Consider the following 144,179-nt stretch of genomic DNA (forward strand, 5'->3'; position numbering starts at 1 on the left):
TTCGAGTCCCAATCTGAGTTACATGGTTTCACGTTCACCTCTGAAGGCCATGCTGTCTTGCCTGTGTCTCCTCAACTCTGCTATTGTATCATGGAAGCAGCCACTGACAAAAACAAATGGGCATGGCTGTGTTCCAAGAAAACTTTATCTACAAAAAGGAGGCAGCAAGCGAATTTGGCCAGCAGTTCAGATTTGCCACCCCTGGAGAAGATGAGAAGGAATGGAAACAGCGGTTAAAGGCAAACAGGCTGACTGTGGTGTCATAGAAACCAGGAGAAGATGCTTTAAGATGGAAAGAGTAGCCTATCAAGTGAAATTGAGGAGAATGAAGGCTGAGCACGAAAGCTGCTGGTCTGCGTGGTTTGTGGGATGCACTATTGTTTTCCACAATATCCTGAGGATATGACTCCTTCTGCCTGCAGTGTCCTCCACCCCAAATCTCCTTCATTTGATGAATCCCTGCTTGTTCTTTTTTTTAACTTTTCTTTTAATAAATGAAAGATTCTTTAAATTCTACAGGGCTTTCCAATTTTCAAAAGTTTCACACACATGATTTCATACAATAGTCCCCCTTTTTTCCTTTCTTTTGGTCCTCAATAATAACTTGACCCCAGAAGCCTTCTTCTATAGTAGACAGAATAACAGCCCCCGAGAGAGCTCCACATTGTTATCCATAGAGCCTGTAAATATCTTACCAATTACCTTGCAGATATAACGGAGTAAGGATCTGTTTACTTAAGAAATGGAGAGACTATTCTGGATTACTTGGATGGGCCCTGTGTCACCACAGGGGTCCTGGAAGAGCTTGAACCATGTCCCTCCAAATTCACAAGTTGAAATCCTATCCCCAAGAATCTCAGCACAGGACCTTATTTGAAAACAGAGTGATTGAAGATGTAACTTGTTAAGATGAGGTCATACTTGAGTACAATGGCCCCCTAACACAGTATGACTGTTGTTGTTTAGTCACTAAGTTGTGTCTGACTCTTTGCAATCCCATGGACTGCAGCACACCAGGTTCCTCTGTCCTCCACCATCTCCCGGAGTTTGCTCAAACTCATGTCCATTGAGTTGGTGATGCTATCTACCCATCTCATCCTCTGCTGCCCCCCTCCCCTTTTGCCCTCAATCTTCAGTATGACTGGTGCCCTTCTAAATGGGGGAAATCTGGACACAAACAAAGAGAGAGAGAAGGTCATGCAAAGTTTGAGGCAGAGGTCAGAGTCATGTTCCTGCAAGGCAAGGAATGCCAAAGATTGCCAACAAACCATCCAAAGTCAGGTGAGACACCTGGAACAGATTCTTTCTCATAGCTTTCAGGAGAAACCAACTCTACTAATATTTTGACCTTGGAATTTTGAAGATGGAGGAAATGAACTGTGAGCTGAGGGAGGAGGCCAGCCTCTAGACACTGAATTCTCCCCTGGAGCCTCCAGAGAACAGTGTAGCCCACCCTGCTCCATTATTTTAGCCTAGAGAAACCTATGTTGGACTTGTGGCCTGCAGACCTTCATGATAGTAAATCTGCATCATTTTAAGTCACTAAGATAGAGGTAACTTGTTAGAGTACCCAGAGAAAACTAAAATACTTCCCAAGCTTCAGGTCCTTCATTTACATTCCCAGCACAAATCTGTCACTCTGGATGGACCAGGAATATTTCAGAGGCAAGTGCCAGGTTTTACTCATATTCTGATCCTTAAAACATAATAAATACTTAGAAAATAAACATAAGTAAATGTATGTTGAATGAATACATCTTTCACCATGTTCTTCACTGCTTTTTCTGCCTGACTATAAGCTACTCAAGTTTTAATTTTCTGGCTTTGAAACTCATTTTTCTTTACATTGCTTAATCAACTATATTTCATTTCATTGGATTACTTTAAACTGTCCTAAGCTCTTTTGAAATTCAGAACAAAAACAAAAGAAGACTTTGAAGACCCAGGAAGAAACAGGACCCATTAGGAAAGTGTCTTTAGCAGAAAGTTGTAATGTGAAGGCACTTGACCTAATTTGCAGCAAATCACTCCTGAATATATTGCAGTGGGCAGATCTGAATTGGCAATTTCACGGGAGGAGATGAGCTGAGCTGATCCTTATCCATCTGCAAATCTATTTAGTCTTATAGGTGAAATAATAATAAATTTCATTATGGTTTATTGAGAACTTCTAATGATTACAGATATGCTTATGAAGTCATTGATTTTTTTTTTAAATATTGCAACTGCAAGCCTGGCTCTTCATGTCCTTGTGCTAAATATTCCTAAGTATGAATGATACTCTACTAAACACTGAGTTAATTATGGATTCTCCAGGATGTCCTTAAGCTTGCAAGCTCAGCAGCAGCCTTGCCACTGAGTTGAAGTGTGTTGAAATTTATCTCTGCAACAGAAGAATCCCTCATTTCAGACAATGGAGAGTCAGCTGATAGTTACAATTATGTCCAACCCAACCACATAAAAGCTCCATTGTAACAACAAGTGCTGAATATTTCCTTTGTGTGGCTATAACTCAAACATTTCTCAAAGTTATACATGGTGCATCTTTATACTTTATTTCACTTAGTCCTCCCCATAGTCCATGGGATTGCAAAGAGTTGGACATGACTGAGCGACTTTCATTTCACTTCAATGTATATGACATGTCTATTCTTACCACTTATTTGTAGGTAAGGAAAACCAAAGATAAATGTATAGAAAAGTCTTAGCCAAGGCCATGTAGAAAGTTAACAGTAGATCCAAAACCTGTACAGGAACCTCTGACAAAAGTGATATTTGCTGCTAATTCATTGGAAGGGCACAGACTCCGTGAGAGAGTAAACTCATTCTCCTACCCCAATGTGATTTGTCTCTCAAAGCCATAGACTCTTGTTTTTCAGATTGGGAAGGAACATTTGATTCAATCTTCCATGTCTTGGCAGGTGAGCTACCTTACTGAAGCACTTGCTATAGGTCAGTGAAAGAGAAAATGAGAACCAGAATGCAGATTTCTCTGCCCTCCCTTTGCTTTCCTCAGCAACACACACAGACGAGAGTTAAAGCAAACAGTGTATCACCCAGGGCCAAACAGTGAAGAAATCAGCATAATGGTGTGCACTGAGTTTGCTGGCTTCAGTTCAGGAAGCATTATTGGACATAGCAGGCTGAGGAGGCAAGCAACCAACCAACCAAATGGAAGGACAGCTACAGAAGTAAAGGATGGCATGTGTTTAAGTTATTCATATAAAATTATCAATAAATATCATGCAGGGTGAGACACACAGGTAAACTGGGCCATAGTGCAGTGTCGTAAGAGGGGGATGGCAGGAATAGGAATGCATAAGAAGATATTTGTATGATTGGCTCCTTCTGCATGGAATGTATTTTCCTAATCTCACCCCTTCTTCCTCCTACAATATCATTTATCCTTCAAGGCCCAAACCAAAGGTCACTTTTGTCACTGACCCTCTATGATCTTCCCTTGGCAGGTGAAAGTTCTACTCCAAACACACTTCATCCATTTCAGTAAAAAAGCCTACATCTGGGACTCACTCAATGTATGTCGGTGAGTTGGCAGGCATTCCCTTTCTGAAGGATTCTGAAGGGCAGAGATGGTATGTTCCTCACATCCTGTGATAGCCTACAAGGTCAGGAGGAAACAGAATAAGAGATGACCCTGGACCTGGTGGAAAGGAGAAGTCTTTAAAGATGTGGTGGAGTGGAAGGGGTATTAATAAGAAAATATTTGATCAACTGACCAAGCTGAAGAAAGAAGATAGAAGTTGGAACCAAGTGAGAAGCTGAAAATGAGCAGATCTGGTGTCAGCTGCAGGAAGGCTCAAAGGCTTAACCACTTTTCGAGCAGAAGGGCAGTCCTAGGAAGATGGACCTGGAGTAAGCTGTGTGGTTGGTGAGGCCAGGTGGCCCAGGATCTGAATAAAGAAGATGGACATTGGTGGTATTTGTTTGATGTTTCTGAGATATTCAGCACAGCTAGAACAGAAACAAGACAGATATGTATAAGGATCTGGTTGCTCTGAATCCCACTAGAGCCCAGCGTGTAGAAGGTCATCAGTATGTGCTCTGGAATGTTCAGTACATAGATATCCTCCGTTTCTCCCTACTCTGCCCTTCTTTCCATACTCCACCACTGCTCCCCACAGATGCAGGCACTGCTGTCCATCTTTGCATCCCTTTCTGATGCTGCTTCCATTCCAACTGTCTAAACACACACTGAGCTTACTTCCACCCCCATACCTTTCTGGTCCTTGCTCTATTACCTGGAATGCTCCTAGCAGGTATCCATATGGCTTGCTCCTTCACTTCTTTCATGCTTTCCCTCAAATATCCTTTTAACCCACAAGGTCTTTCCAAATATTAAAATGAAAAAAACCAAATCATCCTTCTAGCCACCTTAACTCTCTTCATTCCTATGATCCTGCTTCACTTTTCAGCACAGTTTCATCATCTGACTTCCTACCTACTTACCTATGTATTAATTTCTATCTTCCTCCCAGTAGCATGTAAGTTTCCTGAAGGCAAGGACTTATTCATTTTGTACTTTGATGTATCCAAGGCCCGTGGCCATGCTTGGGTCACTGTAGGCACTAAAGGAACATAAGTTGAATAAAGAAACCAGAATGCTATAGTCCTTCTAGCTATAAAAAGTCACTGTTCAGAAAATTGATGCTGCCTGGCTCCATCTACATCCATTTCCTTAACACCAGCTTGAATCTAAATGAAATTCACTGCCTATTTGAATACAATGTGTGTTCAACTGCTGAAATTTCAACCTTTCAGTTACCCAAAAGCCCTACTTCTAACTGAATTGTAGATTTTGTTTCTCCTTCTGTATTAATAAGTCCCAGCGTCCACGGAGGCTGAGCCCACCCAAGTTATCACAAAATGTGGGTCTGATGCTTAATATCTCTTTTCTGAAAGAACTGGAAGAATACAGCAGAAAGCACCGGTTGGAAAGCTCTCATGGCATTTCTGCAACCATTCTGCTCATTTTGGTTGGAAGCTGATAAAGATTGACTACCTTTATGTGGTAGCAATTCATCATGCTTAGAGTCTCTTTCTTTTGAACATCAATCTTATAAATTTACCAGGAGACATAATAGTGTAAATATATTATTCATAAAGTAGAGTGAATCCCCACTCACCACCATAACCATTTTGACAATAAATCATAACATGTAAACGGTCTTTTCTTCTTTGTAACTTTTTTTTCTCATTTGGAGACTCAACAAAATACATCTATAAACAGAACAAAGAGCAGCAGAAAGAATTCTCTGAGCAAGAACCAAACTCAAAAAGAGGAACCTGGATTAAATGCACAAACAGGAGGGAACAATGTTGAATTGAGATGATTTTTCTTTTCTGAGCTGCTAAACCATTTAAAAGTCTTTGATATTGTATCTTTTACTTGTACCAAAAGCTACAGTTATCCTATGCCACTGAACATTCTGGATAAATGCCACATGCCTAATAATTCAAATGGTTAGAAGGTAAGTCTACTGATTACAGAAAGCAGCTCGGGACTTCCCTGGAGGTCCAGTGGTTAAGATTTTGTAACACAGGGAGTGCGGCTTTGATCCTCGGTTAGAGAGCTAAGATCTCATATGCCTTGGGACCAAAAAACCAAAACATAAAATGGAAGCAATAATGTAACAAATTCAATAAAGACTTTAAAAATGATCCACATTAAAAAAAAAATCTCTAAAAAAAGGAAAAGATCCTACTCCATGTGATCTTCCTGACCCTGGGATCAAACCCGCATCTCCTGCATTGGCAGGCAGATTCTTTACCACTGAGCCAACAGGGAGGCCCTGAACTTGGGATAAAAATCTCTGATTTGCCTCTTTGGTTTATTTTTGTAACTCATATCAGCATTTAGCAGCCATCACAAAATTCAGATCAATGACTTTCTCAACACAGAGTTCATGTGCAAGTCAAAATATCAGATTAAAGTAACTTGAAACCACATGGGGTGATCCTGGTGTGCAGTTCAGAAATGACCTGTATCTAAACACTTCAGTGGATGACATCTGGGTTTGGGGATTATTCTCTGTCAATGAATGAAACTGATGTGAAGAATTCTTTGGGTTGATGAGATGATCTTCCCCTTGGTATGTCTTGATATTCCCAAGAGGCATGAAATAAGCACAGATAGGACCACTCTTCTGCTTTGTTGTCTAATTTGTCGATTCTATCAAATAATTCTTTCAGAAAAGATGATCAATCAATGAAACTACAGAAGTAATTAAAGACACTGTCAATACAGTTTCCAAAAGACTGAAGGAAAGAGTTCAGAGAATAAATTTCTTGAAGCTGCTACTTATCTATTTTCATGAACTTGGAAAAATGAGTTAATCTCTCAGAAATGAGGGCTCTTCAGCTGTAAAATGGGCTGGCAAGGTTGAATTTTACTTCAATGTGCTATTTATAGATGCTGTGACATTATACAGAAAGAGTTTGAACATGGAAGAACACCATATATATTGTACTACAAATAATGATCAGTGTTGTTATAAACAAGAAGCAAAGTAGACTTGGTCATTTAAAATCTCTGGACCTGAGATGCACCCACAGCAGAAGAGGAAAACAATCTGTGCCTGTTTGATTCTCAGAATGGCTGGAAAGCTCAAATGATAACATGTTTTGGAAAGTACTTTGAAAATTATAATGTTTAACAGAGTGGTTAATGTGCCAATATATCCTCAGAGGCACTGTCTTAAGTTGCATGTTTCCGACCTTTTAGAACCAGAAGTGTGTGATCATAGCTCAGGCTTTCTCTCATTTCATTACATGTTTGGTCATCATCACTCTGTATATTTAATTGAGAGCAAAACAGGCAGAGGGTAGACCAGAAGTAAATGTTGCTGTTAGACACACAGCACAGTTTGAAACAGCAGAAAACAGAAGGGAATGGACAGACTAGGTGCCATTTAATTTGCATACGGTCAAAAATAAATGCTGGGGCCAGAATTCAAGCCCAAATCTGTCCCCTGAGAATCTGTACTTCAGGAAAGGTTAAGGGTCACCGTATTATATCACCTTACTTTGCAGATCAAGAAATCAGAGATTACAGAGAGAAACTGATTTGCCCAAGGTCACACAGCTATGACTAGCAGAGACTAAAACCCTAATATCCAGAGTCTGTCTCCTGCCTTCGATCAGGTGCCTGTGCTCTGGGCTGGACTGTGGCTAATGCACCATTTCAGGCAGAAGGGCACGTAATTAGACAAAAAGCCACCCCTGCTTCCTGCCTTAAAGAGACTCTCAATTTAGCAGTCTCACTTCGAAAATACGCCTCATGTGAAACCCAGATGATCTCTTCCAACTCTGCCTCTTTTTCTATATCAATTGTATCCATTTTCTGTGTATGGTGGGCAGGGAAGAGTGAAGGTGAGGGTGAGATGACTCAGGAAGTCTGAGTCAGAACCTGGTTATTTGTGAATTTTTAAAATTCACAACAGGTGATTCTGACTCACTGCCAGGGATGATAATCAGAAGTGAGCTTTTTTTTTTTTACATTTATTCATACTATAATCATTTCTTATAATTATTCATACTGTAACTATTTCTTAGTTTTGTATCCTTAGAAGGCACTGGAGTAGGACTAGATATGATTGCTTTTAGTACATCAGAAAAAGTTATAATCTTTTTAAGCCATTTGCCAAGACTCACACTGTGCATGTATGTCAGAACAGGAGCCAGGGTGTCTCCCGAGTCCTGACTAGACCTCATTTCACTCCTTTCCATTGTGCCTATCACATTTTGTGTGCCCTTTCCTACTCTATCCAAGTATGCTGTTGCTCAGAGAAAAGCAGCAAAGGTGTTAAGAAATATCTGGTCTTGTATACCCACCATATGCATTTACCTCACCAGTCCAAGGTTGGACGCTGAGTTTTCCCCCCAGGATGCAAAGAGACAATCAATCTGTCAAAGCTGAACCCACACCATGTCATTTCATTAATTTACAGCGAAAAATACAACCAGAAGGGAGAGCAGCTCTTCTTTTGACAAACACGTTTTATCCCTATAGAAGAGTTAACTGGTAAATCAAATTTTAGCCAGATACTTATTTCTCATGAAGAATCAGAAAGAGAGAATGAGGAGGTAAGTGTCAAAGCTAAGCACCAAATAGCATTAAACTATGACTGTCTGGTACATGTTAAGCTACATTAGAGACACACCAGACAAGATGAACCCTTGACCTGTATCCTGGGTAGTGCTTGGATGGGTACAACCAGTGGACAAAACTGCTTGAGGGGAATAATATTTTCATACTCTATCTCCAGTTGGCCATGCAGTAATATTCAGTAAAGGCTGGTTGATTGTTGGAATAAAAAACAATGTCTCAGGCATTGGTTTTCCATTCTTTGAATCCATCTACACCACTTCATCTACACCATCTTAATCATATGCACTGCTGTATATATGATTCTTCTATGTGCAGCAAAGTGCCCAAAATGCTTCTTCTACTTGATTGCAGTCAGTCCCTGCTGCTGTGACAAAATGCAGTGAATTGACTGCCTTATATGGAAAGGTCTTACAGCTCTGGAGGCTGGAAGTCTGCGATCAGGGTGCTAGCATGGCTAGGTCTGGTGAGAGCTCTCTTCTCGGTTTGCAGACGGCCACCTTCTTGTTCTGCCTTCACATGACAAGGAATATGGAGTGGATAGAATAAGTTCTCTAATCTCTCTTCTTTATAAGAGCACTAACGTCATCATGAGGGCTCCACCACCTCCATGACCTAATTAATTACATTCAGGGGGCAGGGGTAGGGAACGTGGTTTAGGGTTTCAACATAGGAATGCGAAAGAGACACAAAGATGCAACATGCCTTCCATACCTGCCTCCTTTCTTTCTCATCCTCTACTTGACTTTACAAGTCCAGTCAGGAGCTTGTTGCCTCCTTAGGCCAACTACTTTTGGATATAATATCTGCCTTTTAACTATAACATTCCCTCCACAGCATACCAACAATATTCAACATCTGGCTTTGCCTGAGGAGACTTTTGGAAAAGGCTCAACAGGAAAGGCAGAGTTGAGGAATTGGTCAGGCTCACCTTGAAGTTGCCATTTCATAAATGTTTATTCAAAAAAAGAATGCCAGCGTGGGCTATTGTATTTCACTTTGGATGAGAAAAGCTAAAATCCTTATATATAGTAAATCTAGAATTATTTTGCTAGTAAATAACACACTGCCCTTTGTTTCTAGGGATCTGTCTCAATAATGGAAACATGACATGACTATATTATTCCCAAAGATATAAGAGATAATTAGATATACATATGTATACATATTTATTGTATTCAAATAAAATAATTTTGCAAGCTTCTGAGATACATGAGCGTATAAATGAATCACTCAAACATGTCTGAAAGCATATGAAGGATTTATATCACTTCCAAAATACAAAACATCTCAGAAGCACTACTATCAAATTAAGATATTGCTTAAATGATTATTTTCTGATACAGTCCAAGAGATTGGTTAGTATTTTAACATGGAATAAAATTTCCAATTAACCTGTATCTCATATTGGAGGATCTTGATGGGAGTCCATAGATTGAATGAGTGAATGAATGAATAAGCCTGTGAGAATTTTGTTCTCTTTGGCCCTTTAAGCAGACTGAAGCCATTTGAGTGGAAAGAGCTCCTTTCTAGGACTGGGAGGGGGCAGATTCCTCTGCACAGGAAAGAAAAGCGCCCTGATGAGGCAGTCATCAGTATACATAGAGAGAGTCTGAAAAGAAACCCTGATATGAAGTCAGTGCAGCACACATATCATCCCTTTCCATCTCCCAGGGACGGGACGCAACGAGTAGGCAGTTTGGTTCCCTTTTACAGGCAAGGGAAATGGACTCAGTGTGATGAAATAACCTACCGCTTACTCTACAGCAGTGGAATGGCTAATCTTGGACTTGAATCAGCCCACCTGTTTGATTCTAAGACTCATGTTTTTCATCACTGTGCTGACTCCTGTTCTCTGCCTACCCACCCCCCCGCAGAAGGATTAGGTACAACAGCAGAGCTTCCTACACCAGAATGACTTGTTTTGCAGGAAGCCTTCCAAAAGAGGAAAGTCAGAGCTCTTTCTCGCTTCTTATCTGATTAATCCAAGAATGGAGAGACAGAAGTGGTGGGTAAGACTGTTGGTTTATCCTCACCCCGTTCTAGGCAGCAAGCTGTCAGCATGCATACTATGATTAGTTGAAGATTATAACTGTATTTAAAAATCTGGGTGTGACCTCATCATGGAGATCAAAGGCAGCTTTTGAGATTTAATGCTGTTCCAAAAAAGTCAAGGGAGTGGCCTTTAATTAAGGAGTGAAACTCTCAGCAATTCAATAGTAATGAGACCTTTGAAGTTTACAGAGCATGTTTCCTGTTTGATCTCATTTGTCATAAAACAAGAAATCACCATTTGCCAAGAGATTCCTGTGTTTCCAGCACCATGAGGGGGGAAATCACGTTCTATTTTACAATATACAGGAAGACGAGCAGGTCAATATCAGGACACCTGTCTTACCAACGTTGATGCTGAGGGGCAGAGAGAAGTACCTTCCCTGCTCACTGCCCTGCACTGTGCCAACTGCCAAGAGCTGCCGTCTCCCCTCCATCCCTTCCCAACTAGTTTCTCATTCTTTCTAGAATTAAAGGAAAAAATGTCAGTTCTCACAGTCAAAAAGCTGAGCTTATGTCTCACAAGTCTGTTTTGTCTCAACATGATTGGAATTAACCTAAAACTGAGAAACTACCTAGGAACAGTTGGACACATTTCATAGTCAAGATTCCAGTGTGGAATGCGAGTGGCTGTTATGAATTTGGGAAGCTGTGTACAATCTGGAAAAAATACAACAACAACTGTGTTTCCATTCTAAGAGATCTAGGCCAGCTATGAGAGGGAGTGAGCTACTTAAAATAGACACAGTGTATAGAATAAAATTTCCTATACTTCCTGGTGGCTCTTGTCATGTCCATAAATCATGGGGAGGGTGTTATAGTCTTGGATGGATTTTATGGATGCAAAGATCCATCCCACATTCCCCCGAAATGTCCTTCCATTCCCAAATGTAGTCACAGGTGCAAAGTAATGTTTTCATGAGGATGGGACACACAGTATTGTATCAATAGAAAACAAAACTGACCTTGAATGATGCTGATCAACGTGCAAGTCTGAAGTCTCTTACCAGTTGAGTGGATGCCTCTGAATGAAGTAACTTCTTCCTCTCTCACGTACCATCTGCAGCAGCATCCCCATGCTGCCTCTTCCATAAGGTTGTTGTGACACTGAAGAAAAGAACACACAATCGCTAATCATCAGAAAGAAGGCAAAATAGGCGGGATTGTTCATTTTTGCAAACAGTTCACCAAGCCCTGCAATAAGCTCCAATTTTTAAAAGACTTGGATCAAACAAACACAATAGAACTGGGTCAAGAAAACTTGGGAGAAAGCAAGAAAATGTTCTCTTGAGAAAAATGTTTCCGGCCTAAGAGGAAAGGATTTAAGTTTTTGAATAAGATAAACATGATGATGAACGGATAGGCTGGCTTGAATCAAGGGTATTGTATTAAAAGTGACTAAGAAAAAGCAGAACAACTTAGAGTCAGCAGTGGCTCTTTGTCACTGGAACTGTTAAAGAAAACTAGATGTTTACTCATCAGAAATGTGACAAAGGGAATTCCCACCTTGTGTGAGATGCTCAGGCATAGAACTTAGGTTCTCCTTGCATTTTAAGACTTGATGAAAGACCACAGAGTACAGCAGGATCAATGACAAAGTGTGTTATCTGTGACCCAGATAGAAGTTTAGGAAAACTCAAGTTCACATTAAATATACAGATGGATTAAAAACATTCATCTTGATATTGAGAAATGATCGCTTGGGTAGTATATGGTAGAACACAGGGGAACAAAGGCAGGTGACACAATCATTAACTGGTTGTATTGTTGTAGCCAAACGTTCCGGGAAACAAACTCACTCAGAAGGACAATGCAGATAGTGAAGTGCAGTTTATTACACCGGCAGGACCAAGGCAGAGTCTCCTCTTAGCCAAGGATCCCGACCAACATTTGTGAAAATCTTTTATACCCCACACGTACGTGTCTGAACCCACCACTCCAAATTCCTGGAGACTTACATAAACCAAGGAAAATACAACCCCAATAACCCCATCATTCACATGCTATGTGTTCATGTGTGATGTGCTCATGTGTTCAAACAGTCAAACAGTTAGCCAATAATCAATAAGCCCAAGGTTACACTCCGATAGATACGGAAAAATTTACGGCCTGTCTGGAGGAAGGGGTGATTAGTGTATGTTTTCTCTTAGGTGATGAGTAACCTAGATATGATCTTCAAGGTTCCCCTGTCTGGAGGAGGTCTTAATCCATTGGAAAGGTGGCTGAGCATGATCAGTATGAACAGGCCTAAGTTGGAGTCCAGACCCTATGAATTCCTTGTTTAGTATGACCATAGGCAAGATATTTCATCTCATTAGGCCTCGGTCTCCTCATCTCTAGGAAGAGGGGTTTGGATTCTTCAGGAGAAACTCTGGCTGTGACAGTCTAGAATTTTCTTCTTCCATAAAGGAGGGGTGGCCAGAAAACAGAACCATTCCTTTGAAAGAAGAGTTTTCTATGTATTAATGAACATTAAACCTAACTTTGGGATTATCACATCTCTCTTTGTAAACAGCAAAGAACTGGACATAAGCGGGAAATTGAGCTAAAAAGAGAAAGGAAAGATAATCACTTATATCTTTGTTGCCATATAGCAAAAGAAGATCATGTTAACTATCATTACTCTTAATGCTATTTTCAAAATGACAAGACCTTGCATTATACAGGGTTCATAATTATAATCCCCTACAAATATTAGAAGATTCCCTTCTCAACCATTGCCTTTTCATTTAAGATGCTGAGCCCCACACTACATCCATCCCAAAGTGTGATTTCTCCTCTCTGTTCTTACTCCTTCATTTCAAAGTACACTTTTGTAGAAGTCTGAGTCACAATTTGTGTTTTAGCAGATTTGCCACTACAGTTCTGTTCTTCCATGAGATGGGCACTTTTTTCACTCACACCCAAATATCTGGTTTCCTCTTTTTACCTGATCTTTGAGGAAATGGTCAATGATAGTCTCAAGGCCTATTGTCCAGATCAGGTGATGGCAGCTCCAGAAAATGATGCCTCCTTGCCCCTTTCATGAACCCTTAGCATCAAGAAATCAGGTGCCCTCTCCTGGCATGAGTTTACTCTCAGATAAGTGACCCAGTGCAAAGTTTGGACAGGACACACAGATTAGCTGAGCAAGCAGTAAAGGTCTATCAGTGAATTCCTTACTGGTGATAGAGGAACCTCAGGGTGAATAGAAAGCAAGCTCACTTTTGTTGGATACCTACTATGTGCCAAGCATTGTGTTAAGCACTTTAAAGTCATTATTCCATATTCTAGTCACTCTGAAGTCATTATCCCATTGAATCAGCAAAACCCAGCAACTACCATATATGGATGTGGCATTTGGAATTTTAAAGACTTCATCCACTGACCCATCACACTGCCCGTTTCAAAAAAGTGACAGCATGTAAGTCATTTCACTACCACCATACAGCTGATAGCCAGGTAAGTGAAGACTCAAACTCAAATCTTTCAGCCTCATGTGTACTATTCTTTTCTTCTATTCTGGTTGCCTCCAAATCAAAACACTAAAAGGCAAAATTAATGCTGTGTGGTCACCCAGTGGAGGATGTGATCAACTCCCCACTGGGAAAGGGGTTTAGGAGTGATATATATATATATATATATATATAGATATATATATATATATAGATATATACACACACCTGTGGCTGATTCATGTTGATGTGTGGCAGAAACCAACGTAATATTTTAAAGCAATTGGCCTCTAATTAAAAAAAAATAGGAAAAAAATTAGTTCTGATATTGAAACTGATGATGCTACTACACATGGACCAAAATTATAAGACTGATATTCACATAACAGAACTTTCTAGGATGAACAGGAAAGACACCCAGACTGCTGAGGAATAGTTTGAGTAAAGAAAGGGGCAAATGGTTAGGGGCTGGGGCAGAAACCACTGGGCATACAGTCCAGGAATCGCAGGTGGAGGGTATGCCAGGCTTTCTTATCAGCATGTCCAGAAAGGGGTGAGAAGGAAAGGGCAGGCATAGGGTCTGAAAGCCAGCAGTGGGTACATATCACAAAAGGAGTGAGACTCTTTCTTTGCTACAGGAAATGAGCTCAATGGGAAGACAATGTACTCAGAGTCAAGATGTGGAAAGATCATCCAGGCAGTGGTATTTGCCCTGGAACATTCTTTCCCTTGTGCCCAAACCAGAGGACAAGGCAGAGAGGCTGTATGTGGTGTCACCACTCCACGGAACAGCACCTGTCTCATTCTCTGTGTCTAATGAGTCGGCTCAGATGAAAGCACAACACTCCATCGTAAACAATAATCAGCCTCAATCCATCATGAGCCAAATTATATGTTTGTGTGCACTGAAAAGGCTTAAAGGACCCACTTGTGAGTGGTGGTGGAAAATGCTCACAGTAGATGAGAACATCCCCAAACCAGCTTCAAACCATAAAATTGCACTGATATTTATTGTGACCTTAGTAGACACCAAGGACTTGAACTACAATATTGTCAATCTACCTCCATAACCAACACATGTGGCAGTTGATCAAACTTTAGCCTAGTAGCATGTGTGTGCTTGCTGAGTTGCTTCAGTCACGTCTAACTCTGCGACCCTGTGGACTGTGGCCCCCTAGGCTCCACTGTCTGAGTACTACAGTGGGTTGCCATGCCCTCTTCCAGGAGATATTCCTGACCCAGAGATAGAACTTCAGTCTCCTGCCTGTTCTCATTGGCAGGCATGTTCTTTACCACTAGCGCCACCTGGGAAGCCTTCAACCTAGTAAAGCTCAGATGGTGTTGTTGCAGCATGCCACCCTAGAGGGGGCTGTTTTCATGGTGGTCTATGTGAACGGCGTCCACTGACGTTGTGCAGTGAACAGCCCTCAGAGCTGTGCCCAGTGACCCTGCTCAGAAGAAAGCGTTTTCCTCTAGATCAACCTAGGAAACGGCTGTCCTGTGATTTGAATCCAGGTCTTTCTGACTCCAAACTCCGTGTATTGATTACTCTGTAAGATATCACAAATTGATTTTTTAAATAGCTGAAAGGAAGTAGGGGTTTGGGGAGGGCAGTTGGTTTTCCTTGGGGTTTGTCTTCAGAGTTTTCAGGAAGAAATTTTGCAGTCAGTCCAGGACTGTCAAGTGGGAAGGCTGGCCAACAGTACATTCAAGTCTGTGAATCTGTAAGTGGGAGTTGACCAGGCATTTCAGTGGGGCGTTGATCCTTTGTGCTTGAAATTCCTCAGTTCTGAGTTCAGGAGTCATTTCTGGTGAGGGATCAATAGGATGATGGGGCTTGGGAAAGATTTAGAAAAGTTTATGAATAGTCACTCTTTTATGAATGCCCATCAGACCTGGAGGAGGAGAGAGCTGGAAAGAGCATTCTAAAGTATTTGGATCTGTCCCCTGCCAAGGGATTAGGCAAAGTAATTCAAATGATGCTAGAAACTGCAAGGTCCCCAGGCTTTGTAGTTTTGGGTGCACGTGGTTCTGGGTGCAGTGAGGCACACCTTGGGAAGTAAGACTCTGAGACAGCCCTCCCAGGAGCTGACAACCGAAGATCACGCATCAAGATGAACTCTATGAGCGGACATTTGGAAAAGCGGCTTGGGGAGGTGACGTTTACACAGAACCTTCATTCACTATTGTCAGTCTCTGAGGTTACAATGGTAAACAAGTTGGTGAAGGCCCTGCTTCCAGTGTGGAAGCCTCAGGGTCCTTACATGTGGAGAAGCCCAGCAGAAGAGAATTAACAGAAACATGGTGACATGAAAAGGCCCAACAATGCTGACTTTGAATATGGAGGAAGAAGACCGTGAGTCATGGGAGACACATCGCCTCTAAAAGCTGAAAGAGGCAAGGAAACAGGTTCCCCGCAAAGACCTCCAGAAGGAACATAGCCCTAATTCAAACCTCAATTTTAGTCCAGTGAGAACCACTGCAGACTTCTGACCCACAGAACTGTTAGATAATGAATATGCATCAGTTTAAGCCATTCACTTTATCGGAATATCTGGTTGGCTAAAAATCTGTTTGGGTTTTTCATACCATCTTATGGAAAAACCTAAAGGAAAGTTCTGGCCAACCCAACATATTATAGTAGCAACAGAAAAACCAGTAAACACTGTATTTAATGCTGCTGCTAAGTCACTTCCGTCGTGTCCGACTCTGTGCGACCCCATAAAGCCATTCTTACAATTAGTATAGGATAAAGTTCCAAAACAAAGAAGGAAGAGGAGGAAGGACACAGAACAGAGAAGTGGATTTTTGTTGAGGGTGAGAATCCTGTGGAGAAGCGATGAGAGAATACAGGGTGTTCTGGAAAGCAGTCAGTGATGGCATGTGCCTTGATTAGGCCACATCGAAGCTTGACTCACTGGAAAAGACTCTGAAGCTCGGAGGGATTGGGGTGGGAGGAGACGGGGACGACAGAGAATGAGATGGCTGGATGGCATCACCGACTCGATGGACATGAGTTTGAGTGAACTCCGGGAGTTGGTGATGGACAGGGAGGCCTGGCGTGCTGTGATTCATGGGGTCGCAAAGAGTCAGACACAACTGAGCGACTGAACTGAACTGAACTGAACTGAACTGAAGGTTGGGATTATAAGGATGGGAAAGTGAAGGGGTTTTTGGCGCCAAGGTGAGGTGTTTGGGTGCAGTTCTGTACTCACTGTTGAAGGGTATTACAGAGAATGTGTGCCCATCACAGCTTCATCTATCTTTCCTCCACCCCACCTTCTTTCCTTTCCCCTTTGGAAATTAATCTTTTGAATGCTATCTGCCTTTTCCAAGGAAGCGTAGGAGCTTGAGATGAACACGTACACACTACTATATATAAAACAGATAAACAACAAACACCCAGTGTATAGTACAGGGAATTCTACTCAATATTCTTTAATAACCTACATGGAAAAGAATCTGAAAAAGAATGGATATATGTATATGTATGATAAAGGGGAAAGTTGCTCAGTCACTTCTGACTCTTTGCAACCCCATGGACTATAGAGTCCAGGGAATTCTCCAGGCCAGAATACTGGAGTGGATAGCCTTTCCCTTCTGCAGGGGATCTTCCCAACCCAGGGATCGAACCCAGGTCTCCTGCATCTCCCGCATTCTTCACCAGCTGAGCCACCAGGGAAGTCCATGTATGTGTATAACTGAATCACCTTGCTGTGCACCTGAAACTAACAGCATTGTAAAGCAACTATCACTTCAGTTCAGTTCAGTCACTCAGTCGGGTCCGACTCTCTGCGACCCCATGAATTACAGCACGCCAGGCCTCCCTGTCCATCACCAACTCCCGGAGTTCACTCAAACTCATGTCCACAGAGTCGGTGATGCCATCCAGCCATCTCATTCTCGGTCGTCCCCTTCTCCTCCCGCCCTCAACCTTTCCCAGCATCAGACTCTTTTCCAGTGAGTCAACTCGTCGCATGAGGTGGCCAAAGTATTGCAGTTTCAGCTTTAGCATCAGTCCTTCCAATGGACACCCAGGATCGATCTCCCTTAGAATGGACTGGTTGGATCTCCTTGCGGTACAAGGGACTCTCAAGAGTCTTCTCCAACACCACAGTTCAAAAGCATCAATTCTTTGGCGATCAGCTTTCTTCACAGTCCAACTCTCACATCCATACATGACCACAGGAAAAACCACTGTACAAAAAAGATCTTCATGACCAAGATAGTCACGATAACGTGATCACTGACCTACAGCCAGACATCTTGGAATGTGAAGTCAAGTGGGCCTTAGAAAGCATCACTACAAACAAAGCTAGTGGTGGTGATGGAATTCCAGTTGAGCTATTTCAAATCTTGAAAGATGATGCTGTGAAAGTGCTGCACTCAATATGCCAGCAAATTTGGAAAACTCAGCAGTGGCCACAGGACTGGAAAAGATCAGTCTTCATTCCAATCCCAAAGAAAGGCAATGCCAAAGAATGCTCAAACTATCGCACAATTGCACTCATCTCACACGGTAGTAAAGTCATGCTCAAAATTCTCCAAGCCAGGCTTCAGCAATATGTGAACCGTGAACTCCCAGATGTTCAAGCAGGTTTTAGAAAAGACAGAGGCACCAGAGATCAAATTGCCAACATCTGCTGGATCATGGAGAAAGCAAGAGAGTTCCAGAAGAGCATCTATTTCTGCTTCATTGACTATGCCAAAGCAACTATACTCCAACATAAAACAAAAATTATATGAAAATTTAAAACAAAGCAAGAAATCAAAAGAAAACAAGAAAAAAGATAAAAAGAAAGCATAAGAAATTAAGAATGTAATTTCTGGAAAGAGATCGCTGAGGAAGTCTGGTTATCAGGAATGGACACCACTACAGGCTGCCCAAAGGTGTGCAATATACTTCTCCAGTTATATTACAGCAGAACAATGTCTTCACTGACGGAGAAGGTGGACTTGATGACAAGCAGAGCAGATTAGCTGGAGTTCACTAATATGGACTGACTATCATGACTGTGTTAAAAAACAAACTGTGTTTCCCTGGGCAAGTCACTTCTCTCATCCATCTCATCTGTGAAATGGGTCTGCTTTATTTGAAGATTGCTGAAAAGATCAAAAAGGAGTTGATGTAAGTGAAAGAACTTTGTAAGCAGAAAAGCGCAACCCTTGCGCCATCAGCCCTCTCAGTCCCCAGGCTGCTAATAGCACTGACAGGGAACGAGTCTGTCTTCCTGAGGCCTTAGGGCTGTCTGGTTTTTGGTTTGATCATTAACACCCATGTCATCATCTTCCCCTTCATTTCTGTCTCTTCTTATCTCCCAAGTTTTTGTACTCCCCTTCTAATCAGCTGAATTCTTTGATCACTAATTTTGCCTTCTTGTTAAACAGATCTCTGAAATCTCTTTATTTGTAAACTGGTTTTACAACCCAAATGGCTCCTGCATAATATATAAGCATGTTAGCAAAAGCTGGGAGAATGGTATTCAACTGGGAAGTTTACATAAACAGAGGCAAGATTGTTCTTTGAAAGTAGGTGGTCTTCCTGGAACAAATATTCTTTTTGGATTTGATTCTCTGTTTCAAGAAGAGGAAATAGCTTCAAAGCATTAAAAGGTAATTTCTTTGGTAGTACACTAAAAATAATTCCATAATTAATCCAGAGGATGACTGCTCCTAAAATTACCTGTTCCCAGTACATTTCAAGGTTATGATTTTTATTGAGTTCGTCTTCCCTTTACATGACCTCATATTGAGGTCTCAGTTGGTGATTTGTAGACAATAAAACTACACATTGCTCTACCATGAAACTGTTTCTTCCACATGTAAATGAGGAGGTTTCCTTTCAAACCATGCCTTCTCTGTTTCCCTACCTGGAGCCCTAGGCAGATGGCAGGCTGACCCACTCCCAGCAGGACCAAGCAGGTGGACTGTCAGAGAGGGAAAGTGAGAAAGCCAAAGCTTGGCACAGAATCTACTCATGTGGGCAGGATACAGACTAGGAGATTGACCTATTGATGAATTCTGGAAGTACAGCCAGGCAGGGAAATGATGGTCTCCAGAGGCTGTAGGCACAGAAGGGAGTTTAACACTGTCATGGGCATATACACCTGATGCTGGACTTCTTAGATGGGTGGAGCTTAGCACTGAGCATCCAGAAAGATTGTGTCTGTCCCAGCATAACCTGCCAGCCATGGCTGTTTTCCTGTTTTCCTCTATTCTTACCTACTGGACACATCTTCCTGGCCTCCTTGAGATACACACTCTCTACTGAAAGTTGCCCTGGGAAGATGAACTGTTATCAGTTATACCTCAAATTTAAACAGAATGTGAGATCTCAGAAGATTCGGAGTGATCACAGAGCTTCATATTCCCATTTTACAAGGCTCCAGAGAGCCCAGATGGTGATGGCTAGTTAACTGAGGTCTAGGACCTTGACACACAGGACACAGCCCATGATAGCAGTCACTGTATCAATAACCTCAGATATGCAGATGACACGACCCTTATGGCAGAAAGTGAGGAAGAACTAAAGAGCCTCTTGATGAAAGTAAAAGAGGAGAGTGAAAAAGTTGGCTTAAAGCTCAACATTCAGAAAACTAAGATCATGGCATCTGGTCCTATCACTTCATGGCCAATAGATGGGGAAACAGTGGAAATAGTGGCTGACCTTATTTTGGGGGGGTCCAAAATCACCTCAGATGCTGATTGCAGCCATGAAATTAAAAAACACTTACTCCTTGGAAGGAAAGTTATGACCTACCTAGACAACACATTAAAAAGCAGAGACATTACTTTACCAACAAAGGTCTGTCTAGCCAAGGCTATGATTTTTCCCATAGTCATGTATGGATGTGAGAGTTGGACTATAAAGAAAGCTGATCACTGAAGAATTGATGCTTTTGAACTGTGGTGTTGGAGAAGACTCTTGAGAGTCCCTTGGACTGCAAGGAGATCCAACCAGTCCATCCTAAAGAAGATCAGTCCTGGGTGTTCACTGGAAGGACTGATGTTGAAGCTGAAACTCCAATACTTTGGCCACCTGATGCGAAGAGCTGACTCATCTGAAAAGACCCTGATGCTGGGAAAGATTGAAGGCGTGAGGAGAAGGGGACGACAGAGGATGAGATGGTTGGATGGCATCACAGACTCAATGGACATGAATTTGGGTAAACTCTGGGAGTTGGTGATGGACAGGGAGGCCTGGCGTGCTGCGGTTCATGGGGTTGCAAAGAGTCGGACGTGACTGAGCGAGTGAATTGAAATGAACTGAACTGAACTGAATCAACTCCTATTGGGTTTGGTCTCCTAAACTTCATCTCACCATTTGAAAGGGAGGGTTCTGTATGCCACAGTGGGATGGTTGGGGGGGCAGGAAGTGCAAAGCCTTCCAAGGTCTCCCTAAGACAACTGCCCCATCACCACCAAAGGCAATTCTTACATAGTTAAGTCAATCATTCCAAATGGAGTAGGTCACTAGGAAGGTTTCCAAAACTGCATCATTGAGTCAGGAAATGGCATCATTTCTCTATATTGGGGATCTTAGAGAAAATCCTGAGAGGGCTCTTTGGATAAATTGGTGTGTGGTTTGATCCCATAGTTTGTGAGACATAGAACCTGGATGTTGAACAGTAAGGGATGGTTGCAGAAGCTGTTCAGAATGCAATCCAGGGTTACCATGTCATCTGTGATGAGAACAAAAGAGCCACCACCCAGACATCACAGGGTCGTTTTCTCAAGAGGTTAGATAGAATTGAATCCAGCAAGAAACCTGTGCCATCAGTATCAGGTGTGGCTGAAATTGCATCATGCCCTTGGTCTTCTATTGCTGATGATCTTTCAGCTCCACCATCTCCCACCTAGTCTCACTTCCCCAGTCAATAACCCTTCTTGCCTGGTCGCTCTACACCAACCCGTGTATGCCAGCTATTGTACCCTATTACTGCACTTTGCAAGGTACTGTACTCTAAAAGTGTTCTTTATTTTGTTGTGTTTTATGTTTTTATGTATTATTTGTGTAAAAAGTATTATTAACCTATTACAGTATAGTACTATATAGCCTGTTGTATTCGTTGGGTACCTGGGCTAACTTGGTTGGACTTACAAATTATACTTATGGTTGTACTCTCAGAATGGAATTCATCCATATGTAAGAGACTTGCTGTACTAATAATCATTATTACTATTATGAAGAAGTAAAAAAAAAAAAAAGGAAGAAGAGCAAAGAGAAGAAACAAGTGAAAACATCAATCAGGATGCCACTGGCTCCTAAAGATGGCAGGAAGTAGAGTGCAGGGAGAAGAGAGGATGAGCAGCTAGTAGACAGTGTCAGAGGCAAACAATGGCACCCAAACCGGTTCCTTGCCAACCTCATAATATATGGTGACTCAAGGGACAAGAGCTGCTTAAACAGTCTGGTTTCAAGATGTCTGTTCTTTGGAGGAGAAATTATCTTTTGCCTTCACCTAGGGCAAGAAAAGCTATGACCAACCTAGACAGCATATTGAAAAGCAGAGACATTACTTTGCCACAAAGGTCCATCTAGTCAAAGCTATGGTTTTTCCAATAGTCATGTATGGATGTGAGAGTTGGACCATAAAGAAAGCTGAGCAACAAAGAATTGATGCGTTTGAACTGTGGTGTTGGAGAAGACTCTTGAGAGTCCCTTGGACTGCAAGGAGATCCAACCAATCCATCCTAAAGGAAATCAGTCCTGAGTATTCATTGGAAGGACTGATGCTGAAGCTCCAATACTTTGGCCACCTGATGGGAAGAACTGACTTATTGGAAAAGACCCCAATGCTGGAAAAGAGTGAAGGCAGGAGGAGAAGTGGGTGACAATGGATCAGATGGTTGGATGGCATCACTGACTTGATAGACATGAGTTTGAGCAAGCTCCAGGAGTTGGTGATGAACAGGGAGGCCTGCCGTGCTGCAGTCCATGGGGTCTCAAAGAGTTGGACACGACTGAGTGACTGAACTTAGGGAAACATAAGAAGGACTTGAAGCTATTGATATGGACCCAGAATTTAAGGGAGAGTTAGCTGTCCAGCCTGGACTGTGCCACTAGTCCATCTCCAAATCCTCTGTCCACGTGGGCTGTGAGCATGACAAGTTTCTATCCTCCAACAAGGAGGTGGAAAATATAGGAAAATGGAAGGAAAATTTCTCAAGCACCTTGGGGGTAAGGACCCTTAACCCCAGAATCACAGTGGAGGACGGAGTCTAGACCTGCCTCTCCCTGAAATGTGCCAAGAAGGAAGCCTAACTTCCTCCAGGTCTCCCCAAGAGTCAGCGTGAGTCACTTCTTTTTGGAACCTCTGTCATTTCAGTGCGTAAACCCAAACACTACCCTGTGCATCTTACATTTATCACAGAGTTACCTCCAAGCCAGTTCTCTCTTGAGTGGCTTGGAAATTGTCTTTGCTCTGGAGGATAATGAAAGATAGCTTTGCATGGACAGGACAGTTAGCAGTGAATCCTTGCACATGTATTTGTGGTTTCTAAGTATTTTCATATCATTCATCTGAGTTTCTCAACAACCCAGTGGCAACTCTCAAATCAAACATGGAGCTTGTCCAAGATCAAAGACATTGTAAGACAAGGAAGCTCAACTCCAAACTCCAGGTGTCTATTCCAGTGCCCTGACGTGTTTATAACCCCCTCTTAGAAGAGGTCTAAGTTGCATGATTGACCTTCTCTCCAAGACACATTCTGTCCTAAAGTTCAAAGGATGGAACATCTGGAGACATTGAGAGTTCTGGTCTTAGGTCTCAGAGTGCATTCTTTTTCACCTGAAAAACTGTGTGGACTTCTTAAACTAAAATAGCTTTTTCTTTGAAAGCTAATAATCAGTAGCTGCTATAAAAGGAGTTAATGTAATCAACTCCTAATTAACATACAATCAAGAAGGCTGCCACTCCATAACTAGCCAATAGTCAAAAATAATTAAGAACATAACTGATGAACCTTTCCAAACCTCCAGGGTTAGGATTAGGGAACTTTGTGTGAGACTTGCCAAAATGCTTCAAGAACCTGATTCACAGTCGTTTCCAAAAACCTAAGGGAGAATGTGTTCTTATGTATATGTTCATAGCCTGTTTCCCAGAGATATGGAAGCAGCAGACACCTGTCAAGCATTTTCAGTGAAACATTTTTGTTACTAGTGACTTAAAGATAACAGCCTTAACCCCATCTAATCCACTGGGCCCACAGAGAGTGATTTGCCCAGGGTTTACAGAGCAACTTGGTGGTGAAATCAGGATGAGAGCTTCTAGTTCCACATCCCAAGTCTCATACTCTGCTTGCTTCTGATAACATTCAGATGAGCTCTCTGAAATCAAAGCATTTTAACTGAATCTATCATAAATCAAGCATCTGTAGTTGAATCTTTATCTCTCTCAAAATCCTTACTCATGTCATGATTTACTTCAGAGGCAGGATAACTGTAAGGCAGAACAAAAGGATAGATGTCTTAAGAGTTTGGGGCAGGGGGAATATGCTGAATTTCATTTGTTTTAAAATATGAATGAAATGTAAATACAAGTCAGAGACTAAGGTCACAACATCATTAAGCTAAAAGATCCCTCCAGAAGTTTACAAACACCAAAATTAACAGGAAATCTCACTGCAAAATGGAACTCAAGAAATTTCCCTATGTTGCTGGAGATGGATCAGGGAAGAGGAAGGTCAGAGTATCAGTGCCAGGGAAACCCCATCAAGACTGAAATGGAGGCATCCATGGCTTGGGGGAGTCCACTTGACCAGTCAAGTACCCTAATACTGCTTTGTATTAGTTTAGTTCTTGAAACCTTTCTATACATACTCATCTCCTTATATCATGTGACTTGTCAGCCCTCAGAGTTAGACAAGGGTTTTAGGACTATTCCAGGATCAGGAAGATCCCCTGGAGAAGGACATGGAATCCTACTTCAATAATCTTGCCTGGAGAACCCCATGGACAGAAAAACCTGGTGGGCTACAGTCCAAAGGGCTGCAAAGAGTCAGAAAGATGTTGCAAAGAGTCAGAAAGTAAAAGAAAGAAGCTTTGAGAAGGAACAGGTTATGTTGGAAAGAATTCAACTGAAAGCCCAGAGAGATGGTTACCAAACCATGGGGTTGGATCTGGCCTGGAGTTTGGGCAAACTCTTTACTTCATACACCTATCTGCAAGATTCCCATCCCAAGACTCTGAGTACGTGGTCACGACAGGCTTTGGGAGAAAGCAATCGCCATCTTTCAGATAAAATGAATGTGCTTGGAGCTCAGAGCGCAAATCTTGAAATGCAAGCATTTCCCAAGACAACTGAATAATAATTTTAAGAACACATTTGTTGGATATGGAGTGGAGGAGTGTGGCAGGGAGGCCGAATCTGGAGTCACATGGTACCAGTTTCCACTAGAGAAAGCTCCTGGAAGCTTCTGAACCTCACTTCTCCCACCTGTGTTACCTGCACTTTATCACAGGAATGGTTTGAGATTCTGTCTGAATGTGTTTCATAAAATATTAGTGCCTCATAGAAACATAGGGATTATTTCTAATTTCTTGCTGTTCAATTTTTTTTGCACCTTGTATATAACATCTGCAGAAATGGTAGGCATCGCAGGAAACATCTGTTCCTGTCATCAACCTCCAAAATGTCTACTTTCTAGAGATCCTGGGAACATTTAGTGTAGTCTAAAAGAGTTAATTCCCCCTTAGGTCCAGTTAATTTTGCCAGCTCCAGCTGCTGTATCCTGCGTTTTGCTGTATTGATAACACATTGCTTTATATTATGTGAATGTACATGCTCTTTGCAAACTGGCAGAAATTACAAGACAAAAGAAAAAAAAAAAAATTCACTGCAGTGGTCCTGTCTCCTGGAAGCTCATCATCTCAGGAGTTCGGTGACTGACTTTTTCATTTGTCTGAACAAACAAAAAGAAAATTATTGACTTTGCTTTGTAAATATTTACTTGCCTCCCTTTCAAGATAAATTACTAAATAAAAATATCAGGCACTTGGTTTTACTGTATGTTTTGGAATTGTACCCCACTTGAGGCTATTTTCTTCCCTGGACTCCAGCTGTTTAAGAGTTTTTCTGCCATCAGAGAATGAAATTTGTATTTAAGATGTTATCTTCCATAGGCTCAACACTGGAGACTGAATCTACTTAAAATTACTATTGAAAGTAATTTTCCCTCCTCATGAATTTCCCACTACTCTCCTGTTGAGAGCAGGCTGGCTTTATTTACCTTCATTGTAAATGCTCTAATAATTTTCAAATAAACTTTTTTTCACATACACTATAGTACACCGATGGATCTTATTGATAAGCTGGAAATACATGTAACAAGGGTTATTAATCGACTGAATCTGTTGTGATTGGATAATTAATAAAGGAAAGGTATTTGACAAAAGAGATAGGTTTAATTTTTAATGCCTTATAGGATCTTCATGGACTACTCAGCTTCCCACCATTGGATTTGGCACAGAAGGGGGAGAGAAGCTATCCCATGCTTTCTCTGTATTTGTTTTTAAATTTTTATTTTATATTGGAGTACAGTTGGTTTATAAATTTGTGTTTGTTTCAGGTGTACAACAAAGTGATTTAGTTATACATATGCATATATCTGGGCTTCCCTGGTGGCTCAGAGGTAAAGAATCCACCTTCCATTGCAGGAGATGCAGGTTTGATCCCTGGGTCAGAAAGATCCCCTGGAGAAGGGAATAACAACCCACTCCAGTATTCTTCCCTGGAAGATTCCATGGACAGAGGAGCCTGGTGGACTATAGTCCACCGGATCACACAAAGTTAGACACTATTTAGTGACTAAAGAACAATAACATGCATATATTTATTATTTTCCAGGTTATTTTCCCATACAGGTTATTACAGAGTATTGAAAAATGTTCCCTGAAGCATACAGTAGGTCCTTGTTGGTTATCTATTTCATATATAATAATGCGTACATGTTAATCTCAATCTCCTAATTTATCCCCTACCCCACACACACATGGCTGTCCCCTTTGGTAACCATAAGTTTGTTTTTCTAAGTTGGTGAGACTCTGTTTTGTAAACAAGTTCATTTATATCATTTTTTTTAAGATTCCACATGTAAGTGATATCATACGATATTTGTCTTTCTCTGTTTGACTTCACTTAGTATGATAATCTCTAGGTCCATCCAGGTTGCTGCAAATGGCATTGTCTCATTCTTTTTTATGACTGAGTAATATTCCATTTCATACTCAAAAAAAGAGAAGGGAATGGCAGCAGTTGAGATAGTTAGATGGCATCGCTGACTCAGTGGACATGAATCTGAGCAAACTGCAGGAGATAGTGGAAGACAGAGGAGCCTGGTATGCTGCATCCCATGAGGTCTCAAAGAGTCAAACACGACTTAGTAACTGAACAAAAACAACAAAAAATATCCCACTGTGTGTGTGTGTGTGTGTGTAACATGAAACAAAAACAATACAATATTGTAAAGTAATTAGCCTCCAACTAAAATAAATAAATTTTTTTAATAAAAAAAAAAGAAAAACGTGAAACAATCAGAATAGTAGAAAAAACATTTTTCAAATGTAATTGAATGCTTTTAAAAATTTGGAACATTTTTTTCTCTTGGGTTAAGGATTGATGAAAATTTCCTCACACATCAGAATCAAGACATGAAATTGTACTTGGGAACTCCTAGGCTATATCTCCAGACATCATCAGAATACTATAATTCTTTGAAATTTCATAAAACTAGCAGATCTGAAAGATCCCTTTTTGCTCTAAAATTCAGTGGGACTTTATATTTGAAATGCTACAAACCTATACACACACACACACACACACACACATATATATCTACATACATTATAGTTGAGTCTTAAAAAATGGCTTTCCTTAACTGAATGTTCTATTTAGAGAAGGTTAATATCGATTTTAAATGTGAAGGTCAGTTCATATTTTTACCACCTTAGTCAAATGATTAACTTCATGGAAAGGAAACTAAAAGTCTTCAGTACATTTGTACTGCCAAGTACTCTGCCCCAAAGTTTCATTTCTCTTTTTAAACTGTGTTTAACACAACTATATTATCTTAAAGTTTACTTGTTTTAGTTTTATTTTAATGCACCATTTATATGAAAATACAATATCAAACTATGAAATTCTATTTATTTACAAAGTCAAAGAAAATTACAAATGCTTTCCTTGTATTAAGGTTCTATATTTTCATGTTGTCCCCTGTAAACTGGGGGTACAATTGTCTGCGTTCTCCTGTAGCTTGAGGTGGTCTGAGGGTCCCTTGACATAGTTAACTGAAATACTTTTGTGTTCTGAAGAGTTTTAATTATCTCCATTTTGCAAAACTGGCTTAAAACCATAGGTAATTCTGAAACGTCAGGTTAAAAAATCACATGGTACTATGATATAATATTTAAAAAACATGAGCTACATAATTTTAAAGTAAATTATCAAAGATTTTGGGATGGAAAAAACGAGATTGAGGTTCTTTTATCCTTAAAGGTTCAAAAAGCTTTCTCACAAGAGACTAATGCTCTGAAAAACTAAGTTTGTCTTAATAGAAGAATATAGAATATTTCAAGAACAATTAGTTCAAATGAGGCAAAATAAGAGCGTATAAATGAAGCCCATTGTAGACAAATGTGATAGAAAATTCATGCTACGTGGATTAGCCAAATTACTCCTCTAGTAACCTGACTATATCTGAATGCCTGCCTTAAAATGAAGATATTCTAGGAAAATGATGAATATTATAGGAAACAGATTCATCTGTTCCACTTTTCTTAGCAACTGTAAGAAATCAGAGGGTCTTTTGTTTTACTTTTGAAGAAAATTACCTCCAATTACACGATATTAATATAGCAGGGCTGGGCAACAACCATCTGGCCATCCCTGTTTTTTTTATTTTGATAATGTACCAGGGTCTATACCTGACCCATAGTGTCCAGTGGTGAAGACGAAACAGTCCCTGCCCTCAGGGAGGAGGCAGATCATTGCAATGAAGCACAGGTACTTTTCAAGGGAAGAAAAACACAGAGCCATTTGAAGACATGTCAGGAGCACCCAACCTAATCCAGAGCATCAGGGAAGCTTGGTTGGAGGAATTAACTTAAAATCTGACTTTTGAAAGTCTTAACTAGGAAATAGAGTGGTGGTAAGGAGTTCCAAGAAGCAGAGAAGAAAATACACAAGGGCAGAGAAGATCAGCAAAGTGAAAATGTTGTCCTTAGGAATGCTCAAAGCAGAGGATGGGCTCAGAGTCAGGACCACATGGCAAAGAGCTGTGTGCATCACATGTAGCTAGGATTAAGACTGCTCTTTAGTAAACAAGGTATCTGCTACAGCTGTTGTTCTTAACCTAGGGGAATAAAGCAACTTACCTCTGAAGCAATTGATTTTTTGTTTAGGAGAACATCATGATGGATCTGTTGCTTCAGAAAGGAGAAGAGGGGTGTGGGAAGCAGCACACCAAGGTGGGAAGCAGCAAGAGCAGAAGGGTCTCTATGAGCAAGGGCACGTCCTGCCCAGGACCAGGAGGGCAATCAAACCAGAGAATGAGAGAGACAGGTGAGAGCGGTGTTCTAGCAGAGAAAGAGTCAGGGGAACGGGGAGTGAAGCCAAATAATTCTTAGGACAGTGATAACTACTATGCAGTTTCAAGTTATTCCAACTACTGTGCTATATATAAGCCTTCAGTGTCACACACTGTCACTTCAGTTAAGTTAGTCATTATTGTTGTTTAGTCTCTAAGCTGTGTCTGACTCTTCCGTGACCCTATGGATTGTAGCCCGCCAGGCTCCCCAGTCCATGGGGGTTTCCAGGCAAGAATACTAGTGTGTTATCATTTCCTTCTCCAGGGGATCTTCCTGACCCAGGGATCAAACCCACATCTCCTGCATTGGCAGGCGTGTTCTTTACCACTGAGCCGCCAGGGAAGCCCTCAGTTAGTGATAGCCTCGCATTAGTCATATCGGAAGAATTTTAAAAAATCAGGAGGAGGCCCTCCAAAATGAAGCCGAGTACATAGGAAGTGTTTGGCATATAAAATAGAACCACCAGAAACTCAATGGGGAAAAGGAACCAGATGACCAAAAAACCCTCTAAACTTCTCTAGATTTCTGAAATAGAAGGCAGAAGATGGGCTTTCTATGGAATGGGGGATTAAACATGTTCTTTAAATAGTAAATCACCAGGTTAAATGCCTTGGGCTCCCAAATGGCAGGCACTCATGATTCCCATATTAAAGAGTTTGGATTAAATTCTAGTGGGAATTGGGAAGCCAGTAAGAGAGTAGTATGTGAGCGACATGACCATTCTGAGTAAAGGAAAAAGAGAGTCAGGTAGGAAGCATTGCAGAGAATGGGGAGGAGCAGCAAAATTAGAGGCAGTCACTCAAATAAAAGATGGCTCCTGCGAAATCTGGGGGTGGGGGGTGATGGCTGTCGAAATGTTAAAAAGTAGGTAACAGAGAAATAAGACCTTACTCTGCATCCATTGAAGAATCAAGAATGACACCCAATGTGGAGAAAAGTGACCCCTCCTAAACTGTTGGTGGGAGTTTAAGTTGATGCAGCTACTGTGGAAAACAGTATAGAGGTTCCTCAAAAAACTAAAAATAGAATTGCCATATGACCCAGCCATCCCACTCCTGGTCATATATCTAGACAAAACTCTAATTCAAAAAGATACATGTATACTTGTTCAAATCAGCAGTATTCACAATAGCCAAGCAACTTTCCATAAATATCCATTGACAGAAATGAATGGATAAGGAAGGTGTGATTCATATATACATTGGAATATTACTCAGCCATAAAAAAGAATGAAATAGTACCATTTGGGGCAACATGGATAGACCTAGAGATTATTATGTTAAGTGAAATAAATTAGAAAAGAAATACAAATATATAATATCACATATATAGAGAATCTAAAATATGACACAAATGAATTATCTATGAAACAGAAACAGATTCACAGAGAGTGGACTGTGGTTGCAAGGGGAAGCAGGGTTGGGGAGGGAGGGATTGAGAGTTTTGGATTAGCAGATGCAAACTGTTATATGTAGAATGGCTAAACAAGGTCCTACTGCATAGCACAGAGAACTATATTTAATATCCTGTGATAAACCATAATGAAGAAGAGTATGAAAAAGAATATGTATACACACACATATACATGTGAGTGTGTGTGTATGTAAAACTAAATCACTGTGCTATACAACAGAAACTAACATAACATTGCAGTTAACTGCACATATAGTTAAGGGTGCAGTTAATGCACAAAAGGACTTCCCTGGTGGCTCAGATGGTAAAGCGTCTGTCTACAATGCGGGACATGAGTTCGATCCCTGGGTTGGGAAGATCCCCTCGAAAAGGAAATGGCAATCCACTCTAGTACTATTGCCTGGAAAATCACATGGACAGAGGAGCCTGGTAGGCTACAGTCCATGGGTTCGCGAAGAGTCAGACCTGATTGAGCGACTTCACTTCATTTAATGCACACTTAAGTGAGTGCATGCTCAGTCGTGTCCAACCCTTTGCAATCCCACCAGGCTCCTCTGTCCATGGGATTTTCCAGGCAAGAATATTGGAGTGGTTTGCCATTTCTTGCTTCATGGGATCTTCCCAACCCAGGGATTGAACCCATGTCTCTTGCATTGGTGGTGGATTTTTTACCGACTGAGTCACATGGGAAGTCTGTAAATCAATTAAAAACTATACTTCAATTTAAAAAAAAGTGACACTCAGAACTAAATTTAGAGCAGCTGAGTGGATTATGGTACCATTCACTGAAACTGGAAATTGGACACAAAGCAGACTTGAAAGTTACTATGAATATTACATTTTAGATATGTTGGGTTATGATGTCTATTAGTCAACAAGATGTCTAACATGTGTCTGGTTGGATACATAAATTAGGAGCTCAGAGGATAGGATGGTATTGACAAAAAATCTGAGAGTGTTACCAGATAGAAGCCAAACACACATAAAACCTAAGCCCAAAAATAAGCCAAAGAAATTTATGAGATTACTCCCAAGAGTATGTAGAATAGGAAGAAAAATGTCCACAAGACATAACTTTAGTATTTAAAAAGATATATACTGAGAAGGAAGTCAAAGAAAAGAAGAAAACAGTATCAATTCAGGACAAAAGAATTGTTTCAAAAGAAGTAAGCTTCTTTGCCAACTACTACTAAGTGATTAAATAATAAAAGGTATCAGAAACACACATATCAACTTTATACCATGAAGATGACTGATGAATTCGGCAAGAATAATTTCTTTTAACCTGATGTCACAGTGCAGGGATGGGTGAGCAAGTGAGTTGAGGGCTCCAGAAAATTCCACTTAGACATTAGGCTTGATGGGGAGGACACTCAAGAATATTCTAGGCCCCTGTGCTTGGTAACCACACCTTACATAGCACATAATGCTTCATGCTGAATTTTCCCCCATCCTTTATGTTCAACACACCTATCTTGTTTTGTTTTAGTGAGTTTCTCACAGAGGCATAAAGTTAGGTCCTGTCTTTCACCCACTCCATCAATATTTTAATTGATGTATTTAGACTGTTTACATTTAAACTAATTATTGATATGGTGGAGCATAAATCTACCCCTTACTATTTATTTTCTGTTTGGTGGTTCTGGTTTTCATCCTTCGGTCCCCTTTTTCTTGCCTCCTTGTGGTTTACTTAAATATTTTCAAATTTTCACCTTGATTGATATATAAAGTCTTTTAATGGATCAGTTCAAATAGCATTTTAGTCATTACTCTGTGTATTTCATTATATGCACATAACATAGAATCTCCTATATTGACACTTTACCATGTCAAGTAACATGTAGAAGTCTTAATTCCATACAGGTCCCTTTATTCACCTCACTTTTAATATATAAATAAGTTAATCATTTCTTCTATTAATAGATGCATTAAGCACCACATCAGATAATATTATAATTTTTGCTTCAACCAAACATAATTTTAAAAACTCATTCTCAAAAGGAAGCCTTTTATCTCCAGATAACATTCTTCCTTTCTTCTCTAAGCCCACCTCCTTCTTTTGTTATTTGTCTCCTGTTCAGAAAAGTTCTTTTAGCCATGTTTTAAAGGTTGTTCTGATAGCAACAAATTCTCTTTGTTTTCCTTCATTCTTGCAGAATATTTTTGCCACCTATAAAATCCAGAGCAGACAGTTCTTTTCCTTCAGTCTTTAAAATATTCTGTGCTTCTTTCTGGCTTCCATGATTTCAGATAAGGAAGTCCCTGTTTTTTAAATTATTCCTCTATAGATCATGCATTGCTTCTCTCTAGCTTCCTAACAATGAATTACATGTTAAGTGATTCTATTTCCAAATAAAGTCACAGTCTGAAGGGGGTTAAGACTTCAACATATGAATTTGGGGAGGGGGTATAATTCAACCCAAAACATTTGCAATGTCAGCCCTTTAAATATTCCAAGATATTTAAAAATTTTTCTAAAGTATCTTATCCAAATTTTCTCTTTTCCAGTGGTATGGGTTGCTTGAGCACCATTTTATTCAAAAGAAACATTGACTAGTGTTGATTAACTCATTCATTCAAACATTTATTCATTGAGTCAAATAACTTGAGCTCCTACACTGTGCCATGCAGTGGTGATAAAAAGAATAATTCTATATAAGTAAGGGAATTCCAGTTGAGCTATTTCAAATCCTGAAAGATGATGCTGTGAAAGTGCTGCACTCAGTATGCCAGCAAATTTGGAAAACTCAGCAATGGCCACAGGACTGGAAAAGGTCAGTCTTCATTCCAATCCCAAAGAAAGGGAATGCCAAAGAATGCTCAAACTACCACACAATTGCACTCATCTCACACGCTAGTAAACTCATGCTCAAAATTCTCCAAGCTAGGCTTCAGCAATATGTGAATCGTGAACTTCCAGATGTTCAAGCAGGTTTTAGAAAAGGCAGAGGCACCAGAGATCAAATTGCCAACATCCGCTGGATCATGGAGAAAGCAAGAGAGTTTCAGAAAAACATCTATTTCTGCTTCATGGACTATGCCAAAGCCTTTGACTGTTTGGATCACAATAAACTGTGGAACATTCTGAAAGAGATGGGAATCCCAGAGCACCTGACCTGCCTCTTGAGAAACCTGTATGCAGGTCAGGAAGCAACAGTTAGAACTGGACATGGAACAACAGACTGGTTCCAAATAGGAAAAGGAGTACGTCAAGGTTGTATATTGTCACCCTGCTTATTTAACTTCTATGCAGAGTACATCATGAGGAACGCTGGGCTGGAAGAAGCACAAGCTGGAATCAAGACTGCCAGGAGAAATATCATTAACCTCAGATATGCAGATGATACAACCCTTATGGCAGAAAGTGAAGAGGAACTCAAAAGCCTCTTGATGAAAGTGAAAGAGGAGAGTGAAAGGTTGGCTTGAAGCTCAACATTCAGAAAATGAAGATCATGGCATCTGGTCCCATCACTTCTTGGGAAATAGATGGGGAAACAGTGGAAACAGTGTCAGACTTTATTTTTGGGGGCTCCAAAATCATTGCAGATGCTGATTGCAGCATGAAATTAAAAGACGCTTACTCCTTGGAAGGAAAGTTATGACCAGCCTAGAGAGCATATTAAAAAACAGAGAAATTACTTTGCCAACCAAGGTCCATCTAGTCAAGGCTATGGTTTTTCCCATGGTCATGTATGGATGTGAGAGTTGGACTGTGAAGAAAGCTGATCGCCGAAGAATTGATGCTTTTGAAATGTGGTGTTGGAGAAGACTCTTGAGAGTCCCTTGGACTGAAAGGAGATCCAACCAGTCCATTCTAAAGGAGATCAATCCTGGGTGTTCATTGGCAGGATTGATGCTAAATCTGAAACTGCAATACTTTGGCCACCTCATGCGACGAGTTGACTCACTGGAAAAGACTCAGATGCTAGGAAAGGTTGGGGGCGGGAGGAGAAGGGGACGACAGAGAATGAGATGGCTGGATGGCATCACCGACTCTGTGGACATGAGTTTGAGTGAACTCCAGGAGTTGGTGATGGACAGGGAGGCCTGGCGTGCTGTGATTCATGGGGTCGCGGAGAGTCGGACACAACTGAGCGACTGAACTGAACTGAACATTCAAAAACTTATAGTCGACCATGGGGAGGGGGAAAAGCATATAAATACACAGCTATAGTGCAAGATCAGATCCAGAAGAGTGGTAGAAGGATGTGCTTTGGTGATCTGTAGGAGGAAGATTACTTCCCTATCAAAGTGAATCAAGAGAAGTTTTATGGAGAAAGTAGCATAAGATCATTACCTGGAATAATAAGTAGGATTTGGACACAAGTAAGAAGAAACGGGGCTCCCTGTAGAAGGAAGAGATTGAACAAAAGCAAAGAAATGGAGATGCATTTAAGGTGCACAAGGAATAGAAGGTTTGGTTTGCTGTTTTTTTCCGTGAATGTTGTTTGTGACACCAACAAATTTGAAAATTTTTGCAGAGCAGAGATAAGGTGTGAGTTGATCAGCAAGAACGAGGCAGACTTTAGAATTAATCAGACCTTGGTCTGAATCCTGGCTCCCACACACGATAGCTGTGTGTTCTTCGCTTGCCTGCATCAGTTTCCTCACTACATGCTAACAGATGACTATAACAGTGACTATAGATCTATGAGAACTGAATGCAAAATACTCAGCACCCTTCCAGGTATTCCTTCTAGTGTGACAGGCACAAACATGCATAATTGTGTCATTTGTGTGTTTCACATGAAGTAGGGGATAGTAGGGGCTGCTGTCCACCCTTCTTCTCACCTGCCAAGCCTGTGTGCTGGTTCCAGGCTGTGTTCACCCAAGGAAGAGATGCCTACCTCTCCTTAGCAAGGCACATTCCCCTGCCAAGCAATGTAAAAAATCTAGAGGGGAAATTTTTCCGATTCATGTAACAAAGAAGTAAAGATCAGTCATGGCTCTGGGCACAGAACAGGTGCATTGTAAAGCCAAAGAGAGCACTGTTTCAATTGACTTCATAATAAAACTTGTCATGATAAAGGTCAGGTACCTAATGATTTTTTCTAAATACCTGTACATTGTCACAATTTTTTTTTTCTGATTAAGAATATCATGAAATCTTATATAATTTCTTTTGGGTGCAATCTTAGAATCTGAGACAAAATACAAGAAGACAACTTTGAAATCAAACCTCAGCATTCTGTGGCTGTGACCAAAAAAATAAAATGAAGATGACCACAATAAAATGTGCACAGATTTAAATATGGATAAGACATAAGAGATACAGAGAAGTGCGATCATTACAGCTGTTTGATTAGATAACTAATTATCAATAGTAATGCTCACATGGCTTATCTAATCTTAATATAATTAAGGAAGCAGATATCAAAACTGTCCAGGTACACCTGCAATGCTCAAGGGATGCACGTGGGATTCAAATGTTAGTTGCAAGTTTTACTTAAGTGTAGAGAAATTGCCTCCATGAAGCCTGTCTCTCTAGTCTGCCTTAATTTCTCCAACTTCTGAATTCTCATTACCTAGAATTCAATCCTGACTGATGGAAAAGGAAATGCAACCCACTCCAGTATTCTTGCCTGGAGAATCCCAGGGACAGAGGAGCCCGGTGGGCTGTTGTCTATGGGGTCACACAGAGTCGGACACAGCTGAAGAGACTTAACAGCAGCAGCAGCAATCCTGACTGAATACCTTTAAGCAGTACAAGCCCATGCAAGTTATAACTTCTCAGCATCAATTATGTCTTAGATTGGGCTGCTGTAAAGACTGAATGGGAGAATGTACGTAAACTACTATCCAGGAGTACCTGCCATATGATGCTCTCACAATAAATAGCACTATTAATACCACGTGATACTCTTCATTAATTTCCCCCCACTACATTATGCTTGTTTATACATCTGTGGCGCTCTAAACTGCCTCTAATCCTAGAACGCACAGCTATGCTGAATTCATAGTTGAAATCACGATGACAGGACCCAGTTAATAGTTAATAGTAACAGATATTAAAGCAGGCAAATATTTCACAGGAAAAATTTGAGTCAGGGGTTATACGGATGATCAAAGACCTGGGTTGGGGAAGAGCTGCAAAATGTCATACACAGATCTGTCAGCCTCTACTAATTCACTTGCCTCAGTGTAAATTAATGTTTTTAATATAAGCTTAAGTTACAATGTGTATTTTCCAACAAAGATAAAGTCAAAAATAATTATGGGCAATAATTTTACCTTATGCAATATGGTCTACTGTGTATTCTTATAGAGCACAAAGAATGGAAGACAATTGCTAACCATGGTAATCTTGTACCATTTTCAACAGTAGCGGAAACTTACATGATAAAGGCTTCCCTGGTGGTCCAGTGGTTAGGAATCTGCCTTACAATGCAGGGGACGCCATATTATTCTCTGGTCCATGGATGATCCCACATGCCAGTGGAGCAACTAACCCTGTGTAGCACAGCTACTAAGCTCACTGCCACAACAACTGAAGCCTGTGCACCATGGAGCCCTTGCTCCGTAACAAGAGAAGCCACTGGAACCAGAAGCCTGCATGCTGCCACTGGAGAGTAGCCCCTGATCTCTGCAACTAGAGAAAGCCAGTGCACAGCAACAAAGACTCAGCAGCCAAAAATAAATGTATTTTTAAAAGAAACATACCTGATAATCTAGAAAAGTGATGAAATACACATCCTCTGCCCTGAAATAGGATTTGTAATTCACCTCCTCACAACAGGACTTAAAGGATGAATGTATCTTTCCATCTGATTTGAAGGCTAATTTATTTTGAATTTATCTGATAATAAAACAAAAAGCAATTTCAATTTTCACTCTGAACTAGTAGCTTGGACCTGCAATCTAAGACAACAGCTCTTAACAGAAGCCAGTGTGGAGAGTGGTAAAGGTTTAGGAGTCAGACCTACGTGAAAATCCTGGACCTACTATGTACTAATTTTATAGAGTGAAAATTACAATGGCAGCCTGAGACACAAGCGGTTACAAGGATTACGTGAGATAAGGCGTGACTCGCTTAGCATGGTGCCTGGCATGTAAGCAGCCAGTAAACAATGATTGTCCTGCCATGAAAATTATCAGTCATAGTGATCACATTCAGATACGCGGTGCTAAAGGCAGGCTTTAACAGCAATATAAGCAAACATAAAATCCCAAGACAATTATAAAATTGTGCACTCCAGGAAGAGGGCTATTTGTCTGTTTTATTCACTGCTTTGTCTCCTGAACTAGAGCAGGCTCTTAACCAGAGCAAGTGCTTAATAAATATTCGTTGGATGAATTAATAACAAGCTCCAGGAAATTGCATTCCAGAGGACCCTCCAGAACTGGGAAGACATCACGGTGCTCATTTTTCCCTCCATCCTCCCAGCAAGCTCTCTGCTGAGGGACTGCTGGGTTTAGACACAGTTGTGAAGCACCAACACCAGCTTTTCAAACATGAGAATTTTCTGTACAGCAAAAGCTCTCCAGTCAAGGGTCTCTTATGTTTCTTAAGTCACCTAAATAGAAACGACTGTAGTTCTGTTGGATAGAAAGGGATGCGAGTCGCCAAAAGTGATGGACCTGGATACGGGATGGTTGGTCTCAGGCCTGCCATTCATGAGCTGTGTGGCCTTGAGGTCAACGCAGTGACCACCCACCGGTGTAAGTCAAGGGCTTATGTGTGTTATTAAAAGTCCGAGATACTCCACAAGAAAGGAAAATCAAGTTATGAAACATTCTGTGAATTGGTTTTTCCTCCTCACACGATAGAAAACACACCCTGGTTCATCTGCACCACAGAGTTCCTAAAGAGATCAAATAAACACCCCTGAAAATAATCACTACACAAAAAATATTTTTGTTTGTCCAGGAAAATACTTTATCCCAGTAATAGCCACAGCTTATAGTAAACAGTTTTTACAACTATTCTAAAGCAGGAGACTGAACAACTAGTAAAGAAGCCAACTGGAAAAAAAAACAAAACTGGCTATTAGATGGCCAAAAGTTTGAAAGATGTATTTCATTTTAGAATTGCAATACCATTTTAAAATTGAGTTGCTGTAGCAGCTAACTTTTTTTTTTTGTATTTGAGACCTAAAAATAGTATGCAAAAAAAAACTTTCTGCTCATTTTTAAACATACAGTAAAGAAGAAAAATAATGATGCGGGGAAGATCGGTTTATTCTGATTTTGAGATCTGTCTACAAAGGATATAAGCATAGGCTATTTCAAATGATCTTTTGTCTCTAAAAGTAAAAATAAATGATACAGATTTCAAGGCATCTTGTGTTATCAGAGGAAAAACTAGTTGAAAAACATGCTGCATTCAAAAAATAACAAATTCTCAGCAGACCAACAGGGTCGATCCTCCCCCTCCTCAGTATCTGCCTGCAGAGCACAGGAGGGTTCCTGCCTTCAAGGTTCCGGGGCTGGGATGCAAACAGAGTGTAACAAGTGTTCCAGAAAACTGAGATTTGCTCTTTCACTGGAGAAGCAGAACACAAAGTTTGGCTGATGCAGGGAGCATAACCAGGGAAAGACACCACAACAGAAAGTTCTGGGAGCTGTTCTGAGAGGCCCAGAGTGTTTGAAAGTGAAGTCACTCAGTTGTTATCTGACTCTGTGACCACCCCGTCCCGCCCCCATGGACTGGACCCTGCCAGGCTCCTCCATCCATGGGATTTTCCATGCAAGAATACTGGAGTGGGTTGCCATTTCCTTCTCCAGGGAATCTTCCCAACCCTGGGATCAAACCTAGGTTTCCCACATTGCAGGCAGACTCTTTACTATCTGAGCCACCAAGGAATCGTACAGTCTTTACATAGTGTTTATATAGGAGTGTTCAAGGATGATCCCAAAGTGTTTACATAGAAGTTCAAGGATAGCCCCAGAGTGGAAGGGCTAGGCTGTATATAATAAAAGCGCAGTCACTACAATCCTAAATAGCAATGATTCCTGGGAAGAAATGGGACACATTTGAATGCATGTGTATTTGCTTTTCTATGTTTTCCAAATCTGTAAGAAACCAAATACTTTTGTAATGGGAAAAAATAGAATAAAAATGGTACAGCTCAAAAATTTATCCCAATGATTTTAGTATCTTTTGGGTTTTATGTCTTTCCAGTTTCAATACTTCTTCATCCTGCTAGGCCATAAATTAATTTCTTGGATCCACTGTGTACTAAATAAAAACCCCTCCCCCCTCCAGCTCCCACTGAAGCTCCTTAAAGAATAGATTAGGCTGCTGGGCTGTTTTTCCAGGAATTATTTAAACATTATCTAAATGTGTAGGCAACACGTTGCTGCCATCTGCTTTTAATGAAGATGATAATGATGAAGATCACAGCCTTGTGGGTGAAAACTCCATGAACATGCATATATGTTTACAAAGCTGTGGGTATTAATTTAGATCACAGCTCTGGTAGAACGAGAGCAGTGTTTTGACATCTTTTTGCTTCTGCTTTCAAGGATCTCTATTTCCAAGCTAGATGTGTTGTAGGTTTGAGGACTCCCCCACCCCACCCCCAATCAGGTGGCACTGTGATAAAGAACCTGCCTGCCAGTGCAAAAGACATAAGGGACGCAGCTTCGATCCCTGGGTGGGGAGGATCCCCTGGAGAAGGAAATGGTTACCCACTCCAGTATTCTTGCCTGGATAATCCCTGGACAGAGGAGCCTGGTGGGCTACAGTCCATGGGGTTGCAAAGAGTCAGACACGACTGAAGTGATTTAGCATAGCACCCAATCCCACTGGGTTTAACCTTTGAATGCAATTTCAAAGAATTAAAAGTCAGTGGGGATCAAGGTAACAACTTTGTGAATCTTAGAAACTGTATAGGAACCACCAACATAGGGTTTCTGAAAAGAGTTGGCTTGGAGACTACTACTTGGGTCTGAGGACCAATGTGACTCCCTCACCCCATCCCTCTTCATACTAATGGGACCTACGGGCAGGCTTTATCAGATTCTCTCATCCGTCACAAGCTAAGAAGCTGTACTGGGACAAAAGGTCAGTGGAGTCTTATCACATTGGTACAGGAAGCAGTAAGGAATTATGGAACCTTGAGGCAAGCAGAGAGAGAGAAGGATGACTCTCAGGAATCAAATGAGTAGAAACTCAAGAAAACTGCTAAAGAGAAAAATCTGAAATGGCTCACTGCAATGGCCCCTCTCCTGGGGAAGAGAACAGAGTCTTTCTTGACACTGGAAGAAATGGTTGACTGTGTCTTCCTCTTCTCCCTAACTTTTGTTGCCTCTTACCCATTGGGTCCAAAGGCCAAGACCCTGGCATCCAGGAGGGCTGTGTTCGATCATCAGTTCATTTCAGGGTCTGGATTCTGACTGCGAGCCCAGGCCGACAACAGCCACTCCTACGACCTAGGCAGTGCAGCTCTTGTCCCCAGAGGTCCTCGGGAAGAGCCAGGACATTAGATGAATCAGCATCACAGGTTGTGTCCTAGGCCATCATCTCTTCCCCCTTTCTCCTTCCGCATGTATATCATCCAAATGTCACCTATGAGGATAAACAATGAATAGTAGCATTAAAAAGTGCCTCAAATTTGAATGTGTATTCCCCATTACTTTCCAAGAGAAGAAATAAGCTGAAAATCTCTTTGCCTTATAAATTTAGAGGACTGAATTCGAAGATCCTTGCTTCCCGTGTTTGGTAGAATAACACCCCTCCCCAACTCCAGTAAGATGTTGACGTCCTAATCCTTATATTATCAGTCATCTATCGAGAGGCCAACTGTGACCTTATGATTTATGGGTGGGGGTGTGCAGGGGGAGAACCCATCTATCATACAGCCTCTTCTCAAATTTAGACAATTGCACTTGGAGAGACACACTCTCCTAGGTTATCCGGCCCTCTGAAATGCCACCTCTCTTTTGAACTGTAGGTTCAGACCTCACCTGCAGCATTCAGTGTACAGTTTCTATGCACCAGTGGCATGGGCTCTTAGGAGGTTTCCTCACATTTACCATGTTTCTCACAGGAAGCTCACCAAACCAACCTCACCGGCCGTGCTTCCCCCGTGATATTATCCAACCCCAGCAAGACACTAAGGCATATGTATTTCTGTGTATGACTGGCTATTGCTTCTACCTCTTGTTCTTGCATACCACAGGCTTAGGAAGCTTCTCTCTTAAGGACAGTCCTTGGTTTTCCACGTTTGTCTCAGTTTAAAATTACCTTCAGCAAATGCATGTATTTCCAAAAGCATGTTTGCCTCTGGGGCCCAGTAAGAATCAGTACGCCTTAGATCACATGCTTCCCCAGCAAATCGTCCTCTTTCGCAACCTCTGCATTGTCCAGGTCTTGGCTCACCTGTTCTATTTCCCTAGCAGTGAAATTTCTTTCCTCATTTTTCTATCACAAAGACTAGGTCTCTGAGTGTTCCGGTTCTTCTCTTTTTCCTCCTCCTCTTTCTCAGCAGGCCAAGTGAAATTTAAAATGTTATAACCTACTTTCTAAGTTGCTTCTCTTTCTTCTAAACCAGATGCGAGGCTAGCTGTGCTCACGGGAAAACCAGGCTTGCCTTCCTTTCACTTTGCTCTTGGGCTAAGCACTCAACACCTTCAGAGGATTTCATTTTGTCCCCAGCCTGAGAGATAAAAATGCAGTCAGATCCAGGTTGGCCAAAAATAAATTTGACCTGCCACCCAGGGGATCTCATTTCAATCATGTTGACCTTTACAGCTGAGATTGAGGATGTTATCTGTCCTAAATCTCTCTACTCTCTGAATGTCCTAACTGTGTTCTCCTCGTAAGATGTAGCACACCTGTTCTCACTAGCCGCTGTATCTTAAAAGCTCAGTAAATACGTTATGCTGATATTACCTTAGCAATCTGAATGAATCTCATGTACCTTCTTCATGCGTCTGTCCCAGGTGTTAGGGTGGTTCCCATTTGCCCTTAGGATTGATGGGCCACTTCTCCCCACCTCCCCCTAAGCTGCTGCTAAAAGGAGGTCTCTCAGTAATGTTCCCCAGACAGTCTTTCTCTAGGAAACATCCTGGCTCACTCTATGAATGTACTGATTAACGTGGCTAAAACTTATGGGAGAAGTCCAGTCTCCGGTCTAGTAACCACTAAATCATCCCCTTCATTCTTAGTTCTTCAAACATGGTGCACATCCTCCCACTCATATCCATGTTCTCAGATTGTGAGTTCTCAGTCTCTGCTTAAGAAAAGTCCTCTCTTACCCCATTTCAATGGGCACATCCTCCTTCAGCTTTTTTTTTAACTTTTCTCAGTTCAGTTGCTCAGTCGGGTCCAGCTCTTTGCAACCGCATGGATCACAGCACACCAGGCCTCCCTGTCCATCACCAACTCCCGGAGTTCACTCAAACTCATGTCCATCGAGTCGGTGATGCCATCCAGCCATCTCATTCTCTGTCATCCCCTTCTCCTCCTGCCTTCAAATCTTTCCCAGCCTCAGGGTTTTTACAAATGAGTCAGTTCTTCGCATCAGGTGGCCAAAGTGCTGGAGTTTCAGCTTCAGCATCAGTCCTTCCAATGAATATTCAGGACTGATCTCCTTTAGGATGGACTGGTTGGATCTCCTTGCAGTCCAAGGGACTCTCAAGAGTCTTCTCTAGCACCACAGTTCAAAAGCATCAATTCTTCGGCGATCAGCTTTCTTCACAGTCCAACTCTCACATCCATACACCCACGGGAAAAACCATAGCCTTGACTAGATGGACCTTTGTTGGCAAAGTAATGTCTCTGCTTTTCAATATGCTATCTAGGTTGGTCATAACTTTCCTTCCAAGAAGTAAGCATCTTTTAATTTCATAGCTGCAATCAGCATCTGCAGTGATTTTGGAGCCCAAAAAATATAGTCTGATACTGTTTCCACTGTCTCACCATCTATTTCCCGTGAAGTGATGGGACCAGATGCCATGATCTTAAGTTTTCTGAATGTTGAGCTTTAAGCCAACTTTTTCACTCTCTTTCACTTTCAACAAGAGGCTTTTTATTTTCTACTGCTCATCTATCTCTGAACTGACAATAAACACATACATTTTGCTTTTTTTTTTGAATGAGAAACACAAATATCACATGGTATCACTTACATGTGGAATCTAAAATACGGCACAAACAAGTCTATATACAAAACATAGGCAGATTCGTAGACATGACTTGTGGTTGCCAAGGGTGCAGGGAAGGAGTGGGATCGACTGGGAGTTTGGGATTGGTAGATGAAAACATGCTTTTTAAAAAACCAATTTTGCTCTAATATAACTGACCAAACTTCACAGCTGAAAACAGTCTGCTTCAGACATTCAGGATGTTCTCTAGGTTTTTTCATCTAATAGCCTTTCTGTCTCTGTCCACCAAGTTGGGAAAATCGTCCTTTTTATTTGTTCATTGATGATATGTTCAGTAGTATAATATCAGCCTGTCACGGCAATACCATAACAGAACTTAATCCAGCTTTCTAGGCCAACATTTGGCCTAGCAGCTCACATGAGCAAGGACTCAAGATTCTCCAGAAAGTTAACTTTCTTTCTACATGGCACAGAGTATGAGGAAATGTTTGCCACTCCATTCCTATGACTTGCCCCTCATGCTGTCTTCCTGTCTGAAATCTGGTGAATAGAAATATCAAACAGTAAACAGACTAGAGCTTCTACTTGGGCCTAGGCCCCAACACAAGTCTCTCAGTCTAACTAGACCTAAGTGAAGCAGCTAAACCCAATAAGAGGCCCATGTTGACGTACACAAGGCATCCTAGACCGAAAAGGTGGAGTAGGAGCCGCCTCAAAATGGAATGACGACCAGCAGAGATGAGTTTAACTCACTGAAAAAGAAAACGGCTCACCCACTTGAGTCCGCCACCTGGAAGACACTGGCCTGGCAGCTGAACGCAGGGCTCAGGGGCCATGATTTGGGCCAACAGGATGGTCTGAGCCTCCTTTCCCTTGTCCAAGAACAAGCCCCAGAAGAGCCAGACTTCAGACAGCCCAGAAGGGCCAGCCTCCCCCACACAGCCTGGGCCTTTCATTGCACCTTTTCTTCGGCCCCAAGAGTAAAGACTAGAACCCTTGGGGGTGCCTTGTTCCCTCACCCTCAAGCACAGGCTGAAGGGTGAGGGACCCCCATTTCCAAGGTTTGGAGCTGAGCCTTTCCTCCCCCAGCCCTGAGCGGAGGCCCTCTTCCCCAGCTACAGACCAAAGGGATGGTAGCTCCAACCCCTGACCCTCTTCTTTTCTGTTGCATGGGGTTATTGTTTTTAAAACTCAAAGAGGAAAAAGAAAATACTTACCGTTTCCTGAGGCTTCCAGGGAAAGAGACTGTGGGCCTAACGAAGTGGTTCCCAGCCTGAGACTTGGTGGAGCAGCATTTGCATCACCTGGGAACTTGGAAACACACGCTTATTGGGCCCATACCCCTCAATCAGAAATCCCCAAAGGCAGGGCCTAGACGTTCTATTTCACAGGACCTCCAGGTGATTCTAATGCACACCCTAATACAGAACCACTACACAATAAACAAGGGCATATTACAGGAATCAGAATAGTTACTTCTCTACACGTGGAAAGGGGCAAATATGAAGAGAAAGAAAAAAGCCCACTCCAAGACTTGGTCTTTGTGGAGACAGAAAGAGATGCCTAGGGTGGGGTGGAGTGGGGGGAGGTAGTGTGGAGAGGAATTTATGGATTTCTTTCCTTGTTGTTGCTGTTTAATGCCTAAGTAATGTCCAACTCTTTGAGACCCCACGGACTGTAGCCCACCAGGCTCCTCTGTCCATGGGATTCTCCAGGCAAGACTACTGCAGTAGGTTCTGATTGCCTTCTCGAAACCTGCCTCTCCTCTGGCTTTGGCAGGCGGATTCTTCACCACTGAGCCATCTGGGAAGTCCACGTTTCTTTCCTACCAAATGATTTTTCAGTGATATGAAAAAATGAGAAATAGTTACTGAGAACCAATTCTGGATTAAGGAAATCAGTCTTCTCACTGCTATCTTTCAGGGTTATTTTTTTGGAAGTCAAGTTTAGTATTTTACTTTCGCTACCTATTCCTATTAAGTAAAGCCTGTTAGCTAGCATGGAAAACAAGGCCAGTCACAACTTGCCTCAGACTATCTTTTGACCTAATTTAATCTCACGTTCAGTGCTATGTATCAAATGGAGAAAGCAGCTTGGAAAGGAAAAGGAGAAGAGTTTTCATCCCCTAGTCTCCCATATCAGAAGCCCCCAGGAAGCAGGTTAGCAATGCAAATGTTCAAATACAACCCCGGAGGATTGTCTCTGGAAGCCCCAGAAGTTACCCTTTGCACTTACCAAGGGCTTCAGAGGAGTCAGCTGCAGGTGTCTGTAAAGCACCTGTTGAGAAATTCTGTTCCACAAATTTAATAAATTCTTTTCCACAAATTTAATAACCTGTGATTCCTGGCAAGTGCCTAGACTTTAAGCAAGTGCCTATTAATTTTGTTGTGATTTAGTTGCTAAGTTGTGTCCGACTCTCTTGGGACCCCATAGACTGTTTCTTGCCAGGCTCCTTTGTCCATGGATTTTCCAGGCAAGAACACTGAAGGGGGTTGTCATTTCCTTCTCCAGGGGATTTTCCTGACCCAGGGATTGAAACTGTGCCGCCTGCATTGGCAGGCGGATTCTTTTCCGCTGAGCCACCGGGGAAGCCACCTATTAATTACTAAGTGGTTAATAGTCCGTGTTTCTACATTCAGATATTTCCACTTTGTAAAGCCCTCTAGCCTACCTCATTGTATCATCCCAACATCCCAACATGAAAACATTTACTTACGTTGAACATTTAAAACACACAGTAAGGACAGATAGACTTCACATCATTTTGACTGCCGTGTCTAGTACTGAAATGCCTTCAGACTTGAAAGGCAGGGACACCAGAGGCAGCACAGCACTGTACACAGGATTCTAGACACATCAATAGAACTGCTCTCATTAAAGTCTTCATCTGGGCTCCTTTTCCAAGGAGGCCTTCCACCTCTCACTTCAGGTGGCTGTTCAGGGTTGTTCTGCCAAAGCACAGCCATGATCACTCCTTCTCTTAATTTTGCCATTAACTTGTTTTCCCACTTTCCTGCAGAGTCTCAGAACAAACAAATTCTGTTTGCATGAATAATGCAGTCTTTCCAGGTACAAAGAGGAGTATAAGTCTATAGAGCTGCGCAAGGAAACTTAACCAAGTTTCACTTCCAAGGCTTTGCCTGCATCAAAGGGCTTGGAGCCCAGTTGGGAAAATCTTTCTTTTCTTTGGTTAATCTTTTGAAATTCTTTCCCTTCCACTCCCAGCATTTTAAATTCCACTTTATCAAATGAAGCAGACACATTTTGGTAATGGAATGACAGTCACAACCCTGGATTCCAGTTCTAAATTGCTACTAAGTGCTACATAACTGGAGACAAGACATTTGGCCCCACTGAGACTCAGTTTTCCTATCAGCAAAATGGACCTGATGAGGAGGTGAATTAGGTGGTCCCTAAGACACTTGTTCCTCGGAAGGAAAGCTATGACAAACCTAGACAGTGTATTCAAAAGCAAGGACGTCATTTTGCTTACAAAGGTCCGTCTAGTCAAAACTATAGTTTTTCCAGTAGTCATGTGTGGATGTGAGAGCTGGACTATAAAGAAAACTGAGTGCCAAAGTATTGATGCTTTTGAACTGTGATGTTGGAGAAGACTCTTGAGAGTCCTTTGGACAGCAAGGAGATCAAACCAGTCAATCCTAAAGGAAATCAACCCTGAATATTCATTGAAAGGATTAATGCTGAAGCTGAAACTCCAATTCTTTGGCCACCTGAGGCAAAGAGCCAACTCACTGGAAAAGACCCTGATGCTGGGAAAGAATGAAGGAAAAAGGAGTGGCAGAGGATGAGGTGGTTAGGTAGCATCACCAACTCAATGGATATTTTGAGCAAATTCCAGGAGATAGTGAAGGACAGGGAAGTCTGTTGTGTTGCAGTTCATGGTGTCGCACAGAGTTGGACACGACTTAGCAACTGAACAACAACAACAACGAAATCCCTCAGGTCTGGGTAATGCTGATGGGGGTATGTGCCATACTTCATCTGAATCCAGATAGTGTAAGGCACCTTGAATAAGGATGACCCTATTCCCAGGTATTTCTCTACTCTGACAGCAATTTCCTTACTGACATATTTGCAGATGCAAGATTTTAAGAGCTGAGGAAGAAGAGTGTGATTGTCTCAGAGCTATTTAATAGCCTGCTGCTGCTGCTGCTGCTGCTGCTGCTAAGTCGCTTCAGTCATGTCCAACTCTGTGAGACCCCATAGATGGCAGCCCACCAGGCTCCCCCATCCCTGGGATTCTCCAGGCAAGAACACTGGAGTGGGTTGCCATTTCTTTCTCCAATGTGTGAAAGTAAAGATGCTCAGTCGTGTCCGAATCGTAGCGACCCCACGGACTGCAGCCTACCAGGCTCCTCCATCCATGGGATTTTCCAGGCAAGAGTACTGGAATGGGGTGCCATTGCCTTCTCCATTTAATAGCCTGAGGAAAGTTTTTAAGAGTTGCCATGTCACATGTTGTGCAAGAGTGTTATTGAGTCCTTACATTTCTCTCATTCTTATTTCAAGAGAGAATGTTGAGGCTTATCCCGGAGCTGGAAACTCTGTGAGCCTGATATGAAAATACAGCCATGAATTAAAGCAGCCTGGAGTAAGTGGTCACTGACCAAGTATATGAATATTTGACTCTCTCTGCTGTTAATGGCAGATTGAAAGACAATGCATGGAAATGGTTTCATTTTACTCTACCAGGCTAAACTAATGTAGGTAATTAAGATTCACTAAGATTCACTGCCTTATTAACTTCAAATGGCTATATAGAGAGTCACATAATTCTGTTACTCTCTAAATATCAAGGTTTATCCATATAGTAAACACAAAATTATATACAATCAAAGGTCTGGTTATCTGTTCATGCTCAGTCCTTAATGGTGCACATCCCTTTAGAATACTCACAGTGTCCTTTATTTCTGAAGGGTAAACAAGAGGGTCCCAGAGGTTAATGACCATGCAAGTCTCCCAGCGAACCAGTGACAAAAACAGGTCTCAAAGAAGAAGCTCTCATGGTAGATTAGTGCTCTTTCAAATCAGTCACTGAGGGGATTCATTTTTATTAGGAGAAATTTTTTCAGTTTTATCGTTCATGGTCCATTGAGCCATCTGGGATCAAGGGCATTTTGGACAATGGGCAGTGGTGGAGTGGGGATGAAAAAAAGGGAGACTGCTTCTCAAATGGACTCAAATGCTATTTATGTTTTATAATTTGCCAACCAGGTTAGCTAAACCCCAGCCCCGTCCCTCTCAAAAATGTGACTTAAAAAGCACACTTCAGAAATAATCTAATTCTGAAAATGTATTGTCCTGGGTTTATGGGGCTCTAAACAATTTGTCTTACAAGGTACAGTAAGCACTGCCCCATCGAGGATGCTAAGGCCTGGCTAACCCCAGAGTGAAGTTCAAGGGTCCAGTAATTCAGAGGAGCTGCCAAGAGCGACCAGGAAGGTAAAGGGCCAGGAAGTCAAGTACAAGTTGTGTCCTAAGGGTGCCCAGCTTCAAGCTGGAGAACTCACTTCAGCCACCAACAGCTTCAGCCAATAACAGGGGACAAAGTCCAGATAGTAGAAGCCAGGTAGATCCTGCAGAACATGAGAAATGTGAACAAATCATCATGGGACCTGGTCTGGAATATCCATGGTTTATTGACAAACGCCTGGCCCTTGGGGTTTGCCACATGACTGAACAGATAGATGGATGCTGGCGGATTATCTATGGGAATAGTGTTTCTTTTTCTTCCTTTTCACAAAAACATGACAAATCATGTCACAATGTTGGCAGAAGTGAGAATCACTGGGGAATCCCCAGGGGGACCTCCTCAGAAAGTGATCAGTAGAATCATACTCTTGAGAAAGAAGATCTGATGAGACCCTTTGTGTTTTCACGTTTTTAGGAGAAAGCTCACCCCCAGGAAGGGAAAGGAAGGGGGAGATCTGGGTTCCTAAAGTAACAAACAATTGCCTGAACATGTTTTTCCTCCAACACTTGGAGAGGTGGCTGTGCTTAAAAACTCCAGCTCAAAATGTTTGTTTTCTGACCTTAGAGGCCAGCGTAGAAGCACTAGCTGTGGACCCATCTCTGTCGTGGGTCAGCCTTCTGAGTCCCTGTCCTGACAGCTCAAAGTTTCTGCTGGATAGACCCTGCCTCTTCACTATCCCGCATTCCTGACGTCCTTGTCGATAAGTGGCAGCATGACCACTGGTCTGCCTCAGCCCAGATCTTTGCTGAGTGTCCTTTCAATCAAATGTTGTTGCTAATGTGGCTGTTGCCTCTTCCCTGAGCACAGCACAGGGGAGTGGGCAGCCCCACACTGAAGACTCACTGCAGCGGAGAATGATGATGTCCTGGGTCTGTAGCCGCTGTGGGAGGGGGACTTGGAGCAGTTACTGTGCAAGGATGCAACTCACCAAGGTCACCTCCTCCTCAGCCACCAGCACCTCCTCTGCCAATCAAAGAACGCCCTTCCCCTCCCATCCTCGGGAGTACTGCAAGACCCAGTATTCGGAGGAGGAGGAAGATTGTATAGCGGAGGACTGACTGTCAGGGCTGCTACTCATTATCACTGGGAGACAGGAGTGAGGCTGGGGGCGGGGAGAGGGAGCATTTGTATTCTAGAGACAGAAGCTTCATAGCAAGCGCACTCCATTACCATGTAGGCGGCATCCCTGTTTCAGAACAAACAAATTAATGAATCAATGGATGGATGAATTACAAGAGATCTCTCCTGTTTAAGAAGCACCAGCAGGACACACAGGTCTTGACTTTAGCCACTCCTGTTTCTGCAAGAAGTGACTTTGGCAGCCTTGACTAAGACCTCAGAAAAGTTTGATCAGATGCAACGTCAATTGCTCTGAGCCATTCCCTAGGGATGCGGAAGGTCAGACCTAGAACCCATCGTCTCAGTAAGAGGCTTATCCGAGCTCATCTGTGTTACCGATGCCAGGACTCGATGCTGAAAGCAGTGTTTGGCAGCTATTAGGAAAGGTATCTTGAGTGGAGAGCATGTCCTGGCCTGGCCAGCAGGAGATTCAAGTTCAAAGCACAGCCTCACTTACGACCCATGAGAACTCAACAGGAAAGCAAGAAAGATTTGTGTCTTGCATTTTTAATTCTCAAAATCTAGCCCGGTGTTGTTGTTGTTAGTTGCTCAATCATGTCTGACTCTTTGCGACCTCATGGATTGTAGCTCACCAGGCTCCTCTGTCCATGGGATTCTCTAGGCATGAATACTGGAGTGAGTAGCCATGCCCTCCTCCAGGGGCTCTTCCTGACTCAGGGATCAAACCCAGGTCTCCCCATTGCAGGCATATTCTTTACTGTCTGAACCACCAGGGAAGCCCCTGGTGTAGGAGCTCAATAAAGCAAAGAGGAGGGAAGAGAGAAACAGGGACAGAGGAGAAACTCTGCTGGCCTCCCTCATGAACTCGCTATGGTGAGCCCTCAGGGAGAAAGCAGGTAAGATGTCTTGTGAATCTAGGTAAAGTTTTGTGGGACAAAAGTTAGCCTCTAAACACCACAGTTGGAAGTTTAGTTAAAAGTCTGGAAGTCTCATTTTCAAAAGGCAAGGGTACTTGGTGAAGGTGCAAAACACTAGCAGCTGCTATTGCGACATTTCTGTTTTCAGATTCACGACGTTGCTGTTGGCCAAAAACACACAGCTCTGAGTCATCTCTGAGTGCAAACCATTCAGCAAACAATGTCAAGGCAGAGCCACAGGAAGCAGGCACCTGATATCCATGACAAATACAGCAATGCTGTATTAGCTAATGGAGCCACTTTCTGTGTTCCCAGAGGGGCATATTAGTTCAGTTCAGTTCAGTCACTCAGTCGCATCTGACTCTTTGTGACATCATGGACTGCAACATGCCAAGCCTCCCTGTCCATCACTGACTTCCGGAGAGTGCTCAAACTCATGTCCATTGAGTTGGTGATGCCATCCAACCATCTCATCCTCTGTCGTCGTCCCCTTTTCTACCTGCCTTCAATCTTTCCCAGCATCAGGGTCTTTTCAAATGAGTCAGTTCTTTGAATCAGGTGGCCAAAGTATTGGAGTTTCAGCTTCAGCATCAGTCCTTCCGATGAATATTCAGGACTGATTTCCCTTAGGATGGACTGGTTGGATCTCCTTGCAGTCCAGGGGACTTTCAAGCGTCTTCTCCAACACCACAGTTCAAAAGTATCAGTTCTTAGGCGTTCAGCTTTCTTAATAGTCCAAATCTCTCATCCATACATGACTACTGGAAAAACCAAAGCTTTGATTAGACGGACCTTTGTTGGCAAGGTAATGTCTCTGCTTTTTAATATGCTCTCTACATTGGTCATAACTTTTCTTCCAAAGAGCACACAAATTCAAACAGACTGAAACCTTGGCAGAGTCACCCCAAAGGAATGGAGATATCAGTAGTCATCCCAGCTGGTTTAATATTGAACTGTTTCAAAACCAACTCATAACTGATGCCAAAAGAATAGTGTACCCATTAAAATATGGCATGAGTAAAGATTTACAAAATAAAAGTTTAACAGTCTTTTCTGGAAGGATCCACACAGGAGTTTCCTGTACGGAACAAGACCCAGTTTATACAGCTCATGTGCTTGGTCACAACCCCCCTCCTTTGGAACATAAGGGGTTGATTCCCTTGGAGCCAACTCTACCAAGACTCTACTGAGAAGTAAACACCGGGTGGTACCACATGTCCACAGGCCCCTGTTTACACTGTGTCAGGAATAAATGTAGCTGGTGCGGAGGAAGGCCATCTGGGATGGCACCATGATTGGATGGGAGGGACAAGGAGATATGGGGCTGGCAGTGGGATGTGATACCAAGCCAGGGAGACCAATGCCTACCTATACTTAGGGCTATAGAGCATCTTTAAAGAGAAACACATTCTTAACCATTTGTTATGTTTTCAGCAATACAGTTGGATGGACAAGAGAACAGGTTCTATAGCCATACTCTACCTAAGTTCCAACCATGACTTTGTCTTTCTAGCTTCAAATCTGGCTGAGTTGTGAAACTTCTCAATGAATAGGGGTGGATGATACTATCTACCTTGTCAGCTTGTCAAGAAAGCCCTGGGGCTGGTCACAGCCACAGATCAAGTGCTTGGTAATCGTCTGCTCTCTTGAAGTCTCCCCACTGGTGTGCCCAGGTCAAATGCTTGAATCAAAGTCAAATAACTGTGGCAAAAATGTGATAGGCATATTCGCAAACAATATGTCGTTCGGCCACATGTATCTCGGTCTTCACCAACAAGAACCATAAAGAAGTGTTTTCTGTACGACAGACATGAAAACTGAGGTCATAACTGGTATTCAAAGTGTCACAGCTGATGAACATGCCAGTCTAGAGTCCACAGAGACCTGTTTTTTGGAAAACAGCACAAACAAGGGCTGGGTTTGTAAACATAGATCTTACCACAGCCGGAAGGATCCGTGCAGACAACATGGCAGTGTTTTCTTTTGGTTTTTATTTTGGCCACACTATGTGGCATGTGGGATCTTAGTTCCCTAACCAGGGATCAAACCCAAGTCCCCTGCATTGGAAGCATGGGATCTTAATCACTAGACCACCAGAGAAGTTCCAACATGGTTGTTTTTAAAGGAGATATTAGTCTGATTCCAGCTGCAGCAGGAAACACAGTCGGATCTCTGTATCCACAGATGCTGTAATACACCATCTTATATAAGGAGCATGAGCATCTAGAAATTTTGGGATCTCCACAGATTTCTGAAACCAATCCCCCTGGATACTGAGGGACAACTACAGTCAGAAGCTGTAGATAGAACATTCTCCTAAAACCACAGAGGCAGATCACCAGGCATGGTAGCTACAAGTGGGGACCTCTGAGACAGAGGCATTTAAAAATGCTGCTCCTAATCTTTAATGAAAGATACAAGCTGAAAATTCAAAGATCCTGTTTAAATATGTCCTTTAGGTTTTGCCCAACTGAGCAAGGAAAACATCTAGCCCAAAACCTGGGAATATCTGGGAATGTCAGATTTTGGCTGCAAACCAGGAAAAGAGGGATAAGGTCTTTGAGAAAGGTCTGATGAGTCTCTCAACTCCTGGCCCACCAGAAGCTATGCCTAGCAAGGGTCCTCTCCTCCATCCTAGATGGAGATCAGCAGAGACAAGCTCTGGAAGTTTGAGGAAGGGGAAGCACCATGTGGCCCGGATTCATCCCTAACCCTCGTCTATATGCCTCAACATTCTCTCTGGAGAAGCTCTCTGTCTATGGTGCCAAAAGGAGAAGATATTTTTTCCATGTCTTATAGACCTGCTTCCTTGCTGATACAGGGAATCCCACCTCCTGGCCCTCAACTCTGCTGGAAGGCAGTAATGATTTTCTGCTTTCATTTTACTTCTTTGAATAGGAGGAGGATGATCACCAATAATGTATATGAATGTGTTTTATAACAAAAATAAAGCATTATACAAAAGTGTATAAAAGAACTTCCCTGGTGGTCCAGTGATTAAGAATTCACCTTGCAATGTAGGGATGTGGGTTCAACCCCTGGTTGGGGAACTAAGTTCCCACATGCCATGGAGCAACTAAGCCTGTACACCACAACTAGAGTCCATAGGCCACAACAAAAGACCCCACATGAGGCAACAAAGATCCTGCATACTGCAACTAAGACCCAGTCAACTAAAATAAGAAAATAATAAATAAATAAAAGAAAATGCTCTAAAAATCTGTAAGGAATGATTATAAAGGTAAATGTTATGAAGCAAAGGAAAAAACCCTAAATTTTAATAACAGAAGAGTAGGTAATGAACTATGGCTTATCTACATGATAGAGGGCTAGATGGCCATTAAAAGTCATTTTATGATGAACTTTTTAAGATGAAAGAAACTGTTCATGGGCTAACACTATCTGAAAATCATACACTGCACATCTACAGTTAAGTTAGATGGATAGACGGAGATATGGATGGATCAGTTCAGTTCAGTTCAGTCGCTCAGTCGTGTCCGACTCTTTGAGACCCCATGAATCACAGCACGCCAGGCCTCCCTGTCCATCACCAACTCCTGGAGTTCACTCAAACTCATGTCCTCAGAGTCGGTGATGCCATCCAGCCATCTCATTCTCTGACGTCCCCTTCTCCTCCTGCCCCCAACCTTTCCCAGCATCAGAGTCTTTTCCAGTGAGTCAACTCGTCGCATGAGGTGGCCAAAGTATTGCAGTTTCAGCTTTAGCATCAGTCCCTGCAATGAACACCCAGGATCGATCTCCCTTAGAATGGACTGGTTGGATCTCCTTCCAGTACAAGGGACTCTCAAGAGTCTTCTCCAACACCACAGTTCAAAAGCATCAATTCTTCGGCGATCAGCTTTCTTCACAGTCCAACTCTCACATCTATACATGACCACGGGAAAAACCATAGCTTTGACTAGACGGACCTTTGTTGGCAAAGTAATGTCTCTGCTTTTTAATATATTATCAAGGTTGGTCATAAATTTCCTTCCAAGGAGTAAGCGTCTTTTAGTTTCCTGGCTGCAATCAGCATCTGCAGTGATTTTGGAGCCCAAAAAAATAAAGTCTGACACTGTTTCCACTGTTTTTCCATCTATCTCCCATGAAGTGATGGGACCAGATGCCATGATCTTTGTTTTCTGAATGTTGAGCTTCAAGCCAACCTTTTCACTCTCCTCTTTCACTTTCATCAAGAGACTTTTGAGTTCCTCTTCACTTTCTGCCATAAGGGTGGTGTCATCTGCATATCTGAGATTACTGATGTTTCTCCCAGCAATCTTGATTCCAGCTTGTGCTTCTTCCAGCCCAGCGTTCCTCATGATGTACTCTGCAAAAAAGTTAAATAAGCAAGGTGACAATATACAGCCTTGACACACTCCTTTTCCTATTTGGAACCAGTCTGTTGTTCCATGTCCAGTTCTAACTGTTGCTTCCTGACCTGCATACAGGTTTCTCAAGAGGCAGGTCAGGTGGTCTGGTATTCCCATCTCTTTCAGAATTTTCCACAGTTTATTGTGATCCACACAGTCAAAGGCTTTGGCATAGTCAATGAAGCAGAAATAGATGCTCTTCTGGAACTCTCTTGCTTTCTCCATGATCCAGCAGATGTTGGCAATTTGATCTCTGGTTCCTCTGCCTTTTCCAAAACCTGCTTGAACATCTGGGAGTTCACAGTTCACATATTGCTGAAGCCTGGCTTGGAGAATTTTGAGCATGACTTTACTAGCGTGTGAGATGAGTGCAATTGTGCGGTAGTTTGAGCATTCTTTGGCATTGCCTTTCTTTGGGATTGGAATGAAGACTGACCTTTTCCAGTCCTGTGGCCACTGCTGAGTTTTCCAAATTTGCTGGCATATTGAGTGCAGCACTTTTACAGCATCATCTTTCAAGATTTGAAATAGCTCAACTGGAATCCATCACCTCCACTAGCTTTGTTCGTAGTGATGCTTTCTAAGGCCCACTTGACTTCACATTCCAAGATGTCTGGCTCTAATCTAGCCAATGATTAGGCTTACTCTTTTAATTGTCCAACCTCTTGGATTCCCTGCACCATGTCTCAAACCATCCTGACTTGCGCTGCTCCTAACTGACTTGCAGAGTTCTTGAGGCATCTCTTTCTCTTTATGTGATAAGGGACCTCCCTTGGAATGCAGAAAGTCACCTTGGTTTCTAAATAAGCTCCTCCTTATCCTGCAGCTTCTACAATTCAAATATAAAGCCCATCAATAAACTCTTTCAAGGAGGTGCATCTTCAAAATGAAATTAAATCGACTGTGAACACATCACTGAGCCCTCCTACACAGCCCTTCTCTGCCTCATTTATCTCCTTGACCTCTCACCTCATCCTTTTGAGCACATGTTCTATCAGACCCAAAAAGTGGAAGAGGGAGGGAGTCCCAGGAATTTAAAATGATATTAAATTGACCAAAACAACATTAATACAACTGGCAATGTTGATTGGAAATAAGTGCCCTCATATATTCACATTTGGAGTACAAACAAGAATAGCCTTCATTCTTGAGGGCAGGTTTATAAAGCATGTGAACAGTGTTGACAGTATACAGAGCCTTTGACCCAGAAATTCCACTTGAGTAGATTGTTCTAAGGAGACAAGGATAAATGAAGGCAAATTTTAGCTGGTAGGAAGTTTTCTAGCACTGTTCTAAGAAGGCAAGCCTGGAAACCAAGTATCTAAAAATAAAAGTTTGTTTAAATAAATGGGGGTCTATCTTTAGAAAGTAATAGCACTGTATCCACATCAAAGCGACATGCACACATTGCTATATTTAAAATAATCAACAAGGACCGACTGGATAGAATGTGGAACTCTGCCCAATGTTATGTGGCAGCCTGGATGGGAGGGGAGTTGGGAAGAGAAGGGATACATGTATATGTCTGACTGAGTTGTTCTTCTGTGCAACTGAAACTATCACAACATTGTTAATAGGCTATACTCCAATATAAAATAAAAAGCTTTAAAAAAGCAATGTTATAAAGCAAACTGTATTTATTGACTTCAAAATTATTTTTGTTTTTATGTATTTAAATTGAGAAAATTGGGCAACAAAACCATTTGTGTAACATGATTCTCATTTCTCAAATAAACATTGAATATGTATGTGTAGGAAAAAAAATCTAGAAAAATATAAAGATATACTCTAAAGTGTTGATAGTAGTTATTTCTAGAGTTGCTATTACCAGTAGATTTTAATTTCTTCTTTTTGCATAAATGTTTTTTAAACTAACCTATAGTAAAGATGAATTACTCTGTAAAAAAAAAAAAAAGAAGAAGAAGAGAAATTTAAATACAAAATAGGTAAAACACACCAAGGTCTCAGTGTTGCATTTCTGTAGAATAGAAGAAAAGAGTCAAGATACAGAGTAAAAACCTGATAAAGCCAGGTCAGAACATTCTTCTGTGTTCTGGCATTGCCATATGTGTGTACATGTACGTGTGTGTGTCCAGTCACTCAGACGTGTTCGACTCTTTGTGACCCCATGGACTGTAGCCCACCAGGCTCCTTTGTCCATGGAATTTTCCAGGAAAGAATACTGGAGTGGGTTGTCATCTCCTCCTCCAGCTTATCTTCCTGACCCCAGGGTCAAACCTACGTCTCCTGTGCCTCCTGCATTACAGGCAGATTCTTTACTGCTGAGCCACCAGGGAAACCCATGGCATTGCCATGGGCAGAGCTAAAGATGTTAAAACCCTTCATATCATGTGGGGGTTGATGGAAGATATCCATGTAAGCATGGTATGATATTCTCTCTTAAGGGATGCCAACCCAGGGATGTCAATAAAAGTAACCCAAAGTTTTCTCTCTCTAACACTTTCACATTCAAACTAATTTCTTGTAATATTTGTAAGAAATTTCCTTTCAGCCAAACCTTCCCCGTCCTTGATTTCACAAGCCCACACCTACCCCCATGGATCCAGCAGGGGTTTATTATAGCTTTCATGGAAGCAGAAAGCACTTAGTAATCAAAGATAATTCTGCTCCCACGTGAATAAACGCAGTTCAGACTTGTCTGCCTCTAAAAGGCCTCAAAGGAATAGAAGACATAAATGCGCATGATTTTAGCTCTAAACTGTTTTTAAAATATGTTCCAGCACACTTAATAGTAGAGTGAGCCAATGTACATCAGCACTTCTTTTTCTTGAAAGTTGCTACCACGTGTGACTGAACAGAAAGATGGATCCTGGCCTTTCATCTAAAATAGCATCTGAGAAAGTCAATGTTTTCCTTTGCCCCTTTCCTTTTCCCTAGTTTGGGAAATTTTTCATCCTCTAGAGAAAACTTATTCAGTTTCTAGTAGAAAGCACAAATATGACCATGTTCTACTGCAGCGAATTCTAAATAGCACCTGTAGTGGTGCCCTGGCTCTATTTTTGCTGCTGCTGCTGCTGCTAAGTCACTTCAGTCGTGTCCGACTCTGTGTGACCCCATAGACGGAAGCCCACCAGGCTCCCCCTTCCCTGGGATTCTCCAGGCAAGAACACTGGAGTGGGTTGCCATTTCCTTCTCCTCTATTTTTGCACTACCACGCAAAATCTGGGCTTCCAGGTAAAATGTCAAGGAGTTTCAAGGCTTAAAAAGTTGGAAGACCACTATCCCAAGGGCAGTGGAAATAGCAGTCCTAGCTTTCCTCTCTCCATATTTTTGCAACTTACTTGAATGGTTTGTGTGTTCAGTGTACACACTGCACTTTAATATCTCAGAGGCCTCCTCCATGCTACCTTCTCTACTGGATCCACCTTCCTACTCTTGACTGCAGAGGAACTGCTGACACACTTGTTCAGACATCCCACACTCTGTGAAGCATTCAATGAACAATTCCCACCCTTCCATTGTCAAGGCTACATCCTATATCTTAGAGGGAATCCCACTATTATATGGGCTGAACTCAGCCAGAATCGTGTGTTCCATATACATCTTCTCTGCTAGAAAGTAAGATTTTTGAGAGTAATGCCTAAGCCGTATCTCTTTTTAACTCCATAAACATCGTAGTGCTCAATAACTAAGGGCTCATAAAACTTGGTTGACCTAAACCAAAAGGCTACGCTGGGTTATCAGAAGGAGTGAAGGAAAAGGGGAAAGGGAGGCAAGGGAAAGAAGAGAAGAAAGAGAAAGTGGAAGAGGCAGGAGAAGACAAAGAGCAAGAGGGGAGTGTGGTCTGAAACGTTCAAGAGTGTGATGGTATTAGGATCTTGAAATCTGGCTTGTTGTGTGGCCAAAGCTTTTGTATCATATTACCCTTGTTGTTTTATCAGAGTTAAAAGTAGATGAGCAAATAGAGGAGAAATGCTAAACCTTTTATGTTTCCAGGAGAAAGTATACTATTGGGGAATCAAACAAGACACTCTTAAAAGTGTGTTTTAACAACCTATGCTTGAGAAATGGTTATTAGATGTCTAAATAACCTTCATATTATCTTCATCCACTTTGACTTTAAAATACTCCATGACAACATTTCTCTAAGTATATTCCATGGGCTAGGTAGTGGGGGAGAAAAAGAACAAATAACTTCTGACTCAAAGACATTCAGGAAGCATTAAGTTAAATTTTTAAAAAAAATGCTTTTCTGCAATACTACCCAGGTCTCTTTAAAATACTGGTTTCCATTTTGAATCTCTAAGGGTATTCCGGGAGTTGGTGATGGACAGGGAGGCCTGGCGTGCTGTGATTCATGGGGTTGCGGAGAGTCGGACACGACTGAGCGACTGAACTGAACTGAAGGGTATTGAGAATTTCTCTGACTCAGTTGACCACAGAATCCCTTTTTGATAGTGCTGCCCTTGGGTCCTGTGTTTCTTAAAACACATCTTAGAAAATGAAATCCTCCATGATAAGTAGGGTAGAAACCATTCCTCACCATTTATAAAGGGCACCGATACTACAGAAGTAAAATGGTATTCTCAGGAGCACATGGGATTTCAAGCCAAGTACCTGAGGTACTGGGCCACTGTGATTCCAAATCACTTTGAACACAATGCGAGTTAGACCTTGGGAATGTTTATTTTGGCTCGAATCAAGCTTCATACTTCAGGAAGTCGTTGGAAGTTACTGAGAAAGGCATTGCAACCTTAGTGGAACAAGGAAGGTTAAGAGTTTAAGGAAGGGGACCTCAGCAAGGATACCTGACTCAATAGCTGGACCCCAGTCCCTCAGTCTCCCCTCCACCCTCCTCAAACCTCCTTCTTAGCTCCTTGAGTAGGCTTCCCAGGTGATGCTAGTGGTAAAGAATCGACCTGCCAGTGAAGGAGACACAAGAGACATGGGTTCAATCCTTGGGTCAGAAAGCTCCCCTGGAGAAAGAAATGGCAACCCACTCCAGTATTCTTGCCTGGACAACCCCATAGACAGAGGAACCCGGTGGGCTACAGTTCATGAGTTTGCAAAGAGTCAGACACAATTGAGCAAGCACACACCACACGAAATCCCCTTCAGCAGACTGTCAAAGAGATTCATGGGACAAAGAATCACTGAAAAGGGCTGTGACAAATAAAGGGCATTTTAGCTTGGTAAGGAGCATCCCAGTTCAGAAGGACTATGCTTCCCATGACCGTTTCCTCTGGGGGGAGAAAAAGGAACTCAGAGTCAATTCTTTCGACCCTGAAATTGAAAGTGACCAGAGTAATTGTACATGTTTGATAACCATATGATTACAGAAAAAAGCCTTGGGGATCCTGGCTTATGATTTCAGAGACGTCTGAAGAAGGAAAGCTGGGAAATTTATAGATGGGCTTTCCTGACATGAGTTCTAGAAAGTCTGGGAGTCTCTAGTCTGGGAAAAGTAGAGTCACATAAACCTGCTAGAGAAGGACAGAAGTCCCCATAGGAGTCTTTTTAAGAATACTAATGCCAGAAAAACATGAACACTCATCTGCTGGTGTTTCTCCCAAGAAAAAGGATACAGGAGCTTTTGGGTTGAAATAATTCTTCAACAGGTGGAAAAGTTTAACACGTCTAAGTCTCAAGCTTTCCAACTGCCTTCCACATCCCCCAGTCATTGTGACAGCCAGAAACTCCTTTGTAATTTCCCAAAACACCTAGGAAAGACAAATTGTCTCCTCTTTGTTTCCTCTTGAGAACCAATGAACTACAACATCCTCCCCGCAAATCCCACCCCATTTTTATAGCTCAGATTAAGTCAAGCCGAGAGGAGACATGATTCTGGACCATCTTTGAGTTGGCTGATGGCAAATCTTGGCTAGAATCCAAGCCTCCTAAATTTTAATCCATTGCATATTGTCTCGGGCTCTTGAGAAAGGCAGCACAGGATTATAATATATCATGAAGGTGCTGTATTAATTATCTAGGCCACGCCGCACTGCATTCCAACCATTGAAAAGAAATGCCCAACAATTTCTTTGATTGATGAACATCTGTGGCTCTGTTGATCACAAACAACAGAGATTAGAATTTTATTTCTGATGTTCAAAAGCCACTTAAACTTTTTCCATGAAAAGATAAGGCACAATATTATGTTCAAAATAAATTACAGTTTTGAAGCATTAAAATATGTATTATTCAATGTGTTTCATCTAACCAGTTAATCACTGCATCAACTTAACCTTGAAATTTAAGTCAACTTTGGCTTAGCTTCGGATGAATGGAGGTTTGTTCAGTTTTGACTCCTCATTAAAATAGCCCCAGAAAGTTTCAGAAGGGGATCCTGCCATGCAGAGTAGAATAAAAGATAATGATGAAGACTTTCTGTATTAGGAATGCACTACTATAGTTTTGCTAAGTTAAAGAAGTTTTAGATACTGGATAAACCTGGGGCTGGGAAGAAGGATCATACTTACTGATATGGGATTTTTAAAAGAAAGTTTGGTTATGCTGATTTATTAAGAAAAAAAAAGTATCTCTCAAAAAAAAATCTCATTTCATAAAGGTAGTCAAAGAAAAAACACTTTAGATACCATGTAATCCAACCCCTTCATTTCAGGCACACTGAGACCCAGATTGAGAAGGTGAAATTTTCCTTCCTCACAACAAGATGCTAGCCATCTAGAGCAAAGTTGAGCAGTATTACAGTTAAGCAATGGGTCTTACAGAAATCAGAGAATTAAGAAAAGTTGTTTTTTTCTAGAAAGTATTTAGTGGCTTCATTTTTCAGCTTTTGTTTTTTGTGTATATTTTAGAAACACTGGTGAAATAGGTGGTATTCGGTGTTCAGTTATTTTTTTCTCTTAAAAATAATGGAGCAGGGAAAATTTTAAATGTGGAAATTAGCAACAGATCTACCACTGGGTCCAATAAATTGTTCAATGCTATATTTTTAAAAGGTTTATGTCAACTGTCGATTTAGAAATACCCAGTTAGCTGCATAGTAACTGTTCGTGAAATCTTGACCCCCTCCAGTGTTATTTATTTATTTGTTGGTTGGCTGGTTGGTCCTGCCTAAAACAGCCTAGTAATGTTTTGAGGTAAAAATGTTAGAACTCTGCCTCCAGTAAATTTGAAAATACATTTTGAGAACTTTTGTTTCTGAGCAAAGCTGAAATCTTCAAGACACCACAGTGATTCCACAGACACACACAAAATCAGAAAAGCGAAATAAGTTGAAACAAGGAAATACATATTTCAAAGAATTAGAGAATCCAGGAGGGATAAGATTAAGACCAAAAAACTCTGGAGAAGGAAGCCCCTTGGAGAGGAGCACTGGGGACTTCCTGCCTTTTGAAGTGTTTGCTGATCGTGGGTGAAGGTTGAAAGTTGAAAACGTGGGCTGGGGCAGCCAGAGGGCCTCTACTGCAAGACAGAATCCAGCAGAGCTGATGCCTTAAAGAGTCCATTTTTTACCATCGAAAGATGTACTAAATCCCAGGGTACATGGAGCAGGAGACCAAAGGGTTAAGTCAAATCTTCTAAAGAGCAGAGTGAGATTTGCCACAAGTTCCCTGGGTCAAGGAAACACAACCCACTGGGGGAAGAGTCATAAGAACCAAGAGAGGTGAAAGCTCTAGAGATGTTATTTTAGTTGCCATGTCGTGTCTGACTCTTTTGAGATGCCATGGAGTGCAGCCCACCAGGCTTCTTTGTCCACGGGATTTCCCAGGCAAGAATACTGGAATGGGTTGCCATTTCCTTCTCCAGAGGATCTTCCTAACCCAGGGATGGAGCCTAGGTCTCCCGCATTGGCAGGTGAGCTCTTTACCACTGAGCCACCAGGGAAGCCCTTAGAGAAAGGGACCAGTCACTTTCCAGGTGGCCTGGCCTGTCTGGGAAGGGTAAGGTGGAGAATCCAGGCCTGGCCCCTGGCCCCTGTCAAGTGGCTACTGCTAGGATATGAAGAAATCATCAGAACTGAACCTTTCTGTACCTTGAACAGCAGCTCCCCACTTCCTCCCCCCAACCCCAGCCCCTGCTAACCACCACTCTACTCTGTGTCTATGATTTCGACTATTTTAGATTCATTTTATCAGTTGAATCAAGCAGCTCTGTCCTTCCGTGACTGGCTTATATTTCACTCAGCAGAATGTCCTCCAATTCCATCCATGTTATTGTAAATGGCAGAATTTCCTTCTTTGTTAAGGCTAGAGAGCATTATACTGTGTGTGTACATCACATTTTCTTTATCCATTCTTCTATCCACAGACATGTTCTAGAGATGTGCTGTATGCCATCGCGCTTAGAGTTAACAATACTGTGTTATGCAATTAAAATTTTTGTTACAAGGTTAAGCTGCATGTTTAGTGTTAGGCAGGAATGAAAGAAAGAGGGAGGGAGAGAGAAAGGAAAGGATGGAGGAAGGAGGGGGGAGGAAGGAAGAAAAAAAAAAGGAAGAGAGGGAGAGAGGGAAGTGGGGGGAGGAGGGAGGGAAGAAAAGAAAACAAGAAAGAAAGAAACCAGCAGAGTTTTTCACAGTCTCTTGGGGAACGAATGACTAAAGAAGAGACTTCAAGAACCTAAAAACTGAAACTAGTCTCTGTCTAAAGCCATAGCTTCCTAAAGGGGTAAACCAAAATCCTCTCACCATGACCCATGCTTTTCCAACCCTTCTAGGCTCTTTGTTTTGTGGGTTATCTTAGCCTCCTTCTCCCCAGGATGTCATATCACTTACAACTCAAGGAACAAATAATAATCAGCCATTTTCTCATCACACAAAATCTTTTTGAGAATCACCTTTCTGGGTTAATAACTGTCGTCCTTATGTTACATACACACGGACAAGATGATATACTTTACAAATGATCTGTAACATGAGTATTACCAAAGGTCAGAGCTGCACTGTAGCAGACCCAGGCCATGGATCTGGAGGAAAAAAAATCAAGGTGTGTGTATTGGAGGAGGGTAGCAGAAGCAGAAAGGAGAAAAGATGAGTCTGGAGCCAGTGCTCTGAAGGCCTGTGTGGACCTCATTGCATGCCTCACTGATTTGGTACAAAGCTTATGCTGTCTCATAATTAGTTCATTTCTCATAAGTCTATGTCTTATTCCTCAAACTCCAAGTAAATTGTAAACTTCTCCAAGGCAAGGTTTTAAATATCCCTTAGCAACTAGGCCTGCTGTGAAGGCAAGACAAGGTCACAAAAACAGAAAGGAATAAAGAAGCCGGTAATTGAAGGCAGGAAGGAGGGAAAAGGAGCAGAACGATACAGAAGGTATACCAAGGCATTCTTTAATCAAGGACATCTCTCAAAGCCCCTTTAAGATGCGGTGTCCACCTTGCAGACAGCTTTCCAGCACCCACCCTTTAGTTCTCCCCTACCACCCTGCTTCAGAATAAGCTGAAAGGCCCTTAATGAAGTTCCATGAGGTGAGTTCTGGGCGACCTGCCATGCTTTTGTTTAGCGGCGCAAAACCGGCCCCCATCTTTGTGGAAAAGCTGTAAGACTCCTGGGAAGCTCGTTCCACCTCACTAAGAAAAGAAATAGAAAGTACTGATTTGGTATAAAATAAAAGGCTCTTACTTATTCATATGCGTTTGTTGGTTTTCTTTCTCCTCCTGTATTTGTTATGTTGTTCCCTAAACTAATTGCCTAATTACAGAGGGGGAAAGCATTTAAAGGATTAAAGTGTGATCCCTCACATGTAATGTGGAGGTAGAAATGCTTATTAATGGCTCCACTGAAAAATGCTCCGACCCCTGTCCCAGCCGCTGAATCATTCATTAATCTGCTTCCTCTACCTGTGTATTTAACCAGCGTTAATCTCTCCGAGGTACCCATAAATACTGCTGGTCACTTATACTAAGTCCTTTAATTAATTACGTGAGTGGTCAGTGTTGACTCTCTTCTGTCCCTCAAGCCATTCGTGCAATTTCCTGGGGAAAGAACCTAACTAAAAAATATTTCTAGGAATGGCTGAAGGCACCTTGGAACCAATTATTCTTTCAAAATGGGCGTGATCAACATTTTAGACTTGAGAGGTCAAAATGGGGCTGTTTTCATTTCGACACATGGATGTGGCTGACATTTGTATTCTGCTCTGGACAGAGGAAGACATTAAGAAGTGGAGTAAGTGCCCTACATACAAATTTCCTTCCAAGAGCACATTTATAAGTCCAATTTGTTTTTGAGTCTGACAAAGTTAGCCCAGGTATCCAACTAACACAATCAGCTGCATAGTACTGTACTGTCATATGTTTATAATACTTTTCACACTTTTCCCTGAACTTGAAATAAAGATACTGTACTACTAGACTTTATACAGTTGTTGCTATTTTAGTCACTACATCATGTCTGACTCTTCTGCGACCCTGTGGATTATAGCCCAACAGACTCCTCAATCCATGGGATTTCCGAAGCAAGAGTACTAGAGTGAGTTGCCAATTCCTTCTACAGGGGATCTTCCCAACCAAGGGATCAAACCCATATCTCCTGCTTGGCAGGTGGATTCTTTACCACTGAGCCACCAGGGAAGCCCATTCTAGACAGTACTATATAGTAAAGTACACAAAAGCATAACAACTTGTAATCAATACACACGTATGACAATGCAGAGATGTGAACTAGCTCATGTGATGGACATGTGAATGCATGTTCACATCTTTGAAAACTCACAACTCGAAGGTTCATATGCAGGGGACTTACTGTAAATACAAGAAAGAACCAATTGCTCCAAAACACCACTTCCACAAATCAGAGAGCCATGGAATTCAGCACATCCCTCCTTCAGCACCAGTCCCCACGGCAGATGCATTCACCAAGGGAAACCAGGTTATACTGCAGGAACAAACAACTCTGATAATCTCATAGAGGTTTCCGTCTCATTCACACCAATTCCAAGGCAGATCTGAGTGGCATCCTTGCAGCTGTTCAGCAGGGCAGCCTGCTGCAATCGTGTGACCCCACTCTCTTAACATGAAGCCTCCTGCTTGACAGGGAAAGAGCTGTGGGCCAAAGAACTGCAAGTAGGCCTGTCACTGTCTCAGCCTGGGGTGACAGATGTCACTTCCAAGACTAATCACGCTGTCCTAGCCAAGTGAGAGGAGACTGAAGTCCACAACTGTTACGTGTTCACAGCGAAGGGGGAGCAGGTAATGGTGATACTATTAATGTCCATCAAAAAAGTCCACCAGTCTTAAAATCAACTACTTACTTGTTAAAGGTAATAATACCTTTCTCTGATAGGGTATATACAGCCATATGCCTTACCTTGTTTCAGTTCTATCTCATTTTATATTTATCATATTCTGGTATCTTTTCTTCTATCATAGGACTCAGAAACCAAACTCTGAATGAGCAGAAATTTAGCTGGGAAGTGCCTCAACTCTATCACACACATATTTCTATCATGTCAGTTCTTACGGCTTCTGGGTGCTGTAATCCAGAGATTATAAGGATTTTCTAAGATGATGTATATGTCATTTTTCCTTAAGGTGTCTGTATTTTTTTTAGCAGATTCTCAGTTTTCCCTCCACTGGTCAATTGACTCCTCAGTGGTTGAGACAGTCATAACAGCCTTTTGATCTTCCAGAATATTTATGGAGTGGGTGTCACTACTAAGTGGACAAAGGAGATGATTGAAGAGGGAATTTTGGAAGAGACGTTGGGAAAGAGCAAGGGTTCTGCTAGGGAAAATTGGAAGATGGGTTTCAGCAGTGGGAGGGATGGAATCTGGCCAACAGGTCCAGCAGGAGGGCGGTAAGGATGTGGAGAGTGGCAGGGAGGGAGCCCAGAAGTAGTATCTAGGTACAGAACAAGAGTGAGATGATCTCGAAGACAACCATTTGTGTGCTTTGCATTTTGCAAAGGACTAGGGAAACCACCTTGACTGCCCCACCACCAGAGCTGGTTCTCCACTGATCTCCTGGTAAAAAGAAGCCTGGCAGTGCATCCAGACACATTAGCTGAAAATTCTGGCTTAGCCTACACACCAAAGTTTTTAAAATGAGTCCCATGATTCATTGAACGTATTGACTCTCATATTAATTTTTAAGAACTCATCCCCTGCAGTATACTGTGTTTTAAAGCTCATGCTGCTCTTCACTGGGAAGATGAAAGAGTGAACAATGCTAACACAGAAACAGTTAACAGTGTACATAGCCAATTAATAACACATTTAAGGAAGAAGTTATGCTAAAACTCTACCCCATAAAAGATAGAAATCCACAACTAATATAAATTTCAATGATTTGGGGAGGCCGAAATCATTTTCTTTTTAGGATTATAAAAACAAGGAATTGGTTTATTCTGAAATCCCAGGAAGTTCTTATAAAATGACAACATTTAAACATTTTTAAAGGAGACATAGCATAAATGGACAGGTTAGCCCATCTTTTCTCACTTGTGGTAATACTGTCCTGCCATTTACATGTCTAGGGGAGGGGAAAATATATCACTCTGCTTAAATTGCAAAAACTGGATCTGAAACATCCTTCCCACTCTACTTTGTCAACTAATATCACACCTGTCTTTTAGAAGCCAGTTTAGAAACTCACAGTCCCACAGACTTCTAACTTGAAACCACTGATTGTGTTCTTTCATAACATTTCCAAGGATGTGTTATGTGCCTACAAAATGCATTTTCAGGCCTACAGATGAGAAACACATTAGAGTACTGATTCATTTACATGACTGTTACCCATGTAGACATCTAATCCCTTCAAAGGGCTGAATGCCTTGTCATTTTATCTTTGGCTTTATACCCAGTGGTGTTGGCCATAGAGCAAAGACATTAATGACGTCTGAGAGAGAGAACGTGACTGAGTCTCAGACAGAAACAAATTTTCCATACTGATGTAAGGATCAGGGATAGAGTTGGAACTCAACATCTGACCGCCAAGCTGCATATGAAAGCTTCTCTCTATCTGTGAGTTCTTTCAGCTCATGGGGCCTGACTGTGAAATGAGGGGTGTCATTCTTGGCTTGTTTCAGTCAGATGGGGACAATGGCACCAGTAAAAGCACTCACTAAATGCTTACATTTGCCAGGCACTTTGTGTCATTTGCGTGTACTAACATTTTAACATTTGAAAACTGTGTATAAATGGGGACACAGAAAGGTACATAAAATAGCCAGTGTTTAATGACTAATCAGGAAGTGATCTGCCACATAAATGCCATCCAAGCTAAAATAATAAGAACAGTATTAAACCAGAACCAGACAGAAGTATGATCTTCCCTCCCTCCTACCCAGTAGAAACCACTGTGCTCTCCTTAGGATAATAATGGTCTTGCTTTTATTTCGGTTTTGCCTCCTAGTACCATGCATTATCTTACCTGATTATCAAAGTTCCCTAACTGGTAGGTGTGCCATGACCATCGTTCTCAGGGAGGGGACACTGGAGAACAGAGTTCAGTGCCTGGCCCTGCCCACACAGGTGGAAGAGGCAGAGCTGCCTTCCAGCGGCAGGCACTGGACCCAGGAGCTTTAGGGAGTGTTGTAGCAGTCTTGGACTTGACTCTAATCTTTACCCAGAGCTCTCTGCTAATGTGGTCATGTTCAAGATTTCAGACCTGGTATCATCTCTCTGAGAGCATGACAGGACTTAACACACAATGGGCCTGTGTTCCAATCAAGCCTATTTGTCTCAGCTGGGTTGGGGATGGTGGTAGGGAAATGGGAAAACATCAGTGGCCAGGCCAGCCTGTGCCCTCACCCTTGGTAGCCCAGGGAAGCACTAGCTCCAAGCACAATTACACAGGAGGGTCCCTGACTCTGTCTTATATGTGCATGAACTCATTATTTAAAAACCTTGTGGAATTAAGAGGTTGGAGAGACTCCAGAAGTCATCCTGTCTAACCCCTTAAAATCTGAAAGAACAGGAAACTCAGGCCCAGAGAGGAAGTGACTTGTTCAAGGTCACACACTGTGATAAGAAATGGTCAGGTAATAATGGTGGGTAAGTGTTGCTCCTTTAATTGCGTACAGCTTCCAACAGAGGAGACATCTGAATATTTACTTTCCATGCTGGGCTGGCCAACCACATAAGTTCATACTCCATTTTGATGAGGTTCTGGGAAGTAAGCCAGCAAACTCAGGGATTTAGATAAAACTAACAATAATAGTTTCTCTAAGCCCAACACTGAAGCCAGAGTCCAGTGATCCAGGCAAAGGGAGTTGGTCACTGTTCTCACAGCCATATGAATGACCAGAGACCATGAACACATGTAGTCACTAAAAAGGGTCTTTCTGTAGTACTTTACAGTTGGTAAATGTTCGCACACAAATTCTCACATGTGATTCTCATAAGAATCCCTGGGAAAGGGTAAAGATGGCCATATTGTTGCTATTTTAATGAAAGAAACTGAGCATTTATCTGAGATCATAAAACTAATGGAGCCAAGGTGACCAACTCCTATTCCATCATGACACTTGGTGACAGGAGAGAAAAAGAGAGCTGAGAGACAGAAGCAGTGCTTTGCTCTTCACTCCATGGTCATGTGACATTAAAAATACTACAAACAGCATTATTTTTATTAACTCTGTATCTCAAGCATCTCTCAGCTCTACATTCCCCCAACGTTGTAGAACCTCGGACAGATGATTTGATTTAAGCACAATGTTGCTGCTGCTGCTGCTGCTAAGTCACTTCAGTCGTATCTGACTCTGTGTGACCCCATAGACGGAAGCCCACCAGGCTCCCCCATCCCTGGGATTCTCCAGGCAAGAACACTGGAGTGGGTTGCCATTTCCTTCTGCAATGTGTGAAAGTGAAGTCGCTCAGTCGTGTCCGACCCTTAGCGACCCCATGGACTGCAGCCTACCAGGCTTCTCCATCCATGGGATTTTCCAGGCAAGAGTACTGGAGTGGTTTGCCATCGCCTTCTCCGAGCACAATGTTACCTATAGAGAATTTTTAGAATCACCAAGGCAGTAAGATATGCCATTGTTCTAAAATGATTCATCCGGTCTTTATTTTCTAGTGTAGTATCTCTATATATTTGAGTCAGCATGTTAGAGTGTCCAAGGAATTCTACAGATTACCTGACCCATTTTTCTAATTTTGTGGGTAAAGAAACAGGCCGAGACTAAGCAAGTGACCTTCCTCAGTTGACATAACACATCTATGGGAGAACCAGAACAAACACCAGTATCTCCTGAGTTCCGGTGCCATGTTCTTTCCACCCAACTATCTGTCCAAATGCCCTGTCTTCCACTGGAGGATCACCCCCACCCTTACACACTCTTAAGCCATTCATCTGAAGCATTCTGTCAGGTCCTATTAGTACTTATGAATGTGTCAAGTTCTCAGTACTTGTACTCAGTCACTCATACTGAGTGTGCTCAGTACACTTGTACTCAGTCGCGTCAGTTGTATCCAACTCTTTGTGACCCCATGCACTATAGCCCACCAGGGTCCTCTGTACATAGGATTTTCCAGGCAAGAATAGTGGAGTGGGTTGCATTTCCTCTTCCAGGAGATCTTCTTGACCCAAGGATGGAGCCAGAGTCTCCAGCAACTCATTATCTCCCTTCGCTAACACTGTAGCAACAACTCCTTCACTGACATTATGCCTGATCCCTCCCCTCTCAGAGCCTGAGGTCCTCCCCTATAAAATTCAAATAATCAGTCCCTATGCCTCCCACCTAATTCACATGATAAACAAGTACCATAACAACACATGTGTTCATTCAAAGCCACTCAGCGATTTCACAGCCAAAAAAGGACTCAAATTTCCCAATCCCCGCTCCAGAACCAGGTTCCTTTCGTTACTACAACAGAGCTAAAAAAGGAAAGAAAACTAACTCTTCTTGCTAGTCATTTTCCTTGCATTCCAGAAGGAAACTTGAGCACAAAGAAAAAGGAAAAGAAAATATTACAAAGCCTGATAAGCACAAACTTTCCATAATCAGAGAGAGAATTCAATTTGAACATGCAACTTGTATTTAAAAACAAGAAAACAGAAATAAAACAGAAAGCGCTATGGTTTGAATGGTCTATGGAAACAAGTCCTAAGAATCTTGAGTGATTCTGCTAGCGTTTTGCCCTGGAAGAAGACAACTTGAGGATTTTGTAAATAACTACTCTCATCCAGAGGGAATTTAGCCTTGCTTTTCAGTCATGCATTAGTAGTAGTAGTAGTAATTATTCGCTGCTGTTGCTGTTCAGTCGCTAAGTTGTGTCCAACTCTTTGCAACCCCATGGAATGCAGCATGCCAGGATTCTCTGTCCTTCACTACCTCCCAGAGTTTGCTCAAACTCATGTCCATTGAGTCAGTGATGCCATCCAACCATTTCATCCTCTATCACCCTTTCTCCTCCTCCTCCTCATTTGTAATATATATAAAATCGCTTTTAGGATAATAAGTTTGAAAAATCAGTCTCACGGAGACGTGGGGTTTTCATGACAAAATAGCAGGACCAGAGGAGACTGTATGTGTTTCATTTTAGTTAAAACATCTCATTTTAATGAGGGTCCCCAAGGGCAGGAGGCAATATATACACATTTGAAATTGGTGGCATTCCACCAAAATAGAGATGTTAAGAAAAAATGAAATAAAAGATTGTGTTATACACAAGTGGGAAAAGCGGGGCCCAAGCTCATCGGCAGCATAGCAACACTTAACAACATATTGATGGAGGTCAGAATCCTTCTGTCCCTTAAACAACAACAACAAAAATAATAACACATGTGCACACTTACTTCTACCAAAAGATTTAATAGTCAGAAGCAGATAAATAGCATTCCTTTGATCTCTCTTCATAAAAACAAAGGATAATCCAGTGAAACATTCGGACCAATTAATACTGTTCATTTGCTGACCTGAAGAAACAATGAAAGTCACTCAGTCATGTCCGACTCTTTGCAACCCCCTGGACTATACAGTCTGTGGAATTCTCCAGGCCAGAATACTGGAGTAGATAGCCTTTCCCTTCTCCAGGGGATCTTCCTAACCCAAGGATCAAACCCAGGTCTCCTGCATTGCAGGCGGATTCTTTACCACCTGAGCCACAAGGGAAGCCCAAGGGAAGAAACAGACTCAGATATAAAAGATAAGGCACTCACTGAAAGGAGGTATGTGTTTTAAAAAAAAAAAAAAGTGGGGAAAACAAGAGTGGGATGGGGCTGTTAGCGTTTGGTTATTACTTTATCTCGCATCTGAGAAAGTCTTTTTTTCTAGTCATTGATGTTCAATTTCATTCAAAAGATACTTACCAAAAGAAGAAAAGCACAGTGTGAGACAAAAAGGGATCCCTGATTTTATTTTTATACCACAAGAGGACATCAGGTATTAGTGGTCATACTAGTCAGATACCATGATTTGCTGTGTTAACAAATTACTGCCCAGATCTTATTAGTTTAGCACAAGAAAGCTATTGTGCTGTTTTTGGTCATTTATATGAAGTGTAATTTTATAGCCAGGGCTTCCCTGGTGGCTGAGAGGTAAAGAATCTGCCTGCCAATGCAGGAGACATGGGTTTAATCCCTGGGTTGGGAAGATACTCTAGAGAAGGAAATGGCAACCCACTCCAGTATTCTTGCCTGGGAAATCTTATGAACAGAGGAACCTGGCAGGCTACAGTCCATGGAGCTGCAGAATCGGACATGACTTTGCGATTAAACAACAACAATTTAAGCCAATCTTCTCTCCTTGACAACTCTCATCTCTGGTCACTTCCATTTTCACATCACCACTTTAGAGTTCCACATTCAAACTGCTCAGACAAGACAGAAAAAATCCGGAGAGCTCCCAGCACTCTTGGTTCTCTTAGCTGCCTCAGACTACAGGGCACACAGCACATCTATTCACATTTCCACTAGCGAGGGCTTGGACTTAAAGGGTGAAATTTTAAGCACAAGGAAGCCGGAGATAAAAGATGCCCCTGCGTATCCAGGAGGAGAGATGTCAGTGAGAACACAGCATTGTATCTGCCACAGAAAACCAATGAGATGGATGGGAAAAGCAGATGGAACAGACAGCAGTGTCCTTCTGAGTGGCTGGGGAAAATTCTCCTAGAGAGGTGAGATTAGAGTCACCCTCAAGAATGAATTAAGGGAGAAAACAGAGCACACGCCAAGGGAAGGAACATCATGATCAAGGCTCCAAGGGCAGACACGACTGAGCGACTGAACAATAACAAAGCAAACAAGCCCTCCTGAACAACAGTAAGTGAACAATGGAAGACAGGTATTCAGAAACAGCTAGGGGAGGGTCGTATTTTAGAGAGTTAGGTGTTACTGGTAAAGCAGTAGAAATCTTTTTTCTTTGAGCAGCCTTGTGGTCTGTGAAGCCAGAGTCCCCAGGTAACCCAGGTGTAACCCAGAAGTCCAATCCAGAAAGTGGAAGTCATCCAGTTCATCTCATATCCCAATTATCCAAATGGTCGCTAATCCCTATGGAATCTGCTTCCTCTGGATATCTCAAAGCCTCCACTTTGTGGTTTTTGTTTAGTCACCAAGTCATGTCCAACTCTTTGTGACCCTGTGAACTTCAGGATTCCAGGCTTCCCTTCCCTCAGTATCTCCCAGAATTTGCTCAAACTCATGTCCATTGCACCTGTGATGCTATACAACCATCTCATCCTCTACCTTATCCCAGGCCCTCCTGGTGCCATGGACTGAATATCTGTGTCTCCCCAAAATTCATATGTGGAAGCTCAAATCCCCATCATGATGATATCTGGAGTTAGAGCCTGGGGGATGTAAAGCTTTCATGGCGGCTTTAGTGCCCTTAAGAAGAAGAGATAGGAAAGCTCTCTCTTCCACTCTCACTCTTTTTACTCTCTGTCACTCCCTCCAACATGTGACCACATGGCAAGAAGACAGATGTCTGCAAGCCAAAAAGAGGTTCTCACCAGTACCTGGCATTTCTGATCATCCCTGATCTTGAACTTTCAGCTTTCGGAACTATGAGACATGCATGCCGGTGGTTGAAGCCAACCTATGGTGTTTGTTCTAGCAGCTGAGCTATCTGTTTCCACATCCCCATCCATCCTCTTCCCAACTCTGGCTTCTCTCCCCTTCAGTATAGATCTGACACTATGGGCCAGAGTGACCTTCCAAAAAACCATTTCTAAAATGGTATAGCATAACGGTCCTTTCCTGACACAGCCACATCTAGTTCACATTCTAACAAACTACTTGGACGCTTTCTGGAAATATCACATATTTTCACGACTCTCAAGCATTTACACATGTTGCCTTTCTCAGAAAGGCCTCCACTCTTTCCTGCTTGGAAAAAAAAAATCATATTCCTCCTGCAAAGCCTTTCTGTAAGATTGCCTCCTCCAAATCTCTTAGTTAATAATTCCCTCTGTGTTTTTACATGCTTTTAAAATACTTTATTTCTTCCGTTTATTTGTATTGGATCATATTCAGCCAACTCTCCATATACAAGAGCTTCACTGAGAAGAGGGAATATGTCCTCTTTACTTTTGAATCCTCAAGCCCAAGCCCTATGCCTGGTTCAGAGTAGTACATGCTCAATGCATCCTTTTTCAATCAAATGTGAAGCTAACCTTAGGGACAGTATCTAAGGTATGTGAAAGTGAAAAAGTGTTAGTCGCTCAGACATGTCGGACTCTTTGTAACCCTATGGATTGTAGCCTGTCAGGACTGTAGCCTATCAGGACAGAAAGCATGTCCATGGAATTTTCCAGGCAAGAATACTGGAGTGGGTTGCCATACCCTTCTCCAGGAGCTCTTGCTGACCCAGGGGTAGAACGTGGATCTCTTGCATAGTAGGCAGATTCTTTACCATCTGAGCCACAAGAGAAGCCCAGTGAAGGTATAATCTGGGTCTAATATTCAGGCTTAACACTATGAGCACTAATATAATAATAATTATAAGAGGATTGTTGTTTAGTCGCTAAGTCGTATCCAACTCTTTGTGACTCCATGGACTGAACCATGCCAGGCTTCTCTGTCCTTCTCTGATCCCTGAGTTTGCTCAAACTCATGTCCATTGAATCAGTGATGCCATCCAACCATCTCATCCTCTGTCATCCCCTTCTCCTTCCTTCAACTTTTCCCAGCATCAGGGTCTTTTCCAATGAGTCAGCTCTTTGCATCAGGTGGCTGGAGTACTGGAACTTCAGCTTCAACATCAGCCCTTCTGATGAATATTCAGGACTGATTCCCTTTAGGATTGACTGGTTTGATTCCCTTTAGGATTGACTGGTTTGATTTCCTTGCTGTCCAAGGGACTCTCAAGAGTCTTCTCCAATACCACAGTTCAAAAGCATCAATTCTTCGGTACTCAGCCTTCTTTATGGTCCAACTCTCACATCCACACATGACTACTGGAAAAACCATAGCTCTGATTATCTGGACCTATGTCAGCAAAGTGATGTCTCTGCTTTTTAATACACTGTCTAGGTTTGTCATAGCTATTCTACCAAGGAGCAAGCTTCTTTTAATTTTGTGGCTGCAGTCACCATCCGCATTGATTTCAGAGCCCAAGAAAATGAAATCTGACACTGTTCCCACATTTTCCCCATCTATTTCCCATGAAGTGATGGGACCAGATGCCATGATCTTAGTTTTCTGAATGTTGAGCTTTAAGACAACTTTTTCACTCTCTTTCACTTTCATCAAGAGGCTTTTGAGTTCCTCTTCACTTTCTGCCATAAGGGTGGTGTCATCTGCATATCTGAGGTCATTGATATTTCTCCCAGCAATCTTGATTCCATCTTGTGCTTCCTCCAGCCCAGCGTTCCTCATGATGTACTCTGCATATAGGTTAAATAAGCAGGGTGACAATATACAACCTTGATGTACTCCTTTTCATATTTGGAACCAGTCTATTGTTCCATGTCCAGTTCTAACTCTTGCTTCCTGACCTGCATACAGGTTTCTCAAGAGACAGGTAAGGTGGTCTGGTATTCCCATCTCTTTCAGAACTTTCCACAGTTTCTTGTGATCCACACAGTCAAAGGCTTTGGCATAGTCAATGAAGCAGAAATAGATGTTTTTCTGGAACTCTCTTGCTTTTTCCATGATCCAGCAGATGTTGGCAATTTGATCTCTGGTTCCTCTGCCTTTTCTAAAACCAATTTGAACATCTGGAAGTGATCTCACTTAATATTCACCAAAACCCCTTAAGGAAAAATACCATATTATTATTATTCATATTTTAAAGATGTAATAGACTGAGGTACATAGAGATTAAGCATTTCAACCAAGGCCAAACAACTAATAATAATGGAGCCAGGGTCTGAATCCAGCTATTCTAAAAGAGAACTGATCTATGAAAACTTCCCTACAATAAGAGGACAAGCTCAGTTCTTAGGATCAAAGACAAAGACACAGAGTGTGATTAGGGCAACATTAGAGCCAGAGGGATGATGGACTGGGAACAGAAGAACACACACACATGAAGTTCCCTGCCCTTGGAGTTTAGAAATATGCTGAATATGTGTTAGCAGCAGTGGTATGTTAAGTATATGTTTGTTTTTAAATCGAAACCACACTTTACTAACTATCTGCTATGTCTGTAATCAGATCCAAACTTTGACATCTGGAAAATAAATAATCTCATTAAATAAATAAATATCTCATTACAATCAATATAATTACTGATCAGGGAAAAGAAAATGAGTCAGCATTGGCAGTTAAAACAATGCACCATGACACCCAAAGGAAAAGCCCTAAAGAAAAGGGGAAAGGTAAGTCTAAGTGGCTACTTCACTCTTTTTTTTAATTAGTTTTTATTGGAGTACAGTTACTTTACAATGTTGTGTTAGTTTCTACTGTACAGCAAAATGAATCACCCTCATCACTGTTCTAAAATAAGCACTTTCCCCTTTCACTGAATTCTGAAGTGTCTCTATCATTTAGCAATGCATTTATCACAAGTTTGGGCTTCCCTTGTGGCTCAGCTGGTAAAGAATCCACCTGCAATGTGGGAGACCTGGGTTCGATCCCTGGGTTGGGAAGATCCCCTGGAGAAGGGAAAGGCTACCCATTCCAGTCTTCTGGCCTAGAAAATTACATGGACTGTATAGTCCATGGGGTCGCAAAGAGTTGGATATGACTGAGAGACTTTCACTTCACGTCACGATCACAAGTTTACCAGAGCTGCCCATCCCTGTGGTATAGGTTGTTGTTGCTGCTGCTGCTGCTAAGTCGCTTCAGTAGTGTCCGACTCCGTGCGACCCCACAGATGGCAGCCCACCAGGCTCCCCCATCCCTGGGATTCTCCAGGCAGGAACACTGGAGTGGGTTGCCATTCCCTTCTCCAATGCATGAAAGAGAAAAGTGAAAGTGAAGTCGCTCAGTCGTGTCCGACTCCTAGCGACCCCGTGGACTGCAGCCCACCAGGCTCCTCCGTTCATGGGATTTTCCAGGCAAGAGTCCTAGAGTGGGCTGGCATCGCCTATGCATTCCACCCTGCGGCTCCGAAAGCACTCAGGGCTGGGGATACTGGTGGCAACAGTATAGATACAGTCACTCCTCTTAAAGAGCTCATGCATATAAATAAATAAATAGGCAGTGTCAATATAATTGGGAAGAATCAGAGTGCCCTGTAAATAGAATCTAAGACAGATGTGGTAAGTCAGAGAGGGCCACCAGGAGGAAGTAGAACCTAAAAATCTTTCTTCCCAGGAGGTGGTTGGAGGAAAGAATCTTAGCAGAAGGATCAGGAGCAGTAACACAAGAAAGAGCAATGAAGCAGAGGATAAGACAAAAACAAACAGATGAGTTGGACTGGGAAGGCTGAAGCAATATGCAAGAGAAAAAGGAACTGCTAGCTGCTCAGTTGTGTCCGACTCTTTGCAACCCCATGGACTGTAGCTCGACAGGCTCCCCTGACCATGGAATTCTCCAGGCAAGAATGCTGGACTGGGTAGTCATTCCCTTCTCTAGAGGATCTTCCTAACCCAGGGATCTAACCTAAGTCTCCTGCATTGCAGGCAGATTCTTTACCATCTGAGTCACCAGGAAAGCCCTGCAAGATGCAAGAGGGTGACTAGCAAAAGAGGAGGTGGAGAAGCAAGCAAGGGCAGGATCTTGGAGCTGCCACATGGACTTGGGATGTCTTCTTAAGGTTGATGGAATTACTGAGGATGGGAGGGAGAGTCAGGGGAGGCACCCCACTCCACCACCAAATTTTAGAAATCACTCTGACCTACTGTATAGCACAACGAACTCTACTCAATATTCTGTAATAAGCTAAATGGGAAAAGAATTTGAAAAAGAATAGACAGATGTATATTTATAACTGAATCATACTGCTGTATACCTGAAACTAATACAACATTGTTTACCAACTATACTTCAACATAAAATGAAAATGAAGAAATAAAAAATCACCCTGGTGACAATGTGGGAGATGACTGTGGAGCAACCCTGGGGTCACAGAAAACAACTCAGGCTGCGGCAGTGATTTAGATGGGAGTTCCTAGTGACTGGGACCAAGGAGGTGGCAGCCCAAAATGGACTAAAGAGGAAAGATAAGGAAAGAAGTTACATAGGAGAAACAGCAGGAGGTAGCATGGTCCTAATATACCCTGAGGGTGAGGGAAAGTGGTAGATGATGCCCAGGCATCGGTTCAAAACACTAGGAGGGCAACAGTGCCCATCCACAAAAGGAAAACCCAAGGGCAAGCAGGTCTCAGTGCTCAGCCTGGGACATCCTGCCTTTTAGGTCTCTGTGGACACCCTCAGGTCACGTCTTTGAGACAGTTCAGGAGAGAGATGGAACCTGGAGATTTCCACTAAGGAGTCATGACACAGAAAGATGATGAAAATCAAAGGCAGCAGACAAGATTGTGTGATGAGAACACTGGGAAGAGAACTGTCAAGAAAAGCAACAGTGAAAAGACAAGTTGAAGGAAATGACCTCCCAAACCATAGTAAAAGGAACAGCCAGAGAAGCTGAAGGGAAACCAGGATAGTGTACACAGTGAAAAGTGAAAGAAGAACTTATGTCAAGGAGGAGGAAGTTGTCAGCTGTGTCACCTGCTTCTGGGAAGCCAAATAAAGTAAGAATCCAAAAGAATCCATCAGGTAATGGATCACTGGTGTTTCTGGTGAGAGCTGTATATTGGCAATATGGGTACAGAGGAGAGCCTGTGGTGGGGTAGGGTAAATGTGTACCGACCATTCTTTCAAGAGAGGAGGACATATCAAGGGAGATGCATAGTTAGTTTTTTTTTTTTTTTTTAAGATGGGAGAGACTTAAAAGTGTTTCCATGCAATTGGGAAGGAGCTAGTAGGATAACTAAGATCATAAATGAAGGTGAAGAGAAGAGATGATTGAAAGAGTGAGGTACAAGGGAGTGGCATGCAGAGCCAGGAGAATGACTCGATCTTTGAGAAAAATGGGATCAGAAAAGGAACAGTCATAGGAGGAAAATTCAGAAGCAATACAAAAGGCAAAGCCAGGATTTTCATCATCAGTCAATCAGCAGTCAAAGAAGGAATGTATCTGGGATCAGACTTTCCTTGTCACTCATGTTTCTGCTCTAACCACAGCCTCTTAGCGCAGTGGACTAGAGCACAGGGCTTGAATCAATAGAAAAGGAAGAGAAATCCACAGCTCTACCCCAGGACTAAAATATAACTTTTAAAAAACCAATTGACTTCACTCACTTTTGAATGAAAACATACACATTTACTAGTTTCATATAATCCGTCTAAAATGAAGCTCGCTTCTATTAAAGATGGACCACAGGATGTCGAGAGAACCTAATTGCAAGTATTTATTAAGTGCCTACCTTCAAGGCTGTCTCAGGAGAATAAGAATGATTTCTTACATTTGAGTAGAGCTTGGCCAGTAATCACTCTGTTGCATCTAGAATGCGAAGGGAAACTGTTTAAAGTACAGATCCCTAGAGCCCATCCTGAGATTAAGTTTCACTACATCTGGGTCAGAGCCTGGGAATCTGTATTTGAATCACAGTCCTGGATGATGCCAGAGGACCATTTGGAACCATAGTGCTATACATCACAGAGCAAACCGTCTTGCACATCACCTAATTGAGAACATACTCCAGGTGTCAGAGTACTCAGGTTGTTGAAAACTGAAACAGTGTCAGCTCAGTGAGTGAAACAGTGATCATGGTTCATGCAGGCAGTGAGTCAGATAAGATGCATCTATCAAGTATCCACTATGCACTAACCTTCATGCTAAGCAAAGGGACTACAGATTTGAACTAGATTTGGGGCTCTTCCCCAAATAATCCTTAGTCTCCTTAAAGAAGAAAGAGAAGAAAATCAACCAATGATATAAATTTTATTTCATGAGCATTTCAACACATGTGACACATCTCATGACCCATAGGTACAAGGTACCACGGGAGCATAAAAGACAGTCTCCTTTAGAATGTTGAGGGGACAGACATATGGGAGAGGCTTGAAAAGATTATAAATTTTGAGTCGAAGCTAGATGAGGAAGCCGTGGAAAGACATTCTGGACAGGAGGCAGCAGTGGTAATAGTGACACAGGGCTACCCAGAGCTCCACCATCACTACCACGTAGAAGTGGACCCACGCAAAAGGCATGCACTCTCCTAAAATCTATAGAGAACACAGTGGAGAGATTCACACTGGGTTGAGGCATCCTTGTATAATCCATGTCCAGCAAAATGCTAAACCCACAAGTACTAAAGGTTTTACCCTGGGGATATTCATTGATTTTTTACTGGCAAAATGATAGAAAGCCATGAAAGACATTTTAAGCTCTTTCTGGTGGCTCATATGGCAAAGGATCTGCCTGCAATGCAGGAGACCTGGGTTCGATCCCTGGGTCAGGAAGATCCCCTGGAGAAGGGAATGGATACCCACTCCAGTATTCTTGCCTGGAGAATCCCACAGACAGAGGAGCCTAACAGGCTACAGTGCACAGACTCACAAAGAGTCAGACACGACTGAGCAATGAACACTTTCTTTCAAAGATTCCTTAATAAGAACATCCAGTGATAGGAAGAAACTCAGAAAATGTGCAAAGCAAAGTTGGAAGACTTGACTTAAGAAGAAATAGAAAGTCAGAATGTCAGTGCATAAAAAGAGATTAAGGGGAGCAGGTTACTAGGAATCCCTTTAGTCTTAGTTGCCATTTTTGTGGTCCAAAAAAAAAGTAGAAGGCAGGGAAGATATTTAGAAAGATGAATAAGTTAGTCACAAGGAGGTGAATGAAAATTTAGAGAAAAAAGTAGTAGGGAGACATGGGGCAGTACCTAGAGGAGACAGATACATCCATTGTGGATTTCTTTGAATTCTGGGTAGGTGAAGATGCTGTGATCCTTCAGGAATTCCATTATTATAAAGCCCACCTCAACAGTGAGGACAGACACTTAGAGAGAAGGGGCGGGGGATGGGATATTTGTTGTTCTAAAATAAAGGAGAGACTACAGATCAGGACAGGCTACTTGCTGTCACAAATAGCCACAAGGTTTATTGGTGGCTTAAAACATGAAGATTGGTTTCTCCCTCACGTCACAACCCAATGCAGACAGTCACTGGGGAACCTGGACCCTGGCCATCTAGTGGTAGTTCCATCTTTTAGAGCCCTAACAATGTTTTGTTAATTATCCTCTTGAATGATGGAAAATTAAGCAAAGAAGAGCAGTCTGCTTACAATGTAGCCTGAAACAGTGAAGAATAGGATAGGAGGACAGAACTCAGCACCCCTTACAACTATGTTGTAAATGTCTGTGCACAGGACTTTATCTTGGGATGGACAGAGGACAAAAAATGTTACTCAGTGTCAAGCTCTGAGCTCCTTCCAATGATTTCCTCTCAGACACCAGTAATGAACTCTTCAGATACTTCTCCCAGAGATCCCTGAAGTCCAGTTTATAACCAGGCCAATAACTCACTTTTGATCTCTGAAGCCACTTGTTCAATTCTCTTGACTACAGGGCCCAAATCAGTTGCTTATTATTGATAGCAAGTCTAAAAAATGTCATCACAAGCTGTGGTCATCTCCAAGGATGGCAGTTGGTATTCTCTTAACTCCTACATGGGCAATGGTCAAGGTTTTCAAAAGATTCATACACATCAAATGTATACAGATGGTCATTGTAAAACCATTTTTTTTTCAGCAATACTTATTAAGCATCTAATTTGATAAATCATTGTATTTGGAGGCTGTGGGGTATACAGAAATTTTCAGAAATCACACATGAGCAGGAGACTCTACAATCTGAAAAATATTTAAGCAGTATACCAGTACTGTAAAAAAGGCCCACAATATAAAGTAGCGTGAAACACAAGTCAGTCCTCAAGACGTCCACTTTGTAAACAGGAAGAAAGTCAACAGAGGTTTGTAATGAAACAGGGGTAAGCGTTCTAAGAGTTTGTACCAGCTGCCAAGGTGGCACAAAAAGGAAGCACCCAATTCTCCCTGCGGAAAGAAGTTGGGATCCACCGAGAAGCTGCAAGAGACCAGCCTTGAAAGTAGAACTAGATGTCTAAGAACGCTTCAAGTCTTAACGTCATAAGCTTTTCAAACTGTTGTTCTAAAATTTCACAGGTATGAAAGTAATCCTTTAGCATCCAATATCCAGAGCACATTCATAACCTTCCATCCAGAAATGCAATCATTAATTACAGCTGGACACCCTTCTCCCACGAAAAATCCCTTAGCAATGGCACTTCTAGGGACTGTAATAAAAAAAAAAAAGATTGGGTCCCACTGTCGGCATTCCTGACGCGCCCCTTTCATAGACCATTGGAGGTCAAACTCAGGCCTCCTCCGTCAGGGAGGAGGCTCGTCGGGGTCAGACTTTTCATTCGCATTTGACACCGCGTTCCGTTTAAATCAGGCGCCAGTGCTAGGTCAGCAGTTTCAGGCGGGTCAAAGGAGAGGAGCCAAACCTCGCAATTTCAAAGGCATCGGCGCCCAGCAGGAAAAACGTCTGTGCCCGTGAGCCAAAGACTAGCCCAGGAGGCTTCAGGAACCCAGGGTCAGGGGTCCCCAGCAGGGCCCCGGGTGCCGCCTGTGACAATGGCGTTCCTCGCCCTGGGGCCGCGCCATGTGCTCGGGGTGCACTGGGGATTTTTCACCCCCAGACTCAGCTTCACTGCTGCGATCTGTTCTTCTGGGCAGAGTACACACGGGAGGATGGTGCGCTCGGTTACGATCGGTAGCAGCAGCTGCTGGGCGCGGAGGCAAGTGGGCCGCCCCTCGCGCGCTCCCGGCAGGCGCTCACACCTCGCTCCCGAGGGCGGCGCGCGCTCCGGTGCGCGGGGGCGGGGCGGCGCGCGCACCGGAGACCCGCCCCTGCACCCCGCCCGCTTCGGCGGAGATTGACGGGGCCTGGGCACTCGCCCCAGCCAATGAGCGCATCCCGGGGCGGGCCCTGGAACCAGCTGCTGCGGCTACTTAAGAGTCGTCCGCTGGGCTGCACGAAAGCAGAACAGAGTCTGGACTGCCCAGGTGGAGCCGGCACCCCTGCCACCGCCGACCGGCAGGCGCACGGGCACCGCGCCGGGGACCGCACCGCACCGATCCACGCGGGGCAGAACTGAGCCGCAGCCTCACTCGCCGCCCAGGACCCGCGCGTCACCACCACCTCCAAGGCACCCATGGGGACCAGGAGACTTTAAAGGAGTTTGGGGTGTCGGGAGCAGGGAAATCACGGGTACGAAGAGGCGGTTTGCTTTGCCTTGGAAACGTGTTTTCTTCGTCCGATTGTTTGGACCCTGTGCCGGGTAGGAGGGAGAGGGATCTTTTGGCTGCAAGTGGACCTCGTCACACAACCCACAGCCGTACACATGCACCCCGAACCGGCTTCCCCATCCTCCCTTCGCCTCTTTGTTAGGTTATTTTAGACAGAACAGCCTCGCCCTGGCGCAGCCAGATTGACTCGACTGGCGAGGGGTGGGGGGTGGGGGTGAGGCAAGAGAACTCAGGGGCAGAGTGCACCTGCCTGTGTGTGCAGGTGTGCCTGAGAGCATGGATGTACGTGCCCGGGCGAGTGTGCAAAGGTGGGGGTCCGAGTGTGTCGTCGCGAAGGTTTGTCATTGTGTGTGCATGTGACATTATCACACCAGTGTACCAGCCTGTCAGCGTCTGGACTCCTAAGTGTGCAAAATTTTGTTGGTGTCAAGCGAGTGCCTGTGATGTGTGCGATTGTCATTGTGCGAGGCGCTGTCGGGGAGTGTGATCTAGTGTAAAACTGAGGGTGGGCTGAGGAGGGTGGGGAGTGGCATGTGAGCGCAGCTTCCAAGCTCTGGGGCCAGAGGCGCCCCTTCCTTCTCCTAGCCCAGCCCTCCGTCCTTTCCTGGGTGTCCTAACTCCCACGCTGCCCCCGGCCTCCCTGTCCTTCCCACCGGGACCTCGCGCGCCCTCCAGCCCTCCTGCCTTTTCTCTTGTGGGAGTTGGACCCGGGTTCCCGTACAGGGTCTGAGACTGTGTGGTGGCGTTCGCGGACCGGTGGCTTCTGTGCCAGTCCTGGCAACCGGTTGGCAAAGGGCACTCAGCTGGGACGGTTGACTCGAGGACAGGCGCGCGGGCGGCCAGGTCCCAGGGCCACCGCTCGTCCTGGGGAGGGCCGGGCGCGACTCTGATCGTGTTCTCTGCGTGTCTCCTGTGCTTCCGCAGATCCCCGCTCCTGGCCCTCGCCTCGCCGCCTCATTGATGGGCAACCAACTGGACCGCATCACCCACCTCAACTACAGCGAGCTGCCCACCGGGGACCCGTCAGGGATCGAAAAGGACGAGCTGCGGGTCGGGGTCGCTTACTTCTTCTCGGATGAAGAGGAGGACTTGGACGAACGCGGCCAGCCGGACAAGTTCGGCGTGAAGGCACCTCCGGGCTGCGCCCCCTGCCCGGAGAGCCCCAGCCGCCACCACCACCACCTGCTGCACCAGCTGGTCCTCAACGAAACTCAGTTCTCCGCCTTTCGGGGCCAGGAATGCATCTTTTCCAAAGTGAGCGGCGGCCCGCAGGGCGCCGACCTGAGCGTCTACGCGGTCACCGCCCTGCCGGCGCTCTGCGAGCCAGGCGACCTGCTGGAGCTGCTGTGGCTGCAGCCCGCGCCGGAGCCGCCCGCGCCGGCCCCGCACTGGGCCGTGTACGTGGGCGGCGGGCAGATCATCCACCTGTGCCAAGGCGAGATCCGCCAGGACAGCCTGTACGAGGCGGGCGCGGCCAACGTGGGCCGAGTGGTGAATAGCTGGTACCGCTACCGTCCCCTGGTGGCCGAGCTGGTGGTGCAGAACGCCTGCGGCCACCTGGGCCTCAAGAGCGAGGAGATCTGCTGGACGAACTCGGAGAGCTTCGCCGCCTGGTGCCGCTTCGGCAAGCGGGAGTTCAAGGCGGGCGGGGAGGTGCCGGCCGGCACGCAGCCCCCGCAGCAGCAGTACTATCTCAAGGTGCACCTGGCTGACAACAAGGTGCACACGGCCAGGTTTCACAGCCTGGAAGACCTCATCCGCGAGAAGCGCCGCATCGACGCCAGCGGCCGCCTGCGGGTGCTCCAGGAGCTCGCCGACCTCGTGGATGACAAGGAGTAGCAGCAATCTGGAGGGGGGAGCCGCCCGCCCCTCCGGTCTCCGGGCGCCCAGCTCCTCCCCCGGCCCCGGGCTCCAGGCCGGCGATTCACCACCCCCGCCCCCAGTTAAGGGCAGCCGGCAGCGGCCAGCGCCCCAGGCGGCAGCCTCAGCCTCGCACCTCTCTGGCTATGGCAGAAGTCCCAGGAACTCGCCCGGGGACCCAAAGGGCGGTGCGCGCTCGGCGGAGCCCCCTAAGGGTGGTGATGGTGTTGGGAGACCCAGCGTGCGCTACCCTCCTTGGGTTGTAAGTGGGGATTGGAAAATGGGCCGAGGGGAGCAGGGACCAGGCGAGTCACTGGTCAGTGACTGACCCTCTATCACTCCTAGAAAGGGACCTTCACCGCGCCCCAAACGTGCACACACAAGGCCAGTGAGAGGTGAGCATCGAGCGTGTCAGGGCACCGATCCGCTCCAGTATGGATGTGTCACCAAACGGCAGGATTTCCAAGAAATCGAGTCTGTCCCTTCTGCACTTGTGAATAATTCCACAAGAGAGCACTTCGGGACGCCGGGTTACCCCGATGCCTCCCGGGACTCTTCCAGCTCTCCAGCCCCGGGTCTCCTGACATTGTTATCCCAGGCTCCGGGCTAAACTAGAGTTTGCCTCCCGATCTTTCCACCCAGGGAAGCGAACGCCACTCCCTACCCATACCGCCTGTGAGTCTCCCCTGTTGTCAAAAGGAATGCCTTCCAGGTCCAGGGAGGTTGAAGGCGCAGCTCTTTTGCTGAGGAGGGCCGGTCCCGCCCCCCACCCCGGACAAAGGGAAGGTTCGCCAGGTGTCGGCGAATTGAATTTGTCAAGAGGGTGCTGTTCTCAACCCTAGATGGCTCCCTCCTAGGGCTGCATTTCCAAAATAACCACATTTTTAAAGGGGTTGGAGGAGAGGGAGGGGAAGACATGGCAACATTCCAGAAACCAGCATTGTTCCAGCACCATAGCCAGTACATTTCGTTTGGCTTGTCTATAACAGAAATCTCAGAAGGTGGGGAGGTGGAAATAAAGTTTTAAAAGCAGAAAGAGCAGTTTTCCAACTTTGTCAACAAAGCCGATCGTGTTGATGTTTTTTATTGACCATTTTAGCAACATGCTAATAAAATTTCAAATTGAAATTTTTATTTTCATGGCTTTAATCCATGATAGCTTAAATACTGGGGGCCATTAAGAGTGGATTTAGCTAAGAGCTTAGCTAACATTGCCTTTTCACTCTATTTTTCTCAAACCTTATGAGAATTCTGTTTTTGAATATTGTGGTTCTGTTTTGTTTTGGGTTTTTTTTTTGACTTTAAGGGCAGCCTGAGTAATGGTGGAGTTTTTAATCAGTGTGTATATTGTGATGAATATCTGTCAGTTAAGGGGTGTACTGCTTCGGTGGAAATTGCTAGCAGGTTCCATGGTGTTAATTTCTCCTTGTTGTATACCGCTACCATCCCATATTTGCATTTTTTGTTTTCTTTCCCCTGATCTTCTGAAAAAATGAATGTAGAATTGGTGGCTTTTTCCGCCCTCCTCTTTAGCCAGTCCCACAGTTTATTCCTGAAAACTGGAGAGAACTTCAAGGATCAGGAGGAACATATGGTTTTCTAAAAAGTAAGGTTGTTTGAAACCCCTTCCTTGTTCAAGGACTTACTAACTTCTCTCCCTGTGCCGCAGCCCCTTCTGATTAACTTGTTACTTGACTCTGTGTGTTAGACACACCTCCAGCATCTATTTCCCTTTCAAGGGAATTTGTCAAATAACAGTGTTTAGCTAATTGTTGCAAGCAATCACATACTGACAGCTGTGATTTAGTTGGACAGCAAATATTATGGCCAAAGCCAGTTTCTTGGCATTTCAAAAATAATGCAATAAAAACTAGTCGAGGTGAGCTGAGACTGGAAATGCCTTTTTTTTTTCTTCATGGTAAAATGATTCATCTCTGTTCTGATTTTTGGTTTTCAGCCTGGATTCATTCCCTGATCTTGAGTCAAAAGGTCAGATCAATGAACTATGAACTAGAGTATTTTTCTTAAGCCTATTGAGTGATTTATTTTTTAAAAAATGTTTAAACGCCTATGCTTTTCTTTCAGCACATACAACAGCAAAACTTTTGTAATAATGAACTTATCTTTGCATGTATGGAGAACTGAAAATCATTTATTTCCCTTATTCCCCTTTCAAATAACAGATGGTGGATCCTAAATTGAAATTCTATATTGTATCTACACAGCCCACATTCTTTACTGTGTCCTACTGTATCTTGGCTCTCTGCTGTATTAAATACTATCCTAAGCACTTGTTCAACCAGGACTCCTTCTTGACATTTTGTGTTCCACCTGTCACTCAGAGCGCGGGACTTTAGCAAAAGAAATGATGGTCTCTCACACCTGATACTGAGATATATTTCCTCTGATGGCATATAATCTGATTTTGCTCTTAATAAGAGGGTCACTAAAACAGGAATCGCTTAGCTTGCTACTCACTGACACTAGCTTAGCAATGCAGATGGGTTTGGCAGCCAAACTAGCACTCATGACAATGTTGGTCTATTAAGGATTGGGTTGACGATACTTCTACAGATTCACAAGAGAAAAACACTAGTTTCAAAGGGAACTTGAAAGTTCTGTAAATTCTTCACATTCCTGCTGAAATAACTGTTACCTATTGGTCAATGTTACTAATAACCAGTGGCAGAATAATTCCAGTCATTGTGCAGCACGAAGAGGCTATTATCAAGACATTAGCTAATCTTTTATGCTGAAAATGTTTCTATTTTTAGAATGTTCTTAACAATGGGAATGACACTAAGGTGGCGATTCTCTTGGAAGATGGCACCAGCAGAGTTGATTTTTTTTTTAAATAAATGAATATAATATCTCTGGATGTTATCAGAATTACAGAAATTAAGCCAAAAGCCTCTTGACATTTTAATAGAAGTCAGGAATTTAGTGGCTTTTAGTTTTCTTCAAGAGAACAGAACTTCATAGCATTATTCACGGTGTTAAGTGTGGCTGAGCTGGTCGTTGGTCCTGTCAGTGATGTGGTTTAGAAGACCCCCATTCTTTCTCCACTTTCAGAAGGTTTTTCTGAAAAGCAAATTAAAAAAATGAATATTTTTACTTCAAGGAGTGCTTTGCTACATATTTGGTAACTGAGAAAAAAGGAGCCTGGAATGGGGAGAAGGGAAGCTAGGCATCCTTTAAACAAACCAGTCCTGAAACACTGTTATTCCCAAAGTATATCTCTTTGTTTAAAAGAAAAACTTGTAGAAGATACATGTATTGCGTTTATTTTTTAAATTAAAAGTATATTAATTAGCCTATATATATAAAGTTCCTCAATATTTAAAAATTTTAAATGCCTGTCATGACTGTATTTTATTAACTGAAGCAGTCAAAGTTAGAAAACACTTGTGTCAGATTACAGCATCAAACACAGAGGCAGCTGTAAGTTCAATGTGACCTGATTTTACTAGATTTTCAAAATGTTGATGTTTACTTCCTCTTTGTGTCATGTTTCTGTGGTGAACGCATTTGTTTGAAAATGATCCTTTTTCCAGAAAAGTATGCGATTGGTGTTGTAATCAGTTTATCCTAACCGTCTTCCAATATTACCTTATTGATTATGCGGTGTGTGTGCTTTCAAGACCCCTAAGAATTCATTGTCATTGGTATCTAATAAATGTAGCAGGGTCAAATTTCAGTGAAATTGATACTTACTGTCCACACATAATAGAACTCCCTACTTTACTTTTATCTACTTGTCTATCTTTGAAACCTTCGGCTTTCCCTTTTTTTAAACAAATGAAGAGGTGTAGCTAGGTGTGCCTTTCAGACATGATTTGCCACATGCATAAAGGGACCACAAGTGAAAAACACAGGCTTTCGGGTTTCTGGAAACATCAGGAACTGTGTTTAGAAAATTGTTGAGACCCAACTCAATATTTTTGTTGAGAATTGCTAGCTATTTGGAGAATATACATAGATATAGGTATACACTGACAATGGCAACCCACTCCAGTACTCTTGCCTGGAGAATCCCAGGGATGGGGGAGCCTGGTGGGCTGCCATCTGTGGGGTCGCACAGAGTCGGACATGACTGAAGTGACTTAGCAGCAGCAGCAGCACTCACATATGTATGTATACATGTACACATTTATATATATGGGCACCTCTGCATATGTGTACACATATATATAAATGTATCCATATAGCTATAAAGTGTGATTTCATTAGGAGATATAGATTTATACACGTACACATATATGCAAATGATTTAAAATCAAGATGGAGAGTGACTTGAGAGCTACAAAAACAGGAAGAAAGTTCCAGGGTGCAAAATAGATAATGAGGAACTGGGACATCAATGCAGCTCTGCCGAAAATGAAGCATAAACAAAAAGAAGAAAATGTGGGAGCTGCAGTTAGTCTCACTTTTAGAAGCCTGTGTTCCTTGCTTCCCTAAACTGACAAAGACTCAAAGGAAACCTATAAAGATTAGAAAAAAAGAAGACACAAGATGAAGCAGAGGGGTTATGAGATGATAAAATAAGCTAATAAGCTTTTCGGCAAGGGATATCTGTTCTCCATTCTAACTGAAGACAGTCAAGCTAAGATCTCATTTTCTGACCATTTCATAAAAATCTCCGATTTCCTAACTTACAGGTTGAATGTTTACCTCATCTGAACTCGCAATGTAAGAGATTTAAGCCTGTGGATATGTTAGGGAAAAGGAAAAATAGTCCTCTCTGCTCTTTTTGTAGGTGAGTTTTGTGATTATTGTATTCATGGACAGCACCCAAATAAATATACTGTGCGCTTGGCACATAGTAGCTGCTCAGTAAATAGAAAACTGTGGCATTTCTCCACCTTACATTGTTCTCAGTGATATTGATCACTTGGAAAACCAGAAATGCTACCACCTGGCTTGCCAGCTACCATACACACATTGCATGCGTGCGTGTATGCTCAGTCACTTCAGTCATATCCAACTCTGTGCGAGCCCGTGGACTATAGCCTGCCAGGTTCCTCTGTCCATGAGGATTCTCCAGGCAAGAATACTGGAGTGGGTTGCCATTTCCTTCTCCAGGGGATCTTCCCGACCCAGGGATTGAACTCACATCGCTCATGTCTCCTGGATTGGCAGGCTGGTTCTTTACCACTGAGCCACCTGGGAAGCCTGTATTTCTTTCACTGAAATTGGAGGGTTTCCCACCTGAGAGGGCTTCCCTGATAGCTCAGCCAGTAAAGAATCTGCCTGCTGTGCAGGAGAACTGGGTTCAAACCCTGGATCTGGAAGGGAATGGCTACACACCTCAGAAAGCTCACAGAAATATAAATTATGAGGCTTAAGGCTGATTTTAGTTAAAGGATATTCTGCATATTATTTGCTTCTAGGAAAAAAATATATATAACTATCAAAGAATCCAAAGAAAAGATCTTTTCCGATCATTTGCTTAGAAAGGGGAAAGCAAAAATAATTCTGAGAAAAACTTCTACAGCTTCATCTCTCATTTACTTCAAGGAGAGATTTTTCTCACATGAAACCACAAAATCATTCCTTCAGAAGGAAGCTTATTACTGAAGCTCTTTCTGGAAATTTTCTTCAGATGTGTAGGGGGAAACCTACTAGATTGTTAGTTTAACTCTCTGGGAAAATTAGATTTGATGGAGTTTGGTCATGGGTACTTTTCTAAATAAACATTACTCATATATTAACATTTCCAAATAATTGCTCTGCCCGTTGGCTTTCATAATCCAATTATTTTTGTTTTTATGTGAACATGAGTTCTGAGCTTAATTTGTTTCAAAGGGGAGAGGCTTGTAGAATATTAGCTGTGGATAGAGCCAATATCCTAAATTTTAAACATAAAATAAATGTTTCAGAAGTTAGTGTGATCTACATTCCATGTTCCAAAAAAAAGAAGGAATTGTATAAAGCTACTGCTTCCTAAGGAAATTCTTGCCATCAATTCTAGACATTAGTATTCTATTCAGGCCACAGTAGAAAACGTGTGGTCTTTATTATAAGTATTCTGGTATCTGATTTAACAAATACATTACTATTCTAAAATTCAATCTTTTTCCTTCCAACAGTCTTGCAGCATGCCTGCTCTTTGTTCAGTGCCAAGCCCATTGTTTTCAGATTCTCCTGAGAAATGAGCAGATCTGGCCATAATTTTTTTAAATCATCCCCCAGCTTCTAACAGCACACACTTTATTTCATCCTGCCTTCTGATTCTCAGCATCTAGGAAAAGGAGCACATCAAGGCTGTTTATTGTCACCCTGCTTATTTAACTTATATTCAGGGTACATCATGAAAAACACTGGGCTGGAAGAAACACAAGCTGGAATCAAGATTGCCGGGAGAAATATCAATAACCTCAGATATGCAGATGACACCATCCTTATGGCAGATAGCGAAGAGGAACTAAAAAGCCTCTTGATGAAAGTGAAAGAGGAGAGTGAAAAAGTTGTCTTAAAGCTCAACATTCAGAAAACTAAGATCATGGCATCTGGTCCCATCACTTCATGGGAAATAGACAGGAAAACAGTAGAAACAGTGTCAGACTTTATTTCGGGGGGCTCCAAAATCAATGCAGATGGTGACTGCAGCCATGAAATTAAAAGACGCTTACTCCTTGGAAGGAAAGTTATGACCAACCTAGAAAAAGCAGAGACATTACTTTGCCAACAAAAGTCAATCTAGTCAAGGCTATGGTTTTTCCAGTGGTCCTGTATGGATGTGAGAGTTGGACTGTAAAGAAAGCTGAGCACCAAAGAATTGATGCTTTTGAACTGTGGTGTTGGAGAAGACTCTTGAGAGTCCCTTGGACTGCAAGGAGATCCAACCAGTCCATCCTAAAGGAAACCAGTCCTGGGTGTTCATTGGAAGGACTGATGCTAAAGCTGAAACTCCAATACTTTGGCCACCTGATGTGAATAGCTGACTCACTGGAAAAGACTCTGATGATGGGAGGTATTGGGGGCAGGAGGAGAAGGGGATGACAGAGGATGAGATGGCTGGATGGCATCACTGACTCGATGAACATGAGTTTGGTTGAACTCTGAGAGTTGGTGTTGGACAGGGAGGCCTGGTGTGCTGCAATTCATGGGGTCGCAGAGAGTCGGACACGACTGAGCGACTGAACTGAACTGAGCCAGAAAGTAGCTAAGGTCAAGAATAGTGTTGCCTCATTTTACAAATAAACCTACAGGCCACTCAATTCCTTCTGAATTTCAGGTAAAAGGGGAACAATCATTTTAGTCTAGGTATGTCCCATGTACTGTTTGGGATATTGTTTTTATTGTTCAATCCTAAGCCATGTCCAACTCTTTGAGACCCCATCAACTGTAGCACGCCAGGCTTCCCTGTGCTTTACTATCTCCTGGAGTTTGCTCAAATTCAAGTCTGTTGAGTCGGTGATGCCATCCAACCATCTCATCCTCTGCCACCACCTTCTCCTCTTGTCCTCAATCTTTCCCAGAATCAGGGTATTTTCTAATGAGTCTGCTCTTCGGGTCAGGTGGTCAAAGTATTGAAGCTTCAGCTTCAGCATCAGTCCTTCCAATGAATATTCAGGTTTGATTTCCTTTAGGATGGACTAGTTTGATCTCCTTACTGTCCAAGGGACTCTCAAGAGCCTTCTCCAACACCACAGTTCAAAAGCGTCAATTTTTCGGCACTCAGACTTCTTTATGGTCCAACTCTCACATCCGTACATGTCTACTAAAAAAATACTTATACTAAAAATGCTCTGTGATTCTGAAATTCAAACGAAGCTGAATGTCCAGGATTTTGACAACCCTCCTCAGGGAAGACTTTACCATCTCTAGGAGACCTCTGCAATTTTAGAGCTGACAAACTAAGGATACATCCCCTACTCATATCAAGGAAGTCTTATCAGATCACTCATGTGTCTTTTAAGGCCAAAGCCAGATTCAGGTCGAGAAACTAGCACATAGTCCGAGAAAAACCTCAGAAGGAAGAGTTCACAGGGTCCCTCATCATTGAAAGAGTTGACTGTGCAAATGGGGATGGGGGAGTGTTCCCTGTGTCTCTATTCTTCTATTCTTTTGATAATAGAACATGGCATCCTTTATGTTGTGGGTGTGATGAATCCTTTCCCAGACATAATCAGAAATATTCTACACCACTGTTTTTAATCACACCTGCTACTAATCCAGTCTGGGTCCTTACCTTCCACCTGGCTATTTCCTAGCTTCCTCACCTGTCTCCCTCACTAGCTGTTCTATCCAAACACCTATAGCCATGGTGTTCTTTCTCAATAGAGACCAACTGCTCACAAGATGAAGGCCAAGGTCCTAGACAGCAGTCAGTGTGCTCCATGGTCCAACCCCTGTGGATGACCAACTGCCTTTCTCTCAACTTGCAGAATTTTACAGAACATGGAGTTTTCATTCATTCTTCCATGACTTTCTATGTTGTTCCCCTTCCCCTGATTGCCATCCTTGATTTCTGAATGGAAAATACTTATTCAACCACCCTTCCTGGCCTATCTCCAAACTACCCCAGCATGATTTTGGTCATTTCCTTTGTTCCCAATGAATTTGCCTACACCTCTGCCAGACTCACCTCTACTGCAAATATCGTTTACACTTGTCTGTTCCTACACTGAGCTCTGTTGGAGTAGCCCGGGGACTCACTCATTCTTTCAACTGTAAAGTTAAGGCAAGCTCTTGTGATAGGTGCTCAGTTAGTGCCTACTGAATAAAGGGAAGAAGTGGGGAAGGGAGGAGAATTGACTTCTTCATAGCATATGAGTAGAGAGGGGAATGGCAACCCACTCCAGGATTGTTGCCTGGAGAATTCCATGGACAGAGGAGCCTGGTAGGCTACAGTCTGTGGGGTCGCAAATAGCTGGACATGACTGAACGACTGACACTTTCACTGTCTAAGTATATGAGGCATCCTGCCCACCAGCTTACTCTGAGCCAAACCACAGGAGGAATGGGCGAAAGATATCTATCAATTTCTACGGGATTCTCCTTGAGAACCACACAGTAGAAAATTCATCTTTATTTAGAAAATAAGCCAAGATTATGAGGAATCTATCCTGTGTTATGAAACATAAAGTGTTAGTTGCTCAGTCATGTCTGACTGTGACCCTGTGGACTGTAGCACACCAGGCTCCTCTGTCCATGGAATTCTCCAGGCAAGAATACTGGAGTGGGTAGCCATTCCCTTCTCCAGAGGATGCTCTCAACCCAGGAATCAAACTTGGGTCTCCTGAATTGTAGGCGGATTCCTTATCATCTGAGCCACCAGGGAAGCCCTACAACATTGCATTGCATTACTCTACAAATGATGGAAGGTTAACCTCACATAGTTGAAAACTTTTCTCTGTGCTGGTTATACCTGTGGAAGCATTTCTCCATGAATGAATTTTGTGAGTTTCATTACAATGGAAATATAGATTTTTCTCCTCTTGGTAATTTCATTTCTGCCTAGGTGAGATAGCTTTGAGAGTTGTAGGTTTAGAAGGCAGCAGAGGAGTGACTTGAAAGACATGAAGATGAGACAAGATATTTCCCACGTGGGGAACTTTAGTAAATGGGTCCTCGACAGCCATGTTCCTTCAGTACAAAATGCCCCAGTCCTGTTCCCCTTTTGGGAAGGAAACTCTCTCCTGATTTTAGACTGAGCAAATACACCTATAGCAAGTGTGAATCCCCTCACCTGACATTCCAGCCGGGGGAACAGAAGAAAACCAGCCTCTCTTGAGAGGTGATGTTTGGACCTCCAGGCTGGCTGAACATCCAGAATGATTTGAAATGATATGGAGAGTAACTAAGCACTAAAAAATGTAATTTGATTAATGTCTTATAAAATATATATGGTTTTATATTTGATATTTTTCCTGGACTCTTAGGAAGAGCATCCCTACTTTTTTAGGCAATTATTATTCTCTTAACACCTCTGGACATTTAATATAGTTTTGGTCATGGTTAGGGTTATTTGTATTTCAGAAAAGCCATTTTAATTTGAGATTTTAAACTATAATATCCTGTTGAGAAAAGGAGCATTATAATTTAAGAATGGAGTACTTCTTGAGAATGAAAGATTACTAATTTGGGATTCAAAACCCAGGTAAATATGGATTATGGTAAAACATTGGTTTTGCCCAGAGAGCAATTTCCAGAGGAGAGAGCAGACGAGAGCTTTCATTATGCAGCCTCACTATTCTGATTTCAAAAACCAGTGCCCCTCATGGGCAGCTATTTTATTCATGTATAATTTTATGAGGCAGGGTCTACACAAGGAAGCAAGAACAGAGATAGTTACTCCATCCTCTACAGACCAACAAAATAAATGCTTGACAGCCCAGATCTGCTCTGCCCATGTTACTTCCTTAAAGTTTTTAAAGACTTTCCATAGCTTACCAGTCAAAATCCATGCTCATGGCATCCTTGAAGCTCTGCTCCACTCTGTCCCCTATGCCCCAGCCTTGAAGCTTCATCCTCTTATCCATCACCTTACATCTCACTAGCTGTGCTGAACCACTTCAGTTCAGTTCAGTCGCTCAGTTGTGTCCGACTCTTTGCGAGCCCATGAATCACAGCTCGCCAGGCCTCCCTGTCCATCACCAACTCCTGGAGTTCACTTAAACTCATGTCCTTGCTTCCCCTCAAAAGCCAAGTCACTGTATACCTTTGTTCATACTGTTTCATTTGTATGGAACATCCTTCTCCCCTCCTTGACCTTGTATCACAATCCTCCTCATCCTTTAAAACCCAGTTCATGCATTATCTGTTCTATAAATCTTCTCCTTTTCCTGAAACACCCACTACGTTGACCACAGTGGGCCAAATTAATTCTTTCTCACAGAGCTCCTCTCGTTCTTTACGCAAACATTTAACATTCACTCCACCCAGTTCGTATTCAGATTTTCGGCCCCTATCCTAAGTCAAATACATTTTACTTAAGTTATTGGGGACCAGATCACCTGCTGAGATAGGTTTTAACTTTGAGGTATGGATCATGGGCTTTTGATCTTTGATTCCTTAGTAGCTAATGTCTAGTCATATTAGTTGCTCAGCCAAAAATCCGGCTTCGGATTCAGCTGATTCAAAAGCAACCACTCTTTTATGAGAACACTAAGTACTATTTTTGGATCAATGGTCTAATGGGAGATCAAAAACTCCTTAAACATTTGTTGATTCCTATTAAAGGTAAGCCTTGTTTTAGATCATGTGGATGCAAAGCATGGTCTAGACTTCAAGAACTCAATCTGGTAAAGGAGACAAGCACACTATTAACCGTAATCCACTACAACCTGAGATATAGGTCATTACCAAGTTATAATTTAAAAAAAAATGCTTAGAAGGTCAAAGGAAGAAGCATTTGAAAGTCAACATCAACTTCAGGAAATAAAATCATTGGCAAAGAAGATCTGAATGATGTTTTTTAAGATAATTACACAATTTTGTTTAGTCTCTATTAATAGTTGAGAAAATAGACCAGTCTTTTCATGTTATGTAGATGTACTGTCTTCTCTCACTTCTATGTAAATGCTATTTCTAGAGTGTTTGGGCCGACAAATTCTATAGTAGTGAGGTTTAAATATACTGAAGCAAAGCCCTTTTGCTGTGGAACTACTGAGATTGGCAGGTTATTAGCATTTAATTTACCAATTTATTCACCTCCTAGCGCATCTTTGTAGGCAAGATCTTTGATTGATTGATTCACTGGTTGTCTGGGGTTTAATTCACAGGGTTAGGACTAATTCTCTGAGAAGCTGTGCAAATGAGGGGTTCCTTGGAGTGGGCCTGGGCCCAAAACAATGATAATCTTAGGCCACCTGAGAGATGAAGCTCTTGCTTAAAGAAAAAGGCAAAGGCCACTACCAGAAGGTTAGGGCTACTGATCAGTCCTGAGTGACAAGCTGGGCTATAGAGAAAGAGCGGTCAAATGTCAGAAGCCATGAAGACACTGGTCAGATATGGTGTACAAAATGTGTCAAGATTAAAGCCATTTTTCAAAGATAGAATTAATAGTTGCAATGAAACTACTACTAAGAAGAAATTGACAACTCTAAGAAATGATGCTGGCTCACCATCTGTATAAATATTTCAATTTATAGCATATTGTGTTTAATTTTTAAATGACCTTTGGAAAGAAAACAGGAAATCTGTTAATTTTGACAATACTCATTCAATGAAAATAATAAGATTTCTTTGAAGAAAAACAAAGCTAAGTCTCTTACCTAAAGAAACCTAAATTTCCTCAGGTGTTTCCAACAGCCTTTGGTGAAAAGCATCAGCTTTCTAAATGCTTCTAATAATTTCAGTAAATATTTCCCTGAAATTGGACAAATAATGCAGACAGAATGTTCCTTTTTATATACAATCCCCATTTGCTTGGGAGGGGGGTTCAGGAGGGGGAACTTACGTAAACCCGGGGCGAATTCATGTCAATATATGGCAAAACCAACCAATATAATATTGTAAAATAATTTGCCTCCAATAAAAAATAAATTACTTAAAAAAATAATAATAATAAAAGGAGACATCCCAGATTACATACAAAGATTGAGAAACAGCCAAAATATCCAGGTACACAAATACCAGTGACTGGATTGCCATTCTCTAAGTGTTGAATCTCATGCTAATGAATTTCAAAGAAAAACAGCTGACTTTATGCATTTATTTTAATAAGGCTGTGAAAACAGTCCATTTACAGTGTAAAAAACCCCTGTCTTTTAAAAATGCCATACAGAATATTTTAATAAATTAAATTTGTCTGCCTGTCAAATCTGTCAAATTGACAAGACACCTCAAGGAGTATTGCTGATGCTGTCATTCTATTCTTCCAACAGGATTACATGTGGAATTTAATGTGCATGGCTAATAGCAAGGATCTATCCATCAGAGTATTTGTAAGCAACAAATACAAACATAACATCCTAAGTCTCCAGTCTTTAGAGCCAGGGTCATTTTATTTCTTTTGCAAGCTCTCTCTTTAGCTACAGTACTTTCGTAAATATTCGATTTGTCTATAATAATGAATCTAAGGAAGCAAATAAGTTGACATCATCAGAGTAGAACTGTTGATGTTTGCTCAGAAAAGTGTAGATTATTTGTTTTAGTCTTTGTTTTAGTTGCTAAGTTGTGTCCAACTCTTCTGAGACCCCTTGGACTATAGCCGCCAGGTTCCTCTGTCCATGGAATTCTCCAGGCAAGAATACTGGAGTGGGCCACCATTCCTTTCTCCAAAGGGTCTCCTGCATTAACAGGCAGATTCTTTACTGCTGAGCCACCAGGGAAGCCCCAAGTATAGATTACATAGTGCATTGTCATCCTCACAACCAACCTGTCAGTCAGGTTTTACTGTCCCCTGTGTACAAATGAGGGTGCTGAGGCTTGGCAGGTGTCTCAGTATTACACATCTTGTATTCAGTAGAGCCAGCTCTTTAATTTAGATATTCTGACCTGAAGCCATGCCATTTTTGTCTCTCACAAGATTTTCCTGGAATAATCAAATGTCTCCTCCGACTGTTTTCTTATAGGGAAAACCCACTTAACGTTTCCAGATAACATGTGGGACTATTTGTATTAAACTTCTGATGGCAGCTGGTGAACAGAGATGAACTCAGGTAAACAAGGTCCTACTGTGTAGCACAGGGAACTATATTCAATATCTTATAATAACCTATAATGGAAAGGAATATGAAAAATAATATATACGTATATAACTGAATCACTTTGCTGCACATCAGAAACTAACACAACATTATATATCAATTATATTTCAATAAGGACTTCCCAGGGGGTGCAGCGGTCAAGAATCTGCCTGCTAATGTAGGAGACGCAAGAGATGTGGGTTCAGTCTCTGAAGAGGGAAGATCTCCTGGAGTAGGAAAGGGCAACCCACTCCAGTACTCTTGCCTGGAAAATTCCATGGACAGAGGAATCTGGAGGGCTATAGTCCACGGGGTTGCAAAGAGTCAGATACAACTGAGCAACTGAGCACACAGCACGTATATTTCAATAATTTTTTTTTAATAAGATGAACTCTTCATTTTTTCAAAGTAACATATCTAAGAGAAGTATGTATTAGGGTATTTAAAATTACAAACCTATTCAAACTCTGGACCAGCTGTACAATAAATATACATACACCTAGACTTGATATTCTGTCTCCTGGAATGGAAGTCTCAAATGCATATCTAAAAGCCAAAATGAAATCAATCTTCAATACTGTGATTCTTTTTTTTTTCATCCTGAACTTCAGAAACTGAGATGCACTCACTGGATGATATTCAAGGAGTCTATATCCATCACCAGAGTCCAAGGCAGTCCTCAAAGAACTGTTCATTTATTGGTCAATAAACCTTATTCTGCTTTATAGTGTTTGGGGAAATGTCTCTCAAAAATAGGCAGAACAACAATACCAACAAGTCAATACATACTGTCTCAAACTTCTTATAAGTCTAAAATTCTGGATTTTAAAAAAGTGGACTTGAGTGCAATTAAATTTTTCTGACAATAGCCTGTAATAGTTACACAAATGAATGCCTATTTAGTGGCTGATTGGTCCTAACAACAGGGTAATAACATGCGTCAGGCCCTGCAGAGATCTGGTTGAAGGACAGACATATTTATACATGTAAAGAGGCCTGTCTAACTTAGCTAGGAGAGTGTTACCATGAGATGCTGCAATGAGTTGATGGTTACCCATGGCCAGTCTCATGAAAGAATATTTTATGACTCAACCCATTCCATTTCCATTTCTGAACGGGATTAGTTATTTCTTGTGAACTTACTGGAGATCAAAGCAGAATAGATAAAATTCAGTAAGTAAACCATCTAACAAAAGGAGTGCATAATGAAAAGAACACTGGATTTTGAAAACCACATAGCTATACATCTGACTCCGTGCTTTCTGGCTATGTGATCTTGGACAAATCACTGCCCTAGGCTCCTGTCACTTCACGTTTGAAAAGGAGATCTTGAACTCTAACTAACAGGGTTAAGATGAAATTAAATTTTAAAATGGCTGTAAATTGCCCACCCACAGTGCTTAGCACATAAAAGGCAATCAATCACTTAAGATAGTAAGTGATTTTTTTTTTTTAACCATTGAGATTACAGGTTTTCTAACTCCTGAATGAGTTTGCCTTGTCTCCACTTAGACAGTAAATCTTTGAAGAGAATGAATATTGTCTTACTCATTTTTTTAAACCCCTCTTAGCATAATTTCAAATAGACAGTAGTTGCTCAAAATTTTTTTGATAAAAATCAGAGGGCTACTGAAATTTCATCCAAATAGAAGTACTCTGAGGAAGATGAACAGGAGTATATTTTTATTAATGGAAATAAGAACTATTCTAGTAAAGAAAGGACAACTGCCTCTACCCAGGTTTTATTCAGCTATTATGTCTAAACTGTATGGAATCCTACAAGGACCATCTGTGGATGTACTTCTGTAGTCAGAGAATTTTCCAGGAATTGTTCTCCCATCCTTCACAGAGGTCCAGGTCTCTATTATCTGTGTTCCCTTCTGTTAATGGGCATCATACTTGCAGTTAACTATTTTACCCTTGAAGTCAGACATGACTGTTGCACCCCACTTCTTGTTCGGGGTGGGGGACAACTTCTGACTCAGTGCATTCCCTCAAAAACCCTCCCTTTCAAAGTCCACAGTGTGGATTAAGGGTGGTGTGTCAGTTCTCTGCCATCTACGCTGGGGTTTTTCTAGTTTCACCTGTGTCCCATCTCTTTTCTATCTTAGTGGCTTTCTCAAAGCACCCAGTGTTACCCTCTAGTATTCACTTTATAGAAACGAGCACTTCCTGGCTGTCCCTTAGCCCTGGGGACTCATAATTTGTTCTGTCTCCTTGTGCCCCAGAAAAGTACTGACAGCTCATAATTGGTCATGTTTCTTACAAAATTTGCATTAAACTGGGAGCAGTGCTTGCTTTCTTGGTATAATTTGTCTTACATTTTTGCAATGATTATTCATTAAATTACATTCAAAAAATGCAGGAATAAAAAAATTGTCCATAGTCGTACTATCCATAAAAAATCACTTTTCACCTATATGTATTTTCCTCTAATATTTCAATGCACATCTCTATTTTACCTGTGTTCATAGAAATAAATTTGTATGATATATTTTACTTATTAATATGCTATAAGCATCACCAGTGTCAATGTTAATTTCATGTAAGCATCATTTTAGTGGTTGCAAAGTATTATATAAGCAGATATGCCATAGTTTATTTAGTCATTATCTTTATTATTAAGTTTTACATTGTTTATACTGTTTGGTATTGAAAACCATGCTGTAATATCTTTGGGTAGAGTCATTTTCTATATTTTGAGCTCTTTCCTTAGAATGTTGGGCTTCGCTGGTGGCTCAGACAGTAAAGAATCTGCTGCAATGTAGGAGACCTGGATTTGATCCCAGGGTTGGGAAGATCCCCTGCAGAAGGAAATGGCCACCTACTCCAGTATTCTTGCCTGGATAATTCCATGGACAGAGGAGCCTGGTGGGCTACAGTTCATAGAGTTCTTTCCTTAGAATATATTTCTCAGTATGGGCTACTTGGTAGATGGATATGAAAGACTTTAGGATTTACATATACACTGACACACTTTCAAAAAATAAATAAAAGAGCTAACAAGGATGTTCAGCTGTGGAGTGTGGGTTTATGCCTATGCTATTGGTATGTCATCATCATTGATCAATTGATTTCCTTTTATTTCCAGTCTCATTCTCTTTATCCCTAATACAGTCTAATGTGCTTGATAAACATATATATATATATATATACACATGTATATATTCCTTTTTTTTGTATGTGGTCATGTAAGCATACCTTTTTATTTTGTGTCCACATATGTTGTTCATTCGCTTCAGTCATATCTGATGCTTTGCAATCCCAGGGACTGTAGCCCACCAAGCTCCTCTGTCCATGGGACTTTCCTGGCCAGAAGACCAGAGTGGGTTGCCATGGCCTCCTCTAGGGGATCTTCCTGATTCAGGGATTGAACCCATGTCTCCTGCATCTCCTGAATTGCAGGTGGATTCTTTACCACTGAGCCACCAGGCAAGCCTGGGCACATATGTTCAGTTCAGTTCAGTTTAGTTCAGTTCAGTTCAGTTGCTCAGTCATGTCCGATTCTTTGCGACCCCATGAATCATAGCACGCCAGGCCTCCCTGTCCATCACCAACTCCCGGAGTTCACTCAAACTCATGTCCATTGAGTCGGTGATGACATCCAGCCATCTCATCCTCTGTCTTCCCCTTCTCCTCCTACTCCCAATCCCTCCCAGCATCCGAGTCTTTTCCAGTGAGTCAACTCTTCACATGAGGTGGCCAAAGTATTGGAATTTCAGCTTTAGCATAAGTCCTTCCAATAAACACCCAGGACTGATCTCCTTTAGGATGGATTGGTTGGACCTCCTTGCACATATGTCCAGTTCAGTTCAGTCGCTCAGTCGTGTCCGACTCTCTGCGACTCCATGAAACACAGCACGGCAGGCCTCCCTGTCCATCACCAACTCCCGGAGTTCACTCAAACTCATGTCCATAGAGTTAGTGATGCCATCCAGCCATCTCATTCTCTATCGTCCCCTTCTCCTCCTGCCCCCAACCTTTCCCAGCATCAGAGTCTTTTCCAGTGAGTCAACTTGTTGCTTGAGGTGGCCAAAGTATTGCAGTTTCAGCTTTAGCATCAGTCCTTCCAATGAACACCCAGGATTGATCTCCTTTAAAATGGACTGGTTGGATCTCCTTGCAGTAAAAGGGACTCTCAAGAGTCTTCTCCAGCACCACAGTTCAAAAGCATCAATTTTTCGGCAATCAGCTTTCTTTACAGTCCAACTCTCACATCCATACATGAGCATGGGAAAAACCATAGCCTTGACTAGACGGACCTTGGTTGGCAAAGTAATGTCTCTGCTTTTTAATATACTATCTAGGTTGGTCATAGCTTTCCTTCCAAGCAGTAAGCATCTTTTAATTTCCTGGCTAAAATCAGCATCTGCAGTGATTTTGGAGCCCCAAAAAATAAAGTCTGATACTGTCTCCACTGTTTTTCCATCTATTTCCCATGAAGTGATGGGACCAGATGCCATGATCTTTGTTTTCTGAATGTTGAACTTCAAGCCAACCTTTTCACTGGAAAAGGTCAGTCTTCATTCTAATCCCAAAGAAAGGCAATGCCAAAGAATGTTCAAACTACCGCACAATTGCACTCATCTCACACGCTAGTAAAGTCATGCTCAAAATTCTCCAAGCCAGGCTTCAGCAATATGTGAACCGTGAACTCCCAGATGTTCAAGCAGGTTTTAAAAAAGGCAGAGGCACCAGAGATCAAATTGCCAACATCCACTGGATCATGGAGAAAGCAAGAGAGTTCCAGAAAAACATCTATTTCTGCTTCATTGACTATGCCAAAGCCTTTGACTGTGTGGATCACAGTAAACTGTGGAACATTCTGAAAGAGATGGGAATCCCAGACCACCTGACCTGCCTCTTGAGAAACCTGTATGCAGGTCAGGAAGCAACAGTTAGAACTGGACATGGAAAAACAGACTGGTTCCAAGTAGGAAAAGGAGTACGTCAAGGCTGTATATTGTCACCCTGCTTATTTAACTTATATGCAGAGTACATCATGAGGAACGCTGGGCTGGAAGAAGCACAAGCTGGAATCAAGATTGCTGGGAGAAATATCAATAACCTCAGATATGAAGATGACACCACCCTTATGGCAGAAAGTGAAGAGGAACTCAAAAGCACATGTTCAGTTCAGTTCACATGTTAGACACACACAAATAATACTGTGCTATGGGCTCCATATTGTTATTTTTTTCATCCAACACTGTTTTTAAGGTCTATCCACATTGTTCTATATTGATCTAGCCTATGACTTCTGAGTGCTGTATGACACTCTGTTCTCTGCAACTATCATGCAATCTAGCTCTATTCTCTAACTAGCGGACTCCCCTAGCTTGGTGCTACTTCTGTATTACAGCAGTGCTGGGGAGAAACTTCCATAATTTTGATAAAGACTGTTAATTTTATGTGTCAGTCTTATAGTCAACAATCTTAAATCTTTTTTGCATCTAAACTTTGTCAGTTATAAAAACTTTTTTTTAAAAAGTCTGTTTTTCCCCTAGAAATTTGTAGAAACTCTTTACACGTTGGGAAAAATTAGTCCTTTGCTTGTGAACAAAGGACTAATTAAACCTTTGTATATGAATGCGTTTTAAAGATTTTCTCTACATTTTTTTGTGATGATTTTGCCAAAATATTGGGGAATAGAATGTATCTTTTGAATATTACTTAGAAAGGTCCCTCTTTTTAAGAAATTCTCTTTTATTTTCTTCCAGTAGGCTTATATTTTTATTTTTTTATATTTAAGTATTTTATTTGCAATTTATTCTGGTATAAAGTGTGAAGTATGAATCCAAGTTTATTATCATAATGGCTTTGCAGTTGAATAAGCCCAGCCATCTTTCCCTACTGATTTGAAATGCCCTCTACATTGCAGGCTACATTTTTAGCACATATATATGTGGGTCTACTTCTTGATTTTTGTCTTATTTCCCATGGGTCAATCCATCTTTTAATGCTTCAGGTCTCTGCTATATAAATTATTTTAGCTGTGTAGATTTTAACAGCCAGCAGCACTGATCCTCTCATTACTTCCTTTTCAGAAATTTCTTAAAGATTCTTGTTTATTTCTTTTATTTCATTGTGTTTGTTTTACTGCACTGAATTGAACACCCAGAATAAGATTAAATACCAACAATGTTAATAAGTACTTTCACCGCATTCCTGATATTAAAGCAAGAACTTCCAAAATTTCAACATTAAATATGATGCTTGCTGTTGGTTTTTAATGGAAGGTTTTCATTGAGTTCAGTCCAGTTGCTCAGTTGTGTCCAGTTCTTTGTGACTCCATGGACTGCAGCATGTCAGGCTTCCCTTCCCATCACCACTCCAAAAGCTTACTCAAACTCCTGTCCTTCGAGTCGGTGATGCCATTGAACCATCTCATCCTCTGTCATCCCCTTATCCTCCTGCCTTCAATCTTTCCTAGCATCAGGTTGTTTTCAAATGAGTCAGTTCTTCGTGTCAGGTGGCCAAAGTACTGGAGTTTCAGCTTCCGCATCAGTCCTTCCAATGAATATTCGGGACTGATTTCCTTTAGGATGAACTGGTTGGATCTCCTTGCAGTCCAAGGGACTCTCAAGAGTCTTCTCCAACACCACAGTTCAAAAGCATCAATTCTTCGGTGCTTAGCTTTCTCTATGGTCCAACTCTCACGTCCATACATGACAACTGGAAAAACCATAGCTTTGACTAGATGGACCTTTGACTAGACGGACCTTTGTTGGCAGACCTTCAAAAGATGGACCTTTATTGAGTTGAGGAATTTCTTTTTACTTCTACTTTACACTATTCACCAACCACAGGCTGGAATGGAAAAGATCGACAATACTAAGTACTGGTGGAAATGTGAAACTCCAGGAACCCTATCAGTAAATGTCATCAACACTATTGATGGGCATTTACATTGACACCAGCCCTCTGGACAATTTCCATTTCTACTACATTTGGAAATACTCATACACTGTGACCTAGAAATCTCACACAGGTATAAGTTCCTAGAAATGCATACAGTGGTATAACAAAAGATATGTTTAAAAATATTAATAGTATTATTAGTAATAGCAAAGAGCTGAGAAAAACTCAAACCTTCAGCACTAGAATGTATTAGTAATGTGTGCTGTGTCCAAACAGTGATCTGTTCTATCGCAATAAATATCAGTAAATTATGTTTACATGCAATCATATGGATAAGGCTCACTAACTTAATGCTGATCAAAAGAAGAAGTTAAAAAAAAAACAGCAAAACAAATCTGTGGTAAAGGAAATCAACTCTGATTATGCATTGGAAGGACTGATGCTGAAGCTGAAGCCCCAATGCTTTGGCCTCCTGATGCAAAGAGTCAACTCATTGGAAAAGACAGATGCTGGGAAAGATTGAAGGCAAAGGAGAAGAAGGCAGCAGAGGATGATATGGTTAGATAGCATCACCAACTCAATGGGCATGAATCTGATACCAACTCCGCAAGGCAGTGAAGGACAGGGAAGTCTGGCATGCTGCAGTCCATGGGGGTCAACTAAGAGAAGGACACAACTAAGAGAAGGCAGTGAAGGCAGTGAAGGACAGGGAAGTCTGGCATGCTGCAGTCCATGGGGGTCAACTAAGAGAAGGACACAACTAAGAGAAGGCAGTGAAGGCAGTGAAGGACAGGGAAGTCTGGCATGCTGCAGTCCATGGGGGTCACAAAGAGAAGGACACAACTTAGTGGCTGAATAGCATAAGACAAGTAGTTACCTTTGGGTGGGAGTAGACTGGGAGGAGCATGAGGAGGACTTCTAAGGTGCTGATGACATTCTATTTCTTAATCTGGGTGGAAACTGTGGGGTTGTGTTTTTCTCTACTTAAAGAAATAATGGGTTTTTTATGTTTAAATGACTAACTAAAATGAAACAATAAGTGAAATCTAGTATAAATTGAACTGGAAAAGATTCCTGCTTGTACTGGACTTGAGATTTTGTTTTCTTTTAGTTTTGTTTTTGTTGCGGTTCTGCCTCTGATGAGCTCTGATTTTTTTTTTTTTCCTTTACAACGTCATATTCCCACTTTGAATTTCTGTTTTCAATCTCTAAAAATTGGAGACTAAATTAAACAATCTTTAAATACCCTCCAATTCTAAGAGGATATATTATAAGAGCTTCCAGGAAGTCACTTCCATTTCTTCTTTTTGATGATAAACTTTACTGACTTAAGAAGAGCTAGTTTTTTTTGTTGTTGTTTTTATACTTAACTAGCAAAACTCCCCGGAGAAGGCAATGGCAAGCCACTCCAGTACTCTTGCCTAGAAAATCCCATGGATGGAGGAGCCTGGTAGGCTGCAGTCCGTGGGGTCGCTAAGGGTCGGACACGACTGAGCGACTTCACTTTCATTTTTCACTTTCACACATTGGAGAAGGAAATGGCAACCCACTCCAGTGTTCTTGCCTGGAGAATCCCAGGGACGGGGGAGCCTGCTGGGCTTCCTTCTATGGGGTCACACAGAGTTGGACACGACTGAAGTGAAGCAGCAGCAGCAAAACTCCCATTATCCATTGGCCTTCCTAGTAGCTTCCCATATGATCCAACTATGTAGGTCACAAACTACCCATGTGAATCAGTAGTTATTTTCCTCATTTTAAATCACATTTTAATCTGGTTTACATATTAAACTTTGTGAGAGTCTGTTTAGCATCAATTCTTGCCTATATATTTCCAAGCCTACAAAACTGAGGAACAGTTTCTAGTGATCCCCTCTAAATAACCAGCTGCTGCTGCTGCTGCTGCTGCTAAGTCACTTCAGTCGTGTCTGACTCTGTGCGACCCCATAGACAGCAGCCCACCAGGCTCCCCCGTCCCTGGGATTCGCCAGGCAAGAACACTGGAGTGGGTCGCCATTTCCTTCTCCAATGTGTGAAAGTGAAAAGTGAAAGTGAAGTCGTTCAGTTGTGTCCGACTCTCAGCGACCCCATGGACTGCAGCCTACCAGGCTCCTCCATCCATGGGATTTTCCAGGCAAGAGTACTGGAGTGGGGTGCCATTGCCTAGTTGCCTTAGAAACCACTGCTGTATGACATACACTGGACCATCAGGGAAATCAATGAGAAGAATTTTAAGTATTCCACTGATGGTTCTTGACTCCAGAAAAAAATCCACCCTCTCTTCTTGTGACAAAATCTGTTAGATATATGTCCGTAACCGAACTCTTTTCCCTTTTGACAATGGAAATAACTCTCATATTTGGCTGTCTACATGGTTTCCAAGAATAAACACAATGTGTCTAAGCCTTCCCAGTACCTAAGTGCATTCATGTGACCAAGTTCTGACAAGTGAGATGTGAGCAGAAATGAAGTGTTCAATGTCCTGCCCAGGCTCTTAAAGGGGCGAGTATATCCTTTTAACCCTATTTTCTCCTTTCTATTGGCTGGGATATAGATGAAATAGTGGGCAATATGGCCTTGTTGACAGACATAAATCCCTGGGAATGTTGGAGAATGTTATAAAAAAGAAGCCTGATTTCCTGAGAGATTCTTGACAGACAGTTCCCATAGAAGCTTAGACCTCAAGGAAAAAGCAAAATAACTTCTATCCTATAATAAAGAGCTTCCATTTTGGACCTTTGCTACAAGGCAGAGAAACTATATTCTAACTAATATACTTCTTAAATGTGTTATTGGAACCTTGTACCATGATTGAAAAATGGAAGAGTTACTTGCTCAGTCGTGCCCGACTCTTTGGTAACCCATAGAATAAAGCCCACCAGGCTCCTCTGTTGATGGAATTCTCCAGACAAGAATACTGGAGTAGGTAACCATTTCCTACTCCAGGGGATCTTTCTGACTCAGGGATCGAACCCAGGCTCCCTTATTGCAGACAGATTGTTTACTGCCTGAGCCACCAGAGAAGATCTGCACCATAATTGGAGAGTGTGTAATATAGAGGCCGAATGCTGCAACTGTAAATCCTCTTTCCCAGTGTTTTAAAATTTAATGTTAATATTCAAGACAGGACTGCTTTCTTCTCCTTTAAACTTGATTCTGCATCTTACAGAAGGCCTAACATTGAAAGAAGGAAAATTCAGCCTCTACTGGTGGCTCAGACAGTAAATAATCTGCCCGCAGTGTGGGAGACCTGGGTTCAAACTCTGGGTTGGGAAGATCCCCCAGAGAAGGGAATGATTACCCACTCCAGTATCCTTGCCTGGAGAATTCCATGGACAGAAAAGCCTGGCAGGGTACAGTCCAGGGATCGCAAAGAGTCACACATGACTGACTGACTTTCACTTCACAAGCTGCTACCCAGGCTGACCTTGAAATACTGACAAATCAGCTCAATTCACCATTGTATGGCCTGGTTGGTGGACTGTTTCCATAGGAAATATTTGGAAAAATGATTAAAACCATAGGGGTTAATCATCTGAAATCATCAAAAACCATCCATTAAGGAAATAAAGAGGGCAGTTCTTTGGACTGAATGACTAAACATGTCTTAAAAATCTCTCTTGTTGGAGAAACAGAAATGTCTCTATTGGCAAAGATGTAAAGACAGAGATGAAGAAGAAGTTTAAGAGTTAGAAAAGAATAAGAGAATTGTAAAGGGTCAGAGATCCAGAATATATCAGACCAAGGATATGGAATTTATAAAATTGACCTACCTTAAATATAAAATATTCTTTAAGGACATAAGTGTCTTTTCTCACACTGATTGTCTGCTGTTATTGCCATGAAAGAAGAGGAAACAAATATCACACCAATGGCTTTGTTACTGATCCCATGTGGACCATGTGGTCAGCACTCGTGGGTGCCTGGGTGAGCAGAACAAAGTCTCTGCCCTCTCAGAACTCACATCGGGGGGGAAGAAAAACAATAAATGAACAAGCAGATGCATATCATTTAATGCAAAATGCCCATAAGTGCAAGAAATAATAATACAGTACTCAAAAGGTATAGTGAGTGATGGAGTGGAAAACATGCTAGTTTAGAGTGAGTGGTGGGTTTACTTTCCTGCCAAATGGATCTTTAAACAAAATTTTCAAGAAAGCAAGGGAGTGACAGATAGCCCTATCTAAAGGAAGACCTTTTCAAATAGAGGGAGCAGCGATTATAAAGGCTCCAAGGATGGAGAGAACTAGATGTGCTGATGGCAAATATATCACAGGAACACTGCCACTCTCTTCTTCCCTGCCTAGGAAAGAAGCAGATTTCCATCGCTGTACTTTTCACTGAGCTAATACAGCCCCAGAATCATTCTGAGCCCAATACTCTGATAAATTAGCAATAGACAAGCATTAAGTGTTGGGCTGAAAATAATTTGTTATCACTGCTATAGAGTTCACATTTCTAAATTCTAGCTCATAATCCTATTTTCCAAGTATTTATTTTTCCAGTGTCACTGATAGTACCTCTACTGTGGATGGCTAGGAGAAACATAAGGACCAGGAAAATCTCAGGGTCAAGGATACCTCATTCATTCATTCTTTAAAATATTTACTATTTGATATTGCTATATACCAGGCATCCTACTAAGTCTTAAGAATCTAGGAGTACAGTATTTTTAGTGTTAGTCACTCAGTCGTGACCGACTCTTTGAACCCCATGGACTGTAGCCAGCCAGGCATCTCTGCCCAAGGGATTCTCCAGGCAAGAATACTGGAGTGGGCTGCCATTCCCTTCTCCAAGGGATCCCAAAGCAGAGATCGAACACAGGTCTCCTGCATTGCAAGAAGATTCTTTACCTATTAAGCCACCAGGGAAGCCCCTCATAAATCAGAAAGATAGGGGAAAATCATTATAATACAATGAAACAGATACTGTGAGAACTCGGAGAAAAGTATGACAAATTTGACAAATAATGGGCATTGTTAGAACAGGCATTGTGATGTCACAGGAAGGGCAGAGGATTTAGAACCAAACAGACTTGTGTTCTATTCCAATTGTACCATTTTTTTAGTGAGCTGCATGACCCTTGTGGAATTTAGTTAACCTCTGTGAATCTTGGATAATGCTTCCTGCTCAAGCAGTGGTCATCAAGTGACCACAAAAGATAAAACAGATGCCATAAGTAAAGTATATAACATGGAGCCTAGCACATAACAAGTACTCAATAAATGTTTGTTTTCTGTTAAGGAAAATTTGAAACTGGATATGACATTTGTGATAACTACTGAGAGTTCAGCTCAGTTGCATAAAATAAGGAAAAAGAAGGGAGACGGATTTCTATGTGTTTAATCGAAAAGGCATGTAAGAAAGCATAACATTTAAGGGTATTTCATTATTATTATAGGTACCACTAAGACAATCATGAAACACATCCCGATATCAGAGATATGGAATTGTGAAAATGTAAACTTTAGAATCAATAAAATGTGGTAATTTTTGTATGTTTTATAACTGAAGCATAAGACATAGTCTCGAGAGAATGAAAAGAAAGGAAGCTGAAAAAGCAAGTAAGAAACAGGTCATGAAGTACGTTTTGTTTCTAATCTTCAAATTAAGAAGCCAGGACATTATCCTGTTGGCAAGCTAGAGCCTTTAAGATTTTAAGTCAGAAAGATAGGAGCAGATTGGAGAGATGGTGGAATAGACTGGAAAAATGGCCTGATTACCAGTCAGTTATAAATGTGTGGCATCCTTTGACCAGAGATTAGCAATTTGACTACATTCCAATAACCTATCAAGATTTTCATGGAATATATGCATTTCAGAAAGTTGTTAATTTCATTAACATAAAGTTTTATATGGATATTCAGTGTCTTTGAATGCCTATAGACTGTATAGTGATGTGCCTTCAATTCTAATAATTTGTAATTGTGTGTACTTAGTCACTCAGCTGTGTCTGACTCTTTGCAATTCCATGTACTGTAGCCCACCAGGCTCTTCTGTCCATGGGATTCTCCAGGCAAGAACACTGGAGTGGGTTGCCATGCCCTCCTCCAGGGGATCTTCCCAACCCAGGGATTGAACCCAGGTCTCTTGCATTGCAGGTGGATTCTTTACCATCTGAGAGTTTAGTGGGTTTATTATTTTATTTGACCCAAGAATTATTTAGAAGTATAAAATATTTTCAAGACATCTTACTGTTTTTAATTTCTAGTTTAATTCCAGTTTGAAAGCAGAATACCTTTCATATGATTTCAACCCTTGGAAATGTATTGAGACTTAAGTCATGATCAACAGAGTATATATTGGTGAATGTGCCAGGTGCATTTGGAAGCAATGTTTATAGTTGACTGATAGTTGGCTGTTACACTAAATGGGAATTAGACTCAAAATACAAGTCCAAGTCCACGAGTTACAGTTCACTAGATAATGAAGTTTCATTTTTTGTAGACTGTCAGTTCAGTTCAGTCGTTCAGTCCTGTCCGACTCTTCGTGACCCCATGGACTGCAGCACACCAGGCCTCCCTATCCAACACCAACTCCAGGAGTTTACTCAAACTGATGGCCATCGAGTCGGTGATGGCATCCAACCATATCGTCATCTGTCATCCCCTTCTCCTCCCGCCTTCAATCTTTTCCAGCATCAGGGTCTTTTCAAATGAATTAGCTCTATGCATCAGGTGGCCAAAGGACTGGAGTTTCAGCTTTAACATCAGTCCTTCCAACGAATATTCAGGGCTGATTTTATTTAAGATGGACTGGTTGGATCTCAATGCGGTCCAAGGGACTCTCAAGAGTATTCTCCAACAACACAATTCAAAAGCATCAATTCTTCAGCACACAGCTTTCTTTATAGTCCAATTCTCTTATCTATCCTACTACTGGAAAAACCATAGCTTTGACTAGATGGACTTTTGTTGGCAAAGTAATGTCAGTGCTTTTTAATATGCTATCTAGGTTGGTCATAGCTTTTCTTCCAAGGAGCAAGAGTCTTTTAATTTCCTGGCTGCAGTCACCATCTGCAGTGATTTTGGAGCCCAGAAAAATAAAGTCAGCCACTGTTTCCACTGTTTCCCCATCTATTTGCCAAGAAGTGATGGGAACAGATTCCATGATCTTAGTTTCCTGAATGTTGAGCTTTAAGCCAACTTTTTCACTCTCCTCTTTCACTTTCATCAAGAGGCTCTTTATTTCTTCTTTGCTTTCTGCCATTAATAACTGTTTAAAAACTATTAAACCACCTTAAAACCTTATCAATGAAAACCAAAGAGAAATATTTTGGCAACATTTATAATATTTCCCTATTTTTAATCCTTCTGCTTTTAAGTTTTGTACAACTATACTCGTAATAGTCATACCATTTTTCACTCATGCAGGGCAAGCTTTCTGATTGCCGATGAAACTGGAAACTGTCTTATAATACTTATGTTAATATAAAGTGTTCTGACTAGTTGGACTTTGAGACTGTTTCTCATATTTTATTACTATAAATGCTTACCAGCAATTGCTTTGCACATCTAGGTTTATTATTATTATCCCTTTACATATTTTCTTAAATAGTCAACTAGGAAGGCTATTAAAGGATAAAATGGTTTGTATATATTTTGGGTGTTGGTTCATTTTGCTCAGAAGCCCTTCAAAGGCTGAACTCATCACTACCAATTACTCTAAGTAGTTACTCTCCTTGGCCTTTCAGCCACAACTCCTGCAATATCTACTCTCTAGCATTCCCATCCTTTTCGGTAAACTTTGTATATTCCTTGAATGGAGTCCTCCCACACTACATCAAATGTCATCCATGGGGTTAGCCAAAAGTTCATCCAGGTTTTTCCATATAAAGTAACAGAGAAACCCTAACAAATTTTTGGTCAACCCAATATAAAATTCTGCAGAATTCTCAGGAGTACTGGTCACCACTTTCCTCCACTCTGACAGCATTCTATAACCCATTTCAACCATAACACCTTTTACCTTTAAGCTTCACCCGTTCTCTCCCCCCACAACATGTTGTGAGTGACACTTAGAATATATTTGGTAACTTCCTATTGACTGAATGCATATGCCTCTAGCAATGAGGAACAGACTTTGTTTCTGCAGAGTCTGGCTGGCTATAAATTATTTTTATCATTTCATTTTCTTGTTTCTTGATTAACAGTTTCTATTTAAAGTTTAATCAGTAAAAATTTAGATAAACACAAATATAGGCTAAATATTGTTATTGTTGATATAGATGAAAACTTAAGTAAGAGGAAGCTGATTTTTACCAAAGATATGTTTTCCACTTTTGTTTTTGTTGTTGTTGTTGTTGGTGGTGGTGGTGGTTAGCATTAAGAAAGTAAGGTAAGTCACCTCTAAGGAATTATCGTCCTATTGTATCTTCTAAAGTGGGTAGTTTTCAGCTAAATATCTGATGGCTCCTGCCCCACACCCACCACAGGACTGTCAGCACAATACTTCAGAAAGACTATTCAAGGTTCTGAAATGAGAAAGTAAAAATCCCAGTCTGACCAGCTATCCTTGCAATTTAATCTAACCCATTCACTATCTCTTCAAAATTCATTTTGATTTCTACAGAGAATTAACTGTTATAAAATGACCTGTATTAACTGGAGCTATAGTGAGAAATAGAGGATAAATATAAAAAGTACCTTTAGCATTTTTTTCCCCGTTTAAAGCAAGTCATATTTTGTTCAAAATTTGGAGAAAAGGAACATAGGAAGTTTCTAAATTGCTAAAGCAAGGATTCATAAAATCCACTGATTCATAAATGAGAAAGAAAACTTTTACCTCCTCAGAGCAGGAGGGATCCAAAAATAGTTGAGGGGAATGGTATCCACCTCAAAAACATAGAGAGATGCTATAGAAAGTACAGTAAAAGAAATTACATTTTTGAAAGTGGCCAAGAAAAGACAGTGTATAAATGGCTCAGTCCTATATGATAATATCAAAATGAAGAAAAAGCACCATTTAGCACGTGAGAAGCCTTTTCAATTACACTGATTCTGGAAGGTATATAATATTAACTTTTGCTTTCCGCAAAAATTAACCAAGTTGGGATCTACAGTGAGGGCTGTTCAAATGTTCCTTGCCTAACAGAAAAGAAGGACAAAAACGGAGAGGAAGTCAGCCAACTGTGTGGGCCTGCTGGTCGAGATGAGGGTGTGGTTGGGAGAAATGGCTGGGGCCTCATCCCTAGACTGAAAGAAATGCTGGGGAATAGAGCACTGGGATCTAAGAGCTGGGTGAGATATCAAATCAAATCTGAAAACTATAGACTGAACAGTTTAGTGTAACTGAGGGTCCCAAAACTCTTGAATCCAAGGTCGGTGTTTGGAGCTGGGATTCAGTGACCAGAGACTGGTGCAGTAGGCCACACTCAGGATAGTCCAGGAGTGGCTGCTGGCAATTGCCTGAGCCAGTTTGCTGTCAAGCTGTTTTCTGCATACCAGCCACAGCTTGAAGCATGGCTGAGTGGCCTGCTTTTAAAGCCAGGAATAGAATGGATAAAGTGCTGTGTGCTAAGTCACTTCAGTGGTGTCCAACTCTGTGTGAGCCCACGGACGGTAGCCTGCCAGGCTCCTCTGTCCATTGAATTCTCCAGACAAGAACACTGGAGTGGGTTGTCATTTTCTTCTCTGAGGGACCTTCCCGACCCAGGTCTCTAACCCGAGTCTCTTACGTCTCTGGCATTGACAGGCGAATTCTTTACCACCAGTGCCACTTGGGAAGCCCTAAAGCCTTGGTAAATATTACCAAATTGTCCCCCAAAATGATTTTACCAATTTCTTTTCCTACCAACAGAGAATGAGAGTACTTTCCCCCATCTCCTTGCCAGAATAAGGATAAATCCTTTTTTAAAAAAATTTGCGTCAATTTGTCAAAGAAGACAAATGATTCCTTGCTCTGATTTGCATTTTCAAGTTACCAGTACATACATATCATGCTATATATATATATATATATATATATAGCATTTATTTTTATATAAATTATCATGTCCTTCAGAATGATTTTTTCTGCTACTTTAATATTTTTATAATAACTTCTATAAATCATATGCTAAGAGTATGACCATTGTCAAACTTCTTGAAATCTTCTTAATCTTTTATATGTATCTTACTTTTAGTTATGATCTTTAACATATAAAGTGTGTGGTCAAACCTCTCAAGATTTTCCTCTAGTGTTTTTGTATTCACAGTTTTTTTTTTTTTTCAAGTTGCAATAATTGAAGAACTGGCATTTATTTTTTTATTGTTTCAATTACTTTACTTTTCTCAATCAAATCCTTAATTATCTGAGTTTTATTTTGATATAAGGCAATGGTCTGGACTGGTCAGACATAAAGCTATTTTAACTGCTTTAAGCAGAGAGGGATTTACTAAGGGGTTTAAGCTAATTTATTGAATTACCAGGATGGCTGGGTGCCATAGAGTTGACAGGAACACAGAGACAAAAATAATTTCCAGTCACATCATGGGAACATTCTAAAGGAATCCATTACTGCTAGGTGCTGGGGACTGGAGAGCAGCAGCTTCAAAACCATCCCCCCCCCCACCCCGAATAACCAAGTGTCTCTGCCATAAGAACAAGCTTCCTGGGAACCATTGCCACTTTATGGTGTCCACTTCTGCTTGTATAATGATATACTACTGTAGCTCCTGGATAGCCCTTCTGTCACCTGCTGAATGCTAGCCGCAAGGGAGTCTATGAGAATTAGACTATTATTAGTGAAGACTATGCAATGCTTATTGAGTGCCAGGCATTGTCCTCAGTGCTTTTATAGATGTTAACTAATTTTCACAGGCTCCTACGAGGTAGCAACTACTATATCCTCATTTTCCGTATGAGGAAACAAAGACACAGAAAGTACTTGCCCGACAGTTGTGCTTGTTCAGTCACTAAGTTGTTTCTAACTCTTTTGCAACCACATGGACTGTAGCCCTCCAGGCTCCTCAGTCCACGGGATTTCCCAGGCAAGAAAGAATACTGGAGTGAGTGGCCATTTCCTCCTCCAAATTGCCCCACACCAAGCAGTTAATGGATGTCAGAGTTGTATTTGTACCCAGATTGTCTGACTCCAGAAATCTATGCTCCTAGGAGCATTCCTTGTAACATTAGGAGCAAATCAATTACTATATTATAGATCCTGTGATTTTAGGCTTCCCAGCCTCTGTGGTACAAGAAGTCAAGCTAGAAAGAGGGGGAGGGTAGGTCCTGAGTGAGCCCTTTTACACCGTTCTGCACAGGCACCGGTCTGATTTTTCCAAAGGCTACTGAGTTGGTTTTTCCAGTAGTCATGTATGGACATGAGTGTTGGACTATAAAGAAAGCTGACTGTCAAAGAATTGACGCTTCTGAACTGTGGTATTAGAGAGTACTCTTGAGAGTCCCTTGGACTGCAAGGAGATCAAACCAGTCCATTCTAAAGGAAATCAGTCCTGAATATTCATGGGAAGGACTGATGCTGAAGTTGAAACTCCAATCTTTTGGCCACCGGATGCAAAGAACTGACTCACTGCAAAAGACCCTGATACTGGGAAAGATTGAAGGCAGGAGGAGAAGCGGACAAATGAGATGGTTGGATGGCATCACCAACTCGATGAACATGAGTTTGAGCAAGCTCTGGGAGTGGTGACAACAGGGAAGCCTGATGTGTTGCAGTCCAAGGGGTCACAGGGAGTCAGACATGACTGAGTGACTAAACTGAACTGAACTCAGTTTCTTAGTGCTATTTACTGAACAGGCTTATTTTTCTTATTGACTTACACTGATGCCCTGGTGTGTTGAGTAAGCACTCAATGAATATTTGTTGAGTGAATGAATAAATACATTAGGGTTTACTTTTGGACTATCTGTTTTGGTCCTTTGTCAACTTTGGCAGCATTTAGCATGGTATTTTTAGTTGTCATTCAAGATGGACCCTCTGGATCTATGGATCTATGCAGTCTGTACCACTCTGTCCTCAATCTGCTGACCTTTATGGTCTGCATCAACAGGCTTCATTTACGTAACATTTACATGATATTATAGAAATGAAGAGAATGTTAGTGGTTGTCATGGTACAGGAATCAAGAGGTAGGAGAAAAGGATTTGTGATTATATTTGGGCAACACAGAGGATCTTTGTGTTAATGGAAGTGTATCTTGACACTGGTGGTGGATTCATGAACCCATGCATGGTAGAACTGCATAAACGTAAGTAACAAATACATGCATAAGTAAAAGTAAAACTGCGGACATCTAAACACGATTGTATCCATGTCAGTTTCATGGTTATGATATTTCAAAATAATTTGCAAGATGTTATCCCTGGGGAGACAAAAGAATCTCTCTGATTTAATGGAAGGGCATATAAAACTATAGTTTTTCAAAACTTTTTTAAAACTTTAACTAGAAAAAAGAAAAAAAAGAACCCTGAAAACTGCACCTGAAAATTTTCAAAAAATAAAGAAAAACAAAAGAAAAGAAACAAGAAAGAAACAAAGAGATGATTCCTTTGCACCCTGGCTTCTCGTTGGCGGTCTCACAGGAGACCAGGAGACGGAGGAAGGAGGATTGAGTTTGGTGTATTTGTTGCCTTGGCTTCTTCCTGGTCACGTGGTCTTGGGCTGGCGTATCCCTCTGCTGGAGGACTCACTCCTGGCAGTGTCCTTCACCCCGCTGTGCTCCTCCCACTGGTTTTGTAACCACTCTCCCCTCCCCTCAGGCCTAAGGGCTCTGGACTGTCGCTGGCCTAGATATTGCATAAGCCCTTCTAAGTTTCCACATTTTTGTCAGCAGTCCCCTTTTTAAACTCTGCTCCAGTTATCCAGTTTGTGTGTGGCATCTGTTTGAACGAGACAACAGCACAATGCTGTTTTAATCATCATCGTTTTAAAACTTTTTTTATAACATCTGGTAGGAAGTACATTCAAGACTTCCCTCAACCTCAAATTTTCCTTTGCTCTTTACTTATTCTTTCAGATTAGCACCACTTTGAATTGAGAGAAAACAATCATTTAACAGGTTGCTAGTTTTCCTGGGTATCCTAGGTAATTAACTATCTTTGGTTTACTCTATGAGCAATCATACCATCTTCCACCAACGATCATTTTACTTTTCTTTCTAATCACTGAAACATTTATATCTGTTGCATATATTACTAAATTGTCTAAGGTTTCTTGAAAGGGTGTGACAATGGCATTTTAATAAAACCTTGACTTGCTCTAAATCTTAATGGAAATGTTTGTAATGATCCAACATTAGTATTCAGTTAGTTCTTGATTTTAGATATTCTTTATAATGTTTAGGAAATATCTTTGTATTCCCAGTTCACTACACATCATTGTATGTGTTTTCCTTTTCTCATTAATCTGGAATGGGTGGGTGATGAATTTCATTAAATGATTTCTTAGCAATTTTTCAGGTGATTAAAAATCTTTCCTCTCTAATACATCAATAAGATGTCCTAAAATGATACAACTAATTTTAAAACAGTATTTTGTTCTAAGAATAAAACCTAATGCAGTCATGGTATACTAATCTTTAAATATCATTCTAGATTTCAATTTCTCAGCATTTTATTGTATAAAGGTCCCCCCCCCATTGTCAAAATTGCAGGTGAGATCCTGGTTTCTTTTCTTATATTAATAATCTCAGGCTCTGGTGAAATATATCTGTAAGTATTTCTGGGTTTTCTCTGCTTGGGAACAATTTCAATAGCATACATGAAATCATGAAATATGTAAAACTGTCCAAGCCTGGGATCATATAGGAGGCATAATTTTTCCACTAATTTTTTTCAGTTCCATTTTTGTTTCAGGTTTTTCATTCTTCTAGAATCACTTTAAGTCATTTATGTTTACATAGAAAATTAGGGTTTTTTTAAGATAATCAAATATTTTTGCACAGAACTCTCTATGATTTATTCTTAATCTATTTTTTTAATCATGGCTTGAATTGATCAATTCTACACTTCTTTTTATAACTCCATTATGTGGCAAGCCTCCCCTAGCATTGGGAACCAGTGCCTGTGTCTGCTCAATACAGGGAATGGCAGAGGACAGTTTCCACATCCTACTCCTCTTCCTAGAAGGACCCTCCCCATCCCAAGGGATTTAGAAGGAGAGTTTTGCTGCTGCCCTGCTGTGTGGGTCATAAGACCCCTTCAGAGACATTTAGATCAATTTGAATAAGGGATGCGAACAATGTCATGTTACCAGTTCACAGCTGTGCAACTGTGGAAAGTTATCTAAAACTGAATTTGGTAAAGTATGACAAAATCATCATCTCTAACTTTGTAAAAATTCTAATGTATTTTTTTCCAAATGCTTTTTCACTCTTGGTGAGACCAATGATCACTTCTTCCAATGATGTACTTTTCTGGGGTTTCCCAGAGTATATGTTTATCTATTATTTCATGCAACAATTTCAAAACCATTGCGACATGTAGGCATTTGCATCATTTGACAGATAAAGTACTAAGTATCAGAAAACAAGTGATACCTTAAAGGCAGAGTTGGAAAAACCTGTGCTTAAGATCAGAAAGATAACAGAAGCAGAACAAGAGGGTGAGACAGGCCTCAAACTCTTTTCATCATCCTTTGGAAAGAGCCTAGGGCCCATCTCCCCAGGCCAGATTCACCCTGTGCTGGTTCACTCATGCATCCCATGGCCAGTCTAGCCACAGCCTGCCATATTCTACTCTCCTGAGCACTCTAGGCCATTGCTCTGTATCCACTGCTATTTCCTGTCTCCTCAGCCAGCCTGGCAGCTGTCTGTTCTCCCTTTGTCCCTAGACCAGGGTCTGTGTAGAGAATGTGCTTTGAGGTTGTACAGAATGTCTCACAGAGAGGAGAAGAGCTAGAGAAGAATGGATTGACCAACTGCTTGGTCAGACAGGTGTAGAGTATTTGAAAGTTTGCAAAGCAATGCCCTAGGCAAACATGGGCCATAGAGATACGGAGGACATTTCAGTCATTTCTGTCTAAGAAACCATCCCCAATCTTGGTGGTGTCAGTTCAGTTCAGTCGCTCAGTCGTGTCCGACTCTCTGCGACCCCATGAATCACAGCACGCCAGGCCTCCCTGTCTATCACCAACTCCCGGAGTTCACTCAAACTCATGTCCATAGAGTTAGTGATGCCATCCAGCCATCTCACTCTCTGTCGTCCCCTTCTCCTCCTACCCCCAACCTTTCCCAGCATCAAGGTCTTTTCCAGTGAGTCAACTCGTCGCATGAGGTGGCCAAAGTATTGCAGTTTCAGCTTTAGCATCAGTCCCTCCAATGAACACCCAGGATTGATCTCCTCTAGAATGGACTGGTTGGATCTCCCTGCAGTACAAGGGACTCTCAAGAGTCTTCTCCAGCACTACAGTTCAAAAGCATCAATTCTTCGGCGATCAGCCTTCTTCATAGTCCAACTCTCACATCCATACATGAGCATGGGAAAAACCATTGCCTTGACTAGACGGACCTTGGTTGGCAAAGTAATGTCTCTGCTTTTTAATATGCTTTCTAGTTTGGTCATAACTTTCCTTCCAAGGAGCAAGCGTCTTTTAATTTCCTGGCTGCAATCAGCATCTGCAGTGATTTTGGAGCCCCCAAAAATAAAGTCTGACACTGTTTCCACTGTTTTTCCATCTATTTGCCATGAAGTGATGGGACCAGATGCCATGATCTTTGTTTTCTGAATGTTGAGCTTCAAGCCAACCTTTTCACTCTCCTCTTTCACTTTCATCAAGAGGCTTTTGAGTTCCTCTTCACTCTCTGCCATAAGGGTGGTGTCATCTGCATATCTGAGGTTTTTGATATTTCTCCCAGCAATCTTGATTCCAGGGTTCCTCATGATGTACCCCGCATATAAGTTAAATAAGCAGGGTGACAATATACAACCTTGACGTACTCCTTTTCCTATTTGGAACCAGTCTGTTGTTCCATGTCCAGTTCTGACTGTTGCTTCCTGACCTGCATACAGGTTTCTCAAGAGACAGGTCAGGTGGTCTGGTATTCCCATCTCTTTCAGAATTTTCCACAGTTTATTGTGATCCACACAGTCAAAGGATTTGGCATAGTCAATGAAGCAGAAATAGATGTTTTTCTGGAACTCTCTTGCTTTCTCCATGATCCAGCGGATGTTGGCAATTTGATCTCTGGTGCCTCTGCCTTTTCTAAAACCTGCTTGAACATCTGGGAGTTCACAGTTCACATATTGCTGAAGCCTGGCTTGGAGAATTTTGAGCATGACTTTACTAGCATGTGAGATGAGTGCAATTGTGCGGTAGCTTGAGCATTCTTTAGCATTGCCTTTCTTTGGGATTGGAATGAAGACTGATCTTTTCCAGTCCTGTGGCCACTGCTGAGTTCTCCAAATGTGCTGGCATATTGAGTGCAGCACTTTCAAAGCATCATCTTTCAAGATTTGAAATAGCTCAATTGGACTTCCATCACCTCCACTAGCTTTGTTCGTAGTGATGCTTTCTAAGGCCCACTTGACTTCACATTCCAAGATGTCTGGCTCTAGGTCAGTGATCATTTTATCATGACTATCTTGGTCGTGAAGATCTTTTTTGTACAGTGCCATAGAGTTACGGAGGACATTTCATCCATTTCTGTGTAAGAAACCATCCCCAATCTTGGTGGTGTATAAGAAGCTTATTTTTCAGAGTCAGATGTAAGTGGACCTACTAATCCCAGCTGGGCTTGCTTCTCATCCTCAGGTCAGGTGGGGCTGGCCTTGACTGGACTTGACTGGGCAGCTGGATTTAAATTTTAGATGCAGTTGCTGCCCATCTTCAGACCTGCTCCAAGTGTCTCATTCTCGGATGCAGGCTGAAGTGACGCCGCTAGCAGCCATGAAGTGGGAAGAGGGAATCTAAAGGCAGATGGAGAGGTGAGAGAGAAAGGCCACCTGCACAACATATTTCAAGTCACAGCTTCTACCACATCTACTCAGAACCCATCGGGGAAAGCAAGCACATGTCTGAGCCTCAGGTACAGGAAATCCACTATCTTTGGTGGAGACAGTGGCCAAATTCCACAGGAAAAGGTGATGCATTTGATAGTCCAGCCTACAGCAGAAGGATGTTGAGGCTCAAAATAAAAACCAGACTCCAGTGAGAGGTACAGAACATAGATAGAAACCATGTACAACGATCAACTTACAAGTCTTTTTGCTATGTTTGCGTCTCCATGGCTGCCCTGCAAATAGGTCCACAGCACCATCTTTCTAGATTCCACATGCATGCATTAATATACAATATTTGTCTTTCTCTTTCTGACTTACTTCACCATGTATAATGGACGCAGTGGGAAAAGAAGAACAGCATGGAAACATATACATTGCCATATGCAAACAGATAGCAAGTGGGAATTTGCTATTTGACACAGGGGGATAGCTCAGTTGGTAAAGAATCTGCCTGCAATGCAGGAGAGACCCCAGTTTGATTCCCAGGTCGGGAAGATCCCCTGAAGAAGGGAAAGGCTACCCACTCTAGTATTCTAGCCTGGAGAATTCCAAGGACTCCATAATCCATGGGGTCGCAAAGAGACACGACTGAGTGACTTTCACTTTCACTTTCACAGGGAGCTCAACCCAGTGCTCTGTGACAACCTGGAGGGATGGGACGAGGCAGGAGATCGGAGGGGGGTGATTCAGGAGGGAGGGAAAATAAGTATATTTGTGGTTAGCATATGGCAGAGGCCAACACAATATTGTAAAGCAATTATCCTTCAATGAGAAGGAAATGGCAACCCACTCCGGTGTTCTTGCCTGGAGAATCCCAGTGACAAGGGAGCCTAGTGGGCTGCCATCTGTGGGGTCGTACAGAGTCGGACACGACTGAAGCGACTTAGCAGCAAAGAAATGAACAGCTTAACTGTAATGAGATAAAGCAAAGGGGAAGCTTGCAGAGAGGATCCTGGAGAGGAGGAGAGAATAAGCGATCACTCTTTGGATATATAACAAGCACTTAAACTGAATTTTGAGCACAACAAGGATAATTCCTTCTTATGCTCTTAAGTCCTAGCAACCTTGAACCACTCTTAATATCCAATTGCTCACACATGAGACATGAGACTTTCAAATAGGCTACTGTGTCCTAGATTACCTTCCTTCTGTTCAATCCTTGTGTTTTCCTTTAATTATTGCCTCCTATATCTTCACTATTCAGGTCACATGGTCTCCTCCAGGAAACCTCCTCCAGCTTTTTAAGTCTTTCTAGAAACCTCATTTTCTCTGCTTCTATAGCATCCTGTACAAAACCTAGAACCACCACCCTATACCCTGATTCTCTGAGTACATAATCAATCCCATGGCTTGCTTGAGGGCAGAGACCAGGTCTTAATTTTCTCTCCATCCCCAGGGGTTGGCAGTGCTTGGGAGTTGGGGGACAGTCAAATATTTATTGGCTAAATATATAAAAACCTAAAGTAACTTCAGAACCTACTGAGAAATGTACATAAGAGTCAGGATCAGAATGTCGGCTTGTTTGCAGGTGAAACTAGACCAAGGAGTTTGGAGTTGGTTGAGACCAGGCCCAAATGTGCTTTCTAGTCTGTTCTCTCTACCAGCTCTTCTCTCAACCCTTACAGCTGCAATGGAATGTACTTGCTCAGTCATAGAAGCTTCCCAGGAGGTTCTAAGGTTTCCCACACCAGCAGCAGAGCTTGCCCTGGTGAGTTTTCTTCATGTGGACGAGGAGCTGGAGATACCTGTGTCCTGCAGGCAAGGGAGAGCAGAGAGGGACTTGTGTGTCATTAGGGCCTACTCCTACTGCTGCTGCTGCTGCTGCTGCTAAATCGCTTCAGTTGTGTTCGACACTGTGCAACCCCATAGACGGCAGCCCACCAGGCTCCGCTGTCCCTGGGATTCTCCAGGCAAGAACACTGGAGTCGGTTGACATTTTCTTTTCCAATGCATGAAAGTGAAAAGTGAAAATGAAGTCGCTCAGTCATATCCGACTCTTCGCAACCCCATGGACTGCAGGCTCCTCCATCCATGCGATTTTCCAGGCAAGAGTACTGGAGTGGGTTGCCATTGCCCTCTTCAAGGGCCTACTCTTCAGTTCAGTTCAGTTCAGTTCAGTCTCTCAGTCGTGTCCGACTCTCCGAGACCCCATGAATCACAGCACGCCAGGCCTCCCTGTCCATCACCAACTTCCGGAGTTCACTCAAACTCATGTCCACAGAGTCGGTGATGCCATCCAGCCATCTCATTCTCTGTCGTCCCCATCTCCTCCCACCCCCAATCCTTCCTAGCATCAGACTCTTCTCCAGTGAGTCAACTCGATGCATGAGGTGGCCAAAGTATTGCAGTTTCAGCTTTAGCATCAGTCCCTCCAATGAACACCCAGGATTGATCTCCTTAAGAATGGACTGGTTGGATCTCCTTGCAGTACAAGGGACTCTCAAGAGTCTTCTTCAGCACCACAGTTCAAAAGCATCAATTCTTTGGTGATCAGTTTTCTTCACAGTCCAACTCTCACATCCATACATGACCACGGGAAAACCATAGCCTTGACTAGACGGACCTTGGTTGGCAAAGTAATGTCTCTGCTTTTTAATATGCTATCTAGGTTGGTCATAACTTTCCTTCCAAGGAGTAAGCGTCTTTTAATTTCATGGCTGCAATCAGCATCTGCAGTGATTTTGGAGCCCAAAAAAATAAAGTCTGACACTGTTTCCACTGTTTTTCCATCTATTTGCCATGAAGTGATGAGACCAGATGCCATGATCTTTGTTTTCTGAATGTTGAGCTTCAAGCCAACCTTTTCACTCTCCTCTTTCACTTTCATCAAGAGGCTTTTGAGTTCCTCTTCAATTTCTGCCATAAGGGTAGTGTCATCTGCATATCTGAGGTTATCGATATTTCTCCCAGCAATCTTGATTCCAGCTTGTGCTTCTTCCAGCTCAGCGTTCCTCATGATGTACTCTGCATATAAGTTAAATAAGCAGGGTGACAATATACAGCCTTGATGTACTCCTTTTCCTATTTGGAACCAGTCTGTTGTTCCATGTCCAGTTCTAACTGTTGCTTCCTGACCTGCATACAGGTTTCTCAAGAGGTGGTCTGATATTCCCATCTCTTTCAGAATTTTCCACAGTTTATTGTTATCCACACAGTCAAAGGCTTTGGCATAGTCAATGAAGCAGAAATAGATGTTTTTCTGGAACTCTCTTGCTTTCTCCATGATCCAGCGGATGTTGGCAAGATGGTATCAATCATGAAGGTCCCTTCCCCTCTGGGGAGGAGACAGTAAAGTGGAAAAAATGGTATGCATTTTCTCCTCAAGGCTTACAAGGGTGAGGGGATCATTTATCATGAGCTGGGGAGTGTCCCAGGAGAGAAAAAGAGCAAGTAAGCATTGTTTCCTGATTACCTGCCTCCTGATCACCACTGAAATCTGTGGCCATCTTAGCAATTTCCAACTGTGCCGGAAAATGGCATATGATTTCATGAGAGAGACTTTCGGGATATGGTGAGTTGAGTGGGGGAACTGTTGGTCATGGGAGGAAAGAATACAACATGATTTGTGAAGGCTCTTCTCAAGAATTCCCCTAATGGTGTAAACTGTGTTCCTTCACCCTGACCCTAACCTATACCTGCCCACTACCACATACCTTAGCAATGTCTCAACAGCCCAAAGGTAAAGTCCAAACGTGAAAGAGAAGAAAGTGTGAAATGGTCATTCCATGACAAATATACATTATTTAATCAAGATTAAAACTAGAACCAAGATAACCAAGCAGCACATCTTGGGAAGTTCTAATTTAATCAGCCAGGCTAATTCCTTTCAATCCACCTACAGTGGACTGACCTGGCAAAGGGTTGTAAGGAGATAGGGCCTAGGGGTTCTGAGCATAGGTTTTATATGTGATAGACACATTAACCCTATGTGTTTGGAATAAAATACATACAAAGTATTTTGTGTGGCAAAGTAGAAAAAATATTAAAAAAAAATGTTAGGAAACATGGGCTCTAGTGCCACTTCTTCAACTTACTAGATGTGTGACCTTGAACAAGACATTCAATTTCCCTTTGTATCAAGGTCATCTCATCTGCAAAATGATGGAGAGGGCATACAAAATTTCTTCCCAATTTTAGTTATATATATTACTTTCAAGTCTATCAAAAATCAATAAAAATTACTGTCATTTGATATGCATACGGTGCTCTGCTAGGAGTTTTTTAATTTTATGTAATTCTCTCAATAGCCTGATGGGGTAGGAATAATTACCCCTATTTTACAGATGAGGAAACCTGAGCTCTGACGGGTTAGGTAATTTGTCCAGGGTAATTGGAAGAGCTGGGATTAAAACCCACAGCTCCCTCCAAAGCTCACTCTTCATTTTACCATGCACTCCTTTAAAAAATGGGATTTTCAAAGCCTGTCAAATTTCCAAACCATTCCATGTGCCTTATCTGAATTCCTGTGATCCTCATGAACATCTCTTTTTAGACACATTTTTCAGATGAGCAAACTGCCACCCCTAGAAGTTGAGTTTCCCGGGGTCATAAAGGTTATTAGAGTCAGCTAGGATTTCGCCCCTGTGAGCTGAGCATTCTGAGGCTACTCACTCTCTCTAAGGCAGACCACAGTTGGCTGCTTCTCCCAGAACCTGTTGTTCCTCAAAGAAACCCCAAATGCCTGGGGCAGGCATTCTGTGGCCCCTCTGCCTTAGGCAGACAATTCCATTCATTTCCCGTGATTGGAGCTTTCTGAAATAATTCTTTTTCTTTGACACCATCATATCTTCAGGAGGCAGCATTTACTGCCCCTTTGATTAAACCCATTAGCTATTCAGACACAGCTGCCCTTCAAAACAAAAAACAAAACAAAGGAAAAAAAAAAAAACAAACTGTGCTTTCAAAAGCCATACATTTGATAGCTAAATGATTCTGGGCCAGACCAGACCGATCTAACCCATCGAACAAATTGTGATGAATGTGAGCAAAGCACATGGTATCAGAGTTGGAAGGGACTCTTAAAATCATGAAAAGTACAAATTGCTCACTCTACGGAGGGAGACACTGAACCTCAGAATCAAGAAAGACCAGTCCAACACCAAGTGATGCTAGAGCCAAGGTCAGAATAACCTTCTGACTCAGAATTTAGGGCTGTTCCAGGTGAATATTGGGGATCTCAATATCACAAGATGAGATGCCATTATGATTGGGCTGTGGGAGCTGGAAAAAAAATCATCAGACTACCCCTCACTTCCATATAGGGACATGTAAGTTTCAAAGCTCTTTCATGGACCTTGTCTAATTTCATTTTCACAACAATGTCACAGAGTTGTTTTCTGTTTTTCTGCAGCAGTAAAAATGCCTAAATCAATGGGACTTGTGACAACAAAGATTTCTTTCTTGCTCATATATATGTCCAGCATGGACTCACTGTCTCTTTGCTCCACAATATTTCCACTCCATAATTCAGGCTGAGAGTGCAGCCCCATTGTACTATTGCTGGTCATCATGAATTGTGTCTTCCAAAAGATGTTGAATCCTAAACCATCAGGTAGCAAGACAGACCAAATTAAGAACATACCTGGTCATTACACATGGCATCTGTATTTTTTCTCATTTTTCTCAAAACAGAGGTGGCCATGTTTAATTATAAGTGACGCTGGGAAATGTATTGCTTGGTTTGGTTTTGAACAATCTGGAGAACAATATGCCAAGAAAAATCAAAGTTTGGTTCCTAAAGAAGAGAAAAAAGGCATGAAATTTTATGAATGGAAGCTGATGTTAATTTCCTTTGAGACTTTAGACTGGAAGCCATAATTATATATATTTTTGTCCCTTCAGATTTCTGTCACTCATATATTTTTTTAATTGAAGTATAGTCAATTTACAATGTTGTATCAATCTCTGCTGTACGAAAAAGTGACCCAGATTACACATTTATGCATTCATTTTTAAAATAGTCTTTTCCCTTTTGGTTTATCACAAGATGTGATATTTATCACAAGATGTGAATATAATTCTCTGTGTTCCCTGGTGGCTCAGTGATAAAGACTCAGCCTGCCAATGCAGGAAACACGAAGATCACCTGGATAAGGAAATGGCAACCCACTCCAGTATTCTTGGCTGGAGAATCCCATGGACAGAGGAGCCTGATGGGCTACAGCCCATGGGGTTGCAAGAGAGTCAGACATGACTTAGTGACTAAACAACAACAACCCATCAGTACCTGTGAATATGACCTTATCTGAAAATAGAATCTTTGTAGTTGATCAAACTAAGGTGAGGTCATGAGACTGGGCCTTAATCCAAAATGACTGGTGTCCTCATACAAGGGGGACATTGGACACAAAGACAGAGACTCACACAGGGAGAACACCATGTGAACATAAAGGAAGAGATCAAAGTGATACACCTTCAAGCCAAGGAATGCCAAAGAGTGCCAGTGGGCTGCCAACAGCCAGGGGAGAGGTATGGAACACATTCTCACAAACCTATGAGGAAACCATGCTGACACTCTGATCTCCAGCCTCCAGTCTGTGAGATGAAGTCATTCCTCTTCTTTAAACTACACAGTTCGCTGTACTTTGTTGATGCAGCCTAGCAAATTAATACACTGGTCCTGACGCAGAGAGAAAAGAGATGATGGCAAAGCACAACCACCTTCCAAAGCTTCTGCTCATATCCCCTTGGATATCATAAGGTAAAGCCTGATAACAATGGGTGGGAAGGATAATGCCCACACAGGAGTGACCCCTTAGGGAAAGGCACCCCTGGGAGGTGCAGGGAATATTTTGAACAGTAATATAATCCACCACTGTACTCTCACCACTTTAGACAGACAGGTAGTGAGTTTCCTTGAATTGAAGCCCAAAGACAGTAATTGAAGAGTACAAGCCAAGCAATCAGTGGGGCCAGCAATTGATTCCAAGTTTTCTGTGCTGTATCCTAGGCTATTTGTACTCCACTCCCAAAGAATCCTAAGACTAACCACGCTGGCTTGCCTATATTGACCTTTATCCTGGATGTGCTAGGGTGAGTCTTCTTCATACTATCTGCCACTTGGTTGAGGATCATAGGATTAGCTCTAGAAATAAGGTAACTTGATTTATACCAGAGTCCAGCTCTTTCTTTTGAGCTTGATTAAAGCCACTCATTAGAAAACTTTGTGAACTAATTTCCTGTACAAATACATGTGTGAAATCAGGGCATTGATTTAATTGTGGTCTTACTAAATAGTTTTGCATAGATTTTCCTGGGAAGAGAAATCTTTGAAGATCTTACCAAAGCCTGTAAACACAGCCAGCTCAGCCCTTCCAATATACAGTGTTTTGAGAGCCAGGGAGAGGGGGGTGTTAATCAGTCTGGGCCCACACGGGCATGTGGCTGTCCCTGTGGTATAGAGCACCAGGAGATCAGAAGAGGGAGGAGCCCTGACCACAGGGTGATCATTTGTCCCTGTTTGCCCAGGACTGAGGGATTTCTCAGGACATGAGACGGAAGACTAGATATCAGAATGATTAGTGGCCCATGCCTTAGACCTCTCAGTAAATTCAAATTGAGAATTTTAGAGATGGGAAACCCAAGACTAGAGAGGAAGGGGGAGGGGGCGCTGACATCACATATCCTAATGGTGGGGAGACTGACCATCCTTGTTTGCCCAAGACTGGGTCTGGGAAAAAAAAACTAAAGTTTTTGGTTTTAAAATTTGATCAGTCCTGAAAAAACTGAGAGAAACTGGTTTATACTAATGGCATCCAGTCCCATCACAACATGGCAAATAGATGGGGAAACAGTGGAAACAGTGTCAGACTTTATTTTGGGGGCTCCAAAATCACTGCAGATGGTGACTGCAGCCATGAAATTAAAAGAGGTGTACTCCTTGGAAGGAAAGTTATGACCAACCTCAGTTCAGTCAGTTCAGTCGCTCAGTCGTGTCCGACTCTCCGCGACCCCATGAATCACAGCACGCCAGGCCTCCCTGTCCATCACCAACTCCCGGAGTTCACTCAAACTCATGTCCACAGAGTCAGTGATGCCATCCAGCCATCTCATTCTCTGTCGTCCCCTTCTCCTCCCTAGACAACATATTAAAAAGCAGAGACATCACTTTGCCAACAAAGGTCCATGTAGTCAAGGCTATGGTTTTTCCAGTAGTCATGTATGGATGTGAGAGTTGGACTATAAAGAAAGCTGGGCACCGAAGAACTGATGCTTTTGAACTGTGGTGTTGGAGAAGATTCTTGAGAGTCCCTTGGACTGCAAGGAGATCCAACCAGTCCATCCTAAAGGAGATCAGTCCTGGGTGTTCATTGGAAGGACTGATGCTAAAGCTGAAACTCCAATACTTTGGCCACCTGATGCGAAGAGCTGACTCATTGGAAAAGACCCTGATGCTGGGAGGGATTGGGGCAGGAGGAGAAAGGGACGACAGAGGATGAGATGGTTGGATAGCATCACTGACTCTGTGGACATGAGTTTGAGTGAACTCCGGGAGTTGGTGATGGACAGGGAGGCCTGGTGTGCTGTGGTTCATGGGGTCACAAAAGGTGAGACACAACTGAGCGACTGAACTGAACTGAAAAAGTATCTTATTGTATGGACAGAGAAGCTGAGACCCAGAGAAAAGTGAGCTGTCCAAGGTCTCATGGAAGTAGATGGCCAACAGGAAACAGAAGGTGTTTTCCTGACCCCCAGTCACGGGTGGGGTATAAAGCAGTATAATGCAGACATTTATCTATCATTAAGTGTTTGCTTATTTCATATTAGTTGCACAGGCTTTCAAATTTAGTTTGAACTGCTTGAAAAGCCTGAAAAGCACCACAGAATGGGTGAGTGGCTCAGAGAAGTTTCTTTTTCTAAAAAAAAAAAGAAAGAGTGCAGCCTGTTCTGGGACTCAAGGTCTCTCTTTTCTAGAATTTCCAAACTCAGGAGGCCACTTCAATACAGTGTCCTTGAAACATTGGTCACAAACAGAGAAGCCAGACCCCTTCCCTTTTGTCTCAGAACTGAAATCACTCAGTCTCTCTCTCTTTTTAATGAGAGATATATATATAATTTGGGGGGCCATACCATATGGCATGTGGGATCTTAGTTCCCTGACCAGGGATCAAACCCTCACCCCTAGCATTGGAAGCATGGAGTCTTAACCACTGGACCACCAAGGAAGTCCTCACTCACCCTCTGCTAATGCACAATTTTACCAAGCAGACAGGATGCAGAGAGCTCTAGCTCTGCACACTAGACTCCACACCAGTGGCCATGTTCTCTTTTTGTTCAGTCACTAAGTTGTGTTCAACTCTTTATGATCCCATAGACTGCAGCAGGCCAGGATTCTCTGTCTTTCTCCCGGAGCTTGTTCAAATTCATGTCTATTGAATTGGTGATGCTATCTAAACTTCTCATCCTCTGCCATTCCCTTCTCCTTTTTCCTTCAATATTTTCCAGCCTTAGGGTCTTTTCCAGTGAGTCAGCTCTTCACATCAGATGGCCAAAATCTTGGAGCTTCAGTATCAGTCCTTCCAGTGAATATTCAGGGTTGATATCCTTTAGGATTGACTGGTTTGATCTCCTTGAAGCCTAAGTGACTCTCCAGAGTCTTCTTAGCACCACAGTTCCAAAGTATCAGGTCTTCAGTGCTCAGCCTTCTTTACAGTCCAATTCTCACATACATATATGACTACTGGAAAAACCATAGCTTTGACTGACCATATTCTATGCCACAATTACCATATCTGGATGTCAACCTTGATTCCAAAATCCCAGTGCCTAATGCTCAAGCTTCCTAAGGCCCACTTGACTTCACATTCCAGGATGTCTGATGCGAAGAGCTGACTCATTTGAAAAGACCCTGATGCTGGGAAAGAGTGAAGGCGGGAGGAGAAGGGGGTGACAGAGGGTGAGATGGTTGGATGGCATCACTGACTCAATGGACATGAGTTTGAGTAAACTGCAGGAGTTGGTGATGGACAGGGAGGCCTGACGTATTGCAGTTCATGGGGTCAAAAAGAGTTGGACACGACTGAGTGACTGAACTGAGCTGAATGCTCAAGCTATATACTGACTACATCCCTGTGAGAAGACCCTTATATTGTAGTGGAAACAGTACATATTTTGGAGCTAGCAAGAGCTAGGTTTGGATCCCACCTTTTCTACATAATAACCACGTGGCTTAGAAACTACTACTAAGTCTCTGTGGACTTCTGTTTGTTGTGTACAACATTGTTCTCATGATTGAAACAATAATCCCTATAAAATGTCTGGATGCTACTGGACCCAGAGTGGTTACGAAATAAATGACAGATTGGTTTGGTTGTTTTTCAGTGATGGACAGTTATAACTATTGATAGTTTTCAGATTTCAGTTATTGTTGTCAGTGATGCTATCTAACCATCTTATTCTCTGCTGCCCTCTTCTCCATTTGTCTTCAACCTTTCCCCTTCGGGATCATATCTGAGTTTAAATTCTAGGTCTGTTATGCATTACCATTATGATCAGGAATAATGTACTTATAATTTCTGGGGTTATTTCAGTTCAGTCGCTCAGTCATGTCCGACTCTTTGCGACCCCATGAATCACAGCATGCCAGGCCTCCCTGTCCATCACCAGCTCCCGGATTTCACTCAAACTCATGTCCATCAAGTCAGTGATGCCACCCAGCCATCTCATCCTCTGTCATCCCCTTCTCCTCCTGCCCCCAATCCCTCCCAGAATCAGAGTCTTTTCCAGTGAGTCAACTCATCGCATGAGGTGGCCAAAGTATTGGAGTTTCAGCTTCAGCATCAGTTCTTCCAATGAACACCCAAGATTGATCTATTTCAGTTCAGTTCAGTTGCTCAGTCTTGTCTGACTCTGCGACCCCATGAATCACAGCACGCCAGGCCTCCCTGTCCATCACCAACTCCCGGAGTTCACTCAAACTCATATCCATCGAGTCAGTGATGCCATCCAGCCATCTCATTCTCTGCCATCCCCGTCTCCTCCCACCCACAATCCCTCCCAGCATCAGACTCTTTTCCAGTGAGTCAACTCGTCGCATAAGGTGGCCAAAGTATTGAAGTTTCAGCTTTAGCATCAGTCCTTCCAATGGCAGCTTTCAAATGAAGATTATTGAATTGTGGTGTTGGAGAAGACTCAATCCTAAAGGAAATCAGTCCAGAATCTTCATTGGAAGGATTGATGTTGAAGCTCCAATACTTTGGCCACCTGATGCAAAGAGCTGACTCATTGGAAAAGGCCCTGATGCTGGGAGAGACTGAAGGCAGGAGAAGAAGAGGACGACAGAAGATGAGATGGTTGGATGGCATCACCGACTCAATAGACATGAGTTTGAGCAAGTTCTGGGTGACAGTGAAGGACAGGGAAGCCTGGTGTGCTGCAATCCATGGGGTCACAAAAAGTTGTACATGACTGAGTGACTGAACAATGATAGATGAAAAGTATAGCTCACAGCCCTCACTTTGCATGGCCATTGTATTTGAGTTACTACAAATTGCACCAAGATCATAGCTATCATTGAAGACGTGTTATCAAGATGTTGTTAGGTTAAAACATAAACTCTTTTATTCTGCCTTTTACCATCTTTCCTCTCTAAGAAGTTCCCAGAGAAAAAGTACACACTGAAAGCAGCAAAGGCCAAATAAACATGATTACTTTGATGTTCCCACCATCCCAAATTCCCAAGGCAGAACCATGGAGAGTTCCTTTGGTCTCAGAAAGAACAAACCCTTTTTTCCTTTTTCCTCTAAGAACTGGAACAGAGCATTCTTCTGAGGTCACCTATGTATCTTTTATCTTCTTATTTTGGTACAAATTTATATTTCTTCTCATTTCTTTTTAATTCATGGTTTTATATCAGTTCAGATTGGTTCAGCTGCCTTTAACAAAAGATCTTATGAAACTGATTAAGCAAGACCAGAAATCTATAAAATAAGTCAAGATGCAGTCATTTCAAGGATATCTGCCACTCTTAGAGACTGAATCTTTCTAGGCTGTCATCTTCAGCACATGGGTTTCCATCCTCAAGAATCACCCATGGTAAGAAAGTAGCTGCTGAAGCTCCAGCTATCATATCTGGATTTCACTCAGGAAGAATGAAAAGAATGTTGGACCAAAAGGCCCACTTCACTATCACTAAACTCATAGAACCATCTTTCTATAGATACAAAGAAAGCCAGGCAGTGAAGTCCTTTCCTCTGGGTCTCAATTTCTCAACTTCTAAAGTGAAACATTAAGCTATATGATTTCTATGCTCTTTGTTTTCTATGTGATTTCTAATTCATAATATTTGAGCTAAAAAGATTATTTCCTGACTTTCTTTGTATCTAGAGAAATATGTCTTTGGTGTTGGAGAATTCTTTAAAGGGGTTTACTTGAATGGGAGACCTTTAGTTGAATACATTGTGGCTCTGTATAACATGAGGCTAATATTGTTAAGAGAAAAAAGGACAATAGACACTCATGACACTCATGAGTGTCTTCTGTATAATTTAATTCTGTTACAATAACACAATTGTTATTTTATAATCAGTTACTTTTCTACCTCAACCCCTACCTCTGCTGCTTTTAAAATACTGCATAGTTTTCTACTATTCCCAAACAGAAAGGAGATCAAACCAGTCAACCCAAAAGGAAATCAACCCTGAATATTCACTGGAAGGACTGATGCTGAAGCTGAAACTCCAATACTTTGGCCACGTGATCCAAAGAGCTCACTCATTGGAAAAGACCCTGGTGCTGAGAAAGACTGAAGGCAAGAGGAGAAGGGGGTTACAGAGGATGGGATGTTTGGATGGCATCATTGACTCACTGGACATGAGTTTGAGCAAACTCTGGGAGATAGTGAATGACAGGGAAGCCTGGTTTGCTGCAGTTCATGGGGTCACAGAGTCAGACACGACTTGGTGACTGAACAACAATTACCAAAACTGGTCACTGCATTCTCATTCTTTGGTAAAAACCTCTGTAGAATCAGTTGAAATTGATTAGTTGAATTTTCCTTTGGGATCTGACTATGTAAAATTATATTCAGTTGGTGAAGCATGTTTCCTAGGTTATCAATTTTGGCACAGATGTAGAACTGTATGAGTTTACAGTTCACATAGTACATAATTGTCTCCATTTTTTTCTCCATAATTATCTTACAGTGTTCACTTTGTTGCATTCTAGGGCTGGAAAACTCCTAAACAAAATCTTCCCCTATCCCGAAACAATACATTCCCAGTAGACTCACAATTACCCAGCACAGTCTGATCTGGGTCTTGTCTGGATGTTTCCTTAAATTGTCTGCACTATTCAATATTATTTTACTGATACTTTAAAACATCCCAATTTTAATACTGAATATATGATATTTTCTTTTCTAAAATATGATTTATTCTTGAAATACAACAGTGTAAATAACCCGTAAAGTAAAAGGCTGTACTAATAGCCAATTTTATATATAAAATTTCAGAAACAGAAGAATAATGCAAAATCTGCAAATAATACTGCCCACTAACCATGAGATGGTTTTTTTTTTTTTAGATTAATGGCATAGCTTTTATATTCCCATTATCCTCCTAATTTTAAATATGAAACAACCAAGACCTGAACAATCAAGTGACTTCTCCAAAGACTGTGATCCCTCACCCCCCTCTCTTTGTAGAACATCTGAAAGTTTTGAGCTCATTCAGTTTGGGGCTTTTTCTGTATTTGTTGTTGTTATAATATGAATCAGGCACTTTTGACAATCCCTGTTTATGAAAAATGACTCATAGTTTTCAGCAAAAATGCCCAAGTCCAACTGTGTACAGCACAGTATCGGGAGGGGAAAGTTAAATTTATCCTCTAAATGAGGAAATGCAGAAAAAAAAACAGAAATCGCCCTCCAACAGCATTCTGCATCAGTGTCCTGGGTGGTCAGCAATTAGTCATGAAGGGAACCAAAATGAATAAATAAATAACCAACAAAAAAGAATGCAAAGGACTTTTAAAGGTGAAATATACACTAGAAGTGAATGGAAGATATTTATTTACAAAAGGAAATAAGACTCTTTCATAACGGGATATAGGACATAAAATATAAGGGTGATCAATTCTGTGGACCTGCAAGTTGAATTGTGTCCTGAATTCCATCAAGTTGCTTTCCTGTGACCCTGCAGACATTCCCACCCCCCCGCCCCCAACCACCACCAACACTTTGGGCTCAGTCATCAGCATTGATGAGAACCTCTGTGTGTACCCAGTTTTGTGCTGGCCAATGGAAGTGAAATCAAAGCAAAGAGGAGATCAGCAACACAATTTTAGAGCTCCTTAGAGTTCTTGGCAGCCTCTCCTCTCCCTGCAAGCCCTCTTTAAAATATCTCCATTCAGTCCCTTCTGAAAGGAAGGCCACATTTAGAGATGCAATGATTTAAATCAAGGCTTAATGCCATGCTAAAATATAGAGGCTCTATGGACAAAAGTCAGACTTGAACCTGTGCGAGTTATTTGGCTCTTTGTGTGAATGGGTTTACTGGGAAGAGAAGAACAGAGATGGGGCACAGTGCCACTCTTCAAGGGCCATCCCAGCAGCTGTCCTTAGGCTCCCTGCAGATACCACCCACCTGAGCGAGCGCACCTGCATCACTTGCTGCTCTCCAGGAGTTTCTGCTGCTGCTGCTGCTAAGTCACTTCAGTCGTGTCCGACTCTGTGTGACCCCATAGACGGAAGCCCACCAGGGTCCCCCGTCCCTGGGATTCTCCAGGCAAGAACACTGGAGTGGGTTGCCATTTGATTCGTCTCTGAATACAACCAACTCCACTTTCCTGCCATGGTCCCAGGGGGACCACCTGCTGTGAAAGCTCTACCCCAACTTTCCCGTTACTTGAACCACTCCTGGGGATCAGCCTGGGGGACACCTCTTCCAAAGTTCAAAAATATGAAGGTCCATTTTGGGGTAAATCATTTTTTTTTAAAGAATATTTTTTATTCTTATCTCAACTGAGTCACATGACAATCCTATAGAGAATGTATCACAGATTCAATTTTATGGATGAGGAAACCTCAGCCAAGAAAGGGTACCTTGAGAAAGACTGGCTACATATTACCCAGGTTGGTAGTTGTGGTTTTTCTAACTTCTGCCACATCATCCTGTCTATAAAAATATCACCTTACATTTTTACTTTTACATTTTCATAAAAACACTTGAAAGTGTTAGTCTCTCAGTCATGTCTGAAACTTTGCGACCTCGTGGACTATATGTAGCCATACCAAGCTCCTCTGTCCGTGGAATTCTCCAGGCAAAAAAACTGGAGTGCATTGTCATTCCCGTCTCCAGGGGATCTTCCTGATCCAGGGATTGAACCCAGGTATCCTCCACTGCAGGCAGATTCATTACTCGCTGAGCCACCAGAGAAGTCCAAAATTCTTTTCCTTATTATCTCACCGAATTCATCCGATTGAGCAGCATTTTTTTTTTTCTTCACTTCTTTCTAAAGATGGCCTTAGGCTGCACTTGTCTCTTGGACTAATTGATTTTCTCCATAAAGAAGCATATGGAGAAGGCACATGTATAACACAAAGTCTATTTTTGTAAAACACACACACATAGCCAGATAATCAGATGCCCAAGGAAATGACATGGTAGAAAGGGCAATGTGTCTAGGGAGTCAGGACCCTGTGACTGGATCCCAGACTCATCACTTGTTGGCTTGGACCAGTCAACCTCTCTGAATTATTTTCAAAATTATATCATAGGGATCGATGTGAAAATGCTTTTAGACCATATGTACATGTCAGGGATTACAATCATGAAATACAGTATCCACAGTTGGGAAGGCTTAGAATCTTGGGCTTTATTCATCCTCACAAGACCCAGCATAATATTGGCCCAGTAAATTGTTTTGAATAAATGATAATTGCACAAATAACTTGTGGATCGATAAGTGAGAGAGGCCTGACTGGTGATTGGGAGCAAGAGTGTTTGACAGGCAAGTGGTAGGGTTGGGGGTGGGGTGGGGGTGTAATTCACAGTTTGAAGAGCAGCTTCCCATACACTTTCTCACATGACTTCCATCCCTCTCAGGAGATGACAGAACTGATCCTCAGAGAGATTACTAAGTAACTTGTCCAGGGCTGGTGATTGGAAGAGGTGGAATTTGAATTCAGCTCAATGTGATGCAAATTTCCTTTCTCATTCTCTGCAGTTCATTGGACTCTGGGGTGAGGAATTATATTTGTGGCCCTAACGAACTGCTAGTACTTTCTCTGCTATGCTCTGCTTATTATAGGATTTGAAGCTAGGATTAAGAGTTCCCTAGGTTCGCCATTAACATTTCCAGATATGGGTCTTTCAACTCACCTAAAAACCATCAGCTATTTTGATGCAAATGATTTCACCTACCATGCTTCCCTAAGCTTCACCTTCCTCCCTTTTATCTATTGAGGACTTCTGGGTCATTCTGCTTCTCCACTTACATTCCTATCTTCCTTCATGTTGATTTTGAAATATGGTCAGACAGCCAAACCAAAACACTGCTCTCAACTCCTCACCTCCAAAACTTAATTTCTACTTCACTTATCACTGACTGCCATTGTTACTTCCTTAGACTTTGTCATTGTTGATAATGTACTTCTTTCAAAACTTCTATTTTAAGTCTCCCAATCTCTGTCTAGTGCTTTTCCCTACTTTCTTTAATTTAAGGCTGAATTTGGCAATAAAGACTTTATGATCTGAACCATAGTCAGCTCCCAGTCTTGTTTTTGCTGACTGTATACAGCTTCTCCATCTTTGGCTGCAAAGAATATAATTGATCTGATTTTGGTGTTGACCATCTGGTGATGTCCATGTGTATAGTCTTCTCTTGTGTTTTTGGAAGAGGGTGTTTGCTATGACGAGTGTGTTCTCATGGCAAAACTTTATTAGCCTTTGACGTGCTTCATTTTGTACTCAAAGGCCAAATTTACCTTTTACTCCAGGAATCTCTTTACTTCCTACTTTTGCATTCCAGTCCCCTATAATGAAAAGGACATCGTTTGGGGGTGTTAGTTCTAGAAGGTCTTGTAGGTCTTCATAGAACTGTTCAACTTCAGCATCTTCAGCATTCCTGGTCGGGGCACAGACTTGAATTACCATGATATTGAATGGTTTGCCTTGGAAACAAACAGAGATCATTCTCTCATTTTTGAGACTGCAACCAAATACTGCAGTTTGTACTCTTTTGTTGACTATGATGGCTACTCCATTTCTTCTAAGGAATTCTTGCCCACAGTAGTATATATAATGGTCATCTGAGTTAAATTCACCCATTCCAGTCCATTTTAGTTCACTGATTCCTAAAATCCAGGTTCCTATGCAATATTGCTCTTTACAGCATCAGACTTTACTTCCATCAACAGTCACATCCACAACTGGGTGGTGTTGTTGCTTTGGCTCCATCTCTTCATTCTTTCTAGAGTTATTTCTCCACTTATCTCCAGTAGCATATTGGGCACCTACCGACCTGGGCAGTTCATCTTTCAGTGTCCTATCTTTTTGCCTCTTCACACTGTTCATGGGGTTCTCAAGTACTAAAAGATGATGCTGTGAAAGTGCTGCACTCAATATGCCATCTAATCTAGAAAACTAAGCAGTGGCCCCAAGAAAAGAAAAGGTCAGTTTTCATTCCAATCCCAAAGAAAGGCAATGCCAAAGAATGTTCAAACTACCACACAACTGCACTCATCTCACACACTAGCAAAGTAATGCTCAATATTCTCCAAGCCAGGCTTCAATACTACATGAACCATGAACTTCCAGATGTTCAACTTGGATTTAGAAAAGGCAGAGGAACCAGAGATCAAATCACCAACATACTCTGGATCATCAAAAAACAAAGAGAGTTCCAGAAAAGCATCTACTTCTGCTTTATTGACTATGCCAAAATCTTTAAATGTATGGATCACAACAAACTGTGGAAAATTCTTCAAGAGATGGGAATACCAGACAACCTGACCTGCCTCCTGAGAAATCTGTATGCAGGTCAAGAAGCAACAGTTAGAACTGGACATGGAACAACAGACTGGTTCCAAATAGGAAAAGGAGTACGTCAAGGCTGTATCTTGTCACCCTGCTTATTTAACTTATATGCAGAGTACATCATGAGGAACGCTGGGCTGGAAGAAGCATAAACTGGAATCAAGATTTCCGGGAGAAATCTCAATAACCTCAGATATGCAGATGACACCACCCTTATGGCAGAAAGTGAAGAGGAACTAAAAAGCCTCTTGATGAAAGTGAAAGAGGAGAGTGAAAAAGTTGGCTTGAAGCTCAACATTCAGAAAACAAAGATCATGGCATCTGGTCCCATCACTTCATGGGAAATAGATGGAAAAACAGTGGAAACAGTGTCAGACTTTATATTTTTGGGCTCCAAAATCACTGTGGATGCTGAATGCAGCCATGAAAATAAAGGACGCTTACTCCTTGGATGGAAAGTTATGACCAACCTAGACAGCATATTAAAAAGCAGAGACATTAATTTGCCAACAAAGGTCTGTCTAGTCAAGGCTATGGTTTTTCCCATGGTCATGTATGGATGTGAGAGCTGGACAGTGAAGAAAGCTGATCACTGAAGAATTGATACTTTTGAACTGTGGCGTTGGAGGAGACTCTTGAGAGTCCCTTGTACTGCAGGGAGATCCAACCAGTCCATTCTAAAGGAGATCAATCCTGGGTGTTCATTGGAAGGACTGATGTTGAAGCTGAAACTCCAATACATTGGCCAACTCATGTGAAGGGTTGAGTCACTGGAAAAGACTCATGCTGGGAGGGATTGGGGGCAGGAGGAGAAGGGGACGACAGAGAATGAGATGGCTGAATGGCATCACCGACTTGATGGACATGTTTGAGTGAACTCTGGGAGTTGGTGATGGACAGGGAGGCCTGGCGTGCTGTGATTCATGGGGGTCGCAAAGAGTCATATATGACTGAGCGACTGAACTCAACTGAACTGTACATTTAGTCCAGGGAAATACCATCCTTTACTTGAAAGTGAAAATGTTAGTCATTCAGTAATATCCAACTCTTTGTGACCCCACAGACTGTACCCTGCCAGGCTCCTCTGTCCATGGAATTCTCCAGGCAAGAATACTGGGTAGGTACTTGGAACCCTGCGATAGACTCCTAACTGTTTTCCTTTTCACACCCTGCCCAAACCCTCCTCCCCCCCCCATAACTGTATTATCAACTCAGCAGTCATGTTAGTTTATGTTCTTCTTAAATCATAAATCTGGTTGAATTTCTCTTCTGCTCAGGATCCTCCATGTTTTGTCATCACACTTGGTATAAAATTCAAAATCCTTCTCTTCATGTCCTGGCCCCTGGCTCCCTCTACCAGATCCAGATTTTGTCTTCAAAGAGCTTGCAGGCTGCTTCTTAATTTGATCCAATAGCACTTTGGAAGCTTCCCTGGCCTATGGGCAATGCTAGTCATTTCTTTCTCTGTGGTTATATACGTAGCAGACAGAGCCTTTGCTCTCCCAGATAAGTGTGTGAATTATAATCACATCTCCAGTATGTTTCCCATGAGCCACTCAAATCTCACACTTCAGAAAAATCTATTGTCCTCCATTTGAGCTTTTTCCAGCCTCACCTACTCTCCTTACCCTGTTCCTACCCATGAAAGTGAGAGAAAGTGTTAATCACTCAGTCGTGTTCTGACTCTTAGTTACCCCATGGACAGTAGCCTGCCTGGCTCCTCTCTCCATGGGATTCTCCAGGCAAGAATACTGGAGTGGGTTGCCAGTCCCTTCTCCAGGGGATCTTCCTGACCCAGGGATTGAACCCAGGTCACCTGCATTGCAGGCAGACTATTTATTGTCTGAACCACTGGGGTTTCTTACCCATGAACTGACCAAGAATTCTAGGGTTTGCTCAGCCTAAAGGGAGTAGATGGAGGATCTTCTATTCCTTCATTAGACCCTGGACTTCTGGAGAAATCTTTACCCCACCTCCCCCAAACTAGCTCTCTTTACCAGGAAGGAAGAAGATGGTTTTTATTAAGCTTCTTAAAAAACAAACAAAAATCACAAGTTTTCTTATCCATATACAAGGGCACATTTTGATTATTTATCTTAATGAAAAATATAACTTTGTTGGACAAAAGAAAAAAATCTATTTCCCCAGATAAGATTTTATTGTTGCACATAGCACAGACACTCAGTATGTTTGTTTACAAGGCTGCCTTTCCTGTTAAAGTCCTTGAGAAGAGAAGCGTTTCTTATCACAAAACCCTACTTATTATCAGATGTAGAATGCACACAGTAAGCGTTAACATCAGCAGGATTGAGGATTCATTTTAAACAGACAGACTGATAAGTAGCTATATCAAAACAAGCCTCAATAAAGCACTGATGGGCAGAGCTCTATCTTGTTTTAGGAAATATAACTGGTTGATTGACCACAGAGTTCTGTGTTTATTTAACTTGTCTCCTGCTTTTCTTTTAAACTCTGTTTAAAAGAATTAATCTTTCTCTGATTACTAGAAGGAAATGGAGCATATTCCATGCCTTTTCTGGCTTACTCATAGGTAACAGAATCTCTCATTTTAAATCACAAACTAAGGGCAAGAAGAAAAGGGGGTGGCAGAGGGTGAGATGGTTAGATAACATTTCTGACTCAATGTACATGAGTTTAAGCAAACTCTGGGAGATAGTGAAGGACGGGGAAGCCTAGCATGCCATAGTCCTTGAGGTTGCAGAGAGTCCGACGTGACTTAGTGACTGAACAACAACAGAGTGAATCCAGTTCAAAATGTTAATC

At 42.0% G+C, this 144,179-nt stretch overlaps 1 protein-coding gene and 1 long non-coding RNA gene across 2 annotated transcripts; one reads left to right on the forward strand and one right to left on the reverse strand.

Moving 5' to 3' along the window:
* Positions 1-10,034: 10,034 nt before the first annotated feature.
* On the reverse strand, positions 10,035-85,307 carry LOC129539160 (uncharacterized). The gene is made up of 3 exons (XR_008682408.2): positions 85,190-85,307; positions 40,871-41,123; positions 10,035-11,284 (listed from the first exon to the last, which is right to left on the reverse strand). It is a non-coding gene; the product is annotated as an uncharacterized LOC129539160 (long non-coding RNA).
* Positions 83,866-89,894, forward strand: LRATD1 (LRAT domain containing 1). Its single transcript, XM_055399484.2, has 2 exons — positions 83,866-84,086; positions 85,049-89,894. The coding sequence occupies exon 2, from the start codon at positions 85,085-85,087 to the stop codon at positions 85,961-85,963; it is 879 nt and encodes a 292-aa protein (XP_055255459.1). The 5' UTR covers positions 83,866-84,086; positions 85,049-85,084; the 3' UTR covers positions 85,964-89,894.
* The last annotated feature ends 54,285 nt before the right edge of the window (positions 89,895-144,179 follow it).

This window comes from Moschus berezovskii, chromosome 11, assembly GCF_049115385.1.
Source record: "Moschus berezovskii isolate FMDL1 chromosome 11, NW_MosBer_1.0, whole genome shotgun sequence".
In the NCBI taxonomy this organism is placed as follows: domain Eukaryota; kingdom Metazoa; phylum Chordata; class Mammalia; order Artiodactyla; family Moschidae; genus Moschus; species Moschus berezovskii.

Bases quoted from the DNA above. Each gene is read 5' to 3' on its own strand.
- LRATD1 (XM_055399484.2), top strand. From the start codon at position 85,085: ATGGGCAACCAACTGGACCGCATCACCCACCTCAACTACAGCGAGCTG.